This window comes from Colletotrichum gloeosporioides (assembly GCF_011800055.1).
Source record: "Colletotrichum gloeosporioides strain Lc1 chromosome Unknown consensus_66, whole genome shotgun sequence".
NCBI lineage: Eukaryota > Fungi > Ascomycota > Sordariomycetes > Glomerellales > Glomerellaceae > Colletotrichum > Colletotrichum gloeosporioides.
Window position 1 is genome coordinate 1578559 of NW_025544711.1, and position 135418 is coordinate 1713976.

The following is a 135418-nucleotide window of genomic DNA, read 5'->3' on the forward strand; positions in this document are numbered from 1 at the left end:
GTATAGATAGATGACAACGAAGAATACGCTGCAGCAACCGACAAAAACGTAGTAGTAGTTCTCATGGATTGTGGCGAATGCGCTGGGGCCGGCTTGAGTAACCCCAACGTTAACAATGTAATGTGCTGCAGCGGCGACGCCCATGATCTTGCTTCTGATGGAAATGGGGAGGACTTCGGCACCATAGATCCAAGTGACAGGAATGATGAGGCTGTCTGTGGTTTTCATATTAGCAACGACAAAAACCCAGATTTGCATGAATGTGTCAACTCACAGTATCCCACAGCAAATAGATAGATGCCCAAAATGGCAAAGCCTTTGCCGATGCGATTGTCTGTGTTCTGAAACGAGCGTTGCATGACAGAACAGTAGATTTCAATGACGATGACCCAAGCGACTCCAGCAAGAAGCATCCTGATGTGCGAAGTGAGAGGTTAGCTTTCAAGCCCGTTTGTTTTCAACAGTCTAATGATCAATGACACGGTAATCAAGATCCAGTTTACACTTTACTTACTTGCGGCGACCCCATCTATCCGGCAGGATGAGAACAGATACTGTAGTCGCGAGAAATGCGCAGGTACCCCAAACGGCGGCGAGGGCGAGTATCGTCTTCGCATCGATGCCGAGCGAGCGATACAGAGACGCTGAGCGTATTAGCAACATACTGAGTATTCCACGGTCTTGATCCACTAACTTTGATAATACTATTCGAATCGTTGTTAGTGTGTGAATGAAGACGACAAGAAATTTCGTTGGCTTTCACGTACCTGGACAACGTTGACTCCCGTGACGCTTGTCAGTATCTGGACTGAGACCGAACTGGATCAAGGGTCTAAGATCAGCTCTTTCTGTGTAGGTACAAGGTCTTGGCCTATTCAACTTACACTAAAATGCGACGTCGATACGTTTTCCAGATTTCTTTGAATGTTGGGATTTCCCTCTGCATCTCGAACTTGATCTGGGCTTTCATGAGTCCAAATTCTTCTTGCACAACATGTGATTGTAGGTCGCTTCGGATTCTTGTGAACTCATGTCTCGCTTCTTCGACACGGCCTCGTTGTATCAGCTGACGCGGGGAGTTCGGCATGAACGTGACGAGACCTGTAAAGAGGACAATACCCCATGGGATCTGGAGGCCAAGCGGCACGCGCCACTGAGCCTGGCCATACGGGGCAAAACCACCGGCAAAACCAACCCAATTTGAAGTCATAGTGCCGAAAGCAAGCCCAACGCCATTGAGACCCCCAATGAGGCCACGGATCTTAGGTGGGCTTATCTCGGAGAGGTAGACGGGAACGGTGCCGCTGAGGGCCCCGACAGCGATGCCTGCTATTATGCGACCTCCGAGGAACATCCCGACATTGACTGCACCAGTCTGTATGGCACATCCAAGACTTACAATGATGCATTGCAGTTGCATGAAACGGAGACGGCCGAGTTTGTCTGCGATGAGGATCTGCATGATAGCACCAACCGCTTCACCTGCGATATAAGTTGCCACCACCTGTACAGTTAGAAAGGTTGACGGGTAGGCATCGAGGAATCTTACAGATCCTATAATGGCGTTCGAAGGGTTATCCATGTATTCGACGAAGCTCAAGTGAGCGATGGCTATCAACATGTCAGTCCAATTACTACTCTCGATTCTCAGTCGGCGCGATTTTCTTGGAGGGGAAATCTTACTGGTCGTCGCGATGCCGGTGTCAAATCCCTGAAGCCCAAGTATAACTCATCAGTCGTTTGCTTTCCAACCGCGTGGTTACGTGATGAATGCGTTCTGCGACGGAGGCTAAGAACTCACATAGAGAAAGGTGCCCAGGCACGCGAACATCGCGACGAGGATTGTGTAGTGGTCCTTCATGGTGATAGCGATTGCGATCAGACCTGACCTCGATACTGAAAAAGAGTCTGCCGCAAAGCAGTAGATGACACGAGAACATAACGCCCGAAAAAGCTGCATTAACATGCAGGCCGTCTCAGTTGTATAGTGGGGCGGCTTTTCCACGATGACGGAACTGAATTCCCGGGCGCGTCATTTGGCGGGACATCATCAAGCCGGAGAACATGCATGGTGCTTAGAGATTCCCCGCCTTTGGAGGCGTGTAATTGCACCGGATCGTCAGTGACCGGAGCAATGATCCCTCGCATATTGAATGAGTCCAGCAACACGTCCAATGTCATCCTACAAGAATGAAGGCTGGGATTAACTTGCATGCGCCATATGTCGATCAGCTTTGAGACTTGCTGCCTTCGACCATTCTTCTATGTTGCCCTACTTCGTTGCTTCATCTCTGAAATCACCACACCGCAGCCATGGCAATCAATGGAGTCAACAGCAATGGTATCGATAGCGAGACCAATGGGTTTGCCCATAAGCTGGAAAACAACCGCGCCAAGGCCATCGTTGATGCGGCATCAGCGGGTGGCTATGCTATTGCGGCCGTATGCTGCTACAACCTCGAGGCTATCGTTGCTACTGTTCGCGCGGCAGAAGCAAAGCGATCGCCAGCCCTTATTCAGCTCTTCCCTTGGTCTATTGAGTACGCAGACGGTCTTCTTCTGCATGCGGCAGCCGAAGCGGCTGACAATGCTTCCGTTCCTATCGGTGTTCACATGGATCATGCCCAGTCTCCGGACATCATCAGGCGGGCCGCTGATCTGGGCGGCTTCGACGGCATTATGGTCGACATGAGCCACTACGAAAAAGAAGAGAATCTGCGGCTCACCAAGGAATTGGTCCAGTACTGTAATGAACGCGGCATAATTACCGAAGCGGAACCTGGCCGTATTAATGGCTGTGAAGACGGCATCGCTGACACGGGCGATATGGAAGAGATTCTCACAGGTCCTGAACAAGCGGAGGAGTTCGTTGCTTGCGGTATTGACTGGCTGGCACCTGCCTTTGGAAATGTTCATGGGGTTTACGGGCCCAAGGGACCGCAGCTGGACTTCCCTCGCCTCGATACTGTCCGGCAGACTGTGGGGGACCGTGTGCGCCTCGTGCTCCACGGCGCCCACGAGAAGTATTTCCAAGAGGAGCTGTTGCGTAAATGCATCTCGTACGGCATGGCAAAGGTCAACGTGAATGGTCCTGTGGCTGCAGCATGGACCAAGGTGCAGGGCGAGCTGACTGGCAAAGTCCCCTTGACGACGGTCATCGAGGAGCAGACGAAGGCAATGCAGGATGTGGTGGAGTACCACATGGACTTCTTAATGTCTACGGGTAAAGCATAGGACTTAAATAAAAGACATTAAGTAGACATAGAACACTCAGTTGTCGCAAAACCTATGAAACACCATTTTCACGATGACCCTCGCACATAATACCCTCAGTGTCTTCCATCCCAAGCAGCCCTGCTGAACTGGAGTATGACTCCTGGAAGGTGTGGCACAAAGGTCGCAAGATGCTCGTCAACCATATTCCCATATTCTCGGAAAAGTTGCCTGTGCGCGGGGTTTGATTGTACCAACACTTGACGGCGCAATAACGAGCCGGCGGGTCTCCGCTTAGCCCGCCGAATGAAGACAAGGATACTCCAGCTTACCCCGCGCGGTACAAGTGCTTCTATCGGTCAAGAAGGCATAGAAAGGTACAGTCCGCCTCAAGTCTCGCCGGCCCATTACCAGACTTGACTGTTGTGTACCACTCCCTCAGGCCTTACTTTCCTTTTCAGGTCGAGCCACTTGGGATCCATGGGTATGAACATGGCTGCGCATGCAAAGGTACTGCTTCTTGGCAAAATTGACCAGTAAGTAACCGAACATTTCCAAGTCAACTCACTTTAGCCGCCAACCTGAAACGGAACTGATCTTTCCAGCGCAACTGCATCCTGGGATTCACTCTCCGAGCATGCACAACTTGTGAAGACTCAATCAACTAGCAGAAAAGAGTTTCTCATTGAGCTTCGAAGTGGAAAACTGGATGGAGTTGTTGCCATATGTGATCGTGCACCTTACAGTCTGGCAGTCACCGGAAAGTTCGACGAGGAGCTAGTGCAGGGACTCCCCAAAAGCGTTAAGTACATCTGTCACAATGGCAAGTAAGATAATCCAACAACCACTGCGCAGTAACTCTGACTAGAACTTAATCTTTAGGGGCTGGGTATGATAATATTGACGTGGTAGCTTGCACTGCAAGAAATATTCTTGTCTCAAACTGCCCCGAGGTTGTGGACGATGCTACGGCCGACACCGCTGTATTTCTGATCCTGGCTGCGCTAAGAGGCTTCAACAACGGCATTATGTCCATACGTAATAGGACTTGGACGGGCCACGTACCTCCAGGGCCTCTTGGCCATGATCCCCAAGGCAAAACTCTTGGTGTTCTGGGTCTCGGCGGCACTGGCATCAATCTGAAGAAAAAGATGGAAATGTTTGGGATGAAGGTTATCTATCATAACAGATCACGTTCTGTTCTGTCTGACGGCGCCGAGTACGTCAGCTTTGACGAGCTACTTGCAAAGAGCGACGTATTGAGTCTTAATCTACCACTGAATGTGAGTTCAACCATAGCCGCTGTTGTTCTCTGCATAAGTATGAGCAACCCTGACAATCACAGGTCAATACCCGAAACATCATCTCAACCGGAGAATTCGAAAAAATGAAGGATGGCATCGTCATTGTCAATACGGCCCGAGGCGGCGTTCTGGATGAAGATGCCCTGGTCAAAGCCTTGGATTCTGGCAAAGTTCTCTCAGTAGGGCTCGATGTCTACCAAAGCGAGCCTGACATCCACCCCGGTCTTCTATCAAACCCGCATGTCTGCATGCTACCGCATATGGGCACATCGACTGTAGAGGTACGGCACTCTGAATGCATATCGACGACAAATGAACACAAATCACACTGACTTTTGATCGCAGACCAAAACAAAGATGGAGGAGTGCACTATCTCAAATGTGCGGTCGGGTATTCTGACGGGAAGGCTGGTTACATTGGTTCCAGAGCAGGCAAAGCTTAAAAGTGCTCCTTCTCGATAATTGAGTCTAGATTTCTTTAAGTTAGAGTATAGACTCAATAATTCAAAGATGCTGTGAAAGACTAAAAAACTGGATCAGATAAACATCCTATATTGCCACAAGAGAACATTTCTTGTCTCGGTCATATTTTACTAATACAACCAGTCTGCGTCAAACTCTCTGCCAACTCCTCTAAGCCCAACCTGAGGCCCAGAAAAGTTGAGCAAGTCCGAAAATCCGACATTAAGAAAGTCGTCAGAACCAGCGAACAAGGCCATAGCCTGACAGTCAACCAGAGCTCCCAGCCTGTTCTGAAGTCCATAGGCTGTTCGACGGGTGTCAATGAATATTTCCAGACCGACTGGTCCAGAAGGACTGTTCTTCGTATCAACAATCAACTGAACCATATCTGAATAGCGTTGACTGCATGGCCAGTGTATCGCTGATTGTCTCAAAGTATGCAGGAGAGCCTCCAAGTCGTCGGGCACAGCTCCGCGCGCGGTTTCAAACCCCATTGTCCAGAGCATAACCAGGCTTCGCGCGGCAACCCACACCACGAAGGGAAACGTGGGTCCTAGCTGTTGGATCTGGTGAGACGCCAGAGAAGATGCGAGGTTAGCAACGCTGCGAACCGCCTGCCGACAGCGGCTTCGGGCCGAGGTTGAGGGCTTCAGGTAAGGTGAGGCCGTCGAGGGGAACGCTGCAACTGTATACATGCGAATGTTGATTCTACATTTGAGTCAGTCCCTACAAGACCCATGGAACTTGGTTGGATGAGACCGCGATAACACCACACACATACAGGTAGAAAGTAGCATGGACCAAAGTCCAGACTGGGTCAAAAGTTGTGGGGGGTTCGCGAACCTCCCATGGTAGATTTTCGAACCAAGTGAACAGCGAAATGTCGAATCGACAGAAGCTGCTTTGCCACTCCTCACAGCTAGCTGGTAGGGCAAGGTTTACCGGCTGGATCAGCAGCTGGTTTGACTGGTCGACCATTGTCAGGACGTCGATGTAATAATGCCAAAGATTGACAGGCTTCCGATGGTCAAGATAAGGTCTCGCAGGAGATGGTCTTTGAAACCACTCAGGCACTACATTCTGTTCCCATTCACCGTCACGGACCGGGTATGGTAGCTTGATCAACCTGCTGTCGATAGAGCCTGGTTGGCCAAGAGGCACACTAGAGAAGCGATCGAGGGTATAAATAGTCCAGAACAGACGATGCTTCTGCTCTTCCTCGATATTCGAGTGAATGTCAGTACTGCTGCCGCTGATGGACATATCGTCACCGCCTTGGCCTTTGTCTGGGGCATCATTGTCGACTAGGGAGGATGAGCGTGGGTCCAGTGCTGTATTACTGGTGCTGGCGAGGCGAAGCTGGCGCGTCGATGTCACGAGCATGGCCATGATATTCCATGTCCTTGGTCCAGGGCCTTGCCCGATAGCATCAATGGCGAGAAGAGCAAGGGCTTGCGTTGATGCGAGTGATGCAACGTCGATTGATCGCAAAAGAATTTGTTCTCTCGATGTTTTTATATATGCTTCGCGAACTTCGGCGGGAGGCACTGCCTTTCTCCAGAATCTGTACGCGACTACAACGATGCCGTGGAGGACAACTTGTTGTTCCGGGGAGAATGCTTTAGAGAGAAAGCTTGGCTTATGGAGCAGTGGCGCCCAGGGATATACGTGCTCAAAGAAAAGATCGACAAGCTCGCGAATTATTGGTTCAGGTGGCAGTGATGAATCGGCGGTTGTGACTGTCGGCATTTGTGGAGTGTTTGTTGCATCCCACGACTCAAGGGAAGGACGGGAGTCAATCCTTTCCATCAGCGGCGATGCGGCAAACATATGAAGATCTGTCGCCGTTGCAGTTGATCCAGTAGTTGGCAAAGAGACAGAGACCGGTTGCCAGAGTGGCTCTCTATCTGAAGGGCTTGTTTGTTGCTGCTCGCGATCACTGGTCGTCGGCGCGGGATCGGGCGATGTACCCAATGCTGAGAGCTGAGCCTCCTGCGGCTGGGTCTGTATGGGATTTTTCTGGTAACTCTGAACGCAACTGAGGATCTCCTGTACCGTACGAGACATGCTTTGCATGTTGTCCTCCAACAAGCTGAGGCGTTGCTCAACTGCCTTGCCATAGCCTGGACGTAAACCGGGCTGGCCCTTCTCCTTGTACTCGCATACCACACCTGCGTAATAACTTCCGAGTCAGTTATGATTGATACAAAGTAACCTTTCAAAGTACATCAGAGTATGATATACCTTTCCGTTGGCACATGCCACACTGAGGGCGAGAGCTGTCACATCGAGCTTTCTTGACCTTGCAGTGCTCACATCTGTGAATCCAATTGAGCCAGTCTTTTTAAAGAGCCAGTGAAGTAATTTGCAATACATACGCTTTAGATATCACGGCCTGCCTCTTGCGAGGGCGGTAGGTGCCCTCCTCGTTATCAGAATCACCCTCGTTCGCTGATTGGGCAGGCATCTCGGAGTATCATTGATCAGTGATGCTACCTTTGGAAGTGAGAAAACAAAAAGCAGACGTGCTTCAATGCTCGAAGCAAACTTGGGCGGAAACAGAACGCGCAGTCCGTCCTGACCTCATCTCCACAATTAGACCACGGTCTGACGAACATGCTTCCCCGCAAGCCAAGCCCTTCCCCCGGTTATGTGGCATTACACGCGGGGTAACCCACTAGACCTTGGTAATCCCTCCCGCGATCCGGCGCAATCATCTCCCGGAGCAGTCACAACAATTGTTTGTGCATGATGTGGCGGTAATGAACGTTGAAGCTATGAGAAATACAAACTAATTGAACATGAATGTCAAGAATAGTGAGTGTTGTCGGTGTTTCAGTACGTGTACGTCCCGATTCCATCCCCTTCGCAGATTACTAGTACGCTTTTGCACCGGCCAGTCTGAGCAGTTGATCACTCAGGATCGGCTTCTCCAAAGGTTCCGAGCGGTTCCGAGGGTCGACGTTACCATCAGACAGGCGCGCCTGCATGTCTCTGAGTTTGATGTTGTCGTGAGGCCAGTGGGTTGTCGCCCCGTTCACTTGGAAAACCTTGCTCTTCTCCTCGAGGGCCTCTTTTGATGCCAACTCAGCAGGCGCATACGCCGCGTAGATGACAGTCCGGACCACGTCACTCTTCTTTGTGGGTTCTCCACCCCAGTGAATGCACCTCGAGTCCCAAAGAATAAGGTCCCCAGGCTCAGCCTCAACCTTGACAGGACGTACCCCCCGTGCCTTGAACCATTCCATGTCTTTGTCATCGAAGTAGCGATTGTCCCTCCACTCCCAGGTTGCCGGGTCTGTCTCTTTATCGAAGAACTCCTCCACAAGCGCAGCAGATCCGTCCATGACACATAGAGAACCGTCTTCGGGGCCCGCGTGGCTCAGGTTGATTATTCCCTGGATGCAGTGCAGCCCACGCTTGCGCGGTGCTTGATCGACGTGGGGCCAGGGCGCGCGCGCCTCCTTAAGATTTGGAAGAGTAATGTTGAGTGAGTCGAACGAAACGATCAATTTGTCGGTTCCCCAGACCTTGGTGAACGCATCGAGAACGCCCGGCTCCTGGCGGGCCTCCCACATGAAGCGTTCATGGACGACGCTATAGTTTTCGTAGGTGTTCTTGTCTGTCTGGACGGGAAACTTGGCGTTTTTCCACGTTGACGGCTCGTTAATGTCGAGAGACTCGTCGAAGGATTCAAGCCATTCGAAAGCCTTCTGTTGATAATAACGGGCCTTCTCTGGTGGAATGGCCCCTTTCACGACGCAGTAGCCCTTGGCTTCAAGTTGGTCGCGCCAGTCGCCGCCTGGGTTTTCGATTCTTGATTAATGTCAGTCATGCCTCGTGATGTAAAAGCACATAAAGCCTCAGAAGCCACTACTCACTTGAAAGGGCTGTCTACCTTGACAGAGGCGGGATTCGCGGCCGTGGTCACCATGATGGAAATAAGTCTGCAAACGTGGATGGAATGTTGTGAGAGCCGTTGTGAGATCGAAAGTCGATATTGATGTAAAGTGTTCTATCAGATTCAATCAATTGCTCTAATACGCCACTTCTCGTATAAATGCCTTTGATTTGGGTCGAGAATTACAGCAATTTTGACGGCATCGTAGCCTTCGAGCGAATAATCCAGGCGTCGCTGGCGCCACCGGGGTATTAATCCCCCGGTTGGGACATCTCATCTTCGCGGCTGCTGCCAGCGGCGGATCATCAGACCGTGGCGGCACCCAGATCTAGATCCGAGCGGGATTTGGGACAGACGTCTGGCGCGAATCTTAGGATGGAAGCAATTAAAAACATTCGAAATGATCGTGATAGAAATCTATGAATGAGCAAAACTTGTAAAGATTTTGCTGAAGCTTGACGTTTTTGCTAAAGGTTTTACCAAAATGCGCGTACTCATCACTGGCGCCGCCGGGTTCATCGGTCAGATTGTCGCCAGCAAATTGTTAGAAGACGAAAGCAATGAGCTCATCTTAACCGATGTTATCGAGCCGCCCGTACCCGGCTCAAAATCCCACGTGAAGCTCATCAAAGCTGATCTGGTCGATGAGGCGACAAAGGTGATACCGGAGAGTCTCGATGCAGCCATACTCCTCCATGGCATCATGAGTTCCGGCGCAGAGGCAAACTTCGACCTGGGTTATCGCGTCAATGTTGATGCAACACGCTCGGTCTTGAGTCTACTCGCCAAGAGATGTCCCGGCGTTCGCGTTCTCTACGCATCGAGTGAAGCCGTGTACGGCAGGCCGGTCCCCGCGCAGAATGTCACAGAAGACGACATACCGAGTCCGGAAATGTCCTACGGTTGTCAGAAGGTTATATGCGAAACCCTCATCAATGACTACACCCGTAGGAACATGATCAATGGCTTTGCCCTCCGGTTTCCTACCATCTCCGTCCGATCGGGCCCTCCCAGTGCAGCAGTGTCAAGCTTTCTTTCGGGGGTGATTCGGGAGCCACTCAATGGCCAGAAGTGCACCATCCCTTTGAAAGATCGAGCTTGGCGTCATTGGATGTCTTCTCCAAAGACACTGGTCCACAATCTGATGGGGGCTTTGACCTTACCGAAAGACGCTCTGCCCCCACACCGGAGAGCCGTAAATATGCCAGGTTTCGGCGTAACGGTACAGGACATGTTGGACGCCTTGGAGGAGGTTGGTGGCAAGGATAAGCTGTTACTGGTTGAAGAGAAGAACGATCCTGAGCTAAGATCTTTGCTGTATTCCTGGGCCGATCATTTCGATAACAGCCTAGCCATATCGTTGGGGATGAAGCAGGACACTTCGTTTGTTCAGTCGGCAAGAGACTATTTGGAGACTATGTAAACTTGTGGTGAAGGCAAGATTCTTCGACCAAATGGATCATCATGGGTGTATAAACAGGAGCTTTCGAAGACTGTGCTACTCAGGTAAAATTGCGTTCTTTATGTTTTCTCCGTAATATTCTTGGCCTTTCTGGTTCATGATCGTGGTCTTCTCTCCGGTATTCCATTTGATATGTGAAATATCTCTGTCCGTTCTTTGTGTGTTCAAACAGATCCATCTTCTGGTGTTTCTGATTGTATGTCAGGCTTCTCACTTTGCTCTCGGTTTACTCTCAATCGAAAGTTTACGCATCTATCTTCTATTATGTATGTGGTGTATAGAGCCCTCCTACTTCTCTCAAGATAACGTTGAAAAGTAGCTATCACGGTTATATACAGAACCGAAGGGGTAAACCCTTTCAATATCTATGTCTCACAGGATGTTCGTAAGAAAAATGATGAATGACCCTACGGCAAGCCCCAGCCGGGAATAAAAAGGCGGACAGCCTGTCGAGCCCTGTGTCACCACAACGATGCTGATCGATGCTACAGCTGTAGTTTGGTCAGAACAATAATCGTTGATGCTGTGGTCTTGTAAAGAATACTCACGAAATGAGGGCGTCGCTTCGAAATCTGAGCTTGAGCTTTGAGTGTGACCCAATCCAGGGAGACTGTAGGTCGGTGAGACGGCCGGATTGCCGTACTGTCCAACTGAAAGGCTCGGCGCGACAACAGAGTCGCCGTAGGACACCCCACTCCACTCCGCTCCAGCCAGTAAAGAGTTTTGTCCTGATCCATTCGCCTCGCCCGATGCTGGCCTTGGGTCCGGACCCGGACCTGGAGTGAGATTTGACCCAGCTGCGGAATCCAGAGTAGGTGCTGCAACGGGTGCCGCAGTAGAAGCAAAGCCAGCCCCAGCGTCATCGCCATCTTGCGAGGGGGAAGCCCCAAGTGAACCGCTCATGTTGATTTCGTAGCTCTTTGCCCCGGGTGGCGCAGGGAATGGCCCCGATATGCCCGTGATATATGCAGCGTTTGGCACCGGGTAAGTAATTGTGGCCGTGACCGGCTTGTCGCCGCACGTCGTGCAGGTCTGTACTTCGGCCGTGAAGCCGAGTGGCACTGACAACGAAACTACGGTAGGCTTCGCCTCAACCCCGCTGTACGTCTCTGTCACCGCATATACTTGACGCGAGAGGCCGGTGGAGCAAAATGAATCGTAGGTCGTCGTATACGCTATGGTATGAGCGCAGGCGTCGCATCCACAAGAGTTGCAGCTAGGAGCTTGTATTTGCACCGTGATCGGCTCATTCTGGGCTGCTGGCTTTTGTACGAAAGGTCTGACACAATGGCCGTTGCAAAACGAGGGGGTCTCGAACGTGAAGGCGAATCATTGTGTGATTATGGCAGTTCGCCATGTCAGCGTGATGTTCTCCGGTGCCGCAAAAACGGCGGCGGCGGAAGTGATGGCGGCTGCGGGTATCCAACGATGTCCTTGCATGATGTGTGCTTCGTATTGTACTTATAATGGCGGAGAAAAAGTTGGCGGTTGTGCTTATAACCTGGGCGTAAATCCGATGTGCCAGCAGCGTATGTATGCCTCTAGGCTGACGTGCAATGGTGGCGAAGCAACGCGGTATATGCCTTTCGAAGATGGACCCCTTGGTGAGCGCAGTTGTGATGGGCAGGGGGCAAGCTAAAGCATAGATTTGTGGCGCTTCCCCAATGATATACAATCTTCACGACGGGTGAGATCCGGCACCCAGACTACCCGGGAACTCACCTGTTTCGCAATGTCTCACAGATGAGAGACACGTTGTTGTTTACATATTGCATAAGAGTGCTAGTGCAACGGGAATGGCAAAAAAACTCGTTTCTCTAATTTCAGCGTACATACTTTCCTGTCTCCCTGTCCGGATTTCAGCCCTTCCTTCTCCTAACATGCCCAAACGCAAATCGATCGAGACAGATATGCAAATGTCTCTTTGCCAAAGGGGCAGCGATGTTTTTCATCGGCCCGAGACTTCACATAAGCCATTTGCACTGCCCCTCCCGGTCCAGCTCAGTCGCCATTAGAGTCTTCTTCAATGACCGTATCGGCGTCAATTGCCGCGTCCACAGGTTCCGGGATCTTTGCAACGTCCGCCGGGTCAGAAGACACATCGCCCGCGCTATCTACAAACCCACGTATCCCAGGATCTTCGATACCAACCGAGTCCGTGCCAACCAAGTCCATACCAGCCAGCTCCTGACATCGTCGACGGCTGCTGAAGTCACGTCCTATGTGGCCTCTATGACGGTTGCGATCTCCGAATTATCTGGCTCTTTTGCCATCACGACGTCGCCACCCGTTTCTACAACATCAGTAATACCTGGTAATCGATTGATATTCCTCATTGCTCCAGCTCCACCCGAGAGAACGAAGCGCATACGCAAACGAGATCTCGGCGGCTTCATCAGTACTGGATTGGATGAGAATCCGCCAACTTGCGACCAAGCCAGCGTCTTCATCTTAAATGACGCACAAGAGCTCTTTACAAGGGGTATTCCACTGTACTACGATGTTGGATATTCCTTCAGACAGCTCCGAAGCACAAGCAATCCCCCAGCTGGAGCGGCCACGAGAGGTTTCGCGACTGCCAATGGCCTGCTCGTCTTCCAAAATCCGGCGCTACCTAATGGGGAAGCAAGCTTCTATCAGAACGCCATCAGTGGCCAGGTGTATATTATTTTCACATCTGGCCCCTCAAGTTGCGTAGCGGTCAATATCGTTACTTATGGAGACAAGTTATCTCATTCTGTGAACTAGTTGAAATTACTCCCTAGATAAGTACCTACCTTATGTTTGTAATATTTCCGAACAGCCGATCAGAACCTTTCTGGTAGCCAGTCAACTCCGGTACCAGTCAGTACGGAAGCAATTCAAACAACAAGGCCACCCATCACCGACTTAAATACCCAGATCAGCCAGATATCGGTGGCAACCTCGAGTTTCAGCTGAGCTCCCAGCAAGTTCCCACAAGTGACCGGTTGCCAACGGCCAGCTCGACTCTAGCAAGTGAGGCTCAGATCAGCTCGACGACATTCCGTACGCTGTCTCTATTCTTCCCCAACACCACCTTACAGGACTCCTCACTTGCTAGAACATCGGCCCAGACTACTCCCCTGACACCAGTTCCGAGCAGTCGCTCTTCAAGCATTCTGGCCCCTATTTCAAGCCAAGGACCTTTCTCATCAATCTTCAACTCAGCCATGTTTCAGACACCGACTTCCGCACCAGTATTTCCAAGCTTAGTTTCATCCTCTTCTCAATTCTCTGTCCCAATTACATCTACATCAACTCTGCCATTATCTTCTACAGCGCCACCAACGATGTCATCATTGTCATCATCTATTCTCTCATCAACGATATCTTCTGCAGAGTCTGCGACCTCAGCCTCGATATTGTCCTCGTCTATTCCCATATCAGCGCTACCTTCAATGACTCGGTCCACGACGCCAACAACATCGTCTGTCATCCCATTGACATCATCTTCTTCAACATTCACATCTACGTCATCTTCAGTATTATCCTCCTCCCAGACGACAGCTACTTCTTCTACTTCACCTATGTCAAAACGCAGTTGTTTCACGTCATCAGTAGTTTCATCGAGCAGTTCGACCACAGAGACGTCTTCATCTGGCTCGTAACAGCCCTTCATTCTCTCCCACAGTCACAACCACCTCCACTACATCTTCCAGCAGCTCCTCCAGCGGTTCTTCTAGTAGCTCATCTAATATCTCTTCTAGTAGCTGTTCTAGAAGCTCTGTTAGAAGCTCTTCTAGCAGTTCATCATCAGCCCACCCCACCGTCAGCGCATGCCCTGCCACGGTTCAATGCAACCCAGCTCAAGCTTCAGCTCAGTGCAGCTCAACAGGGCCTCAGGCAGTTAGACTTTCCAACCCTACCCGGCTCTCTGAGAACGACCACGACGACGGATACGCAACTGTAACCCTGCCGTTTTCAATAGGTGTAAACGGCTCTTGTAGCTCGGTCGTTTATGTCAGCATCAACGGTTTCATCTCCATCAGCAGCCCATCAATCGGCATCTATCCAATACGTGTACCGCCAGACGCGATGTCAAGAGTATCTATTTTGACGCCGAAACAAGACCTTATAGATCTCGGTAGTTCATATGGTTTATACTACCAGTTCTCCCACTCTTCTCGAACAACTGGTCGCCAAGTCACTTTCGAGTATGTCGTTGCTACTCCCGCTGCGTCGGGTGAAACTATCATTCTGCAACAACGTTCTATGAAAATCTTCCTGGCGTGGTCAGCATTGCCTACTATCAAGTCCCATACAAGGGTGCTAGCGCTAGCATCGGCATTCAAAATTTGGACAAGGGCCTAGCCTATCAGTATTCTTTTCAAACGGCTTCTGTTCATGATGGTACTTATATAGAGTTCGACACCAGCTCATGCAGTAGCACTGCCTATACCTGCGGTTACACATCTCCGGTGTGTTGAAGAGCTGGGATGAAGTTCATGATTGCTGTTTTATGTTCTGAGTTCCATTGTCAAATGGATACTCTTTCGCTGGCTATAGAGTTGAGTGTACATGCCTGCAAAACAATGAAATAGTGCAACTTGAGCTATTCATTTTGAGGGGAGGCGCATGTGAGATGTCCGCGGCAACTCTACATTGATTCTCGTTAATATTTCTCACCTCGGCCATCATACTTTGCATGTTCATGAGCAGACGTCTCGCTCTTGCAAGTGTCTTTCTTCGTACCTCTGGAAGCGGCAAACACGCCGACTCAATGACGGGCTGACGGCAGCTAAATGTTTTGGCCAGATTCTCTCGGCGCGCACGGTTGTTCTGAGAAACATCTAAGATGCGCCAGCTTATGGTGCCAAGTAGAATCTACTATACTTTCAACGAGAGAGTACCCAAGACTGTTTTACTAAGAAATCTCTCTCTCGATGATGCCTTGGACTTTGGAAGAAGAGATGAACAAACCTAAGAGCATAGGAGGACTTTTAGTGAATGTGCTCCCTCATTCCGCTCAATATGTGGGATCGGCATCTCAAATTACACGAGTCTTGGTGGGAATTGCAAACGACACTTACACCACCGTAAATCAATAAAATCTGCCTAGAAAGCCCATGGAGAAGTACTAAGTGTGGTAGATAATCTACTTGTGGAGAAATCCTTGTCATTACTCGCACATGGCGTGACGGCTTGATTGACTGAAGATCGCGGGAGGGTTGAAGATTTTCTGCCAAGTCGTGACAAGCTTCAGGTGAGGTGGGCCGCGTGAAGAAAAAGAGCTGCGATCTGCGAACGGCGATTGAGTTCTTGGAGAAAAGCCGATCACATAACCCAGATTTGCAACGCGTACCCACCGTACTGTGAAGATCTCAAGTTGCCGTGATTTACGTAGGTAAAAAATACGCACGTCAGACCACGCAATGGCGCGGAAAAATGCGTCGCAATGCCGTGTCAAATTGAATTCGCGCACAAGCCACTGAACCACCTCAGTTTGAGTCGCATTGCGCCCACAACCGCCCACTGCGGCGTATGGACAGGGGATGCATGATTTAAGGTAGGGTTTCGGAGACATGCCGTGCGTGTGTGCGCACGGGTGGGGGGCAGCACTGACGTTCCAGCGACCAACACCGGCAATCCGGCACATGGCGCGAGAAACTTTTTAATCAACGGCGATCGGGGCGGAAAGTCAATTCAACGTCACTCGATGAAAAAGGCTCGCGATGATAGTTTCCAGGAAGATTGTTTGCATTTATATGTACATGTACACACACTGTTTATACATGTTGTGAAGAAGCTAAAAGGTATTTACGGAATAGAAGAACCGCCCCACACTACCAAATCCAAGGTCAACCTTGGGGTGCCCGAATGTTCGAGAAGGGCGCGTCTGAAAGCGACGGCCGGGTAGTAAGAGTGGCCGGCGAGCTGCTGCTGCGAAAGAAACAAACAGCTTAGAGCTTGCCGTAGCCGGCAGAGGAGCTGCTGACGGAAGAAGCAGCAACGGCGTCGGGGATGTCCGCGCTGCCGAACTTGTTGAGGACGGAGCTGTCGGTGCCGGCGTAGGAGCCGGAGCTGGAGAAGCTGTTGGCCTGGCAGGAGCGGCCGAGCTTGGAGGAGCAGGTGGAGGCGTTGTCGGAGGTGATGGCGAGGTTGGCGCCGTCGCCGCCGGACTCGATGGGAGCAGCGACGTTCTTGAAGACGTTGCCCTCGAGCAGGACGTAGCCGCCGGAGGTGACCTCAAAGGCGTGGCCGGTGGAGGACTCGAAGACGTTGTTGACGGCGTGGACGAAGGAGTTGCCGTTGACCTTGGGGGCGCGGCCGCTGAAGTCGTGGAAGTAGTTGCCCTTCAGGGTGATGGTGTCGCTGCTGCCGGCGAAGTAGGCGTTCCAGTAGTGCTGGCCGTCGCAGGTGGCGGAGTAGTCGGACTTGCCGTCGAACTCGTTGTTGGTGACGGAGACGCGGCCAGAGGCGGAGGTGCCGAGGACGAGGTGCTGACGGCCGATCTTGGAGGTCTGGAGAGGGGATGTTAGTTTGGGAGTCGTGAGAAGAGCTTCAGGAAGAAACTTACGGTGACGTGGTCGATCCAGACAAGGTCGGTAGAGTCGAGAGTGATGGCGTCACCTCCCCAGACGTACTTGGGGTTGATGTTCTCGACCTTGATGTTCTGGATGATGACGTTCTTGGAGCCGGCGAGGCGGAGACCCTTGCCGACAATGACACCGGAAGAACCGCTACCGATGATCGACTTGTTGGAGCCGACCTTGATGGGGTTCAGGCCAGCCTTGCTGTAGGAGACGGAGACGGAGGGCGCAGAGCTCTGGTAGTTGGTGCACCAGTCGTCCTTGTTGATGGCGACCTGGCAGGCGGATCCGGTGCCCCAGGGAGCGCAGCCGGTCTCGGTGGCGGTGCCGTCGGCGTCGGTGAAGTCGAACGTCTTGGTGAGGACGATGACGCGGGCCGTGGAGTCGCCGAGGTACGAGACCAGCTCGTCGTTGGTGGTGGGGGTGACGGCGGTGGCAGAGCCTCCTCCGGTCACGTCGGCGGCGAAACCCTCAGGGGTGCCGGAGACAGAGACGGCGGCGGCTTGCTGGGCGATGGCCGCAGCGGCGATAAGGAAGGACTTGGCAAACATCTTGGTAGTTGGAAAAAAAGACTGAATAGGGCTGAACGAATGGAAAATGAGTGACTGGAGAATGAAAGACCAAGAGAGACGATCAGCAAGCGGCAAGAAGACGCGAGGTATTATACCACTGAGCCGTTGGCCCAAAACTGGGTCTTTTGGATTTTGGGATCATTCATCATTCCTCGTTGTCTCGATGGTCACAACCATGATGCCCCAAAATTGCCCATGTTTGCCCATGTCGCCCGTGTTGCTGCGCTGCAGTGGCCGCGTAGCTGTGGCCCCTGGCTCACTGCGGCGCGTAAACGACCATGGATTTGGATATATGAGAGGGTTCACTGCTCCACACGTAAAATCCAATGGAGCAGCCAACAGTTACTCGATCAGGAAACAATCGCTGGGGTTCCATGCCGGACCCCTGCTGCTCTAGGGGGTGGTCAAGGCGGTTGCTGGCACAGACGCAATCAATCCGCAGCCGATCGACGCAATAACGGAGAATGTGCTGTGTTGTGTTAATACTGCCAAGAACACCCGTTCCTTTAACGCGGGCCCATCCGCAAGCATACTGAGCCTCTCAGAAACGTCAAAACTTCCCACGATGCCTCTTTTGAGGCTCCAGTGTCACTTTCCAGCCGTGTTTAAACCCAACCCCTGACATCCCGTAAGCGGAGACAGGCCCCCACCACCCGAATCAAAGTCATCAAAATCAGTCCAGGCAACGTACGACGCGACCGAGCGAGCGAGGCTCTCGGATTCCCAGTCTGGCCCTCTATCCCCCATGCCCTTCACTCAAAGCAGAACACACGATGGGGCGGCCGGAGAAAGAGAGAGACAGTCGGTAGCGCCACCGCGGCAGTTGACAGTCACGCATGACACTATTCATAAACCTCCCGAGGGCAAGGGTTCAGAATCGTGGGGATTTTTTTTCGTCTGAAGCTACGCTCCATTCGGCTTGCCCCGACCGACGCAGGGAGGAACCCGCGGTCGGCGGCGCGGTAACATGTGTGATTTTGTGCTGGAGTGCAACATCGTTGGCGGACCCGGGATAAGCACTCAGCCGCATTTCGTTGGCTCGCTTCCCCTAACTGGATACGAACAGAGAGACTTCTGTGGCGCTTCTGCGGGTCCCGAAACAATGCAACCAGGAACATGATTTCCCCCTGAACAAAATCAACACGAGAGAGCAGAGCGTAAAGGAGGTCGTCCTCGTTGTACATTGATGGCCAGACCCGGCGGTAGGTGTACCTGATGTCACATTGCCCGCGTGGCAGGCGAGCATTGCTTGATTCATGCTGTGAACTCTGTCAAAGTTCGAATGGAATTTGCCAAGACTCTGGAAAACTCGGACTTGGCAACTTTAGATATTGCACATTTTGTCTGCTCGGGGTTGCAGCTCCCTCATTAGCGAGCCACAGTCCACTTCAACTCACCCGCATTTAATATGCGGAAAAGCATTCCCCGCCAATATATTGTCTTTCGGATTCAAACTCCTTCCATCGGCCGAGTATGCATTAACGAGGCGCTCACCGCAATGTCTAGGTGGTTCGTGAGACAGCTGAGCCGTCGTTGAGGCTAAAGAAGAAAGCTGCCATTTAATGCAAACAACTCTGAATAATAGCCGGTAGAACTTGGGTTAGCTTCTGTAAAGACGCGCAAGACCTCGTTCGACGATAGTAACTGACATCTCGGGCGGCCTTTAGATGCATCTAGACTGCGGTCAACTAAACCGCATGGTGAGCAGAAAACCGACCAACATGGCGATTTTACAGGACATCGCGGAAAACATTCTGCCCAGAACCCCACATGCCACGTAACGTCTCCCAAATATCTCAGGACCTTGCAACAATAACACACCTTAAAAATTGTAAGGACCTTTAGGACGCAGCTTTCCGAAGCATGTTAGAGAGCCGGATGCACGCCGAAAGTCTGTCGCGCCGCGATAAGATTAGCGCAATTAGGGTGAGCCCGCAGCGGGAAAACTGGCGGCGTTACGGGTTGGTTGGGATCCAGGAGTCTGGAGAAGGTGCCTGCTGACGGCATGTCACGAATGCTGATCGTCATCTGCAGGAACGGTTCGGCCCCCAATGACATTTGGCTGCAGTGCATCTTTTGGTGGACTCGCAGGCAGCGTTGAAAGATAACTGGAGCGATGCAATTTTTCCATATTAAAGACAGCGTAGGTTGTTGGAATAAAAGGGGTGCTCGCCTGAGCTTGCAATCAAGTATGCTATTTGCCTTGGCCCACGATACCATCTCAATAGATGGGCCATCATCTAGATGTCGTATTCATGAGCTTTCACCGACATTTTTGCGGGTTGTGAGAGGTCTTGTGTATTCATGAATCAAGCATTCTGACTCTCTTCAAAGCCGCCATTCACGAATCAGGATGTGTACTGCCGGCCAGTTGCCGGACGCAAAGTCCGACCGTTGTGAGCGGGCTCATCCCATGAGATGAGTCTCCAATCTTTGGACGTTGATGCTTGTCCTCACCTGGGATTTGGCCTCGAACTTTGGTCTCGGGAAACCTCCGTTGTGTTGCAGCCGCTCCTATCAAAGGACTCGGTAGCCCAAAATGAGGTCAGAAATGATGAGTAGTTTGTAAAACTCTCTGAGGGCGGACTAGGAACCATCATGTTATTTCGTACCGTGGTTATGTTGTGAGTGCGGCGAGTACGGCGAGTACGGGAAACTTTCCGTCTGATTGTACTTCACACACAATATGTGAGGAAGCCACAAAACACTGACAATGTGGCAAACGATGCATCTGATTGAAGATCCTGACGATGTAAGGAATGGAACTCTGTTCGAAAGCGACATCATTATCCGGCAGTTCCGTAGGCCGTCGCGCAACAGTGATTTGTCATCGACATCAAGGTACCCTCTTGAAATTGAGTCCATAAACTTCTCACCCTTTCTGATATGATCAAGAAACTCCAAGCTTTCAGGTGCGTGCGCCCCGTCTGGATAGCAATGACCGAACCACACTATGAAATGATGATAGGGAGGAAAGCGTAGAGGTGAGAAGTGCGAATGCTATGATGTGAGACGCAGAAGAACGCAACCGCTGTTCAAGATGCGACCATGATGTTTTGCACCGTCTATACTGTGAGTAGATCTAATCTTCTATCAACGAATCGCCCAAAATGCACAATGAAAAGATCAGAAGAGCACTAGAGAAGTGGCAGCGTTGATTTCTGGTCTCCTACATGGTTGCGCAATCCTAAAGTTCGAAATACTTGATTTTCCAAGTGTTCAGTTAGGTCTCCTTCATGATCCTTGACGCTTCACGTAACTGGTCCTTGAAATATCATTGAGGTTGTTCACCAGCTTGACACAGCACCTAGTCTGAGAACCCCAATAGTGTGCCGCAATCAAAGTCCTAATCGAATGCCTGAAATGACAGCTTTCTACGACAATTCGATCAGTAGGCCCTATGTCAGCGGAGTTTGATGAAAAGATGGTCAGCTGGGGATATCGATAGGTGTCACAGGAATCGCTTACGTCTCGATCCGGTGATTGAGGTGATATGTGAAAGGCTGGTGGAAAAGGCAAGCTGTGTGTTGGTAAATAGAATCTCGATATACCGGTCTATTCAAAAAGTCAGAGACAAAGTTAACTGAAAATAACTTGCAGTTCCGTTTGGTGAGGCTTGGCCGCGCAAAGCTTGAATCCCGTAAACTGGCTCCCATTTCCAGTACTGACGTTCCAACTAATATTGCATGGGAGACGCGTGACTTTGGTATTCTTTCGCTATCGAAACCGACGTATACATTATCGTATTGATACTTAGAATTTAAAAACAGCAAATATTAGCTAGGACCTCAAGCTGGCTGAATTTCGATGAAGGAAAGCTTTGTCCTCTTAGTCACCTCTCCGATGATGAAAAGATATTTTCAAAAGAGCACAGGCCTTGCAGACAGCACTAGAACCCACACAAGCAAACTACCAGACATCGCAAAGTGTTTGCTTTTACCTGTCGGCCTCCTGTTTCGATAGCAATATCTGTGCACTGATATGACGACCAAATACACCATCAAAAATTCATGAGCTATGTTGGATTGGCATTGCTCAGAAAGCGTGCGTCAAACGTTACTTGCGCGGACCGAAAGACAAAACGTCGAGAGTTATCTCGGGAGCGCAAATTTGAGAATTTGGCAAAAAAGCCGAACCGCCTCGGTCCCTGCGGATATCCCGGGGCAATCTTGGCGTTGAGGGCTCCGGAAAATCAGCGACGATCCACCTCCACATCCCGAGGCCGGGCCCGGAGGTGTTGCCTAAACGCGTCACCGGAAGGAAAGGAGAGAAGACCTCTACTAGTCACCGTACCCGCCTCTACATGCACCGACAAGTTGTGAGAGAACTTTCAGCTCAGCTCATGTGCAAGACGCCGGCATACTTAGATTGAAGCTGTTAACGCTTACGCCTGATAAGACATCTAAACCTTCAACCATAAGCCAATTTTCATTGTTTCGAGGAGCCTCCGACGTAAAATGGCTCGAAGCGCCCAGTTGGTGGGAATTGACCTCTACTTGTCTTCCCAGGGGGCATGCATACATATCAGATAGAACGCAACTAGAATCAGTGATGTGAGAAAAACTCGAGATTGGATTTCACGGTTTTAAGAAGAAGAAGAAGAAGGAGGAAAAAAAAACCGCATGTCAGTCTTATCAGTATGCCAGTTCACCGTTATCACCAAGTGATTTTCGGTTAGGGTGCCGAAATTGTGGACACGGCGATGGTGCAAGACCTGCATCGATGGCGTAGGATACAACGGTGAATAGAAGCGCCACCAACCATAGCTGTTTGCTGAATGCCGTCATAGCCTAAGTCCAAGAAACGAACAAGGGGACTACGGAGAACAACGTCGTTTGAAGAAGCTCTTTACCAAGTGAACATCATTGGCACTGTGTTCATACCACCCAATTGACACACCACAATACAGTGCGAACAGTCTATTGCGACTTATCACGAACAGACAGGCTTCAATGTGCCAATCAATATCGCCTCTCCACCGCAGCCCCATTGACGACACAACTCCCGCACGTCGCTATCGGCTCCTGCCGAAGAAGCGAAAGCTTCAATCGACGGTATTCGATCAGAGTTTGACGCCAGTGATATAAAATTCGACGTTCGCGCTTTCAGTATGGAGGTGTTCTTAGAGTTTGGACAAGCTTCGCGTCGTCACCCTCGTAGACAAGACAGCTTCAAGCTCAAGTGCCTCGTTGGAATTTGCCTTCTGCGCCCGACAATATGCGCATCTCGGGACTTTCCACCTGGGCGTTGACCGCCTCCGTCGTCAGCGCCGCCGGCAAGGGGCCCTTCCTCGAGCAGATTAATGACTCAACCTGGGTCATTGGAAATGATCTCTGGAATCTAACCCAGAGCGCGCTGTACGCGACCAAGCTTTACTGGACCGGCGTCCCGGGCGCCGATCTGGTGGGCTCGGCCGTCGGCCACTACGTCGGCTACGGTATGATTTGACGGCTTGCCTCCCTCCCCGATAACATTAAGCAACGCCCCCTCCCAACCCCCGGACCCATCGCAATTTGGGGCTTTTAATATCTGACGTATTGCTAGATGGCGAAAACAATCTCCAGTTCACCAATGCCACAATCGCATCCCGAGGCACAAACTACATTGACGTCAGCTTCTCCGCCGCTGCGGGCGACTTTCACTGGGTCATCTTCGACGACCTCAGCGGCGCGTATCAGTACTTTGTCAACCGGGCCTTGCCCGACATCAGCATCCTCCGGACCTTGTGGAGACTGGCGCCGGAGTACTTTCCGAACGGTCGCACGCATCTCAAGGACGAGCCCCTGCCCGACTTTTCGCTGTACGCAAACGCGACCAAGGTCCAAGACGAGACCTGGCAGTTGGCTGATGGGTCCTTTATCACCAAGTACGATTGGTCTAACGCCGTGAGGGATCGCGACTTCTATGGCATCTACGGCTCGGAGGCTGGGTCGTGGTACATCCACCCGACGACCGAGTACTACAACAGCGACCACTTGAGTCAGACTTTGACGGTGAGTGCGAGGTCGATCTGCCGTGTGAAAATCGTACGTTCTGACATTGCGGCAGATCCACAGAGAGTCAAAGACTGGGGACTCTGTCCAGCTGAATGTTGTTCAGGACACTTCGCACTTTCGTGTTGGACAGACTGTCGCTCAGCCGGTGGGCAAGGTCTGGGGTCCTTGGCTCTGGTATCTGGTGAGAGTTCCCATTGCATGATTACTGTTGTATTGCTAACAGGAGAAGAACAACGGCGACGTTGCCGATGCCGCGCAAAAGCACAAGGAGGAAGTCAAGCACGTCCCATACACATGGTTCAAGGACTCCGCCTACCATTCCCGCGGCGGTATTGAAGGAACTCTCACACTATCTGACGGCCGCCCTGCCTCCAACGCGGCTGTCTACCTCGGCGACTCCGACACCACGATCCGCCCCTCCATCCAAGGCACGAACTACTACTACACGACGTACACCAACGACAAGGGCCGCTTCACCTTCGACAACGTCCGCACTGGCTCGTACGCCGTCTATGCCTGGTCGAACGGCGGCAAGCTCGCCGATGTGTACACCAACTTCACCGCGCCCGTGACCGTCTCGAAGGACAAGACGGTGAACCTCGGCCAGCTCTCGTGGAAGATTCCCAGCAGCAAGCGTATCTTCCAGGTCGGCGAGTTCGACAAGAAGGCGACGGGGTTCAAGAACGGCGGTGTGCCGTACCAACATGGTGTGGCGGCCGACAGCCCTGCGAACCTGACGTTCGTCGTCGGTCAGTCCCAAGACTCGGATTGGTACTTTGCGTCGTCTGCCGTCGGGAAGTGGACGATCGAGTTTGATCTCCCTGCTGCAGATGTTGTCGCTAATCGGACTGCGCTTTTGAGCGTGTCGTTGGCTGGCTACTCGCAGAGCGCGGCGCTGGATATCGATGTCAATGGACAGGTCTATGGCTCGTTGAGCAAGGATGTCCTGACGAGTGATCCTGCGCTGTACCGCTCTGGAAAGATCAGCGGAGAGTGGAGATTCTTCCAGTACAAGATCGATACTGACGTCCTCAGGGCGGGAAAGAACACCGTTGGGTTCAGCGTTACGCGGTATACCCAGTGGAGAGGTTTTCTCTGGGACAGCATCATCCTCGAGTGGGTTTGAGATAAGAGAGGCACGATTATGAAGTGATCGCGGGGGGCTGCAAGGCGACAGATGAATATTGCACTAGGAAACAAACCAAACTTCCGTAGGGCCCTTGCTCGAGGTGTTATTGGCGGTAACGATAGTCAGAATCAAGCCCCTCCCTGAAGACAATTTTTTCCAACGCATGCTTCAAACCTTCCGTTTCCACATTGACTATCGAATACGACATATGAATTGAACTTGATTGATATTGTGCTTAGAAGTGGTTCGGACCTTTGACATCAACTGATTTCAACGACCATTGCAATTGAGCGGCCCATAGAGTGGTTGCGGATTTTGACTTTTTGATGCAAACCTCATGCAAAAGTATTGCATCAAGTTACACTGTAAGCAGGATGCACTGCACGATTAGTTGGGATAGTACCTTATTACAGCAGAGAGATGCGGCACGAAGATTCTGCGCGCGGCGCGCCTGATCTGCGGTCGCGAGCCCTCAATTCGCGCCCATATTAGCCGTGTTGTCTCGGCTGGGTACGGTAGAAAATATCATTATATTGTCAACTGTAGCAAAACAGCAAGAAAAAAAGGCCAAGTCAAACGAAAATGAAAGCAAGGATCAGTGGTTGGCTCTCTCAGGGCCGTTGTAGTCTACTCGACCATCATGCGTTAGTCCAACGGCTTTCAGCCGGTTTGAACCGATGTATTCTTATCGGCCCATCCTCCAATAGGGATGATCGGGAGCGCCGAGAGACTGCATCTGCGTGTATGCGGCGCAGTCCAACCAGATGCGGCGTTGGGTGACAAACAGCCAATCCCACAAACCAACCGAGGGGGCTGTTGGAGCGGGGGAATGAATGTCTGGCGAGGGGGGAATGAGAGCTCAGATTGAAGCATCAGGAAACCTCTCCACCTTTGCCATCTCGACTGTTGCCAAGATTCACATTGATCAAGACGGCAAGCAACATGGACGTCCGTGATTTGCTGACGACCAGCGCTGTAAGTATCGCCGTTTTCGACGCCCGAACAACTCAGAGCGCGATGAACTGACAAGTTGGCAGGCTGCCCAGCCCGAAGAAGCCGCAGGCGCACACAGCCAGGACGCCACCCAGTCGAACGCGCAGCCTGGCACAACTGAATCTCCAGCTCATGAGCCGACGCAGGCGGCTCCGCAAGCGCTTGAGGCACTTGGCGACGATGACCAGTTTTCCGATGGATCGTCCGTTCTAGCCGTGGTTGGCAATGCTACTATGCTGTATCTCTTGTAGAGATTCTAACATGTTTGTCGCAGTCGGACGGCACATCCTCGACTGCTTCTCTGAGATCCAGCATCCTGCAGTACCGAGAAGAAAATGGACGCACATATCACAGCATGAGTGACGGGAGTGAGTCCCCTTCAACTTCCGACTTGGATTGTTCTTGACTGAAGAATATGTAGCATACGTTCTTCCGAACGACGAGGTACTTCCCCACCCCCCCGATACATCTATCGGCATGTGGCCTGACCATTCTGACACCCCGTAGGCGGAGCAAGATCGTTTGGGTAATTTCAATTGCGTCGACTTTGCTACTCGCCTATGTTGACCTGATCTAGATTTGCAGCACCACCTGTGGATGGTGACCTGGGATGGCCAATTCTGCTTGTCTCCCAAGTCAAAGGGTGCCAAACGGGTTCTGGATGTAGGAACCGGAACCGGCATCTGGGCTCTTGAGTACGGTAAGTGGATCCATCGGGACTTACCTCCAAGTTCACATATGGGCTGACAACCACGCAGCGGACGAGCACCCAGAGGCTGAGGTAGGTCGAACCTCTCACATCTTTGATGCCATGAACGAGGCGTTGAACAGCTTTGACGCTCTAGGTCATTGGCGTTGATCTGAGCCCCATCCAACCTTCGAGGTAAGTCGGTCAAAGACTAAGCTTGAATCGGCCAGAATGACAGACCCGAACAGCACGCCCCCCAATTGCCGGTTTGAGGTCGACGACGTAGACAAAGACTGGACGTGGTCGCAGCCGTTTGATTTCATCTTCATCCGGCACGGCAACTCATGCTTCGAAAGCTGGGAGAAGCTTCTGCGAAAGGCTTACGAGTGCGTGATTGATGCCTGGTTTGATGCAGTGTGGACAAGTACTGATTGAGCCATAAGCAAACTCGAACCCGGCGGTTACATTGAGCTGCAGGATAACGCATTCCCCATTCTCAGCGACGACGACACTTTGAAAGGCACCTCAATGTCCGAATGGTCTTCTCTCCTGATCGAAGCGGTCCAGAAGATGGGACGGTCCATCGAAGCGCCCTCTCAGTTCAAGCGAATGCTGCAGGACGCGGGGTTCGTTGACGTGGTCGAGGTGAGGGAGGTGTGGCCTGTTTCCCCTTGGACCAAGGACCGAAAGCTCTACTACCGGGGAGAGTGGGTGAGGGAGGCGTGCATGGCGGGGATAGAGCCTTCGTGCTTGGCGCTCTACACCCGCGTGCTCGGGTGGACGCGTGAGCAGGTGCTCGCGTTCTGTGCTGGGGTCAGGAATGACTTCAAGAATCGTAATATCCATGCCTACTGGAACGTGTGAGTTGCTACTTGTGATAATTGTGATGTTTCTCTGACAATTGCTAATTTCTCTTAGCTTTGGCGTTTATGGGAGAAAGCCATTGGAACAGCCACCGGTGGTTGAGTAGACTACGCTGAAGAGTTTTGCAGACAGTGTAAATATGTCAATGGAATTCCCATTTGTGATTTATATGAGCGTATTTGTCTTAAATTTGTTCGTCATGATCAAGAGTGTTTCTTGGTGTACCTGAGTGCGGAGGATTGAGAAAGACCTGCATCTCGACTCTTCGAATCTAGGATTTAACCCCAACATCAATCAAAGTGAACGAGCTCAGCATCATCAAGGGTTCCAAATCATAGCGCCGCAAGTCAAGTCAAACGATTCCATTTTGCTGATTAGAAAGCGCGAAGCTTTGTATGAAGTTGCTTCGTATCCTGAAGTGCATAACACCGTTTCTGGTCCGTCCAAACCCCCCTCACAAATGATAGTGGAAATCCAGCTCCCAATCACCAGTCTTGACCTTCCTCGTATCCTCCATTTCACCACTCGCAATCTTCCTCTTCATCTCATTGCATCGTCTAATGTACAGCCATTTCGCAATGATCAACAACTGCGAAACACCCAACGCACCGACAGAAAACGCGTTGCCCAGAAGATACGGCGAAGTACGGTAGATCTGTCCCGCGACGATGCCCGCCGTGTTGCCGATGGACTGCTGCATGCCGATCGCGGTGGCTCTGCGGTAGTGCGGCGCGATGTTGACGTTGAGCCACGTCAGGTTCAGACCGGGGCCGTTGTAGACGGCCACGGCGCACAGGAAGGTGCCGAAGAACTTGACGCCGTTGGGGGTCGGGCAGATGATGAGGATGTAGCCGAGGATGCCGGGGACGTTGGCCAGCAGGACGAGGGGCCCGCGCAGGCACAGGCGGTCGGAGACGTAGGCGAAGCAGAGGAAGGCGATGCCGCCGAAGATGTAGACGGGGATGCTGAGGTACTGGGCCTCGATGCTGGTGTAGCCCATGCTGACGATGATGGAGGGGAGGAAGGTGCTGAAGCCGTAGAGGAGGATGTCCTGGCAGAACTGGATGAGGCCGCTGTTTAGGGATCATGATGTTAGCATTGCGTTGTGATCTGGTGAGGGGAGGATGGAAGTGAGTGGAGTGGACGTACCTGATGTACAGCTTCGGGTCCTTCAACGCAATCTTGACCTCGTCCCAGCTGAACTCCTCGCTGCCCATGTACTGCACGCGCTGCGCCGCGCGGACCTTCATCATCCGCTTCTCCTCGGCGTTGAGGAAGTACGCGTTGCCGGGGTCGTTCGGCAGACCGAACCAGATGATGGGCGCGATGATGATGCTGAAGATGCCCTCGATGATGAAAACCCATCTCCACCCGGCGCGGCCCGCAACGCCGTCCATCTTCAGGATGGAGTACGCGAGCAGGCCTCCAAAGGCGCCAGCGATGGCGGTGCAGACGAAGAGGTACGACACGCGCTTGGCCTGCTCCTCGCGCTTGTACACCATGGTGAGGTAGAGGTTCAGAGTGGGGAAGAGGCCAGCCTCGCAGGCGCCGAGGATGAGGCGCACGACGTACAGCCCCGCGATGCCGGTGATGAAGCCCGAGAAGATGGTGGTGATGGACCAGACGACGCAGAGGCCGGTAAGCAGGACGCGGGGGGTGAGGCGCTTCATCAGGATGGTCCAGGGGGACTCGAAGACGACGTAGGTCGCGTAGAAGATGGAGATGGCGGTGGAGAATTCTTGTGTTGAGGCGCCGATGTCTTCGGGCATGCCGGCGACTTTGACGTTGCCGATGTTGGTTCGGTCGAGGAAGCAGGTCAGGTAGACCAGCCTGTTTTCCATCCATTGTTAGTCAAGTTCATTTGTTTTCAGGATTTGAGAGCAATCTTACATGATGATAGGCACGAAAAAGGCATCAAGCTTGAGGAGGAGCTTCTGCTCGGCCGCTGGGTCGATGGACTCCATCGCCGTGGTGCCGTTGTTGGAGTCGACGCGGTCAATGTCGCTTCCGAGGCCCTTTTCCGTAGAGTCCGTGATGCCGCCGGAGGCATCGACGGCCGTGGAGATGGTCGTCATGGCGAGGAAACGGGATCTGCTGGGTCTCAATTCAGGGTCTTGCTGGGAGGTTGGTGAGCTCGTCAAGACGTGAGTCGAATTAAAGTTTGTTCCTTATTCTTGGATCTCCTACTGCAGGAAGATGTGACGGGGGCATCACTCGACTTTATCTATCCCAATGCCGGCACCCCTCCCGGGAACACCTGCATCTTTCTCTCTCTCCTTGACGGATAACGCTTTCACTTCGTCGGGATGTATCGCGTTGCCGAACCCACATGGCACGGGTAGACGGATCCTTGGTATCGAACGGTGACATCGTGAGGAGGCAACTAGTAACTACTCTCCGCATTTCTTGGCTTTCCCCTAACGACGACGAACAGAACCGCGCCGTAAGGCAAGGCAGGCTGTCGTCTGCGAACCAGAAAGCAGGCCATGATCGGAGGACCTCACCGACACCCCTGACGGTGCGGGGAGATCATCCCCACCAGGGATGATAGCGCTGATAGCGCCTTCTCCACCCGCCCGCCTTCGGGGTGGCTCCCCTATCATCCTTCGCGTGGCCGTTGCATTGGCGAGTAATTTGGGTTCAAAAGAGCGCTGGGAGTTGCCTCCATAGGTTCCTTGGGGGAACATGCTGGCCACATACATAGTACGCCGCGGAAAACCATAGCGTTGGGCGTCCCTTGTCTTGGCTTCTCCAGTGGGTGCGGTATCAAGGAAGCTCATCCCAGCCACCCGGCCTGATGTCAGGATGAGAAAAGCCACCCCGGACACGACGTCCGACGTCTCGGGCTTCGACTCCTTTCTTGCTAGTCACCGCCTCAGGCTTTCTTTCAGCTTATGCCGATCACCAGAAACAGAAAAAAAGTGGCCAGACTTTTGTGGTCACCCATGGCGATAACATCGATAAGACGAACCCTTTTCTGGTGAGCGACAGCAGTTTGCAAAATAAGAGTTGATAGTCATACATCCATCCTATCATCTGCCTGAGTCATGCCAGCAGCGGCCGTCTGCGTCCACTGCGAGAAGTCGAAGCTCGCGTCCATCGCCATCGCCGGGTCCGCGAAGCCCTCCTCCCACAGCCCAAAGTCCATCACCGTGCTCACGCTCTCGTCGTAGAACGGCTCCCCGAGCGCGCTGTTGTCCACCACGGGAAACGTGACCCGCTCGGCGCCGACGACCATGTTCTGCCCGCCGCCCAGCGAGTACCGCATGGCCAGGAGGTTTCCGTCGCCGCTCATGTCGTTGACCGGTAGCATCGCGACGTTCGGGGGGGTGACGCCAGCCGGCATGAGCGACTCCGTGGGCGAGAAGGTCGTCGGGAACGCGCCCAGCGGCTGCTGCTCGAGGTGGGTGTTGGCTTCGGACATGACGGCCGAGCGCAGGTTGGCGAGCAGCTCGTAGCGGGCGCCCATGTAGCTGTTGCCGCGCTCGCCCATGCCGCGGAGGAGGTCCAGCCCGGCGTTCATGGCGAGCATGTTGGACGCGTTGGTGGGGAACACGACGCAGACCATGACGAGGACAATGGAGGCCGAGAAGACGTGTTCGCCGTCCATGTAGCCGTACGTTGCTGCATATGCACTCCGTTAGCCCGTTATCCCGCATGCATCCTGCATCGGTGAAGGGGGTAACTTACCCACGAGATCCCTTTGCGCTGCGACGGTCATCATGTTAATGGTGTCCTGGGCGGCTCCGATGCACATGTCGATGACTCGCACGGTTGTCTGCGACAAGCCCTCCTTCCAGTCCCTCTCCTTTTCGCCGGGGTCGTTGCTGCTCCGGATTCTCTTCAAACGCTTCTGCACGACGTGGAAAAGCAGCGGCCGCGCGGTCATGTTGATGCACTGGTAGTAATGGGCAAACGTGCTCACACTCTCGCGGCTGATGCTGAGGCGGGCCGGGTCGAAGCGCAGATCGTCTGGCAGGTCCTGGTTCCACTTGGATAGGCCGAGGATGATACCCTGCACCGACGCCATGAGCCGTTGTCCGGACTTGGGCGCCGTCTTGCTTGTCCGGCGGTAGATGGTATTGTGGATCTCGCCGAGGATTCTGGAGAGCTCGGTGTAGTGCCTTAAGACCACCGCAGGGCAGTATTCTGCTTCCCTGGATAGTCGGGAGGGGAGATCCACCCCGATGTCTTCGTCCTGGATGGTAATGGGGTTGCCGGATTTGACTGACAGGATGCGGTCCAGGCTGTAGACCGACCACCACACTCGCCGTCTATGCTCCCTAGTGTCATGATCGATCGATTCTGGGTTCGCATCTTGGCCTTGCAGAGTCGTGGGCGTCGGGCTGTAGCCGACTTCGTGATGCAACCCAAGCGAGATGGCCATGCGGAGGGCCATGCCGATGTACAGAAAGGCAGCATCACGTCGGTTCATGTTTTGCATGAAGTAGCCAATGAGCGCCAAAGTCTCAACACAGAGTATCGAGCCCTCCTCATGTGTGTCCGGGAGGAGGTTCAAAGCATGGGTGAAGTATTCGAAGCCCGGCGGGCCCCTGAAGTCTACCCACTGGTTGACAGAGTAGAGCTGTCCAAAGGCCAAGATGATGAGGACTTTGGCATATGATAGGCATGCTTCTTTGTCCGACGGGTCTGGAGGACCACGGTATGCTTCGGTCAATAGCTGATCGAATTTCTCCTTTGGGTCTGTGAACGAGAAGATGGTGCCAATGTACGTGTATTGCGCGGCAAAGAGCCTTCGGGCAATGTCGATTGGTGGTAGTCTCACTCGTGTCCTCGCCGTCTCCCGCCGTGATGGTAGCGCGCTCGGCTCATAGAAGTTGGGGTTGACGTCCAAGCTGCCGTCGTCACCGTGGAAGCCAGAAAGCTTCCTGACGCTTCGTAGAAAATTGTCGGAAGACCCTGGGCCTTTGAAACCTGGGAACGCATCAATACCGTTAACCGCATACTATCCGAGGCTTGGCATTACTTGTTGATGGTTTATGAACGCTCAACTGGTTGAAGGGTTCTAGCAAAGGATGCGCGTCCTCAAATTCCTCGTCATTCTCCTCGGTCGAGACGCCTTTGAGTTTTGCACCAGGGATGCTCTGGCCTTGAGTATTCTGTGATTGGCGTGTAAGTAGCTCTGCAAGGAAACGTCAGTCTCTGCGGCCGTCACAGACGCTACGAGTTGGAGTCGCACCATCATAAGCTTTTGCCTTCCACTCGAGCTCCCTCAAGTGCCTTGTAGCAAATCAGTAATAAGTCCAGAGGCTTTGGTACAGAAAAGCTTACGCCTCGGTGACAGTAATCTTCCTCGTCTCTTCATAGCTGCAAATTAAGTGGCCATCGCGGCATCGTGAACAAGTCGGCTTCTCCTTGGAGCAATAAGACCGTCGTTGACGGCAGGCAAGACAACTAGACCACACGCATCAGGAAAAAAACCGCCTTGGCAATATGAAACCACATGATTGCGCTTACGCTACTGGTCTTGTGTTACTATTCTCGCTCGCCTGCGATGGAGATGCAGAGGTCGCCGAGGACATTTCGATGTGTGTATTGGTGATGTCTGATCTCTCACTCGGGCATATCAGTTGTGGGGATGAAGCACCCCCATGTGCGATGCTGGATGCAGGCAGGCAGGCGGGTCTGTGCTGCCTCTTGAAGATGGAGTCGTTGACACACAGAAATGCTTCACGGGCTGGGGTTCAACGCGGGGGAATCACGGACTTGGGGGCCACGGATGATTGTTGGACTTGGTTGGAGAGACGCCGAACAGACGGATATGCACACTTTCATGGCTTCGTGAGAGCATGGGGCCTGGAGGATCGGGCTTTATGGGGTATTGCTCCACTGCCTCCAAAGGACGACACCGAAGACACGGTGAAATGCAACGGCGATGGGCAGCGAGTGACATGTTTTCATGACCAAGGCGCCTCCAATCGCGAAGTCGGTCTTTTTGCCGATGCACAGACCAGCCGACGGCCGGACCCCCTGCCCGCAGTGGAGCTGACCGGCCCGGGGATGATCCGAGGCTGACTTCCCCTGAGATCCAATCAAATGCCGTCGATAGGCCGATATCGTCGGGGACCCACTCCGACGGCTGCAGTCGGGCGTTTGCCTGTCTCGCGCTCGAATTCATATCTCGCAATCCTACTTCATCATTCGCCATCATGCCTTATCAAGTATCGGCCATTACCTCCATTCTCATTCGTAGATTCTCTGATCGGGGACCCACTCCGCAGACGCAGCAGCGAAACTCTCAGCTTGGCCGTTTCCCCCCCGCCGACGACCTCCGGTGCAAAGGCCGATGGCGCCTGGAAGCCGTTGTGGCCGAGTGAAGGCAGCCCGGCAGCTGTGTCTATGCCTTTGATGCGTGAATTCCCGATCATGAATCGCCTGGGCGACTCCATGGCGCAACGCGAGAGGCCGGTTTCAGGGACAATCCTCTCCTCGATCGCAGACGTCTTCCGACGCCCCATTTTACCGATCCCAACGGCAAATTATTAAGCTGTTCTTTCACACATCGTGACAAACTCATAGTGAGAACCATTTTGAGTATAAACCCTCAACAGTGAACATCTATCTGTTGTTGACTTATCCCATCTTCATTCGTGTTGCTGTGGCTCAATTGCTCTCTGATACCCCTGCCACGTTTCCTTTTTCTCTTCATCATCATTACCCTTTCGACTTTTCGCAAAAGTCGAACTCAGACATTCATCATGACTGTCAAGTCACATCGTATCCGCATTTCCATCGACAGAGGCGGCACCTTTACTGATGTGCACGCCGCCATCCCCGGCAGAGAGGACATCATCCTCAAGCTTCTCTCCGTCGACCCGGCCAACTACCAAGATGCTCCCACCGAAGGCATCCGCAGAATCCTCGAGATGGTCACCGGGGAGACGTTACCCAGAGGCCAGCTCCTGGACCTCTTCCACGTCGAGTCCATCCGCATGGGCACCACAGTAGCCACAAACGCCCTTCTCGAGAGGAAAGGAGAGCGCGTCGCCCTCATCACAACTAAGGGCTTCCGCGACCTGTTAGCCATCGGAAACCAGTCCAGACCCAACATCTTCGATCTCTCGGTGACGAGGCCAGAGGTCCTCTTTGACGAAGTCGTCGAGGTCGACGAGCGCATTACCATGGAGGACTACACCGAGGACCCGGCCTCCGTCAAGACCACCCCCACACCCAACGACAAGGAGCTGGTGACCGCCATCACCGGCGAGACCATCCGGGTCCTGAAGAGGCCAGACCTGGCCGAGATCAAGACGCAGCTGGAGAAGGTCCGCGAGCAGGGCTTCCGGTCCATCGCCGTCGTCTTCATCCACTCGTACGCGTACCCGGACCATGAGCTGCTGGTGGGCCGCGTCGCGGCCGAGATGGGCTTCTCCGTGACGCTGTCGTCGGAGGTCCAGCCCATGATCAACGTCGTGCCCCGCGGCATGTCCGCCGTGGCCGACGCCTACCTCACCCCCGTCATTCGCCAGTACATCGACTCCATCTCGGCCAACTTCAAGGGCGGGTTCGCGGCGGCTGCTACCCGCATCGAGTTCATGCAGTCGGACGGCGGCCTCGTGGACTACCGCAAGTTCAGCGGTCTGAAGGCCATCCTGTCCGGTCCTGCCGGTGGTGTCGTCGGCTACGCGCAGACCTCCTGGGACGATGAGGAGCGCCGTCCGGTGATTGGATTCGATATGGGTGGTACCTCCACCGATGTTTCTCGGTACGCTGGTGTCTACGACCATGTGTTCGAGACGACGACCGCCGGCATTGCCATTCAGTCGCCGCAGCTCGATATTCACACTGTGGCTGCCGGAGGTGGTTCGATTCTGACGTGGAAGAATGGTCTCTTCAACGTCGGGCCCGAGTCCGCTTCTGCTCACCCCGGCCCGGCCTGCTACCGTAAGGGCGGCCCGCTCACCGTGACGGACGCCAACTTGTTCCTCGGCAGGCTTCTGCCCGAGTACTTCCCCAAGGTCTTCGGCCCCAAGGAGAACGAGCCCCTGAACCGCGAAGTCACAGCCTCCAAGTTCCTCGACCTCACCAGCCAGATCAACAAGGACCGCGAGGCCTCTGGCCTGTCTCTTCTCTCCCCCGAGGAGGTTGCTCTGGGTTTCTTGAAGGTTGCCGACGAGGGCATGGCCAGCCCTATCCGTGCCCTCACTGAAGCCCGCGGTTACGAGGCTGGTGTTCACCACCTTGCTTGCTTCGGCGGTGCGGGTGGCCAGCATGCGTGCTCCGTCGCGACTGTCCTGGGCATCTCCCGTATCATCATCCACAAGTACTCCTCCATCCTGTCAGCCTACGGCATGTCCTTGGCCGACGTTGTGCACGAGATCCAGCGCCCCTCCGCCATCACCTACTCGGACGAGACCGCCGCAAGCATTCAGCAGCAACTTGAGGACCTCTCCTCCCAAGCCACCCTTGAGCTCGTGAAGCAGGGCTTCGCCGAGGACCGCATCACCCACGACGCCTACCTCAACATGCGATACGCCGGCTCGAGCAGCTCCCTGATGATCCTCAAGGGCGCCGACTGGAACTTCAAGACGGAATTTGAGGACGCGCACCGTCGCGGCTTCGGGTTCCACTTCCCCGAGAAGGACATCATCGTTGACGACATCCGCATCCGCGCGACGGGCGCCGCTCGCGCCAAGGTTGAGAAGAGTCCCTTTGCGCAGATGAAGGCCGTCGCGGGCTCGACCGCGGCTACCCCGGCTCCCAGCGGCAAGAATAAGGTCTACTTTGAGGGCCATGGCCACCTCGACACTGCGATCTATGAGCTGCAGACCATCCCTGTTGGCGCCCGCATCACCGGCCCGGCTTTGATTATCGACAATACGCAGACCATTCTCGTTACGCCTGCGTCGACTGCTACTGTACTCGATAGCTACGTTGTCATCGACCGCGCGCCCAAGGAGGTCGTCGCCAAGACCAACGGCGAGCAGGAGGAGTTCAGCCCTGTTCAACTGACCGTCTTCGGTCATCGCTTCATGTCCATTGCCGAACAGATGGGTCGCACCTTGCAAAAGACGGCCGTGTCCACCAACATCAAGGAGCGTCTCGACTTTTCTTGTGCCATCTTCAGCCCCGACGGTGGCCTCGTCGCCAACGCTCCCCACGTCCCTGTGCATCTCGGCTCTATGCAGTTCGCCGTGCGCTACCAGCACAACCTGTGGAACGGCAAGCTGAAGGACGGTGACGTCCTCGTTTCCAACCACCCGTCGTGCGGAGGAACGCATTTGCCCGACATCACCGTCATCACGCCCGTTTTCGACGGCGAGGAGATTGCTTTCTACGTCGCCTCTCGCGGCCACCACGCGGATATCGGTGGCATCCTCCCCGGCTCCATGCCGCCGACGTCGTCCGCTCTCTGGCAGGAGGGCGCCGCCATCGAGTCGACGAAGCTGGTCAGTGAGGGCCGCTTCAACGAAGACGAAGTCCGTCGCCTGCTGCTCGAGGAGCCCGCCCAGTACGACGGCTGCTCCGGCACCCGCAGACTGCAGGACAACCTCTCGGATCTCAAGGCCCAGATCGCCGCCAACGCCAAGGGCATCGCCCTGATCAAGGCCCTCATCGCCGAAAACGGCCTCGCCACCGTCCACCGCTACATGTACGCAATCCAGCACACGGCCGAGCACGCCGTGCGCGAGCTCATGCAATCCACCCTCGCCAAGTTCGGCCCCGAGCCCCTCCTCGCCGTCGACTACATGGACGACGGCACCCCCATCTCTCTCAAGATCACCGTCTCCCCCGACGGCTCCGCGACCTTCGACTTCACCGGCACCGGCCCGCAGGTCCTCGGCAACACCAACGCCCCGATCGCAATCACCCACTCCGCTATCATCTACTGCCTGCGCGGGCTCATCTCGTCGCAGATCCCGCTCAACCAGGGCTGCCTCGCGCCGATCGACATCGTCATCCCGGACGGCAGCATCCTCAACCCGGGCGCGGGGCTCGCCGTCGTCGGCGGCAACGTGCTCACCTCGCAGCGTATCACCGACGTGGTCCTCAAGGCGTTCCGCGCGTCCGCGGCCAGCCAGGGCTGCTGCAACAACCTCACCTTCGGCACGGGCGGCAAGGACCCCGTGACGGGCGAGCACAAGGACGGGTTCGGGTACTACGAGACGATTGCCGGCGGCGCGGGCGCGGGGCCGACGTGGGCAGGCCAGAGCGGCGTGCACACGCACATGACGAACACGCGCATCACGGACCCCGAGGTGTTTGAGAAGCGGTATCCGTGCGTGCTGCGCCGGTTCCAGCTGCGCGCGGGCTCGGGCGGCGTGGGCCGCAACCGCGGCGGCGACGGCACGGTGAGGGAGATTGAGTTCCGCGTGCCGGTGCAGTGCTCCATTCTCAGCGAGCGCCGGAGCAGGCGGCCGTATGGCATGGAGGGTGGAGGCGACGGCGAGGCGGGTGTGAACTTGGTTATTGTGAGGGACGATATGAAGAATGGGGAGGAGAGAGTGGTGAATCTTGGGGCGAAGGCGACGACGAAGTTGAGGGCTGGGGAGAGGGTGATTATCCAGTCGCCGGGCGGTGGTGCCTGGGGCGCGGTCGAGGCGTGAGGATTGATGATACCTGCGTGGAAGCATTATAGAGGAGTTAAATGGGCCAATTGATTTAAGTATATTCACACGCATCTAATAGTACTCAGCGTTGACAGCGTATGTGTCTCATATCCAACCTCCAAGACCCTATCGCTCATACACAGACTGTCTCTCAGTTGAGACGGAACGACCAAATGATGAAAGCACGCTACAGATATACCACGACGTACTTCGTCTTCAATTGTACATTCTAACCCTTTCCGGATACTCTCCGCCACTTTCCACTTTGGCCGGATGAGATTCAACCCAACTCCCTGATATGCCTAGTCGTCGAGCATCTCAAGTCCGAGCAGACCCCACAACGGGCCCGTAGTCACGTTCGACTTTCCTGATCCGTTGACTTCGGCCGATGAAGTTGTATGCCTTATCGGGTCTCCGTTCACCCCGTTGGTTTTGACCACTTTCCCCTTCAACATAGAAACAAGATTCTTGAAGCCAAGGTTGAAAGCGAGATCGGCCGGCTTGAGCGGAGTATCCAACATGACCAGCTTCCCTTCCCATTGAACGCCATTCTTCGACCGCACGAGCTTCAGATAGCTGTTACAATAGCTATCAGTCTGGCACCCGGCGTCGAGCAGATGGCTGACGCAGCTTTCGTGTCCGTTGGCAACAGCCAGGTGGAGGGGTTGGAAGGCCAGACCGCCAGCTGACCAGCGGTCCATGGTTGACCCCGACAGCTGGCGAATCACCCCGGAATGTCCGTACAGACAGGCGAAGTGCAGCGGCGTCAGGCCAAATTTGTGGGTGATGCTTGTTGGATTTGCGTGGTAGTTCAGCAGAGCACTAACGGAATCGTGGTTGTTAACCGTGACGGCGGCGTGAAGGGGGCTTCGGCCGAGGTCGTCGCTGAGATTGACTGACGCTCCGCGCTCCGCGAGGTACTTGATCACATTCCGGTTGCCGCCGCATGCTGCGTGGAACAGGACTGAGCGTCCGAACCTGTCTACTCTTTGGTGGGCGTCAGGATGTCCTGCGACATCCATCAAGTACTTGAGAGGGAACTCTTCCCCTGTTGCGGCGGCAAGATGGAGGGGAGTTTCACCCAGCCAATTCCTATGGGCGAAAGAATGTGTTCCTCCCATCTCTTCTCGTATGTTCTCGATGATCTTCTGTATTCGCTGCATGTGCAGTCCAACCGACACTGGCGCGACGAGAACGTGCATCACAGACTCCTGTCTATCGGTCAAGAATCTGTGCAGACAATCCGGCGTCGTTCGCGGCTGGAGGCATGCTTCTTCCTCCAACAGGTAGGCCACCAGATTGAAATGGCCATTCAAAACAGCCACGTGAATCGCCATCAGCCCGCTTCCAGTAAGACTAGTCTGGTCGACGCCAAGCTTGATCAGCGTCTTCATCACAGATTGCGAGCCAATGCCTGCGGCCCAGTGTATTGGTCTGAAGCGGTCAAACTCCTCTGTTTCACACTCGAGAAGACTGCGATCTTTGGAAACTAGGGACTTGATCTTCATCTCTCGCTTCGCTCGCACAGCGCGGATCATGTTGGCGTACGGCTTGCTCTCGTCGACCTCGACGTCGTTGATCGTGGTGCCCAGGCCGTAGTATCCCGGAGAGGGCTTCATGTCCGGCGACTTGGTCCTGACGGCCTCGACCATCCGGGTCTCCTTTGGCAGGATGTACGCAAGCTTCTGGGGGACGCAGCATGTTCGTGTAATTTCCGATATCTCGTCCGAGAGGGTGCGTCTGATCTCTTTTGAGACGGTGGCGTTTTGGATGGATTTGGAGTCGAGTTGCACCGCGCCGGAGAGCTCTAGCTGGATGAAGCGCCGGCCTCTGCGTTGCGTCGCTTTGACGGCGATGTTAACGAACCCAAGGCCGCGAGAGCTCGATGCCAATGGATCTGTGGTGATGTCCTTCTTGAGAAGTTTCTGATATACTCGTTGGAGTTGATCCCCGAGAACTGCATGCTTCTCGTAGCACAGCTCCCATCGTTTTTGAATGCGACGAAGTCCGATGGCAACGTCAACCGTGGGAATTGGACTCCGGTCATCTGCAGCGAATCGAAGGACAACGAATGGGCGTCCTGATTGTGGTTCCTTGGGTCTGATGACTGATAGACTTGAGTCCCATCGATCCGGAGGATATGCCTCGGACACCTTGAAACCCAGATATCCCGGAGTCAGATTGTCGCCACGCCGGCTTCGTGGGTTGATCGTCACCTCGGGAAGGGCGTAAAAGGGATTCTGTCTGACGTAGACATTCTCCAATTTCCCCTTCTTTTCGTCGAAGCTGTCCTCGGGAAACAAAACAACGGAGCCTTTCGAAGATGTGATTCGAGCAAATTGATCGCCCCATAATCTCCTGACCATAATTCCAGGATTCCAATCCACAGCCACCCCGTCAGCCTTCGAGGCGACACAATCCAGCATCGCGTAGTAGTCGTCCGACTCGGGTTCAACAGGAAATAGAAGAAGACTTGTTCGAAGTCCTTGGCTAGTCACGGTCGCCGGCGTGCTCTCTTGCACCTCAGATGGCGGGAGAGGACGGACACGATCGAGGTCTAGCTGACAGAACGCATGAGGTGACGGTGCTAGCAGTCCGTAGAGCGCGTCAGCCTCTGACGTCTCGTCCGGTGGAATGCCCCAAAGGAAGACTGACTGGTCGTCTGTTTCCTTCAGAATCTCTTCTTGTAGACGGGTGAAGGCCCGCATGCCCTCGCCATAGAGCAGCGGCATATTGACATTGAACAGACCAAGCAGGCAGTACGCCATGTCCTCGATTCTTGTAGTTTGCCTGAGAGCAGCCCATTGCATCCTATTCGCCACACTCACATCCGAGAGCAATGTCTTCCCGGCAAGCAGCGACTCATTGATGCCAGTGATTTGGGTCAAGAGCCCACGAAACGCGTCATCTCCAGCTTGCTTCGCGTTGATGAAGGACCAGTCCTGGGCGTAAAATTGGACGGTCGCAGGAGCAATCAGCTCTTGCAGAGTCCAACCACGCGTAAACCAACGGCTCTTCCTGAAGCTCGAGTTCTTGCCGAAAGGGTCGCTTAGGCTGACTGGTTGAACGTCCTCGAGAAAAGCGTAGCAGACTTTGGCCTTCTGGTACCATCGGTACATGGAGTTGATGGATTCCGACAGTTCGGCGCTGCTTGTTTTGTCGATGCAGCAGGTGTCGACCCATAGATACTTCAGTCTCTGTTTCCTGGCTATTTCTGCCGAGTTTTTGATCTTGCGGTAGCCAGCTGTGGTTGTGACGCCGATCTGGCCACCAATGTCGTCGAGTGCAGAAGATGATCCGTTTTCAGTCGCCGCGTTCAAGGCTTGGAAGACCGAGAAGGTGACCTCGTCCGCGCCCCAGGTGTGGGAAAGAATCGCGTAGTCCTCCTGTGGATCCCCTTGGACCCCAACGAGACGGAGGTTGTTAGTGTCAATGAGCCACATTGCTGCCAGGTATCGGATCGGTCATGGACCCTTGAATTGAGGATAATCAGTGATGTACTCTTGAAGCAGGCAATGCGTACTTACGAAATTGGTCAAGCGAGCGATTGATGAAGGCTTTGATGTACGTGTCAAGATGAGCGCTTGGTATACTGTGAGAAGTAAGCAAACAATTGAGTGAGACAACGCTCCAGGCTTCCGAAGATGAACGTCGCATTCTATCCTGCAGAGCGACATCACCCAACTAAGTGGGCTCTTACAGGGAGCCGAAATTAGAACCACGTTGATTCGGGCAGTCTTTTCAGCTGTTCCTGTGCTCAGCCTGCGCGCCGTTCCGCCGGGCGGGAGCCTGGTTGATTGGCCTGGCCGACATGTTCACACAGAATCCTTCGGTGCATCTTAGTAAGTAAGTAGGTTATTATAAAAATGGAATTGGTGCACAGGTGCAGTCATGTTGTGGTCGAATGAGGTACGCATCTTACAGGCTTTCAAAAATGCATCCGCTATCTCCAACAAATGAAAACCCTCAAGTCACTTCATGACAAGCTGAACAAGCCACAGACCGGGGCTTACTCGTCTCATACCCACGAACCTGCAAAACATCGATGTACCAAGATCTTATAAGGATTGAAGCCAATCTGAGATCAATGCGACTACAAACTTCATTCCTGCATGAGTTGTCCGAACAGAGGGCAGATCAAAAGCATAACCACATTGACGGGATGAAGCTCGGTGTTCGCTCGATCCAATGCGGAGAATATCGCTGTGCAGGGACTTGGTCGGCAAAGGTTTGAGCTAAATGGAACAACCTAATTGCTCAACTGGCCAAAAGGAACAATTCGCTCTTATCTTTATCTGAGCCGTTGTTCCTACTGACAAAAATACGGCAAACCGGCAATTTTGACGCAACATACCCAGGGGCCTGTCCTGGACCGACGATACGTCACGACCGCGATACCCCGCATCGCTAGGGGCGATAAGCAACGTCTTCGGGCTTCTGCGCCCGCGAGACGGTCTCATTAGCAGCGACTCAAACTGATCAGAGTCATTCAAAATCGCGCTTTCTCTAGGCTCCTTCGCACTTGACTCTCATTTTCCCTCATTTTTCTGTAAGACAACATGACGCGAAAACACCATATCGGTCCCTCGACCTCTCGCCTGAAATGGTCCAACGCAACACCGCCGGCCTTGACCGTGTCCCCCGGCGAAGTCGTGTCTTTCGATCTTCTCGACTCATCCGGCGCCCAGGTGACAGCCACCTCAAAAGCCTCAGATCTCTCAGCGATCCCAATATCGACATTTGACCCAATTTTCGGGCCGGTCTACATCGAAGGCGCAAGCCCCGGAGATGTGCTCGAGGTCGAGGTCGTCTCACTCGAGACAGCGGGCTGGGGCTTCACGGGCATCATGCCCAACTTCGGCCTCTTGGCCGCGGACTTCCCGGACACGCTCATGCTGAAGCATTACCACTGGTCGAATTCCGACAACTTCATCACCTTCAAGCCGGGCATCAAGATCCCGCTCCGACCGTTCCTGGGCGTCGCGGGTATCGCGCCAGCGGAAGACGGCGAGTTCTCGACCATCCCGCCGCTAGACACCGGCGGAAATATCGACTGCAAACACATCACCCAAGGAACGAAGCTATATCTCCCGGTCAAGGTACCGGGGGCTCTATTCAGCTGTGGCGATGGACACGCCGCCCAGGGTGACGGCGAAGTTTGCGGGACGGCGATCGAGACACCCATGAAGGCCACGCTACGGTTCAACGTCCGAAAAGATATGCCGTATGTCACGAGTCCGCACTACGACACTCGCGGCTCAGTGCATGGCAAGGTTGAGAGTAACCCGGCGGTCTACGCCGTCCTGGGTATTGACTCCGACCTATTGGAAGCGAGTAAGAAGGCCTTGAGGTCTCTCATCGCACACCTTACTGCAACGAGAGATTTGACCAGGGAAGAGGCGTACATGCTCTGCAGCATCGCAGCGGACTTGAAAATCGCTGAAATTGTCGATATGCCGAACTTTGCGGTTTCTGCCAGCATTCCGTATTCGATTTTTGAGAGTTGAAAATCTGAAAGAAATGAGCATGGCGCTTCGACCCCGGTTTGGTCTCATTCTTGTCCGGTATGATTAAAGCATATGCTTGTTACCAGCTTACGCTTATGTATTGCCGCATTTTGTTCGGGACAGCGTCCAACACCGGGGAAATGGTATGTTTCTATTGCCGTGCTTATTTTCTGATTCGTTTCCTGTTATCTGCTTGTAAAATATGTGCGTTCTGCTCGACTCATTAGAGGATTGAGAGACAGTGAAGAACGAACCCACCCTCGTGCCTCTCGAGACGACTCACGGCCGGCAGTCGTCGATTTTGGCAGCTCACCACGGATTCGAATGAGATCCAGATACCCACTTGGGAGAGCCTCGTGAAGCGCCGTGATGGTCTTGCTCAACCCCATCAAACAGACCCATCGAGCCCACCATGGCTTCATGGCGGCACCACTCTCGCCCCGCCATCCAAGCGAGCCATCATCGGCAAGCGGATATCACCAGCCCTGGTGGTCTAGCGGTATGATTCTTCCTTAGGGTTGATCGTTCAACATTTAATTTGGAAGAGGTCCCAGGTTCGATCCCTGGCCAGGGCCCAACATTCATTTTTGAAGCCATCGTCGACTGTTTGGGGTGTGCGCATGCTGTGTTGGTTGCAGAAATCGTTAGCGGGGGAATTTCGGGGTTACACGCCTTACGTGATTGCTGGAAAGTGCGCTGTAAAGCCCGAAACTTTCTTCAGATATGCGAGTGACAGACAGTGTGACAGCGTCTCAGTGTGAGCTGTTACGAATGAGAGTGGTGCGCTACGGGCGGGGGCCGCCCGTGGTAATAATATCCGTGGAAAAAGATCGGGCGTCGGCCGGATATACCCCTGTCCATGCACGGCCGAGACCGGCCTCAAAGGCGGGGGAGTCGGATCTGGTCCCGGTGCGGATATCCGATAGTAACCCCTCTGTTATCTGACTCTTGTCATCCAACGGATACGATCCCGACTCTGGGGAGAGCACAACCTCGGTCATCAAACCCGAATCGTTCATAATAAAGACTCCTGATCACTCACTCATCACAAGTTTCAATCAGTTTTGACAACATACTTAGATATTCTCACAGCTCTTAAGGTGTCAGTCAGTCAGCAACACGGCATCTCATCTCACAGCCCCTCTAGATACCCCTCATTGAAGAACCAAAACCCCAAACAACCACAATGTCTCCCTCCAAGGTGCCCCCCAACGGTGTCTGGGCCCCGGCCGTGACCCTCTTCAACCCGGAGACGGACGAGCTCGACCTCGAGGCGCAGACCAAGTACTACTCCTACCTCTCCAAGACAGGCCTGGCCGGCCTCGTCATCCTCGGCACCAACGCGGAGGCCTTCCTCCTCACCCGCGAAGAGCGCAAGGCGCTCATCGCCACCGCTCGCAAGGCCACCGGCCCCGACTTCCCCATCATGGCCGGCTGCGGCGCGCACTCCACCAAGCAGGTCCTTGAGCTGCTCTCCGACGCCGCCGAGGCCGGCGCCAACTCCGCCCTCGTCCTGCCCCCAGCCTACTTCGGCAAGCAGACCACCCCCGCCGTCATCGACCGCTTCTTCGACGAGGTCGCCACCAAGTCGCCCATCCCCATCGTCATCTACAACTTCCCCATCGTCTGCAACGGCATCGACCTCGACAGTGCCACCATCGCAAAGTACGCCAAGAAGTACGACAGCATCGTCGGCGTCAAGCTCACCTGCGGCGCCGTCGCCAAGATCGTGCGCCTGTCCGCCGAGCTCGCCCCGGAGAAGTTCGCCACCTACGGCGGTCAGTCCGACTTCTTGCTCGGCGGCCTCACGGTCGGCAGCGCGGGCTGCATTGCCGCTTTCGCCAACGTCTTCCCCCGCGTCACGACGCACATCTACAAGCTGCACGGCGAGGGCAAGACCGCCGAGGCGCTGGCGCTGCACCAGAAGGCCGCGCTCGCTGAGCAGGCCACCAAGGCCGGCATCGCGACCATCAAGTACGCCGCCTCCGTGTTCACGGCGCCGCGCGCCGGTCTCTCGGGCCAGGAGAAGCTCTTCGACCCCCGCAGGCCGTACCTCCCCGCCAGCGAGGACCAGAAGAAGGCCGTGCACAGCCTGATGAGCGAGCTGAACAAGCTCGAGGAGGAGCTCGGGGCTTCCAGTTAGATAGAAGCAAGCACATAGGGAGCTTGTTGTTGTTTTGAACGGTCACGGAGGGTAGTCTCCTGTCTCATTGGGCGAGGGGTGGGAACCGCGAGGATGGTCTCCGCGGATTTCCTGATTTGGATGCTTGGAATGGCATCGGAATCAGGGGCATGGCAAACGGCGTGGGAATTACGATAGACGCGCGCACGTTGTTTTTGGGCCGGCAGTTGGGTTAAAGGGGGAGGGAATGAGCATGAATAGACGAGACCGCGATCAAATTATCAATGAAGAAATCATGTCAAAGCCAAGAAACGAGTGCCTCACGATCGAGATCGTCTGAAAATGACTGACAAGCCACGTGTTTTCCCAGCACTTACCGGGTGTCTGGGCTTGTTGACTGGCATGTTTACAAGCCGCACTCGCAACTCACATCAAATGCGACTACCGCGCAGTTAGGCCCCAAACCACGCCCCAAGGGAAATAACGTGGCGTCGAGGTGTTGCGTTCCAGACGACAGTGGCTTGCCACCCGACCGCATGGTCTTATCACCGTCCGTTTCGAGAACATGTGTGAACTGGGTTAAAAAGCCGTCAAGCTTGGATGTGATAACTATTAACCGGTATCCGAGCAGTCCATCACCGCCGCCAGGGTGTAAGCGAGGGTGCTACGCACACCGAGCGGGCGAACCTGCCATCATTCTGGAGCCGCGGGCCGCAGTTATGTCCAAATGCTCGCGCCACATTTAACGCCGCATTTTGGAACGGGCTGCATCGATTTCAGGGGAAAGCTCGCAAGGGGGACATGAAAGAGGTGCAGCCAAAGAAACAGGGCGGGCGGGCAGAAAAGCTGCAAAACAATTGAAACGGTTGGCAAGGCAAAAGACTGAAAAGGACGATAGGGCAGGCAAAGAGTTGGTCGTTAGTTAGCTTGCCCAGACATGATGGGGAGGTTGAACAATGACGTTCGAGGTCCATCTCCAACCAATGGGCGCACCAGACCCATCGCATGCGTCAAGATTGCTCGTCTGGAACTGAGCATGCTCTTCCATATCAGCCACAAACTCGCAACATTGGACCTTTGCGACAACTGCTCACCGTCCGAATGCGTCCGGATCAGCAGCTTCACCGGCACTCCACAACCCGCAAGCTTCCAGAACGCAGCTCAGCACTACTAACCGCTGCTGAAGAACAAGAAAACATGTCTCATTCGGTAATGTGGGGGCCTCGCTTTGGCCGAAGAAAGAGAGAAGAGAGAGGCAGACAGGACCCTTCTGCTGGGCGCCTTGCAAAGGACCACAGCATTTCCACCCATCACCCTAATCCTAACACGGCGTATTTTGCCCATCCGCCACATTCCCATCCCCGCATGCGTCGAGTGGATATTCCAGCTCTGGGCAACGGACCAAAGTCTTGGGGCAAGCCACGCTTTTCTAAACACAGGGCCAGAATGAAGCAGGGGTCTTGCAGCATTCCCGGCAACAGGGCACAGGGGGGAAGCGGATGGGAACCGGCTCTCCGGGTTCTACGCGGGATCTGCAAGCTCGTATGGCGTGTGCGTCCGCGGCGTGAATGGAACGCCCGTTCGCCATGCGGCAGTTTCTTGATAGACATATGAGGGAGACTCATCAGAGCGGTGGACATATCGTTCCCGCCTCGTAATCGAAGGACCTTTCATTGCGGGATAGCCGAATGGGCATTACTATTGACAGCAATCTCCCCCGTTTCTTCAATGGCACTTCATAACAATTCAATGTTTTGTTTGCACACGCTGTAGTACGACATACATGCAAACGCTGCTGCAGCCCGGAGAATTTGCCCACCTCATTCGGTAAATTGGTGGGGCGCAAAGGCCCAGAAGCGAACCAGGGGGGCAGAAGAGAGAGACAACGAAGAGAGACAAACGCCTTGGAGGGCTAATGCCATCCTGGCGTGGATCATTTCTTGCCAGCCGAGAAACGTTTCGCTTGACGCTTGTACGAACCAAGCCCAACGCCTCCGGGCGGCCGCGCTTTCATCATTTTGCTAATCCCGGGAGTCTGCTGGCACGTCTTGATCTGCGTTCTGTTTAGCCATGTCCGGATGTTGCCATGATCCAGGATGCCATAAGGCCCGGGGCCTTCGCACACCCTCTTCTATGGCAGTTCATCTACTCTTGTGCTCCTTCTTTTGTTGTTTCTTGTCTTGAATTCCAATCCCAAGACTCCGCCCCCTTTTCATCGATACCGATTGACATTCGATTCAACTGAGAACAGCAAGAGCGGACTTGAGGAGGTTTGACATGCATCAATAGTGGTATTAGCCATTTCCCTCCTTGTCGCGCTTCTTCCCCCTCGACCGGGGCATCGACGATATGACGTCTTTTATCGAGTTGATTGGGAAAGCCGACAATCTCCATGATGCGAGGCCTGCAATTAATAATCGAAGTGTGATGCTTGGCATCGTGATATCGTTCTTGGTAGGTCGCGATTGATGTGGGCCTTCAATGTCTGGCGGATCACTGGCGGCTGACATCGTCCTTCCACAGGTCTTCACTTTGCTATGCGCGCTTATGAGATTATTTACTCGCATCTTCATCGTCAAGGCAGCAGGATGGGACGACTTCTTCGTGGTATTGGTAATGGTGAGCTTCACAAACCATGACTGGGCCGCAGCACCTGTTAACCTCTTCATCAGATATCAATATCAATAGGTAGTATCGGTACCTGCGTCGCAACCGACCATGGCTTAGGAGAGCACTTGTTGAAATTCCCCGAACTCCAAATAGACTTGAGTATCTTCCTCAAGGTACACCTCCCATCAACTACCACGTCTTGCTCATTTTTTAATAACATATCCAGATCTTCTACATCTGCAATGGAACCCTTCCAATGTCAACAACGTTCATCAAGATCGCCATCCTCCTTCAATACCTCCGAACTTTTGAAAAGGGTTCCAAGTCCTACACCCTGACCATTGTCATGATCGTCCTCACGTCCATGTGGGGCATCGCATTCATGTTCCTCGCCTGGGTCCCCTGCATCCCGGTCCGCGGGTACTGGGACTGGAGCCAGCCGACGATAGGACGCTGGGGTTTCGGGACACAGGTGGCGGAAGAGCTGATCAAGACATATGAGGCCCACGCGACGAGCAACATGCTCCTCGACTTTATCATCTTCGCCATCCCGCTACCGCTCTACTTCAACAAGGAAGCCAACAAGAGGTCGCGCAAGGGCGTCCTTGGCCTCTTCCTTCTCGGCAGCGTGTAAGTCTCTTTGATACTGATTTATCGTCTACAATCTTCGAAGGCTGACACATCTTCCAAAGCGTCCTCATGCTCTCCGCCTGGCGCCTCGTCGCCCTCGTCCGCTCCCGCGCAGGTACCTACCCCACACTCGACCCAACGTGGTACGCCCCGGTGCCCATGGTCCTCGCCATTCTCGAGATCGATGTCGCCGCGATCTGCGCTTCCCTCCCCGTCTTCTGGCCCGTTCTCAGGAGCGGCATCGGGCAAATATTTGTCACGCACGAAGTTAAGGTCGAGGTTACGACCGAAGAATATCCCCGCGACGACGACCTTGATCTGGAACTGGCGCATTGCCCGGGCACGAGCTTCTCGTACTCACAGCCCTCCCCGACGGCGGACACGGACAAGCTGTTTGAGGTACCAGAGACGAGGATATTTGGGGCGTACATGCAGGGCAAGACTACGACGGAGGTCACCAAAGTTGGGTAAAGGGATGTCTCACTGGGCTCAATAATGACTTGACGAATTGTTTTTTGAGATGGATTTCACGGTATCATGATGTATTATCACCCTTTTCTTCTTGTACAACTGGGGTATCTCTACGTATTATAATTTTTTCAGAAGGGTCTGCGGTCTGCAGATTACACGACGTCAAATTCAAGACTTTCAAACTTGCTCCAAGCTGATAGAGCGTGATTTCGGAGCCCTTCATCGCACTGCAGAACCGGATACGAGTATTTGCTCAAAGAAACTAGACTTGCATGTGAAGGTTATCCGGAACTGGGCGGCCTCGCCTATTTGATTCAGCCTCACTTCCGGATGCGGTAAAACCTGACGACAGCGGAAATAGATCTTCCACTGCGACCCCAACGCAAGACCAACCTCAAAGAAAAACAGGAAGTTTCCGTGTCTATTCCGACGAAATTGTCTTATTCCCTGTAGGGAAAAGGGTCTTCACACGTGGAGGAGTCTTAGATGGGATCTCGGACTCTCGTCGTTCCAAAAGCTGACGACTCTTTGGCAGAAAGGGCACAAAGGACGAAGTCGACGGCAATCTCAAGCTTGCAATGAGACATGCGATGCGTATGATTGGTCAAGTTCTGGTCCGAATATGAAAGTGAGAGGTTTCATTTGGTCAATCGAGAATGCTGGCCCGTTCAGCCCACCCAAATCAACTGTTGCGATGACCTATTATATGCAGAACATTCGCAATAATCAATTAGGATTTCTTGCCCTCCGATTGCGCTCAGAAAACTTCTACCTGACTAATTGTGCTCCGCTCACCAGCACCAACAAAGTCTGTACCCGAGCCAAGACCACGAAGTCTTGATCTTTCAAGCCCGTCACCTAGAATTGCGGCTACTTTGAGAGACAAGCTTGACTTGCGTCCCAAGTACCAAAGCGCCTTGACGCAATCCTCGCAACGTCTCTGCGAGTCTTCAACAGCGATTTCATCTTGTGACTCTCGGGTTGTAGCCTCGTCGAGTAGAGACAACCCCGCCATGGTGAATGATCGCATCAGAACCATTGTCCAAGGCTCTGTTAGCAAAGCGCCCTCTTTCGCGGCATGGTGATACTCCGGCAGCTTTCCTAGGTCGTCATCGCGGGGTGTTGAGGCTTTCGCAAGGTCTGAAACCATGCGGGTACTTGATCTTCGTAGATTGTCGATCATATTTGTCTCGGCTCTTTGTCTTGCGCGGGGTGACATGCTCATGCTCTGTTCATCCATCAAGCTGATTGTGTCGGCTAGTATCATGACTGCTAAGAGCCAGTGGCCTAGCAGACACACATACCAGCTCTGGATCGTCGAGGGAAGCGAATCATGGTACTGGACACAATCCTGGAAGAGGGGACCGTATGTCATGTTCCAGTGTCGGTATACGGAGAGGGCATCCTGGATCGCGCTTTCGACCGCTTCTTCCTTGGCACCTCTCGATGACAAAGTCTGCAGCCGAGTAATCTTCCGGAACAGAAGGACTTTGACCGGCGCCGCATCCCGAAGCTCTCTGGAGACCGCCTGCTCGGGACATGGCCACCTCAAGGGTGCGAGTTTCTGGTGTCGCTTGATGATGAACCGGTCGTTCCAGTCGCTGGTGGACGGCCCTCGCCTTTGCTGCCCAGCTTCGAGTTCGTCCTTCGTCTCATCATTCTCTTTGCTTTCCTCGTCTGATACAGTCACCGGTCTTTCCGTCATAGCTGCGGATAGGGTGTCAAACATGACTGCCAACCAAAATATCAGTTCCATCGTCTTACGTTCCTCAGAATCCGCTCTTTTACAGGGCATCCGCCCCGCAAGCTGCGCTTTTGATGCTGTACGGTCGAATGTATCAACTCGTCGTCGGAGAACGTGAAGTCGTCGAGCCGCCCTCTCCGTATAAATATTGCTTCCGTCCTTTTCAAACACCGTTTTGATTCGTTCTGGCACACTGCCGCCACAAGACGAACCCGTTGAGCCTATATCGAAGTCTTCAAAGGTGAAATCATCTGACTCAGATACGTGCTGTTGTGTTAGTCCAAAGACTATCTCCGCGAACGCAAGCTTGAATGAGTTGATCCCGGAGCAGTCATCAAGATGTCTACGTGCTTGATTCCAGAACGATTGTTGAATCGTTTTGTCAAAGTCTTCCCCTAGACCCGAAAGGCAAAGTCCTGCATCCTCAAAATTTGATGACCTATATCGTGATTGGCTCCTCCAACTGCCCTGGGCCCACTGTGCAGTGAATGCCATGATTGAGAAGTGAAGCGCCCTAGTGGCCTGCCTGTCCTCATATGGACTTAGCGGCTTGATCCCGAGAGAGTCTAGAGACTTGTCAAGATTCAGAACTCTTCGGTAGATCCTGTTTGGGAGATTCGAAACTGACTCTCCCACTTGGAAATTGAGGTTCTCCGTCGATTTCGCAGGCAGCAAATAGGGGCAATTTTGCTCCGTCAGCCAGCATGAAAGTGCTCCCTCCAAGACATCGTGGTAGAGCTTCATGAGGTTTTCAGTCATTAGCCCGTTATTCGTGCGAGCCATCATCTGCTGAGTTGGCGAGAACTCCGACAAGCCGCCTAATGAGAAGTCTGGGTACTTTCTGCCTTGCCATGGCCTCTTCCGTGCTGTCGCTCGGGCTCCTGCCAATGTCTTGGGAGTGAACTCAATTATTGAAGGGTCGTGCACAGAAATATTGTCAGCTCCGTCTAATCCGGGTAGCTCATCTGATAAACAACTTGGCATCGACGTTGCTGAAGAGGCCGGAAATGCCAGTGATAGATCGTCAGCTAGGGAGGCGTTGCTGGCTGTGTCGTTGGTCGGGGATAATGAAAAGTTCTCAGAGCCTGGCCCGAACATGGGTTCGGGGAACAACGGCTGATTCGATTCATAGAAGAGACTTGGGTCATTATAGCCCAATCCTGGGAAGATATCTTGGAAGCCCTCGACTGTTCCTTGGGATGTAGCTGGTACCACGGCATCATGAACGGACTTGACTCGCTTGCGACTTGGCAAGGGACGCTTGTCGGAGACTGATGATTGTCGTCTCTCGCGGATTTGATGCTGCTGCGAGCGAGCCCAGTCGTAAGTGCAACTCTTCCTGGTCTTTTGGCAGTTTGAGCACGGTCCCGTCAAATCTTGCCAATCTTGCGATGACGTTAGTTGGGAGGAGGTAGGTGAGACTTCGAGAAACTTGCCAATGTTCCATTGCATCTCATTCTCGAAACAGAGCTGGAGGTCCTTGACAGCACCGGCATCGCAAGCCCGTTTCCCCTTCCTGCACTGGTCGCAGCTACTATTCTGTCTTCTCATCTCTGCGGGTGGCTTGTTCGCTGGGAAATGTCGTGAATGTTTCGTTCGACGTTGGCATTCGGACGCGAGGGACGTGAGTTGACGCAAGCAAAGTCAGCCCGAAGTGCCCACAGCGTTCCTCCAACGCTCTCCCCGCTGGTTCCCCGTGACCTTTTAAAGCGCCCGGCCATCCGAAACGACGCGCACCCAGGGATGACCATGTCAACCCCGCGTTTGAGCTGCATATGAGAGCGGGGTGCATACGGCTTGTCTCCCCGCCGACCCTGTGCGTCCCCAGATATCGGTAGCTGCAGGCCAGGTTGGCACTGAGTCCAGATTGCTGGGGTCAGCTTGGATGGCAGTGAATCTGTAGCTGAAGCTTATGCCACAGGACCGAGATGTCGGTGAACATGGACTTACGACGTGTATCGGCTGGGAGGAACCAACCACATTGTGCGTGCTCCCAGGTATATCATGGTTTCATTGTGCCTAGACGACGAAAAGGACTTGGCCAGCTCGGACGTGACGTCCAATCATACGTAATTATTCCACCCACGAGACTTCATCGAACAACTCATAGAAGCATACAAACGACTGGATCGGATCAACTTCGTAAAGTCTCAATCCTTCAGAATGCCGAGCCCCTTGTACACACCCATCTCAAGCTGACCCCACAATCCCATGACCGACGCATCACAGAACGGCAAGATTTGAGAGCACACGATGCCAGCAACTCCGTTCTCTCTGTCGCACCACCAGAACAAGTTCGGCAGCCCTGCCCACCATGCGGTCCCGTCAGACCGCCCGGTCGGCCCACCGGTAATCATGAATGTCAGTCCCCACCCTTGCGGCGGGTTTCCGGGGACCGGGTAAATCTCAGGGATGGGGTTCGTGAGCTCCGGCTTCGCGGGCGGGATACCTGACCTGCCAAAGTTGGGGAACTCGGGGATCTGGTTCCTGAACATCTCGTCTACGGTCTGCTTCTTCAAGATCTGCGCTTTGGTGACTGGGCAGGTTCCGTCGTTCAAGAAGACGGTCAGGATGCCTGATGTTGCTTAGCCGCAATTTACATATCGGAGGAATGCTCTAAGAGAAAACTTACGGGCGTATTCTGAAGGCTTTGCAAACAACCCAGCTCCACCACTGTTGAAGGTGTTCGCAATTTCCTCAGCGGACTGGGCAATGAGCGACCGGTGAAGAGGGTGATCTCTAACGGTAATCTTGCCCTCGGGGTTCTTATAATGCATGTATGCAAGCTGCGCCTTCATTGAAGGCGTGGGTATCATGTTGACGTTCTTCAACCCCAGGGGTTGACAAACATTCTTCTGGATGTAGTCATTGAGACTCATGTTTGTCGCACGCTCGAGAGCGATGCCAGCCCAGTCAATACCAATCTGCAGGCAAGTTAGAACCAAACCATTTCAGCGATCAGACAGGTCGGAATTCTTACGCCGTACTCCCAATTCTCACCAGGTTGAAAAACGAGCGGCTGCATCATATCCCGGATGCTACCGGAAAACTCATCGATGCCCGCTGGGTAACTGAAGTCTCGGAGACGGGGGTCAAAGAAGGTGTAGCCGAAGCCAGCAGTGTGCGTTAGAAGCATTCGAAGCGTGATGCCTCTCTTCTTTTCCTCCAGTTTCCCCTCTGAGTTCAACACCTTGATCTCCGCGAGTTCTGGGCACAGCTTCTCGAGATGAGCAGAGTCATCCAGCTTGAGAACCCCCTTCTCGACCAACTGCATGCACGCGATCCCCGCGACCATCTTTGTGCAGGAGGCAATCCAAAATACATTTTCAAGACTCATCTCCTCGCTCGATGAGATCCCGCGCTTTCCTGAAGAGTGGGCGAATTGCTCCGCCCCGCTGCGGTCTACCACCACAACCGTCGTCCCCGGGATGCTGTGAGAGTTGCTGGTGGCATTGTCAACGAGGCTTTTCAGCTCATCAACCGTCTGGGCAGAAAAAGGCATGATTAGGCGGTAGTAGGGCTGAGATTCAATTACAATGATGGCTTGCCGCGTGGTAATGATTCAATGGGATGAACGCTGACGATTCAGCACGTTGTCTCTGCTGAAGAAAAGGACAAGCGGGTGTGTAAACCCGAGGTTACAATGCGGCTTTTCAACCTGCCGCTATCCTTGGCGTGTAACCGCTAGTTCTGGACATGCTCGCATACTGCTGATAGTGGTAGTGCAGGTTCCGCTCAATATGGCAAAATCAACGCACTTCGGTATCCATAGACGAAGGGCAGAAAATCAAAAGAGCCAATCCCACGCTGCGCAGAACCTCGGTCTGCAGCGAGTAAATGCCGAATTGGCAGGCCAGCACACACCATGAAGTCTGCCAAGGATGAAGGGAAAGTTAGTTAGATGTCTCACGGCTTGGGCTGCGTGATTCGTCAACGACAGGGGCCAGCCCTCCACGATGGCGACCCGAAGGTTTTCGTTTTCCCCGCAGACGCTGCAGTAGCAACGGCACATGCGGATCCGCGCCCGAGTGACGGTCGGCTCTCCGCACTTGCATGCGACATCCTTCCCGCACGCCAACCCGGGCACAGCTAGCCTGCGGATCCGCAGCGTAACTGTTCCGCGGCTGACGTTTGTAAGAGGGGTGAAACCCATGACGCGGTCCGGGAGCTTCGAGGGAGCTTGTTGCGCGTGGTTGGTCGCGGAGCCGTCGCTATTGGCTGGACACCCGAGTCTTCATTGCAGCGGATTATCGAATACATGCATGCGCATCCGCAGGGGCTTACATAGGTGCTGTGTTATTGAAATGTCTCCGCGTGGTGATCGATGCAACTGCGGCTCAGGTTTGTTGGCCGCTTCCGCAGGCACTGAAGCTGCGGAGCAATCCTCGAAACTGGGATGAAGCTTTGGGGATGCCAGGTATCATCTGATGTCATGGCAAAGCATCATTTCAAACGAAACCGAACGGTAAATTCGTTACGATGAAGGTGGTTATAAGACAGCTGTCAAGCTCTCGTAGCCTTTCCCCGAATTGCAACATCGTCCATTGTGTGCATTCAAGCGAGACTTCAAGAAACAATTTCCAGAAACAGCATTTCAACTATGGCGGCAGCAAGCGGCAAGAAATTCGCAACGGAGCTGTCAGACTACTCCTCACGGCGTCAGACTACTGGACCGTATGCTGACAACCTCGATGTGGATGTCCTGATTGTTGGTGGAGGATTCGGTAAGTCACCCTCCATGTGTAACCGATTCTGTACGACGGTGGCACGGCTGACAATCTAAAAGGGGGCGTGTTTATGCTGAAGACTCTCCGTGAGATGGGACTGCGGTGTGTCATCTACGAGGCCGGCACCTCATTCGGAGGCACTTGGCGGTGGAACCGGTACCCGGGAGCGCGTGTGGATTCTGAGGTCCCCGAGTACGAGTTCTCTTGGCCCGAGGTCTTTGAGGGTTGGACATGGTCCACCAACTACCCCAACTTCCAGGAGCTGCGGGCTTACTTCGACCACGTCGACAAAGTGAGTTCGTCGTAACTGGCAGTTCCTCTGCCTAATTGGTAGGGATTTCATTACTAAGATGGATGCATGCAGGTCTTGAACCTCTCAAAAGACTGCTCCTTTGAGACAGTCGTAGTGGGCGCTCAATTCCAACCCACCGAAGGCAAGTGGCACGTCAAGACTGCCGACGGCCGCTTGGCAAAGGCCAAGTACTTTATTGTTGCAGCTGGCTTTGTGAGTTAACCTCAATGTCCAACTCCCTTCATCTCGTCAGCTGACGCTCATCCGTCCTGTAGGCATCCAAGCGATACATCCCCAACTGGCCCGGCGTCGAAAAGTTCAAAGGGATCGTCCACCACTCTTCCTTCTGGCCCGAAGAAGATGTAAACGTCCGTGGCAAGCGATGTGCCGTCATTGGTACTGGTGCCTCCGGTGTCCAAATCTCCCAAGAATGGGGGCAACTTGTAGGAGAAGACGGAGAGCTGAAAGTCTTTCAACGAACGCCGAATTTAGCCGTGCCGATGGGCAAGCGCCCCCTTACACCAGCCGAGCAAAACGTCGCTAAGGGTTGGTACCCGCGCCTCTTCCAACTCCGCGAGAAATGTTTCGGCGGGTTCTTCTACGGCATGCATGAGCGCAACACCTTTGACGACTCACCCGAGGAGCGCGAGGCCTTTTATAGGGCTCTCTGGGACCATGGTGGCTTCAGATACTGGCTGGGCAACTACAAGGACATGCTGTTTGACGCGGAGGCGAACAAACAAGCGTACAACTTCTGGTCGAAGAATGTGCGACTCAGGATTGGCGATGCCAGGAAGCGAGATATTCTGGCCCCCACTGTCGACAAGATGCCGCACTTCTTTGGCGTGAAGAGGCCTTGCTTGGAACAGAACTACTATGAGCAGTTCAACAAGCCGAATGTGGACGTCATTGACATTGGAAAGAACGGCATCGCGAGTTTTACCGAGACGGGCATCAAGTTGGAGGATGGATCTCACTACGAGTTTGATGTGGTTGCTATCGCTACCGGCTTTGTGAGCATTACCCCTTTCATGGCACACAGCAGTGGGGATACGCGAATCGGGCTTTGTCCAGACCAGCTCCTTGTTACCGAACTGCCGAAGCTGACTCAAAGATTTAGGACATCACTACTGGCGGCATGACGAACATGGGTCTCAAGAGCATCAACAACACCTACCTCCAAGATGAGTGGAAGGCGGCGGCGAACACGTACCTGGGCACCACAGTCAGCGGGTATCCCAACATGTTCCACATGTACGGCCCTCACGGACCGACTCTCCTCAGCAACGGCCCTTCTACGGTCGAGGTCCAAGGACGGTGGATCGCACACTGCATCCGCAAGATTGAAAGGGAGAATATCAAGTACATCAACCCTACTGCCGAAGCGACTAAGACGTGGAAACAAAGGATCAACGACCTGAGCAATGCGTCTTTGTTCCCGACGACCAGGTCGACGTACATGGGTGGCTCGATGCCTGGCAAAGCATTTGAGCAGGTCAACTTTGCTGGCGGTATTCCTCAATATGCCAAAGAGATCCGCGAGGCGCTGGATGGATGGGCTGGCTTTGACATTGTTAGAGACACGAGAGACAGAAGCCGCATCTGAGTTTTGCATGCCATAGCTTATCAAGCCTTGGTTCGGATCTCTAGCGTCGGATTGAGCATCGGTTTTGACAAGAAATCTATTTGCACATTGAAATGTGCCTGCCTCGCCTGCAATTTGATTGAGCTAAATTGATTGTCAACAGTGATGGTATTTTCCGGTCAAGGTAGTGTCTCCACGTAGGGACACTTTCCATTCTTGTCCCCTCTTCTGCTGTGGCACATTCACCGCTTTCACCCATCAATATTCTTCGGCAACATTTGAATTTTCTCGAAATTCAGCTGACTACGGGGCAGCAGATGTATCGCCAAAGGCACAGAAGACTCAGCAGTAAGGAGATGCATTCAGGCTTTATTCCTGTGAGTTGTTTCGCCGGCATGGTGCGGCCTACATCAGGATGAGTCGCAACCAACAACACGTTTCTTGCCAGAAATCTTAGCCTCGGGATGCTCATACGTGAAAGAAAGTGAGAGATAAGAGGGGCACGTACATGCTTTTAGTGGTACCATCATCGTCGGTAACGATGGACTTCCATGTAGACAAGGTCACCCGGTGACTACCTCATAAGAGATTAAAATGGAAAGGTTTGGGAAAAGAAGCAACTCACGGCAGATTATAAAATATCTGAATATTCATGATTTTGGTATCTTTTTTTATCGTCCCTGGGAAAAGATCGATTTGAAGGACTGTATCTGGAAACTTTTAAGATAAGCCGTCCTCACCTAACGCCTAGGTCTCACCTTTCCCAGTGAATGAGGTGAAGGGTTTTTCATCTTACTCCTAAGGTGAAAGAAGGGTGAAAAAAGCCTCTCCCAGCCTACTTCCTGCCTTTCTGGATATTGAAATTTCACCTCAGCTGGGACTCCTCCCACAAAACTGGATCTAAGGCCCTTCCTCACCTTTCCTCCCTCTTCTTCTTCCACCACAACCTTTCATAAACAACTTCACCCCTCCTCAACTTCCTTTTTATTCCACCAATACCACTATCTTCCTCTCTTACCCGACTTCACCAGCTGATCAACAATACTCGAAACACAATGGCTGCTCCCAGTCACAACCGGCTGGAGGCAGCCCTCTGGGCATTACTCTTATCCCAGTTCTTTCTCTTGGGATTCGCGCGTGAGTCTCATTCCCGTTCCCATGGCTGAGAAACAAAGACCTGCTAACAGTTGTTCACAGAAGTCGAGGCAAACCCAGCTGCGATGGACTGCATCAAGACAACCCGCTTTCCTTTGGTCTACACCACTGTTCTTACAATCTACGCGCCCGCCGATGACCCAGTCACTATTCCCTCACTGCGTCTCCCTGGAACAAGCTCTGTCGACAGCTCAGTCCCTGGCTTCACTCCTATCCCCTTCCCGACCTTCACTTCCAAGGAGTCAACGGATCATGTTGGACTGCCTCCACCTTTGAGCTCCTCGGAATCATTGAGTGTGCCTCCTCCCGTCAGTCTTCCCGGTGCTCCCAGCTTCTCAGCGTCAGAATCTTTGAGCTTGTCTCCTCCCATCAGTCTTCCTGGGTCTCCCAGCTTCTCGGAATCGCTGAGCGTGCCTCCTCCTATCAGTCTCCCCAACGCTCCTAGCTTCTCTGGGTCTTCAAAGTCGTTTTCCTGGAAGTTGCCTCCCGTGGACTCAACAACAAGCCGCCAGCCGATTCCCGTCATCCCAGGCCCTTCTGAGTCTTCCCATACAGTTGTACCGTCGCCCGCTCCTACCGCCTCAAGCACTCTGCCAGTCAACACCGGGGAGCCGACTCCCATCCCTCACGACCCGGAGACAGGCCCCCGCCCGGTCCCCTCTGGTCGCCCAGCTTCTGGCTCCATCGGTCCCTGGTATGCACCTCCAGGAAAATACACGACAGTCTTGCCTCTCATCGCGACGACAACCGAGCCGGATGGAAGCCGCAAGACCGCGAACGTTACATGGCTTTCGATCGACCTCCCTACCTCGACAACCTCAGACGGCATGGTCATTCCCACGGTTGTCCCTGTCTGGAGATGCATCTCCCTCAACCTCTGCAACCCGATCTGCTTGATCCCAGAGATCCAGTGCTACACCTCGCCCGAGAAAGACGACGGTTTCTCCTGGCCTAAAGCCCCTCCCGGGCTTGGCAAAGGTAGCAAAGGGGGCGATGACGACGAAGAAGGAGATGGGGATGGCAATGGTGACGGAGATGGTGACGGAGACGGAGACGACGATGGAGATGATGATGGCGATGGAGATGATGATGGTAACGGAGACGATGATGACGATGGAAATGATGACGACGAAAAGAATCCCGACGACGATGACGACGACGACGAGGAGAAAGAGATCCACAAGAGACTCAACGAGATCCGCATTGACATTGACCTAGACGACGACTTCCTTCTCTGGTTCTTTGGCCGATTCACCTGGAACATTCGCTGGCGTCTCCGTGTCCTTTTCAACTTGGGAACCAACCTGCCCAACTGGCGTATCGGAACCAAGATCCCAAGCTGGCGTTGGGATCTCAACCTTCCCAACTTGCGCCTCGGGACCAACCTACCAACCTGGGGTCGCCTAGTTGGCATCGGACCCATTGGCGGCGGCGGTGGTGGAAACAATCCCAACGAGCCGGAAGACCCCGATAACCCGGAGCCTTCCCAGCCAACGGCTTCTCCTTCGCCTACCTCTTCAGCATCCTCCTACTCTTCGTCTTGCACAGAGTCAATCACCGTTGCCCCCTACTGCACTCGGCCCTGCGTCGTCTCCAAGGTATCCAACCATGTCACAAACACCTGGACCACCAGCTGCGACACCGCCAGATGCTCGACCACGGAGCTCTGCACCAGCGTCCGCACCACCACGACCACGACCTACACCACCAAGAAGCCGAAGGCCACCGGTGCCTGCCGCCCAGGGAAGTGTCCGGCATGCAGTGACAGCAAGGTCAAGCGCAACGACGGCCTCGAGAAGCGCTCGAGTCTCGAGAAGCGCACCATTCCCGAAGACGTCATCGTCCAGAATACCATGACCGGCCCCGAGACGTGGGAGAAGGGCGAGAAGGACTGGTGGGAGAACATGCGCCGCGTCGTCAAGTACTACGGTCCCGGATACCACCAGAGCAGCCCCATCCATGCCGACTCGTCAGCCATATACGAGGACTTTTCCAAGACGTACCCGATGGGAGGCGGCAGCGGACCCGTATGGGGATGCGCGATGGTCGCGGTCTTCTCGCCCACTGGAATCTACACAAACCACATGTGGGAAGTTCCCAACTTCTCGATTCCCGACGAGGACCGAGAGGCTTTCGACACTGACACCTTGAACTACGATGAGGCACACTACTTCCGGCAGAATGTCCACCACTTCCTTCGACATGGCTCCGCCGCCTGGACCGATCAGAAGCAGTACCCGGCCCTTCGACACCTCGTCGAGGTCGGAGACAAGCTCGACCCAAAGAACACCCAGTTCTACAGGGTGATCCTCTTCGTTCCGATCGATGTCAGCGGTAACATGGTGTATCCTCGGGCTAACCAAGAGATCATTGACCTCCTCACCGGAAGACTCATTGGCATCGACAAGAAGCACATCACCATTTATGGCTACAAGCGTCGCAAGGAGCTCGGCGAGGACCACCACCACGACGAAGGCAAGACTCCTCCCCCTGAGTTCCGTCAAGCGGAGCCCTGGCACGGTCTTCTCTCCTGGATGTACACCCCCAAGGGAGCGAGTGGGAAGAGAGAGCTCGTCGTTCGCTTCGAGAGAGACATCATACATCGCGAGACTTGGTGCGGCGATGGACTCATTGCGGCGCCTGACAGTATGCATGTTGACAAGCACTCTACTTCTTTGATTTCCAAGCGACAAGACGACACCTGCCCCGTATCTCAGTTCTGCATGCTCAAGAAAAACTGCGGTTCGTGCGGCGGCTCTTCCAGCAAAGAACCCCAGAAACGCGACCCCTGGCCGGAACAGGTCCCAACACCCGACGAGGTGTATCTCACCAATGATGACCAAATGGTCCAGCCCGAGGACTCGCCTGAGGGAGAGCTGAAGTGGTGGCAGTCGATGCGAAACGTCATCGACCAGTTCGGTCCAGGTTTTGGCGGACCTCCTGATAGCTGGCCCTGCGAAGAGGACGAATACCCGAGGCCTTGGGCGACCAGCGAGATCACCTTCTTTGACCGGGAGAAGTATACTGATATTTCTGTTGAGAGACCTCGTTTCGGTGGTTCGGGCCCTGTCTGGGGCTGCTCCATGCTCATCGTCGTGTCCCCGAAAGCCGTCTGGACCAGCCACTTCTGGGAAGTTCCTGGGCACACGAGAGGAGAAGAAGATGCTGACAGCGCGTGGCTCCAAGAGGCGTACCCCTTGCCTACGGAGCAGTACTTGAAAGAAGACATCATCGACCACCTTGGGACCGGTAACTTCCGAGGAAACAAACGTTCTCTGACCGCGAACCCTTTGGATGAACACGAGAACCCGGGGCTTGCCCAATACTTTCAGCCCGGCGGGCCGTTCAACGTGCAGGAGATGGACTTTGTCAAGGCTTTCATCGTCTCCCGAGGGTCTCTCCCTCCGTTCCCTGAGGACGTGATGATGCATCACAGCGTCGTTGTCCAGATAAAGGAGAAGCTCCTCCTCGACTTTGGGCTGTCCATTGACGAGATGTTGAATATCGCGTATCGCCCGCACTTCGAGAGCGACCTTGGCAAGTCGAGGGAAGATCACCCCGAATGGGGTGTGTTTTCTTGGGAGTACCATCCGCACGACGACAGCATGGATCTTGGCATTGGCTTCAAAGCCTTGAGGCTGCGATGGGAGAAGAAGGTTGTGTGGGAGAACTTATGGTGTGGTGATGGCCACCGGATTGTGCCGCCCTCAGACGATGACCTGTTCTGGCCGCCTCTTCCGCCAATTGATCCCGAGGCCGCTGGAGGAGACCCCATGATGGAAGGCCGACAAAAGACCGCTCCCGCTTGCAAGATCCCAGCGAAGCTGACACCCTCATCCTCGATGACGTTCACACGCACCCCAGTTGCTCTGCCGCTGCCGACCGCGTCTTGCGTCGTGAACTCTGAGTGCGGCTCCCTCAGCTGTCCCGACAACCGACAAGCAGTGTGCTTCTTCGACCACTGTCGATGTGTTATCAAGGAGAGAAACGACAACATCACAGTCACCTCAAGCCTCACCAATGCCCGCACCAGCGCCTGGTCGACCCGCGTCACCTCCCTGAACACCACAACCAGCTTCCCCCTGACGGTAGAAACACCCTGGACCGGCACCGAGCCCTTCACGACTGTCGTCCTCTCCGAGTGGGAGCCCATCCCGACCAAGACCATCCCCACTGTCATCCCCCAACCCTCCGGCGCCGGCTCGACATGCGCCTGGGCCAGGAACTGCATCGCCCTGCCCTGCCTCGACGACATGTATCCAGCCTGCGTCAAGCCCGCCAACGGCAATCGCTACGGCTGCTACTGCGTCATGCGGCCCGTCCCCGGCGACGCCTGCGCCGTCGAATCCGAGTGCAACGAGATGCGCTGCCCCGAGCACCACTTCCCCTCGTGCTCCCTGCAAGGCAAATGCCGCTGCGAGCCCATCCCTCGGGAGGTCGGCGCCGCGTGCAAGCTCGACTCCCACTGCGCCGGCCTCATGTCGTGCAACATCGTGCAGTCCGGCTTCTGCAACGGCGGCAGCTGCGAGTGCGCCATCAAGTTCACCGACGACACCGGCTGCGCCAAGCACGGGGACTGCACCTACGTCCTCCGCAACAACGAAACGCACCCGTACAAGACGTGCTCGCGCGAGAACACGTGCGAGCTCACCGCCTCTGAGCCGTTCCACCGCCCTGAGCGCGCCGGCGAGGTGTGCAAGGAGTCCAAGGAGTGCGTCGGCATCGCCTGCGACCGGCACAGCGACCGCAAGGTCTGCGAGGGCGGTAAGTGCGCGTGCAAGCCGTGGCGGTGCGATACCCACGCCAGCTGCTCCGGCGAGTTCGGCCCTGCGAGCTGCGCCTCCGCAAATAATGTCATGTGCTGGGATGGGGAATGTCATTGCCAGCATTGCATGATTGCGCTTGAGGATGTGAAGGAGTGCGAGGCGAACAAGGAGTGTGCGAAGAACTGCTGCGGACAGCGGGTTGGCGAGGTCTCGGTTTGTCGCGACAAGAAGTGCGCGTGTATTTCCTCGTTGTGACGGAGAGGCGGATTTGGCTTCGCTTCATGAGTTTTTGGCGATTGGTTCTAGATACCCGGATGCCTTCAATAAGCTCTAATAGAGAACTTGGAAAAGGAGATTGGTCTTTGCGATAGATTTGGACGTTGAGGCATGTTCATAGATGCATAGACAAATGATAAACGGTCTCTACGATTCATCGAGCTTGATCGTGATATTTAATTGAGTGCAAAAGCTACATGACTGTCGCTGGAGATATGAGTATTCGATGCGGGAGTGTTTTCATTACTAAATAAAGTCGTAAACCCATGTACAGAGACAAAGCTTATGCCCCCTCCAATCCCTAAACGCCATCCCTTTTCGTTCATCAGGCCGTAATCCATGTTCTTTAATCCATCGCTAGCAATGATTCAGGGTATCAGAGAATCTACTGCCGCAAGCGCACTCAGGGGTTCAGCCCAGAGCTCGCCGCACTCTCTCCAACCTGCACCTCTTCTTCGGGAACGCCAACAGCAACGCTGCTTGCAACACTCATGGTTGTCAGAGACCTCTCCCTCTCACCACCAGGACGCTCGCGACGAGCGACCACAGCTGCGCCGCTGGGAGCCGGCAGACCCACACCAGCTCCTCCCGTAGTCAGACTGCTGACACTCTCACTCCTCTCTCGGCTTACGTTGGCGCTCTTCTCCCTAACCAACTTCTCCAACTCGCGAATACGCTGCTTCAATGCCTCGTTCTCCTGCTTGGCAACCTCCAACTCCTGTCGGTGGAGTGCAGTCTCCTCATATCTTGAAGTGGCTGGCATCATACCCGGCGACAGCTGTGACTCACTCCCAGGAGTAGCAGCTATGGAAGTGCTTCCAGTAGCCTGGTGAGGCAGACGCTGCTGCTGGAAGTACGTCATGCCGCTGGCGTGGGGATCCAGATGCTGCTGCGAGTGGGCTGGCGAGGAAGACAAGCTGTGGCGTGAGGCAATGCTATCCTGGCGCACGGGGTTCGAGGGGCGTGGGATCGGGATGGAGGTCGTGGACACGGAGGCCGAGCCGGCGATCGCGGTCTGGCTGCGCGTACTAGCGTTTGAGGCGGTGCGATGGTGCCGGCGGGAGCTGTTAGATGGTACCGCGGGGGTGGAGAAGGCAGCACCGGAGAGGAGGTGGGTGTCGGCGGGTGCTTCGGTAGTGTTCGATGCAGATGTTGAGGATGCGTTGGAGACGACAGAGGCGTTTTGTGCGGTGCGGAGGAGTTGGAGTTCGCGGGTCAAGCGGTTTACCTAATGGTCTGTTAGGTGGAAGCGGTGATGGGGAATGTAGCACGACGTACGACTGCCTCTTGCTCCTTCTCGAGCTGCATATGAAGATCGGAGGCGGTCATGGGACGCGGATGACGGATGGGGCCCGGCCCGGAGACGCTGGGTTCAGGCGCGACCGGAGGAGACGTCGCTGCCGGGGCCATCGTCGGCGATGGGAGAGAGGGGTTCGAGGTACTCGGGTTGTTGACCGTGTTCTGGTTCGAAGGAAGGATGTTTAGGGAAGGCGACTCTGACGATGCGGGCACAGGAGGAGGCGGCATCTGGTGAGATATCTGGTTCGATGAAGAGCGCCGAGAGGCATTGACGGGATGTGGTGAAGCGGGGACGGTGTTGAGATCAGGCATTGTGGATGTTGAAAGCGACTGCGGTGATGTCGATGATGTTTGCTTGGTTCTCGAAGTTGAGGCAAAGACGAAGGTTTTGTTTGGGTGCTGTGTTGCCTGATGTTGTTGACAATGTTGCCAGACGCGTGGTTGTTTGTTTGGCCTCGATCAACACGCCATAAATCGTCCAATCTGAGTTTGACGGGGTTGTTTACCTGTAGGGTTGCTTGATCTGGAGCTCCGTCATGCTTCATGCTTCATGCGTCCTTCCCCCACTTGAGCACGGGTGATAAGGCCAGCCACAACCCCGCTTCTGCTTCCGCCACAGCCGCCACGACTTTTTGTTATCTTATCAGACCAAGTCTTATCGATAATGCCGCACGGGTCTCAAGATTATCCGCTGCCGACCTTGGTGATTAGGTAAGGCTTTCCAGCGGGACGGGATGGCATTTCTCCTTCCCTGCACGTGCCGCAGGTTCCATTGCTCCCTGTTGCACGCATCTAACACAACCGCCCCCGATCTCGACCACGCCCTCGATCCGACGTTGTATTGCCGTGGTGCAAAGTTTATGCTAGCAGGTGTCACAAATCCCATCTCCGCGAAAGCGCTAGCCCTACCGACATGCTTTTCCAAAGTCTGGATTCCCGTGCCAGTACGACGCAGCACCCCAGACACCTAGGTGTTCCTTTGAGCTTGTCCCGACGACAACGAGGCCATCGCCGACAAACGTTCTGCATTCCTGCGACACCTTCGACGGCCTTCCACCATTCGCAAACATTGACGACAGACTGACAGACAGCTGCCAACTCCACTCCTCTTCGTTGCCTGCCGGTGGTGCCGGTGCGGAACGCTCGACAAGCAGCAACAGCCCACCATCACAAAAATAAACGGCATAATCCTGTCATTATTTGTGGGCGAAACACGGATACACGTCGATAACGGAGCCACTCCACCGTTTTGGCTGCAGATCACCCACCGTTTCACCGAATGTGGCTGCTTCCCTAGCGTCGGCGCCACACGGTTCCCCGCCGCGTTCCCCGCTCTTGACGTCGCATGGACCAGCAGCCCCTGGCTCTTCCGTCTGGCCCCCGGTCAGCGACAATCCCAAAGAACAATCCCGACCGTCTTGCCTGCCCGCGGCGGCGCTTTTGCTCCGAACAGACGTCTCGGGGCCCCTGTCCACGCGGCCCCCTGTCCTTCCAGTCTTCAGACGCCTCCATTGCAATCTCTTCCCGCCGCTCATTGCCCTTTGAGCCAACCGTTTGGTCATAGCTCCTGCAATGATCTCGATTCGGCTCGCCTACGGTCTCGCTTGCGGTCACGGTCGTCGCTCGCAATTCCTGTGAGACGGAGCACGGCACACTCGCACACACAAGGCCAGATAAACGTCCAACCGTCGTACAATCCCATTGTTCTGGCACGGTGCTCTTGTCCGCCAGACGTCGTCCGAACAGAGTGAGAGCCTAAACTGCATCCACCCGACTACCATCGTTTTCACTGGGGGAGACGCTTTGTCCAGCGTTTGCTTGGCCGCGATATCACCCCCAAATATGATCGATCGCGGGTACGACGCGGCGGCGGCGAAAAGCGGTACGGAACACGACTCAAAAAGATGGAGCAAAGCTGTCTAGAATCGGGCGGTGGGTCGTCCGTTGCCTTTTTCCCGCTATTACGGATACCGTGGCCGTTTTTCTTCCCCTGGGATTGCCTGCGATCGCCCGCTGTCAACATCACGAGGGAACACCAAAAAACAGGTTTTATTCCCTGCAACCGCTGCCGTGTGGTGGGCACCCGATGAGGCTGAAATGTTTCATCATTGGACCTCGACCGCAGTGGCACTTCACTCTGACTGCATTGTGATGCTGCACTCGGCCGATTCTCGCGGATCACGCACCGGGATGGGTGGGCTGCCGCGGAAACCTGACAATGACGATACTCTTGGGCAGAAGTCCACGAGCACTGATGCCGCACCAGCCACACCTTCACCTCTGCAGAGAGCCGATGCGCGGCAACGTACCTTGACGAAGAGTCGTTAGGTATCATACGGACTCGCCAAAATGCAGTTCGCCGGATACAGCTCCCGGACTTGTCTTCGCTACACTGACCGTTGGACAAGAAGCCAAACGGTCGGAGAACATTCCCAAAATGGATCCAGCTGCATCAAAGAAGAATCAGAGCATTCCAGCAATGATTGCAGCATATCCTGCTTTTCCTACCATGAAATCCAAGAATGGGCTGTGATTTGTACTGTTAAACCGCTTTTACAGTTGGCTCATTTTGTGAGATCAAATTGTCACCTGTCAAGCCACATCGACTCAGTCAGAGGATTGATCATTTGTGTGGGCGCCTAAAATTACACTGGACAAGATCTGATCCGCCGCTAAATCTGACAAGTCCGATCGCTGTGGGAACGGCCACGATTCTCCATACCCATCCGTATCAAACACCATCTTACCGAACTGCCAGAAAAAGGTCTTCAATGAAGCCATGATACAACAAAAGAAACTCGTCACTTATGCGCATTGCACGCTGTGGATTTTTCGCCGTTATGCCGTTGGGGGAATAATCATGATGCCGAACAGTATCTTGCTGAGAAAGAGAAAGTCTGACGAAAATTCGGCGATAACAGGCCGCAGATCAGAGACCCGTTTTCACATCATGTCACTAATCCATGTCGCTATGCAGTTAGCCTTCTGAACAATTTCCTCGAGTGTCTCTTCCGCACGGAAACGAAGCAAGGAAAATGCCCTAGGGGAAAAAAAGAAAAGGAGGCATGTCGGCACTGTGACATCGAATCGAGCAGAATTTCGACGGCTCGAAACACACGGTTCCCGAACGCTGGCTCGGGTCCGAAATGAGGCGCCACGCAGACTCGGTCGCGAACTCTCGCGGGCTGGGATCTGCCAGCCATTTCTTCACCGTTCGCGTGGTGGGCTCCATTACTCCGTAACTGAGTTGTTCGCTGTGGAGAAGACGGAAGCAGGGAACGAGCCTTCAGAATGCTCGAAAGTTTTTTTCTTGCAGCACAGTTCCTGACTCGATTTCAACCGCCGATATTGCGCCCCGCCCGGGTCCCGGAGATCGCATTTGCATGACAGAGTTCTGCGGGAAGGACGAAGCGCACTGGGCAGCACAGGCAGAAAATCCGAGTCGCGTTCGCACCCTCCAGCGTCGAAACGGCCGGAAAAGCATCGTATTCGACACGGACCAAACAATCCGTAAAGCAAAAGGAGCAAAGGAAACAAACTTTCGAAAGATGCTCAGGGGGTATCGCGAAAAGAAAACAAGGGAATATCCGAAAAACTTACAGCAGAGCCAGAGTAAGATCACCATGGATCTTTGCCTTCAACGTGATCTCGATATCGAGGTTCAGATCGAGCCTCAACTTCAGCGGGTTCTTGCCGCCAGCATCGCCGCCGCCTTGCATTTGTTGTTGTTGCTGTTGCATCTGCTGCTGCTGCTGTTGCTGCATCTGCTGCTGGCGGTACATGTCTTCGCCGCCCTGTTGGCGACCGCCGTTGCGTTGCATCATCTGGTTGTTGCGACCGTACGGGTCGTTGTTCTGCGAGTATCCGCGCCGCGGTTGTTGTTTCGTGGTGGTGTAGTTGCCCGCCTGGTCGGACCCCTCACCCTCCTCCCCCTCGTAGTCGTCTTCGTCGTCGTAATCTTCGTCCTGGTCATCGCCAGAGTAGTAGTCGTCATCGTAGACCTCACCATCCTCATCGTCATAGTACTCGCCCTCACCGTCGTCGTCGTAATACTCGCCCTCCTCGTCATCCTGCAGCTCCGTAGGCTCCTCGGCGTCAGCTTCACGCTCAGTATACCCTGATTCACGCGAACGCACCTTGGCGGGCTCCTGCTCCTTGCCCTTAGCCTCGGGCTTCTTGTCGTTGTCGACGTTGGCCCCTTCCTCGGGCTCATCGTCAACCTGCGCCTGCTGCGCCTTCTGGTCGGGCTTGCTGCCGGGCTTCTGCTCCTCCTCGGGCTTCTTCTCTTCCGTGGAGGCCTTCTTCTCATCGGGCTTGCTCTCCTCGGGCTTCTTGTCGTCTTCTGTTGATGAGGGCGGCTGGTCGAATGGCGACTTTTGCTCCTGTGATTGAGGCTCCTCAGGCTGGGACTCCTCGGTGCTGCCAGCCGCGTTCTCCTCGGCCTTCTTCTCGTTGTTGTTGTTGTTGTCGTCGCCGATATTCTCTGCCGGGTTGCCGAACTCGCCGACGGGCGTGGTGCCCTCCGGCTTCGTCTCCTCGGGCTTGGAACCCTCTCCGCCAGGTGATTGTTGGGCGGCTTGGCCCTTCTACCCACATTTCATCAACAGGTGAATCTTGCATATTGAGCAAACGGCAAAGGCATACCTTGTTCTTGTTCTTGGCCATTGTGTCGTCCATAAATGTGATCTTCCCCTTACAACAAGCTAATTATTTCGCAAACGACACCTGCTCACTCAATGGTACCGTTTCCGAAGTGGGGGACGAGGGGTATCTTTCTCGTGATAGTACGTTGGGGCTGTGGTGGGTGAGGTGTGGTGAGGTGCAAGACGTGTTTGATCAAAAGTGATAAACCTTGGGAACCAAAAGTAGTAAAAGCTACTAACGGGAAAACTACACGAAGGCACACGAACACTTAAATCAGATCCGCGCACGATGAACTGGAGGATATCTTGTTTTCAGTGACAATTACCTCACACCCCTAGGGGGAGTGATACCCAGTGATGTAATAGGTGTGGGAAACCGGGGTGGGAGAGCTGAACGGGGACCCGGCTTATGCAGGTAAGGGAAGGGGAATGGACTAATTCCTAAACGTGGTGGACTTACACGCCGGCAAGGCATAAGGGAGACAGGCACAGAGAGACAGGACTCGTGGGGACCGTGAAGCAGCCAGAGGCCAAACACAAACCCCGTCGGTGTGATATCACTTGATACCATATTCGGTGGAGGGGGGGAACGTGTGTGATTCTCGAGAACAGGATTCCTCCCTATCCGAACGCCCTCGATCGACAGGGTCCTGAGGTGTTGACAAGGTGAGCAAGAAAAAAGGGATCAAAGAGGTGACGTCGATGAGCATGAAGCTCTGCCTGCCTCTGATTCTCGCCGAGCGACGAATCATCAATGCGAATGGGGGAGTCTGCGGCCTTACTTCCGGGCGGGAAGAGCTGATACGGGGGCCCAGCAGAGCACATCCTTGTCGAGGAGTTGGGGGAACACGCCGAGATGTGTGTAAGTCACTGGCAGTAGCCGAACCAACAGCACCGAAAAAAGGCAGCAAAGGAGAGCGGTTGAAGCTCGAAGGGGTTGAACCGAGAAGATGACGTAGGACAGGGTGTGCAGTTAAACACACCCAACCTCATCCACTCGCACGCGCAGTGACAAAATGTGACAAGTAAATCAGACGGCGACCCAGTGATACGCGCAAAACAGAACGGTCTAGACACTCATCTCGGTGGAGACCGTTGCGCATGCGTGGGTATGTATCCTCCTGGCGTGCTGGCCGGTACCGATTCTGAGGTGGTGGGTGGGTGTGGGCTGACCCCAGACATGGATGGAGAAGGGGAGGGGGGTGTTCCCGAAACGGGCATCTCGATCCCAGGAGAGCAGTCCCGGCGAATCGAAACACCAGACGGACGACAAGAAAAAACAAAGATTCTGGTATATGCATGCTGGGGAGGCATATGATGACCACACACGAACCCCTCTGTAGAAGCCACGCGGAATTTCTGCCTGTCGCAGGCCGCCCCGCGCTTCTTTTTTCCATGGGATATTCGCTAAAACCTGTTTCCTCAAATCTCGAACAGCTCTTTTCGTCGTCCGCGCGCAAATCTGCCGTCTTGTTGAGGAAGCTCGGCAGCGAGCGTAAATCAGAAAAAAACTTGTCTTTCCACAAGTCGATAGTCGATCAGCTCGAAATCCCGGTCGAAGGCCCCCCTTGCCTCGCCTCCCCGCGGTTCACACGGTTTTGACACGTCCGAGTCCCGAGAGAGAGGGAGAGTCAGTCCAAGGTGCCCGCTCCTCTGGTTGTTGGACAGTCTCCATCTCCCACGCGGAACCAATCCATTCCCCTCCTCTCCTCGTCTCTCTGTTTCCTCCAGACCCTCCTCTCTGCGTAGAGGAAAAGTTTTCGAAACATGGTCATCGGCTTACTCACCATTGCCGCCATCCCCACAGTCATCGGCACCGGGCAGGCCGTCAGCGCGCAGAAGAAGCAGAATGCCGCCGCCAAAGAGCAGGCCAAGTTCAGCCTCACGGCGACCATGACCATCGACGGCAAGCGGGAAGAAGCGCCCTGCGTCCTCGTCGACAACAAGGCAAGTTTGTTCTCGTTCTTTGCAACCCTCTTGCGTATCATCTCGTCAATCATCTGCAAGGTGCACTTGCAACTTGCTTTTTTGTCTCTTTTCCCACCGTTGGGAACGGGGGAGGGGCGCGTCTCTGTTCACACCCACCCACACACCAGCCTTCACACGACTTACACACTAGTCGCACACATCCACAATCGCACATCCCATCCACAATAGTAAACTAACATGCAGTCTTTCTTTACCCCAGCTCTGGATAAACCATAGCATGGCTCCAGCGGCGGGACACAAGTTTTCAGGGTACTACTTCAATTACCCCTCCGAAGAGAACTACCGCGGGCTGGTATCAACCATCTCGGAAGATCCGCCGATGCTGAACTGGATCTATGTCGACGCCGATACCCGAGCCGTTCGGCACGGAGGTCGTAAAGACACAATCGGCCACGTCATAGGACCCTGGGGCTGGACTGAAGATGAGAGGCATCTGATGCTGAGAGGCAGTGGCATGGGGTTTGTGGCTGCCCTCGAAGACGACGGCAGATGGGCGGTGTATTGGGATCCGGACGGGAGGCTGCGGCAAGGGTACGAGCCGGATGAGTGTATAGAGATTGTCCTGCGGCGACAGATGGCGCTAGGCATTGAGAGCGCATATGTTCGAGATTGAATAATAGCTAGGCCTCTTTTTCCGGATGGTGGTGAATACCGCAGAAGCCAGAAAGGGGGAGGGGTGTGTATTGAAAGAAGACGCTGGGAGAAACCAGAAACCTGGAGGAGCCTTCTGGCAGCATGTGCGAATAGACCAACGACGCACAGCACGGTTCCTTCGAGGTTTCTGCACAGCTTGGATGGATTTGGCATAGTTGGTATCTGTAACCCGTGAACCCGTACTCCGTCAGTGCGAAAAACCACAATGCCTGTCAAGCCTAGCTTGCGAGGCACCGAGGAAGGCGCAAAACTGACTTACGAGAAGCTTGTTTGATGGCAGAGAATAGAGTAATGGTGCGTCATGCCTGCATTGGCAATGTGATGACCCTCGAGCCCGTGGTGTGAGCATGATTGGGCTGTAGCCTGCAGTAAGGCTTTGCGATGCAAATCCGAGAGAAAAGCGACAGGGATTCTCGACACCCTCTTCCAATCAAAGGTTTCTGGGATGAGTGACTGACTGTGGTGGAGAGTAGAATGGACTCGGCGCCAGAGCAGATCGGGACCGCTCATCGAGAGCATGAGACAGGTCCAACCGCCCCAGCAGCCCCATTGATTCCGCCCCCCCTCCGCATGCCGCTTGGCCCTCCTTCAACGTCATTTCGGTCCAGAACACCTCGAGACTCGAGTGGTGTGACGCAAAAAGTTGAAGGGGTGAAAACATCTACCGTGGAAATCCTGGGTCCCCCAGGGTCCAACATGATCTCATCGGCCGAAGAGGGTGTAAGCTTTACATCCTGTTTTGACTGCTTCCGGATACTGTCCGGAATCAGTTATATGTTGCACCCTCATCCGCGACTCATCGATCGAGGAGAACTTTGAAGAAGCACTCACAAACCTCCGCATATAATCCAGAGCCCTTAATTCCTCAGTTTCCCATCCCATACCGACGGGAAGAAGAGAGCCCATTAGACCATTTTCGAACTTCCATCAACAAGCCATCCAGACCGTCAACATGTCTTCCCCCCGCGAGAAGAACAACACCAAGTACGCCTCCGACGAGGAAACCTCCGAGGACACCCAGCAGCAGGAGCAGCCTCAGCGCCGCCAGCGCCGCCAGGGCAACAGGCAAATGCAGCGCCGCCAACAGGGCGGCCCTCTCGGCGGCCTTGGAGGAGGTAACCCTACCGAGGCTGTTCAGGGCGTCACCGGTGGTGTTCAGAACACACTAGGCAACGTCGCTGGCGGTGCTCTGCAACAAGGCGGCGGCGGTGGTGGTGACAAGAGCGACACCCTGAGGTTGCGTCTCGATCTCAACCTCGATATCGAAATCACGCTGAAGGCGCGCATTCACGGTGACCTTGAGCTTGCCCTCTTGTAAGTACTGACCTTTTTCCTTACCCTCAGTTGCGGCCCCCTCTATCTCGTCAGACTATCCCGTTCCGTCCTATTTTCTTACCGAGACAAGGACGGGCTAGTTAGGCCAAGTTCATAATGGGCTAATGGGCTTTTCCTCGTCTTTTAATCAGGAACTGAGAGGCGTTTTCTCCAGGGACAAATCTTAAAACGGCAATCAACATCTTATCGGTTTTTAAACGGAGTCGCGGGAATACAGTGGGCGAATTTTCGACACAGTTTGCTGGAAAGTGCGGGTTTTCTTTTGTTGACCCTGTCTGCTCGACCGTGAGAGAAAACGGTTGGCCCGCAGACAGGGGGGAGTTGGTGGACGGATGGGATATTGGTATCCATCTGCCGCGTGTATTATGAAAGAATTGTGCATCACCACCATCATGATGAGATATGGACGCTATTTCGGGAAGTTTTTATGGGTATCCTATTCGACGTTAGCCAAAGCATTCTAAACACTTTTAACGAATGGTATTTGATCAAATTACTGTCACATGCGCCATATCACACCGTAAGCAGCCGTGATTGACCACCTGCATGCCCAACTCGTTACCCCCGAATTGACGCTGGCCCTCCGCTGTACAGGTCATGTCAGCGTGTGTAGTTGGTTTCAGCACACCATCTGTGCTCTCAGCCACCCGCTAGTTACACAAGCTCGTGCGGAGAAGGCGAGCCAAACCATGTGTGTTGACAACCGCCGTCAAGCACGCGAAAGGGCGGAATCGGCGGAGACGGTTGCCATTAACCCGTTCGTAGCGCTAATCTCTCTACCGCCTAGCCACTCTGCGTTTCACGCTCTTTTGGTGCCGTTGATCTTATGAATGGGGCGAATCTCCCATACGACTGTGGGGTCGTGTCCACCCACCACCAGCACAATGATCCTGTCCAATCCTCCCCGGGGCTAGTGCCATCGGGAGGCATTAACGGAGGGGGCTGAAGAGCGACTAGCCACACGTTGCGAAATCGACGGTGCTTGAGGCTACTGCGAGTGCTTCCCTCTGTGCCTTGCTTTCGGTGCGCTTTTGCTCCTGGCCCTAGCGTTAGTGTTGTCTGCCCAAGACGACAACTCAACAAGATTGAACCCTCTTGACAGGATCATGTCCGCATCTCAGCTTCAGCCTCTCTAACAGAAGCACTCACCGGAAAACTCAGGAGCAGAAAAGCAAAAAAAACTCTGCAGGTAAAGGTCCGGAAACTCGCAAGCAAACTCTCCAGCCACACCGGCTTCGGCCTTCCTAGACCGTCCAATGTCGACGCGTCGTCGCCGCCACATGATGCGATGTAACTTGGTCAGTGTGCAAAGTGTGCGTGCCTGCCCGTCGCCCAATGTAACGGTGGAACGGCCCCCCTGTTCCCTTATTCCCCACCGCCCATTGCCAATGCAACCCAAGAAGGACCGCATCCACAGTACCGTCTCGACCATCAGCGGCGGGGAACGGAACGGTAGAAACGCTGGTGGCCGTGCAGGGAAACCGTAGCTGAACGGGAAATTCTTGCGTCGCATCCCGGCACACCGGATGAGGCCATCAGCCACTCACATCGGCTTCCGTCCGTTCGCGTGGTGTGTCTCTTAAGCGACTGCCAACCAGTCTCAACCGTCAAGCCACCTGCCGAGGACGTTTTGCGCCGATCGTTCGCTCCCGTCTCATTTCCTTTGTTCTGGGCTCTCGTCGACTCTTTGCCTCTTTGCCATTCATTGCCTCGTCGGGAACACCATCGAGATCAGCACAATAGCCGCCATCCGTTAAGACGCATTCCCCGGTTCGGACACCGTCTGGACAAACTCGAGACGTATCTGAAGGCCTGGTGAAGCTCTCCCGGGCATGAACGCCATACCGAACTTGTGATGAAGCTGATCACCTGCTGAGCCACATCTGAAGTTTACTCGGTTGCCGCCGGTCTCTAGATGTCTGTGGTCGTCTCCAGGCCCTCCGTCAGAGTCTGTGTCGCTGGCTCGAAGCTTCTGCGATCTCTGGGCTGCCATATCCCGGCCGGGATAGCGCTGCAGCCTGCGCAGCTTGCGCAACTGTCCACCTAGTTCTCCGTGCTCTACGCTCCAGCATTCGTCGACGGCTAGCCGTGCGTTCCGTCTGTACAGTAGTTCGAAAAGCAAAAGGCCCAACCACTGAGGAACACGGATACTCGCACAGCTGTTCTGGTTTCGACCAGAAAACAGGCTTTTGCCAGGCGTGTCGGACCTTTTGCCCTCCAATCTCTGCGCTGAGCCGGCGCCTCTTTCGGAGTCTTGTCTCGTTTCCATTCTGCCATCTTCACCACCCGCCAGCGATCCCTCCCACGCTTCCTTCTTCTTGTTGTTCTCCGAAGTACCCGGTGGATACGTTTGCGTGTGTCTGGAGCCAGTGGAGACACCAGATCTCGGTTCGACAAGTACTTGATCCCATCACCCTTGCAAGACATCCTGACAAGGTGAACCGTCGCCCCGTTCGCCAGTTCTGGAACCTCAAGCTGCCCCAGCTGCCCAGCATCTGTCACGGCGGCAGCGTACCCACACTCGATTCATCGTCTTCCTGACGTCACAGCAACAGAACCGACCCCCTTCTGCCTTGCAGACCTGGCACAAGCGCTGCCCGCGTCTCGCACCTGCCAGAGCAGATAAGCCCCGTCCGCGTGAGGTAACTGCTCAAGGGGTGCACCGAGAAACGTACACATCAGCACAGTCTCTCGATCGGAGTCGAGTTCAACGCCTGATTTCCGAAGCAAGGCGATCCTCAGGTGGGTGTCCGTATTCCTTTCCTTCTCTCTGTTGGTCCTGTGCCGGCCATCCTGGCCATGCTCCCCCTCACCTTGAAAGCGAGCCCCAGCTGACGTGCAGTACGATTGCTTGCAGAGGACCTTCTGTGGCCATCCAATAATGACGGCATCCCCTCCTTCTCGGCCGATTCCCCCCACAGCTCACATCGAAGAACCCGAAAGCCCAGCCTCGACGCTGAACACACCGCGGACTCTGCAAAGGGCCGTCCCCGAGAATCCCAAACCCTCGTCGCATACCATGCAGCGTGCCGAGCCCCAAGCTGCATCTGGCGGCGATCCAGACCATACTTCCCGACACGATGAATATGAGGTTGTTGAAGTCGACGACGATGAAGCTGGGGTAGAGGAGGTCCCACGACGCAACGTCCGGCCACCTTTGCCTCGTCTGAATTCGTCGTCGCGAGCGCCTGGCTCGCCAGCTCCACCAGCTGAAACCACTCCTCCGCAACCTCCCCCTCGGCAAAGCAGCAACACAGGCACCCCACAGCCGCAAGGCCAGGGCGGGCCTTATCATTTACAGGGCTCGCGGGAGATACCCATCCCGGTGAGGAAGTCTTCTACGCAGGGACAGAGCGTGCCGAAAGACTCGACGCCATCGTCAGCAGATACAACAAGCAGCCGCACGGATGATGGTACACAAGACTCCAAAGAGTCTAAGGAAACATCAGCTGGGTCATCCAGCCCCAAGGGAAAGGAGCCGGAGGGGAAGAATGCCCCCATCAGGATTCCAAGAATCACACCTGTGGCATCTGGCCTGACTATTCCTCCCAACCTTGCTCAGCTGGCGCATGGGTTGGAAGGAAAGTATGTCGATGAGTTTGGAAACATCCTCGACTGGAACGGACAGGTTCTTGGTCGCGTCGAGGGCGACTTGCCGTCGATGATCGGACGGCCTGTTTCCGTGACTGGCGAGATCCTTAGCGAGGACGGCGAAGTTGTTGGATATGTAGCAGAGAACGACACAATTCCACCGACGCCTCCGTCGCCGAAGCCCATCGAGGGCATGGGCGATGGACTGAAGGTGGACCACATGGGCAACATACTCGATAAGAACAATAACGTTGTCGGCCACTTCGACGGCGCACACTTGGGCAAAGGCATCCAGAAGCCTGGGCAACCAGCAGGCAATGCCTCTGGACAGTCAAACGGCGCGCGCCCAGCGGAGAATGCGCATACCAGCGCGCCCTCTCATGAGAATTGCAGTTGCGGTCGACCTAAACCGTCGTCCGCCCCCAGTCCGTCTGAGGTTTTCATGGACGTGAAGTCGACACATGACGGCATTCAGCTCATTATCAAAATCCCAACTGTATTTAATGGTGGTGGGGTGCCAAATATCCATATTGGAACTGGGTAATATTTGACGGGAATTCTGCGACTGGATGGAGATGTCGATCATGGAGTTCTGGAATGGTTCTATAGATGTTGGCATGCGGCGGCGTTCAGACGGCGGCGAGGCGGGCGTGATAGGCTAGGATCGAGATGTCGTTCCAATGGAAACCGTATTTGGCAATGCAAGGCCTGAATAACGTGCATCTGAGACCCCCGTTGAACCGTCCACTAGTAAGGCTGAAAGGTGGGTGAAATCCAGAACCCCAAATGTGAGCGGGCGCATATTCGCGGCGAGGGAGCTGGTCGATTCCTGAGCGTGGCGAATAAGAGGCTGGCGTGCGTGTTTCGAAGAGCGTCATGACGTTGGTTGTGCATGGGGAAATGCTGCATGGCAGTCCAGCCTTTGCGAACTTCGCAATCCTCATTTGCAAAAGAAAGTGTTGGAGGGCAGAAAGCAGCGTTCGGGGTGTAGCTGGTGGGGGATCTGACGAATGGATGATGCAGAACAGGGAGGGCCCTTGAATGCACTAGCCACACATAACTGGGAAGCTCCAAGATGGAGGCCGGGCGATCTACCCCATAAGCCAATGGCAACTCGCCCGACTGGCAGACTGTCACACCATCTCGCAAGGTGCAGTTGCTTTTCAAAAGTCAACTTGCGTCATGAGACTGGGATGCCAGAGTCTGTCAACCCCTTTCGCGTGCTCGGACGAGTGTGGCTTTGCGTCATGATGGGCGGCAGACGAGCCGACCACCTCTTCCCCATGAAGTCACAGATGTGGCGCGAAGAAGCCAGAGCAGGCCAGAGCTTCGAAGAGCTCCCCAAGCTTGAGCTCCCCTTGACGTAAGGTTGGGTGAGGCCATAGAGCTGGAAACTTGATTTGGTGTGTGAGGATTTCTGGTATAAGACGTCCGACCGGCAGGTGATTGTAGCTTTTTTGACTTTCGACTCTCAATTCAAAGCATTCATCCCATGGGCTACTACATCTTTTCGTATTAGCTACATTATTCCATTTTAACCCACTTACTTACACGCGCAAAAGTTGCCCAACATTTCCGGACTACTGTACCTCAGACACCGAACCGACATCATGGCTGGCGCTGCCTCAAAATCAGGAAGCAGCATGCCTGGTGGATGGGGGAAGGGTGAAGAACAGAAGTCAAGTAAGTTGATCACTTACATGACATGTGAAGAGGCACGACTGACGCGTCTCAGCATACTCAGTTGAGCAAGATATCCAAGACCATGGCGAGAACCTCGTTGCCGGTGTCATCGGCAAGACAGGAGAAGTCGTAGATGAGACCGGCAAGACCGTCGGCAAGGTCACAGAAGGCGAAGCTGGCGATCTCGTCGGCAACGTCGTGACAGCGACCGGAGACATCATCGGAAAGGACGGTGGTGTCATCGGCAAGGCCCTACCTTTGGGCGAGCTCACCGAGAGCGTTGCCGGAGGTGAGAGCAAGGAGGGCGGAAGCTTCAGCATCATGGGCGCTACCAAGGGCGTCAAGGGCATTGTCGACACCGTCGACGGCACTGTTCAGACCGTCAACAGGACATTGCCTCTCGTCGGCGATCTGACGAAGGGCATTGGTCTGGGCGAAGGCCAGGGCGGTGTCCTCGGCGGTGTTACCGGTGGCGATGGCCAGAGTGGTCTCCTCTCAGGCGTCCTCGGCGGCGGTGACGAGAAGTCACAGTCCGGTATTGTCGGTGGCACACTCGGCAGTGTCATCGGCGGCGGCAAGAGCGAGAAGGGCGAGCAATCAGGCCTTCTCGGCGGCGTTTTGGGCGGCACTCAGCCTCTTGAACGCGACGACACCGTCACCGAGAAGGACGAGAAGCTCACCCAGCTCCTCTCCAATAGGCCAGAAGACCCTGAGGACAAGATCTCCCTGACAGAGGACGCCAAGAAGAGCCTTTTCGAGGACAACGACAAGACCTCCGAAGTGGCACCCGTGGATCTCCAGGACTCCGCCCCACAAGAACTGAACGGCAAGCTCACCACTGGAGACAACACCCAATCGGAGACCGAGCCATCTCAAGCTGACAAGACTGAACTTACAGCCCCTTCCACCGTTGGCGACAGATCCCAAGTTCTCGAGGAACTGGAGCCGGAGCCACTCGAAGAAGATGACGCCACCGCGAAGCCCGAGTCCCTCAAGGACGATGCGACAGAGGCCACTGAACAGGCAACCGAGAAGGCCCCCACCGAGGCTGGCACCCAGCAAGAGGACCTTCAATCAAAGGTTCCCGACGACATTGCAACCCTTGATATTCCTGTGTCCCAGATTCCTATGACTCTCAAGAGCGAGCTTCCCGACGATCTCCAGACAGCCGACATCCCCGTCTCTCAGATCCCCTTCGATGCTCAGACGAAGCTTCCCACCGATCTTGTTTCTCAGCTTCCTGACGATCTGAAGACCGTCACATACGAAGACGACGACTTTCAGTCGAAGGTCCCCGATGACATCGCAACCCTCGACATTCCCGTTTCCCAGATCCCCATGACTCTGAAGAGCGAGCTTCCGGAGGATCTCCAGACGGCTGATATCCCCGTCTCCCAAATCCCCTTCGACGCTCAGACGAAGCTCCCTACCGATCTTGTTTCTCAGCTTCCTGATGATCTGAAGACTGTCACCCAGGAAGATGACGACCTCAAGTCACAAGTCCCCGACGATATCGCGACTCTCGACATACCCGTTTCTCAGATCCCCATGACTCTCAAGAGCGAACTCCCCGAGGATCTCCAGACGGCCGACATTCCTGTTTCTCAAATCCCCTTCGACGCCCAAACGAAGCTTCCCACCGACCTTGTCTCCCAACTTCCTGAGGATTTGAAGACTGGCGGCACCAGTGTCACCGACTGGGCCAGAGGTGCCTCTGAAGCGCAGTCCCAAACACAGCTCCCCACGGATGCGCAAACCGGGGACATCCCTGCGTCTCAGCTTCCCGATGAATTGCAGACTGAGACTGGCGAGACTGCAAAGACCGGCGAGACCGGTGTTACCAGGACCGTCAAGGAGGACACCCGTAGTGTTCTGAGCACAATCCGTGACGCTATTCCCACCGACCAGCGCACTGTTACCGTAGCTGGTGACAAGCTTCTGCAACCCTTCGAGAAGTTCCCCGGTGCGGAAATCGACGACGAGGGCAAGGTTATCTTCAACGACGCCTCCATTGGCAGAGTTGCTGAGGGTGACCCTGCTGACCTGGCTGGTCACGTCATCGACGCCGAGGGTAACATTGTCAACGAGCGTGGCAGCATCATTGGCAAGGCCGAGCTGAACACCATCGTTGCCGAGGAGTTGCTCAAGGACACCATCGACTACGGTGTCCTCAAGGGTGCTACTGTCAACAAGGCTGGCAACTTGGTCAACGACAAGGGCGAGGCCATTGGTCGTGTTGTGTCTGGCATTCTGAAGCACCTCGTCGGTCGTAAGGCCAATGAGAAGGGTGAGATCTGGAACGACTCTGGCAAGGTCATCGGCCAGGCTGAGCCTATCCCCGAGACCGAGCGTGAGGGTCTCAGCGAGCCCGCCCCCTTCGAGGATTTCCCTGGCGCTGTTGTCGAGTCTGATGGCAACGTCTACTTCAATGGCGAGATCGTTGGTCGCCTGATTGAGGGTGACCCGAAGAAGCTAAAGGGCAAGAAGGTTGATGACGAAGGTGATGTTCTCGATCGCAGCGGCAATACCATCGGTAAGGCGGAGCGTTGGGAGCCCGAGCCCGAGCCTGAGCCGGAACCGGAAGAGGAGGTTGTTATCGACAAGTCCATCCTTGCTGGCAAGCGCGTCAACAAGGCTGGCAATGTTGTCGACACCAATGGCACCATTTTCGGCCGCATCGTCGAGGGCGATGTCAAGCGTCTCGTCGGTCGCATGTGCGACAAGGACGGAAACGTCCGCAGTGAGTCTGGCGACATCATCGGCAAGGCCGAGCTTGTGCCTGAGGGAGAGCGCGAGGGCTTTAAGGAGGGTCCCTTCGCCGAGCTTCCTGGCTGCACCGTCAACAAGGAGGGCCACGTTGTTACTCCGGGAGGAGACATTGTTGGTCGCTTGATCGAGGGCAACCCTAAGGTTCTCTTTGGCCGTGCCGTTGATGAGGATGGTGACATTCTCGACCGCAACGGCAACCTTCTTGGCAAGGCCGAGCGATGGGAGCCCGAGCCCGAGCCTGAGGTTGAGAAGAAGGTCGGCCCCATGGAAGGCCGCAAGGTCAACCGCAAGGGTGAGGTCGTTGACGAGGATGGCAACATCATCGGCAAGCTGACGACGGGTGAGTTGTCCATCTGTGCCGGCAAGGAGATTGACGGCGACGGTGATGTCGTCGATTCCAAGGGCCGCACCGTCGGACACTGCTCTCTCATCGAGGACATTCCCGAGCCTGAGGTCGAGGAGCCCCAAGAGGACCCCAACGAGGTCAAGGCTCGCGAGCAAGCTGAGGCCGACCGCAAGCTCGCCCAGTCTCTCGGTGCCGTCATCGAGCAGGGTCTTGACCGCATGCGTCCCATCTGCAAGATGATTACGGGAAAGATCGAGAAGGCTGAGCGCACCCCCAAGGAAGAACTTGATGAGGAGCAGCTCGTGAAGGATGTTAAGCCTCTCATCGAGGAGGGTGGCAAGATCCTCAGCGAATTGAACGGCAGTGTCCGCGCCTTGGATCCTGATGGCAGAATCCAGCGCAATGCCAAGCACAAGTCCGGCACTCGTGAGGCTACTCCCGAGGAGCATCACCTTGCTGATGTCTTGAAGGAGGTAAGTTTTCTCATAGCACAGCACACATATTCATGCACAGGTACTGACAAGACTTCAGTTGACTGGCGCCATCACCGAGACGGTCGAGGGAGCCAAGCGCAAGATTGAGGATATGCCTCACGCCAAGAAGGAGCTCAACCCTCTCTGGGGTCTCCTCACGGAGCCTCTTGGCCAGATTCTTGCCGCCGTCGGTCTCCTCCTGGCCGGTGTTCTCAACCTAGTCGGCCGTCTTCTCGGCGGTCTGGGTCTCGGCGGTATCGTCGACGGCCTTCTGGGCACCCTGGGTCTCAACCGCGTGCTTGACGGCCTAGGTCTCGGCAGCTTGACCACCGCCCTTCGTGGTGGCAAGAAGAAATAAGCGATTTTCGGTTACGATGTTATGACTTGAGCGTCGCAGCGTGTTCTCGTCGAAGTTCGTTTAATTGACGCGTGTATTCTCTTTGGAGTTGTATTCGTGTACTTGGTCATTGGATTGGAATGGATTGGATTCGGGAAAAATGAATGGAATCGGTCTTTGTATGAGTAGTAGTAGTAACGATAGCCAGCGACTAATTTGTACGCCCTTTCGTATTCTGAGTTTGTTCGAATTGTTCATGATGAATATTCTTGTCGTCGTCGCCAACTTCGCTCCAACATGATGTTTGAGGTTTGCTTGTGTTTTCGTGTGTTCGTGCCTCTCTTGATATCGGTAGTGGTACTCTTGTGTTGGGGAAAGTAAAAAAGATCGTGGGCACGATGCGGTCCAAGTAAAGTTTTTCCCGAAGGGGGTAGCACCTGAACCCGCAAACAAACAAGAATCGGGCAAGTGCGACGTTGACGGGGAAGTTCAGGCAGGGACAACCAGGCAGGAGCCGTCACCATGCACAACATCGTGTGTGTCCGTGTCTCTTCCTTCCACTTTCTCCTCATCACCCTGATTCACCACGGGCCCTGTGGCTTCCCGTCCTGTCATCCCAGCACCGGCCACGCAGGATTCAAGGATCCAGGTCGACAACATGACACCACTTTCGTCTTGATAAGCGTTGCGCGAGACGTCGGGACTGGCAGAGACACGCCAACGGTCGCATTCTGCAATATCGGGGCCTCGCCCGCGTGCCCTTTCCGGAGCCAACCCCGCGATTTAAACTTTGCCCGCTATTGCGTCCCTTGTCCATAGCGACGCCGAAGACAGCCAAGAACGGGCCCTGTCATCGCAAAGTTCAGGGCTGATCATGATTTTTCGAGACCCTAAAATCCAACTTTTGGCTTCGAATCACCAGAACATCCCGGCCAGGTGTCCAGGGCATGGCAACCCGGAACGGCAACAGCACGTCGTGAGTGTCGGCGACCACGCGAGCGGCTCGGGCTGTAATGTAAATCCTCGATCATCACCGGCCGGTGAACCCACAACGAGAGGATATTTATTGAACCCGCTAGCGATGCCGACCCTGCGTTAGGCATCGCGTCGCTCTCGTTAGCCCGGCACCTGTCGCAGAGAGGCCGATCGCGTTCCTTTGTTAGTGGGCATGTGGCATTCTTTAGCGGACGTGTCGCCGCCGCAAGGCTGATGCACTAGAAACAGGGGCCCCGCCAGCGGGCAGAATCCCGTTTCGTTGCTGCTCACCTGTCCCAAGCGCCTGCATAAACTGCCAGCGAAGCACCCTGCATCGAGATGAATGCGAGTTTGAGAGGACAAGATGTGTATTTTTGCCGTCTTTCGTGTGTCTGCGTGACGATGCTTCCTAAGTTCAAAGGGTTTTATGGCTCATAGAGTCAACAAAACGTAGGAACAGCGAAGATAGCACAGGCAAGAACAATAGTCACAATATCTCTAGATATGTAAAAGACTTCACACGAATTACAGTTACTGCGGCTTGATCAAAATAGGTGATCACATACTAAGACCGCAATAGCGTCTACATCTCTAGAAAACACCTCTGAAATTTCAGAAAATGCACCCGGATTGCACTGATAGAATACATAAACTGGAAATTTCTGGCATCTTGCCAAAGCTGTGTGTCTGCCCTTTGTTATGCTTAGGTAAACCCCAGTGATTATCTGTATCGATAAGAGTGGTTGGAAATTTTATCTTATCGATAGGAATCAACAATCTAATCGATAAAGCTCACCTCCATCTTATCAGGAGCTCACCCACCCACCATCACCCTCTCGCCCTCAACAACCAAACGAAAGGTGACGTCAAGCCCAAGCACCCGCAACGCAATACCCGTATGACGGCATCAACACCACAAACTGATGTCAAACGCCGCAACCAGTGGCAGGCCACTCGGTGCGAGCTTTCCCACCTCTCGGGGCCTCAAACGCCCCATTGACGCAAGAGCTCCTCCTCCTCCTGCTGCTACCGCTGCACCTTACCTAAGATAGCTCCTGCCCCTCTTCCCAACCTTCATGATCTTGCTATATAACGTGAAGACCTCCTGTTCCAGACCTTCTCCCGCCTCCCAAGACAAACGCTTCCAAGACATAACACAGTACAACGGCCGCCTCTGCAAACTACCTACACAAACCCATCACCACCTTAGTAAATCACATCCAAAATGCCTTCCGAAGGTCGCCAGTCTCCCCCTCCCGAGCGCCAGACCGGCGCCCAGCTCAACGACCCTCCCGCCTCTGGCAAGGGGATCGACGACGCCACCAACAAGGAGCAGGTCAACAAGGAACAGCTTGAGGTGAGCTTCCCTCCCATCATTTCCTGATGTCTTCATCTAACCATATCCAGAACCTATCATCCAACCCTAAGGGACCCCTTGATGATGCCGTCAAGGAGAAGTTCGCCAAGACCGAGTAAATAACAAATACCATCATATGAAGGCGTTGGGAATGGGACATCATGAAGGCATGAGAAGCACTGAGATGAAAATCACGATTGTGATGTTGTATCAATAGATTCACAAACCAATGCTAATTGAAAGTGCATTGATTAATTACCTCTGACTCATGGCTTGTGATATCTGTGCATCCATCCCCTCCGTGACAGCTGCCAACGTCGTGCACACGCCTGCTAACTCTTGTGGTCTTGTTTCTATCCTACACCCATGACGGTACATTGCGTTTAGCCAAATTATGTCAAAACTGCGGGCCATGCGCTATGTACATGCAAGGTGCTTATGGTAATGCGCTCTATTGTCACGTCATCGCGGATAAAAGCCTCAGATGGCGCAACTACGTTTATGGGTGAATATTCCGGAACCAATTATTGATGCATTCACTTGCATTGAAGTCGTAGCTACCTAGAGTGCCTAATAGAACCACGTGTACCGCAGTCATCGCATTGCAGTCATGAAACGTTCGTGCCTAATGAAACCAACTAACGCCTACCCTCATGTCCTTTTCGTACCAATCGCCACTTTTACGCAGTCTTCTCGCTAGTGGCCTCGGTGGGCTTGGAGAGGGGGACAGCCGTCGTAGGGTCGGGCTGGGTCGGGGCCTGAGTACCAATGGTCTCGCCAGTGGCAGGCGGCACCTCCTTCTCCTTCTCCTTACCAAGGAATCTCTCAAGGCCAGAAGCCTTGTAGGCGCTGCCGCCGTGCTGCTCCTTCTTCAAGTCCGCCAGGCGGCGGGCCTCAGTGTGGATATCCTGAACCTGTCTCGAGCCATCCTGGTAGAAGGTGACGATGCGCTTGCCGGTGGGGGAGCTGGTAGCCTTCTCAAAGTACGAGCTCAAGCCGCCAAAGAGACCCTGAGCCCTTGCGGTGATGCCGTAGGACTGGTCCGTAGCCTTCGCGCGGTCGGTGGCGTGGTACTTCTGGTCGAGGTTCTGGAGAGTGCCGAAGAAGCGGCTGGAGACGCCGTGCTGGGTGTCAAGCTCGATGGCGCGCTGGAGAGCGGCGTCGCCAACGACGTAGCCTTGGGCGAGGTACTCGGCCAAGATGCGAGAGCGGGGCTTCTCCTCCTGGGTGATCTCGTCGGTATCACGGTTCGCGTTGTCCTTGAAGTGGGATCCGTCGTCGTTGGAGTCGCCGCTGGCGCTGGCAACGGTGATGTGGGAGGTGCCAAGCTGAGTGTTGTTCAACAGGAGGGCAGTCTTAGCAGCGGTCTCCTTCTCGAAAGTGACGGCGGCATCCTTGGTCTCGCCCGCGGGGGTGACCTGAATGTCTGTGATCTTGCCGCTGCAGTCTGTTAGCTTCTGTCCGAAGAGGGGATGCGGCATGCGTCCGCGGGACCCAGACGTCAGGCCATCTGGGTGCCTTCACGGGATTCGAAGGTGCGGGGAAATGTACTCACCAGAAGCTGAAGAAGTCCTTGATCTCCTTATCCTCGGTCGCCGCAGCGATGTTCTTGACGTGGACGGTGGTGTTGGACATGATGCTTGTAGTTTTTGGCTTGGAGTCGGTGTGGTGTTGGGAAACAAAGAAGTTGTAGGAGGGAGCTTTGTGGTTTGTGAGGGGTAACTGGAGACGGGAGCGGGTATCAAACAAGGGATGTATATGGGTGCTGTCTCACAGTGGATTTGTGTTGAATCAGGCGGTCAAAGGAAGAATAATCGTAGACTCGACGTTGGGAGACGCGTGAATGGATGGGCTTTTTATGACGACGTGTCGAGTTCTCGAGTATGGGAAAGTTGGAGAGAAATCAAGATCAGACGAAGGGTCACAAGGACGCGCTTTACCTTTTAGCCAAGGCAAATCCCAGGAAAACAGGAGGCAGAAGGCGATGGAAGGGTAAGGGAAGGGGGCGGCCTCTCACCAGCAGTGACGATGCTTGACGCCGCAGCGCCCTGTTGAGGGAGGGGCGACCCGTCATTCTCACCTACCTTAGTCCTCAGTGTGCCGGGGAAGGGGCAGGGGCGACCACTGCTGCTGCTGCAATGGCGGGAAAGCGAGGAGCAGGGGCCACTCGGGGTCCAATGCTGGGCAGAGCAAGCACAGCAAGACCTCCGAGCGAAGGGGGCGACTGCCAAACGTCATCGCCCGCGACTGTGAGGAGCTCGTGCCAGGGGTGGGGGTGGCTGTGGCGGCACATCAAGCACGGGCCACAGTTAGCCCCGCTAACAGAGCCACACCTCAGCCACGTACATCTCCACCAAATTCGCGAGACAGAATACTTTCACATGCATTTCTTTCACATATCCCATCTACTGGAACATGCCGCAACATCAGACGCCCTTTCATCTGGTCTGGTCTTGGGACGATGGCCCATCGTGCCATTGCCCTCAACCCAGTCCGCGTAGGATACGACACGCTTGAATACGCCTGACACACCCGGTTTGCCGTGATTGCGACGCGACATCAGGGCGACGTGGCTTGTGGCTCGTACACCGACCGGCACCCTAAACTGCACGGAAGAACTCTGCCTTCGTTTGACCATCTCTAGCTCGTCCCATCTCTCTCTGCAACGACCACACATTCAAAATGACGCCGCGGCATCTTCCAATATCACCTCCGACGCCTTTTGGCTGACCATGAACGTCGCGATCAAGGGAAACGCGCCCGGAGCACGTGGAAATACGCTCGCATCCACAACCCTCAACCCCTCGACGCCGTGCACCCGAAACCGAGAATCCAGCACTGCCATGCTATCCTCCGCCGGCCCAACGGCGCAAGTCCCCGACGGATGATGGCCAAATGTCTGGGCCCGGATCCATTCCTTGTCCGACGTTCCGTCTCCGTCCTCGCACCGGCCTTCGCTCCCGACTTTCGAGCACGGCGGTTCAGCCGGCTCCAGCGGACCCCAAGGCCCCTCAACATCGCTCATCACCCGGCGACCCCACGCGGCAACATCTGCCAACGCTCCGAGGTCTGTCTCGGCACCCTCCTCGTACAGCTGGAAGTTGATCTCGGGTGGCTCCGTCGGGTCCGCCGACCGGAGCTTCAGGTATCCCGCCCCGTTTTGCGGGTTGATCTTAACTGTCGAGAAGCCTGATGTATTTGGCGTCCCAAAGAGCTCGGGCTGATTGACATCCGGCCAGAAACCTCGGAACGCGCCGCCTTGTACGCTGAACACGAAAACATCGCGCTCGCCATTGACTGAATGATTTGACCGCATCAGAAGGACATTGGAGTTGAACCCAGGTCGCATGTACGGACCCAGACCTTGCTTCCAGAGCTCGTAGCACGGGTCATTCGGCATGCCTTTTGCGCAAGTCGGCTCGTTGGGGTTGGGTGTCGCCGTGAAGTTGGTCTGGGCTAGTCCGACGACCGGAAATTCTTGATTATCCCGAAGATTTCGCCCCACGCCGGGCAAGTCGGCCACAACTTTGATGCCGAGCGCCTCAAGATCTTGTCGGTTGCCGATCCCGCTGAGCTGCAGGAGTTGTGGGGAGTTAAAGGTGCCTGCCGAAACAATGACTTCGCGTGATGCGAAAGCTTGTTTGTTCTCGCCTGTCGCGGAAGCGTTCCGCCTCGGGTCAGCACCATATGTTGAAGGGCCTTTGAGATATTCGACTCCGACCGCCTTCGGTTTCTCGTCTTCCCCTTCCTTAAACAATATCTTGGTGGCCAAAGAGTTTGGCGATAGTGTGAGGGGGTACTTGGCTGACCCGTCGTCATTCTTCGCCGCAATCGTCTCAGAGATGTAGTCTCGCGGGGTCGACCTCTCCCACCTTGCGCTTGCGTGAAACACCATGCCCCAAAAACCCTCCGTGGTGTCCCGATCATCAGCGAGATAATTGGGATCGCTGCCGAGCAACTCAATCACCTTCTCGGGATCCAATCCAAGTGACCTAATCTGCGACTTGTACACCTCGACCAAACCCGGGTAAGGAAGATACTGCGTGCCGTTTCCCATATTGGTCTCCAGAATGCCGTTGAACCCATGCCCAGGCGTGCCTTCAGGCAGATAATTGTTCTTCTCAACCTTCTCAAACATCCGCCTCATGTTCTTGTGCCTGCATCTCGTTAGCTCCACCTCTCTCCTCTCATCGCCCGATGAAAACATTACCCCCAAGACTCATCGCCCGTGATATTCGCCACATAATCCCAATCCCCATCGCTCGGCAACAGCGTCCCCATCGCATTCACCACCGCCGAGCCCCCGATCGTCGCGCCGCGCGGGTAGTAAACGCCCATCAGCTCCGCGCCGGGCGGCGCCCGCGCCCCGCTGCCGACCCAGAACGTTCCGTTCGGGAAGCGCCACGTGAGGTGGTTGTTGCGCAGCTCGACGGCCGGGTCAGCGTGGTGCCGCACCCAGAAGCCCCAGCTGTTAGAGGCGGTGAGGGCGTACCCGCCGTTCGCGAGGGTGGTGCCGATGTCGTGGCTGTCATCGTCGCCCGCTTCGAGAAGCAGGGTTGAGAAGCCGGCGCGCGCGAGGTTGCTTGCGAGGGGGCCGCCGCCGGGGCCGCTTCCGATGACGATGTAGTCGTATGTGTTGTTGGCGGGGGGTTTGGCAGTGACGGGGGTGGTGATGGTGAGGAGCAGGGCGGCGATGCCTAGGATGGTGTGGTGGGGGAACATGATGGCGGTTCTGGCACACGATGCTCTCTAGAGCTTCTTCATCATTTTCTGTCTACCACTGCGCCGGAACCCGAAGCTTCTTTTGTACTACGGAATTGAGGCCCATGCTACGACCTTGAAGAGGGGTAGATATGTACGTGTATGCCCAATTCAGACCTCAAGTCCGAAGCCTTCAGAGAATCAATCTCGAATGATGACTGCATGAATACCCCGGCCGACTTTTGCCCTCACAATTTACTTATGACTTGGCGGGTGTAACCGCAGCCGGGGGACTTTTCGCTCGGGAGTGGTTGGCGCTGTTTATCCAAACTTGTTCAGGCAACCGAGAATACGACGTTATGCATAGCAAGCACCGGAGAGAATCTTCAATTCTAGTCTATGAAAGTGACTCTTCAAGATATACGGCGAAGTCATGCAATTTCCATTCGTGTGATCTTATGCGATGTCTAGAACCCTGCTTTCCAGTCGTTTTTCTCACCGAAGGGAAGGAACATCACCTCAATTTAAAGATTCAACAAAGCTCGTGTTTGTTACTATGATCGACAATATAAAGGCAATTTGCTATCGACGTGTATCTCCAATATCTACCTCGTGCCTCTTTACAACCTGAGTACCGGGCTAATGTTATCAAGAGCTCGGGATGTCTTCGTACAACGATAGACGGTGACCTCGACCGTCATTGTTGGCCCGGCATATTTTGGCCCGGCACGTTCTGACCAGGAATGCCTTGGAAATTAGATGCACCGGGATGCATGTTAGCAACCATGCCTTGAGCACCTGCTCCTGGGAAACCCATGGCTTGGTTACCCATGGCTTGGGTACCCATAGGCTGGTTACCCATGGACTGGTTGCCCATGCTCTGGCCACCCATGCCCTGGGTCATCATGGAAGAGCCGCCCATCGAGTTGCCGACACCAACGTTGTACATACCGGCGTTCCCCGATCCCGAATTCCCGACTCCGCCAGAATTGGCCTGCCAGTTATTCCCAAAGTTGTTCTGGCCTTGCGTATTAACTGCACCATATCCGGAACCTCCCATACCCATCCCAGATTGTCCACCAAAGGCCGCCATGTTAGATGATTGAGAGTTACCCCATGGACCGGTGCCGGACTGCTGTTGCTGATATCCATAACCGGAATTGCCCTGTGCAAATTGGTAAGGATCAATATGGTCAGCCCGATGACCTTTCTTCCACGTCAATGTATCATCTCCGCGACTGTGCTTGACCTCCCAAAGATATGCATTGAACTGGTTCGAAACAGCAGCAACCCTCCTGAAATGTTCTCTCGTGACATATATCGGCTGCGACTTCTTCTGCTCGTGCTGGTGCCACTCCGCCAATGCCACAGCAGTCTGGAAAGCGTTACGGATTTGGCGCCCATTCCACACAGGTCTGAACTCAGGTACTCGCTGTTGTTCCGACCACAGCTCTCTGGAGTAGACTATCACGTCATCGGTATCAAACCTGACATGTTGAGACTCGTCATCAGGTGCGGCCTTGATAGAAAGCTCCTCGGTTCGCTTCATTTGGACCTCCCAAATCTTTTCGGTCTGTGATTGGCTGAGAGGAGGGTAGTACAAGGCCATTGACATACGGGATTTGAAGGCTTCGTCGAAAGAGCCTACTTTGTTCGTAGTGAGGAAAAGAATGCCTTCATAGTACTCCAAGACCCGTAAAAAGACTTGGAAAAATCAGTACACCTGACATTGGATCCAAATGATTGCGGTTTGGATTGTCAAATGACTTACCCGATACAAGAGCATTTCTCTCGATGCTATCTTGACTGCGCTCAGCGAGAAACACATCTGCTTCGTCGAGCAACAGAACACACTCCCAAGCTTGAGCTAGCTGGAACGAGGACTGAAGATTGGCTTCCACGTCGGCAGGGGTCATTCCAAGATCACCTAGGTCTTCGTTAGAGTACTTCTAGTGTCTTCCTCCTATCGTAATCTTACCGCAAGTGATTGGCAAAAGTGGCTTGTTGTAGAACTGAGCAACAGTTTCTAGAATCGCCAGCTGTCAGCTGAACCGTCTTGAAAGCGTGTGTTGGATCGCAATCACTCACCTGCAGTCGAGGTTTTTCCGACTCCCGGGACGCCATGCAAAAGCACTATAAGTCCCTTTCCCTTGTCTCTGATGATGTCGAATTGCCGCCTCTCTGTTTTCTTCTTCCGAAAATGTGTTTCCATCATCGACTTGATGATTGTCTTGTGTCTTTCGTCGATCTGGAGATAGCTCCATGCCGAAGCATCCCTCTCCATGAGGGTTAAGCTGTTTTCTTCTAGGTCGAGGTCTCCAGAGCTGAGGGGGAGACAGGCTGCGATAAAAAGTTAGTAAACCCCTGATTATCTGTGGACGTTGCGGATACTTACCCCAGCGACGAGTGCGCAAAATGTATGCAAAGACCCGATCAGGTAGCAAGAGGACTTCATCTCCGGTGGGTGGTGAGCGGCTATTCCATTCAAGCGTTTGGGAATGATCGGTGTAGTTGAGAACGTCCTCAGCCATGCGTAAATCCCATCCGCGATCGTCATCGTACAAAGGATTGGGAACCGCTGCCTCTTTGAAAGGCACAGAAAGCTCTCTGGGCGTTCTGCAGGGCTTCCAATCAGGTATTGTTTGCAAGCAGCGTTCGAAATCGATGACAACTGGGCTTTCAATGATTTCCGAAAGCATCGCCCCTGAGCTGAAATTTCCTCGCTCTGGCCGTCGAAGAACACCGCCCTCGGGCTCGTGACCGAGACTTCGGCCTCTGTAGTAACAGTAGGTTGGCTGAGTGTACGAGATGAAGGTTGACCCTCTACGCCTGACACGTTCAGTGTCTACCATCCCCTCACGCTCAGCAACCGAGAGAGGCAAAATCGGAAGGCTCTTGATACTTGCCAGATCTTTGAAATCCTCAATCTGAAACCTTTTAAGCACTCGAACAAAATGAGTGCCGTCGAAGTCCACATAATAACAATCCAACGTGAAGGGACTTAGCTTGGAAGTGCCTGCCGTGCCCCCGAGCTTTAGATAGTCGAGATGGGTCCCATTTTTGGAACTCGGTAGGAACACTGGCGAAGGAGCCCCTCCTGATCCTTGGACGACGCGCCATAGCTTCTGGGAGGTATTGGGATCCTTGACGTATACCATGTCTCCGGGGACAAACAGATGCCATAGCTCGAAGAACCGCACTCGCATGTCGTCCCGGTCTCTTAGAGCTTCGCGAAGGAGGAAGATATATTTATCCATGAAACCCACCAAAACGTTCCAGTCTGCTTGGGCCTCTAGCAACTCTTCGTGGGAATGACGATGCCAATTTGCCTGCGTGAAAAGAAGATCTTCGTTCAGACCAGACCTCGTTCGCTGCTCAGACTTGCCCGTCGCTGTGCTCAAGCTGTTGCTTCCGGCATCGCTTTGGTTGTCTTGTCCATGGGTATCGAACTGATCTTTCAAACCGTCTTGGGGCTCAACGTCTTTCTCCGTGTCATCTGAGACCTCTACTTCCACTGTGTCATGTTGTGGACTCAGACAATCCTCACCAGCTATCTGGTCACCTGCGAGGCAAAGACTTCTCAACAACTCAAGTTGTTCCCGGATAGCCTGCTCGTGGTAGACCAGAACTTTGTAAGGTCGAAAGATTGTGGTATAGCCGCCCACTCCGTTGTTACCAAGCTTACCGTCAGTGAGTCTTGTCAAGATCCTTCTCACGGCCAAAGAATAAATGCGAATCTGTGGTGGAAGATGCTGAATTCCGTACGGACGCGGTGTCTCAGCCATGGCTGCGGAGGATACTACTTCTTCATCATCAGCATCTGCTCTGGGGAAAGCACTGTAACGTTGAGATCCCTGTGGCTCGGCTGCCAAGTAGACAATGGCGTAGTCTAAATCTCTCGAGATTGGAATCTTCCAGCCTGGCGGGGGTGGTGGAGGTGGCGGGCGGTTCCAGCGAAACAAGCTAAGGCCCCTCAGCTCTGGGATACACTTCATTCTTTCTTCGTCATAGCTTGAAACCGTTGAAGCCACAGATGGCGCGTCCTCCAACAACCCCGAGACCCATTCCATCATAGTGACATGATCTCGCAATGCTTTTATGTTTGTGAAGTCGGGGTCGGGCGGCGGGGGCGGGGGGCCACCACCAGGTGGTGGTGGTTTCGCGCGGGTAATGGCATTCTTGTGGATTCGCCATTTGCTAGCAACTTTTCTCAATCTGAGCGTTATATGTTCGTTCCCAACAGCTGAATTCACGCTCTCGTTGTCGTCATCACTGGGGGGTACGGGTGCGTCGCCCGGCATGCTTTCATCTCTGTCTTCCGTGTCGGCCAACACCAACCGCTCAGGTTCGTCATGATTGACCGAGTTGTCAATTTTCTGCTGCTATATTTTTCAGCGACATACTTTGTTGAAATAAATCGTTGTGTCTCACATGAGAAGTAGACGGAGTTCTTACTTTGCTTTCCAAGTCCGCTCTGGTGTTACCTTCGGAGATGAGACTGGATTCTGCTGTCAAAGCAAAAGCGGGTTGTTCGGTCGTCGGGCCCGATGGACTGTCATCGTCGACAGACGGGGAGGCCATCATGTTTCAATGTAGGAGACGAGCAGATTAAGTCGCCACGGATATGGATGAAGTCGCGATATCGTATGGTGGGCTTTATACCTGTTGCGTATGAGATATTTCACCCAAAGCTGATTGAGTTGGAAGAATGAGAAGGTCGGAATGCGATTTCTTGTGGCTATTCTATCAAGGTCATTCGGGCTCTGTGGTCGAAAACCACGCAGCCTGGTCTGCCACACCAGAATAAGCGCTTTCCCCTCATTTGCTTGGCACTCTAGAACATGGTGCCGGTTCAGCTGCGCCAAAGTCGCTGCTTACTGCAGGGGGTGGTGATGCGGTGGCCAGAAGCAGCCAATTAAGCAGGCAGGTAATTAGGCCGCTGCAGTTTGCAGGTAACATTCGATTTCGTTGCCCATCTTGCCTAGTGGTCCTAATGATCTGCATATATTATGCAGTACACCTCATCCTTCCAATTTCAAGCGCGTCAGCAGCACTCAAAGCCTTATCAACCCATCGTTAGCAGCTATATGCCGACCGCATCGCCGATGATCTCTTGTCTAAGCTACACCCTCATCCTAACCTAACGAAACCGTCAGCAAGGGCACATCTTACAGATCGTCATCAGTCTTCTCAACATTATGACAGAACATGTAGACGCGTTCATGATGAGAAAAGCCCCCGAAATAGATTCGAGTTGGCAAATCTCGGCCACGAATAAGTTTGACGAGAAGCGAAGGCAAAAACAAGCGTCAAAGAGGTCAGTGATATATCAACTCCGCTGTGCTTCAAACATGATAGTTGTAACTAATAGTAAGTACCAGAGTTCGTGAGCGAACAAACTCATTCTGGAGCGTTGTTACCAAATTCCAGGAGCACACAAAGCGCGACGACCTCAAGAGATTCCGCATCGACGGTCAACATCGATGGGATGATGTGAAAATAATGGCTTCGGACGCAGTTGAGAAGGACGCAGAGAAGACAAAATGGCGAAAAAATCCATTCAGGGCCGCAGGACGATCACTTCAGCGAAGCGCATGCAACCTGGAGGTGCTCCTGAGCTTTCTACCCAATGATGGTCTCGTTGGTATTCTCTGTGGGGCGTTGACATTCATCTTTTCAGTACGTCCCCTAGGTTTGCTGTCTCATGGAGCTGTTGAAAAATAGTCTAACCAGTTTCATAGGCGGCTAAGAGACTTGATGAAGTGAGAACGAGGATCCTAGATTGTCTCGACAGTTTGCCTGAGATCGTAGAGCGGACAGAAAACTACGTCGATATATACGACGAGGATCCGGAGGTCTGGAATGCCGCGGAGAGTCTCTATATAGGTATTCTTGATGGCGTGGAGGGAATGCTGCAATGGATTGATAAGTCGGCCTTTGGTACTCACACTTCATTTGTATTAAAGAAGAACAAACTGCTAACCACGGGCTTTTTAGAGCGCGCCTTCAAAGCATTGGCACTGCCTGCAACATTTGGGGCAAGTTTGGAGGAGGACACGATCAAGAAAAACATCGAGGACAAGGTCGTTCGGTTTCGCGAAGTTATGCAAGTTAACTTGCACAGAAGGGTGGGGCAGCAATACAAGACTATCCAGACTCTTCAGACACAGCTGAACAGCCTTCTGGCACATTCACAATGGACCATCGGTATGTCATCATTCGGAAGCAATTATATCGGAAGACCTAAAGCTCACAATATGATAAATTAGACAATCCGCAAGCAGTTGTCCTGTTCAAGTCGTACATCAATCTCAACGAGCTTCGGGCCACGATCGGCGTTGACCCACAAATGGTCCGAAAAGACATGGACACAGCACTTATTGATGCTCAGAACGTGTGCCCCCCAAAGCTGGTCAATCTTGCCCTAGGGGTTCTACAAAACGAGAGGTTTGCCAGGTGGCTGCAATCCAACATGTCGGAAATGCTCTTCATCAATGGGAGAATGCAACTCAACACAGAACAGGAAGTTACGTCACCATTCACAATACTATCTTGTGTTCTGGCACAAAGCGTCACAAAGCAATCAGAGAGAAACTTGTCTTTGCTCCACCTCTGCGGCCAGCATAGCTCGCCTAATGGCACTCATGGGGGATCCATTGGGATGATCCGCTCTCTGAACTCTCAACTTGCACATGCCCTCGATCAAGAAGACGTCAATCTCTCCGGAATCGATTACAAGTTCGTAGACGGCATCAAAGAACGAAACGCAGACGTACTTCGCTATCTGTTCCGCCTACTGCTGTCGGCCGCAACTGGCAGGGCAGTATTTGTCCTGGTGGATGGGGTTTCATGGATGGAGGAAGGGTCGCAAGCTCATGACTTCGGCGACTTTGTGGCCTTCTTCCGAAATCTACTGAACGAAATGAACAATCGTCGACCTGGACTCATTCTCAAAGTACTGCTCACAAACCCTTCGACAAGTCTTCATGTGCACCGATGGCTCCCGAACGATAGCATACTAGAGTTGGAAGATGTGGAGGACTCTATTGAAGTTCCCGGTGAAGCAGATCTCTTATGGTAGAGATGGTTTTCCTTCCACGACCCGACAATGTGTAGGCAGATTTCGACGAGTTGTTGAGTTGATACTAGGAATTTGCCTAATTGTTGAATGCCGATGGCGCGCTTTATGCTTGCTACATTCGTTGCATCCGGCACCCGGTTTATCCTGCAATTGTAACTGGTATGTTTGCGAAGGGAATGGCAATTGGCTGATTAATTCTACAGGCGTTGATTAGTTGTAGAATTATTATTTCCGTACGTTCCAGAACTCTTGGATGCTTAATTCAAAACAAGGGTGACCGCTGCAGTCCTTCAAGTATCAGAACTGTACCTGGTCGGTGCTAATTCTGTTTCTACTTGAATATCGGAGCAAAAAGAACACAACAAGATTGCATAGTCCGACTGTGGCTCCAAAATGGACACGGGATTGGGTTTCCGATCTAACTAGTACTCGACTTCCCGCCAGACGAGCTGAAAAGTTGATCACAGTGCCATCATCTTCACTGTATCAAGATCTTGAACTAGGTAGAAAGGAACACAAGGGTTGAGAACACGTTGGGGCCAGTCCGAACTTTTGGGCAGGGGAGTATGGGAATCAGATTCTGCTGACGGTTTTGATACGGGGAATGCCATATCATAAGAATGTCGACATTTGCGTCCACTTTCCGAACTCTGTTCGTAAGGAATACGGAAAGTCTCGCCGCGCTCCACAAGGTCAGGTTGAGAGGCTCACGCTTCATCGCAGAGCGGGAACTGTGGCTAGGCTCGTATTTGCACAGCTGATACAAAGACCACCGCTGCTGATCGAGTTTGCGCTCAGATTCCTCTTCTCCATAGCCCAAAGCTGGCAAAAAGAAAAAGAAAAAACATCACTGAAGAGTTCTTACGAACAGCCAACTTTCTTATCGCGGGCTGGCAAATAGCAATCTCCACGGGGAATGTCGGCGTCTAGACCGAGTCCGAGAAACCACGCCGACGGTGCACTCTTGTTTTGTCACCCCACCTTCCGTCCCACCCACAAAGCTACCCCTGAGATGCACAAGGGTTTAAATTAAAATAAATTGAGAACGACAATCAAGCTCACGAAATGCGGAAGCCCACTCTATTTGAACAGGGCCAGGTGCGAACCCAGAGTGGGAGATTGAAGGGAAATAACTGGGGTTCGTTGCCGGTGTGCCGATCATTGGGTCAGTTGCGGTTCTGAGTTGCGCGCAAGTTGCGAGTTGGGCGGGTTGAAGTTGCAGATAGAGAGATGTTGTAATTGACTCAAATAGACAGCAAAAGATCGTCGTCGGAACGACTTTTGGGCTTGAACATATACTAAGCATCAATTCCATTCAGCCTTCTCAATTCAACCACACCTTTGGCCACCAAGAGCCGCCACACTCCTTTATTCCAACTACCTACGTTCACTTCCTCCCTTGACGAGACCCACCTTCACGATGATTGTCCCCAAGTCTTTCTTCCTCAGCCTGGCGCTGATCGGCTCTACTGCCACTGCCAACCCCCTCCTGAACAAGCGCGATGTTACTTGGGGTCCCATCGCTGGCTTCCAGGCCACGACCTCCGAGATCATCAGCACCGTTAGCACCATCTACCCCGGCAAGATGCCGTCCGGCCAGAAGGGTTACATGTTCGCCTGGATCGGCATTGGTGCTGAGACCGGTGATCTGATCCAGAGCATCGTCGGTTCGTACCCCGCTGGCATGAGTGAATGCACCGGCTCCGCGGCCGACTCCACCTGGTGCATCTCCTCCGAGGTCTACGGCCTCGACAACACCGGCGCGACTGTCCAGTTCGTCGGAGACAAGAGAACCGCCGACACCAACTACGAGAACGGCATCATCTTCAACTACACCCTCATCGACAAGTCCACCTACCTCTGGGAGCAGACCATGACTGACGCCGTCACCGGCGAACTTCTGTCTACGTACCAGAAGAAGTCCGGAAAGATGACTCTATGGAACACGGCCATTGAGCTGCAGGATAACAACGGAGCTGCGCCTAAGGGAACCATTGAGCCCCAATACTACACCAACACCACCATTGTCTTCGCCGAGAAGGATGCTGCCTACAAGGACGGCGCTTACACCGAGTCCGGAGCCACGTACTCTGGCATTGCTACTGCTGACGGCGGCAAGACGGTATGTTGCACACGGAAAGAATGTGTTGAACCAAGTACTGATCTATTTTAGTGGACCATCGAGAAGATCACCGTCCCTGCTATGACTAGCTCCTAAGCGGTCTGAAAGTTGTAGGGCCGAGTGCAGTAACGCTCTTTGAGTGAGGCAGCCCTGCAATGCATTGCGGGAGCAGGGCTTCAGTTGAGGGAAACCTTTATTTTCAATCTTGTACAAAGAATCAAAACATCAATACATACATATCTGGCAGCCTGGTGTGCTGCCAGCTCAAATCTGCTTTTTAAGTGGGAAATATCAGAAGAGGCCTCATCAAGCACCTCGCCTGGTGTGACATATGAAGATTTCCATCTGCTGTGAACAAGGTGCCATTCGACTGAGATGAACCAAAAACATCAATCAGTTTCTATATCCCTTTTCCACAAAATCAACCGCCTCAACTCAAATACTGGTGTAAATTCATGACAGGTCTAGACGAAATTTGTGTAGAGGTCCCGGGATGAAGCCGGACGTGGGGGTAAGATGTCCGCATAGTGTCAGGGGTAATTGGACACTGTGTCTTGGATTGAGTTTGAGTTGCGAAAGTTGCCCGGAGCCTTTTCTTAAGTTGCCGTCCTCATAGCTAGCCAACCGTGCTGAGATAGAGACGATGCCATCATACTTCAACAGCCGTCTTCCAACGAGACTTTGTTGTTGCGATGAAGAAGACGACTGACTGCCTGGAATAGGATCAACAATCATCCGCTGACACTATCTTGCGCTATTTTCCTTGCATCATTTGAGCCGATCTTCGGAATGAGTTCCCCAGTCATTCTTTTTGTATCATGAGTGCATCTTCGGCAGCCACAGATCCCACAGTAGCGGGGACAAGACGCTATCGGTCCAAGGCACAGCGACCATGCGACCTATGTCGCGCACGCAAGGCCCTGTGCAACATTCCGGACCCGTTGCAGCCCTGCCAGCTATGCAAGAGAATAGGCCGGGAATGCACCTTTGTTGGTAACCCCGGCAGGAGGCCAAAGGGCCGTCAAGCTGTCTCTCCCGCGTCTGTTTCCGGACCACAAAGCCAATCACCCACTGAGAATGTGATGACTTTATCCCCGGGTCTCATGTTGGAAGCACAGCAAGACATGTTAAATGCGACAAGTACCTTTACCAAACAAATAAATACGCCGCCAAATTTGCTGATCATCTTGCAGATAATGCTGCTGAGGACCAACATGCCGTCTCAGAGTTTATCTGGCCTAGTAACAGCCCCTTGGACTGGGATCTAGGAAACGACCAATTGGCACAGAATCTGGAGTTTCGAGGCTCACCGGCTGCATTCTTACAGCCCCAAGAAAATAATTTAATTCCTAGCGACGAAGGGGCTTTGCAACCTGCAACACATGCGGCCATGAAACTCCCAGACATGGAGTATGTTCACGAAAGAAGTTCATTAGACGAACGTCCAAATCACTCCACCACATTAATCGGACATTCGAACGAATCTGATCCATTCTTGGTAAATCATTTTCCTCACAATGATCAAGACGAGATCGACTTCTTCAGAGTCACTTACCGAAAGGTCACTGGGGACAAGGGCCAGCCACTTCACTTCTTGCAAAGCCAGACTGGAACAGCCGCTGAATCGCAAAGAGTTCTTGACGAGTGTCTCCCCAAAGTGGATGAGCGGGAGAGATTGGAAAATATCGTCGACAAGGTCACTGGAGCCTCACTAGTCAGGCTGTAAGCCACCTCTTTGACTCTCACAATGATATGGGCGGACTGACTCTTCACAGATATTTCAGATTTGTCTTCGAAGCATTGCCGATCCTCTCTCGGTCACGTGTTCTTCCAGATGTAGACAAATTTGTTGCAGAGGCATCAACAGGGCTGTTGGCGGGAATCTACATGCTGGCTTTGCCCTTCACACCATGGGATGAGACGCTGTGTATGAACAATGCGTATACGAAACCTAGCGTTGATGCGCTATGGCAAATCTCATACGTCTGTCTTCAGAGGGAGTTGCACTTCCCGCGACTCTCGACCGTTCAGATCTTCCTCTTGTTACTAAATCAGGTATCTTTTGATTCCGTCTCAGTCGAGAACCCCTCTGCTTGGTCTATGGCTGCTTCATTGCTCGGGATGGCGCAGTCGTTAGGTCTCAATGTAGATCCCAAAGGCTGGAACCTGCCATCTTGGGAGATAAGGCTGCGAAGAAGACTGTGGTGGTCTGTTTATATTGAGCATACTTGGAGGTCTGTCACTCATGGTCGGTCGTCCATGATAAGACAAGATGACTGGGACGTATCGTCTCTCACCGTGGATGATTTTGCCGTTGACCTTGCAACACGGACACTCCCTGGTGGATGTCAGTCATCAGACTACATCATACACCTCTGCTCATTAACTAGGATCGCCGATGAAACATGCCGGCTATTCTTGTGAGTTTCCTCGTCCCAAGGCAATGATGCGGCTAACAGTTTCAGCACTCTTCGCGCAATATCGCAATGCCCAACACTAGAGACCTTGATTTCTCAAGCACGTGGCCCTCGGCAACAACTCCTGGACTGGCTGGACCAATTACCTGCATCTCTCCAATTACACCCACAAACAGAGCCGTCTGCAGAGCACAGTATAGAAAGTCATGCTCCGTTATACGTTACGTACTATACCCTTCATATTCTCATCTTTCGCGCCCTATTGCGCCCCATCATAAGCACCGACATCAACCCGAGTCTGCTACCAGCATCCTCAAGCTCTATCCTCCAGGCTTCACGAAGCTTGGTGCAGACCATAACGAAATTCATCTGCGGGCTCGATGTAAGACATCAGTCCGGCTTTTGGCCGGCTTACACCAGACACTGTCTGTCATACCCAGGACTGTTTTGCTACATGCTGTCGCTACAGCAAAGCGAGCCGCACATGCTGTCATTTGATCGGGCTTTACTTGATACTTGGAGAAAAGCTTTGCGGACAAGAGTACAGTCGTGGCAATTCTTGAGATTTGCTATTGTGAAGGTGGACGCAATTTACTGGAAAGGCCTTCGAGAGCTTGCGTCTTAATAACGTGGAACGGCACACTAGCATTCAAGGACCTATAAATTTCCCGTACGTAGCTCCGCATCCCCTTGATTTAATCTATTTATGGCTTGAAGTGTCCTTCAAGGCAATTCAGCTGCTTTCAGAACACGTATTGGAAGTGCAATGCTTGATCGCCATTCTTACCGTTGCTGTCCTTCCCCTCGGCCAGCAGGCGCTCTTTCCGGCGCATACGCCATTTCAGAAGAGCGTATATCAAACCAATACAAATCAACGCGATAACCTCTCCTCCAAGAGACACCGCATTACCCATGATGTACCTAGGGGCATCGTATGAGGGGTAAATCTGGGATGCGGCCATGCCAGAAGCGTTTGCCAGAGAGATGAGCATGGCAATCGAAACGGAGCGCTTGTAGTCGGGTTGAATGTTGTTCGAAACCCAGCTAGAAGGGGTCAGCATATACATCATACTCTCCAAGAAGGTGACTTACGTGACGAGGACAGTATTGAAGGAGTAAACACCAGCGCCCACCAGGAACATGGCAAAGAATCCAGCGGCTTTGTTGCCGGTGCCAACCGCAATGGCATACCCGCAAATGACCAATGCGGGGGAGTGTATGAGACAGACAGCACGGCGGTTGATTCTGTCGGAAACAAATGTTGTGATCGCGGTTGAGATGGATGCAAGGATATATACCGGGATGCTCAAGTAATTCGCCTGAAGAGAAGTATACCTAGAGATAGTCAGCGAATGTTCAACATTGGGATGTCCTGAAACTTACCCGAGACCCTTCAGCAAAGTGGGAAGAAATGTGCCAAAACCAAAGAGGGCAATTGAGGAGCAGAACAGTGCCACGGAAGCGAGATAGACGAAGGGGTCCGTAATGGCCATGACAACCTGTGGCCAGGAAAACGAGGTCTTCTCTTTAGACATCTGATCTCGTTGCTTGATGCGCATCATGACAGCTTTCTCCTCGTCCTTCAAGAACCAAGCTGTCTCTGGCGAGGTCGGCAAACTGACCCAGCAAATGACACCTATGACCAGCGAAATTGTACCCTCGACAATGAACAACCACCTCCAGGCAGAAAGTCCGTGGCGTGCGCCCATGCTTTGGACACCATATGCGAATAACCCGCCCAGTGCACCGGACAGCGCGATGGTGATGTAGAGCACTGCCACACGCTTGCCCTGGGACGCTGGAGGATAGATTTCTGATATGACGTAGATCAAGGCGGGGAACAGGCCGGCCTCGAAGAAGCCGAGAAGAACTCGCAAGGCGATGGCTTCACCGTAGCTGTTGATGAAACCTGTACCGATGGTGATGGCGCTCCAGCTGACGATCGCGATGGCAAGAACGCGACCTGGACCCAGCCTCTTTACGGCCATAACCCAGGGCGTCTCGAAGACCACATAGGAGATGTAGAAGTACATGGAGATGTCGTTGAAGTCGGTGCCTTTCATACCCGTGTCTTCTTCCAAACCAAACACGCGAGCATTGCCTAAGATCTGTCAGTCAGTGCGTCAATGAGGAGACATGGGTGGAGTTGCAAACCGATGTTTGTTCGGTCAAGGTAAGCGAACAGGACGAGCAGCGCCATCTGCGGCATCACGAACTTGTCGAACTTGGACAATACTGCTCGTTCCTGGGGATCGACTGCGATCTCCGCAGCATTGAGGCTGCTGCTATCATTTTGCTGCCGGACCTCGACATCCTTGTTCGACAAGTCTTTGCCTGGGATGGTCATCGTGGCGGGTATGGTACGAAGCTATGAGGTTTGCAGCGATGCTCAAGTTGACCAGACCATGCATGAGACTTTAAACCAATTGCAACATCCTTACGAGATATGGGCTGCTGTATATACTCGATTGATAACTGCATTTCCCCGACGTGGCGGACAATGGACCAACAGGGTCGAATGAGTCGAATGATTGTAGAGATACCACCTCGGGTCTGATAACCGGCAAAGATGCCATTGGCTACTCGACTGCGTTGACCTGGGATAAGCTATCCGATAACTAGAGTTAGCCCCGCATTGTCGGCGGTCAGCCGGGGTAAATACCGACGGCCGATGACGGCCGACGGCGGTGGTCCGCCGTCGGTGGATAATCACTTCCCAATTGGGTTGTCCTATCGCCCCGTGCGGGGCATCCCCAGACGCCGTTGGCTGTTTGCCGATCTCAGCATGCTTGAGTTGGTATATCACTTCATGCCATGAATCTCCATGAACGATTTCGACAATACACTTTTAGCTGCATTCATTGGACTCTACTCGACTTATTCTTACTTAACCGACTAGCAAAAGGCTTTACGGAAGAAAGCAAAACATGGGTTCTCTGGGCACCACGAGTCAACTGAAAATCAGTCAAGAGAGCTTGGCTGGACTACTCCATGAGAGTTGCCAATTTGGCGCCGCACATCGATATGGAAAGTAAGCTTGCCAGATAATGTCCCAAATTTGCACACAATCTCACAATGACAGAGCATCTATCGATACCGGTATGGCGCGACTTAGTCTTGACGACACAGACAAGCAAGTAAGAGATTGGTTCATGCAGCACGCCAAGTCGCTCGGCTGTGAGACCTTCTACGATGAGATGGGTAACTTGTTCGCAATCCGTGCTGGAAAGAACAAGGATGCACCGCCAATCATGATGGGATCCCATCTTGACACGCAGCCTACTGGCGGTCGCTACGACGGCATCTTGGGTGTCATCTCTGGTCTCGAGGTGCTGCGAGTCCTGAGCGAGAATGAGTACGAGACAGAAGGGCCAGTTGGCGTCGTCAATTGGACAAAGTACGTCTACTGCTAGGATGCACAAAGTCCGCTCCCAACTGAATACTAACTAAGTCTAGCGAAGAGGGTGCGCGGTTCCCGAAAATGGCCGTATCTTCAGGCGTCTGGGCTGAAGCCATCCCACTTCAAACGGCCTGGGACCTGAGGGAGGTGTCGTCACGCGACTGTCAACCCAAATCCATGAAGGAGGAGCTCGACAGAATTGGTTACACCGGTGAACGCGCGGCTTCGTACCGCACAAATCCTTTTGCTGCCCACTTCGAGCTACACATCGAACAGGGACCTATTCTGGAAGATGAAAAGCAAAAGATTGGCGTCGTTCAAGGTGAGACCCCCGACCTGGTGATGGCTATAAGTGCTGACTGAGTACTAAAATTGAAAAACAGGCGTGCAAGCTTTCAAATGGTTCAACATCACAGTCAAGGGTCGCGATAGCCACGCCGGAACAACGCCGCTGTACGCGCGCAAGGATCCGGTACTCTGTGCAAGCAAGCTTATCGTTGCCGCCAACGCTGTTGCCCATGAGTTTAATGGACTCGCGACGACAGGCATCTTCACCACAGATCCAGGAACCGTCAACACAATGGCGCACACAGTCAAGTTCACCCTTGATATGCGACATGTAGAGGACGCAGTGTTGGGCGAAATGGTCCGCCGCTGCGAGGAGGAGTTTGAGCGTATCGGGAAAAATGACAGCGGGAAAGGATGCGTTGTGGACTGGGAACTCCTGGTCGACAGCCCGGCCGTTCAGTTTCATCCGGATTGCATTGCGGCTGTTGAGGCTAGTGCAGCTGATGTGTGCTCCACGCTTCTCGAGGCTGGTGAGCGCAAGCTGTTCAGGCCAATGATCAGCGGCGCCGGGCATGACAGCTGCTACACTAACTTACGGGTGCCGACAAGCATGATCTTCACACAGACGCGGGAGGGTATCAGTCACAACCCTACAGAATATTGCTCGCCGGAGGACTGGTATTATTGTTCCCACGAACCTGATTGATTAAACGACGCTGACCTGTGCATAGTGCTATTGGTGCTAATGTGTTACTCGGAGCGGTACTGCGTTATGACAAGCTGCGTGCCGGAAAATAAGTGCCACGATCTGCCCCGAGTGTTATGCGATCAATTGACGCTCCAAGGTACTTGGTGAGCGGAGTGACTGAGTCATGCGCGAGCGACAGTTGCCGAACCTCAATCAACGGGGCGGGGCCCCCTGAATATGTGAACTACCATCTATAGCATACTTGTTGTTTGATTGTTTATTTTATACTTCTCGGTATCTCCGCTTGAACAATTTGTTACATAAATTCTTTGCAAGCCAGTCATCTGAGACTCTGAGCCAACTTGCTTCATTATGTTCGTAACTTACACTGGTACACATTATGAACATCGCGATTATACAATTCTTTTGTTATCTCATTTCTTCGTTGCGACCTATTGCGCAGCACTGCAGCCTCAAATACTGCATACAAGATTTCGCAGCAAAAGAAGTCTTGGGATTATCGCGGGTGCCGAAGGCAGCCTATTCGTATACAACGCAACACAGGTTGCTTTTATCCAAAATGCTATTAAATGGATGAATTATTACGCCGAGTCAGCGTCCAACTTCCTTCTCAAAGACGACGCTGAGAAAACAGCTGCGTTCATCGGATGGTTTGGCTGTAAGACTTCTTGATCTTAATCCAGCTTAAGATCCAAAAAGAACTTACAATCTTTTCCAGACAGTAATCAAGACCTGTTGCTTGATGTTAGACTGAGCATCTTCGATCCTATCCACATGTTAGGCTCTGGAGCCACTTCCTACGTGTCCTCGCATCAAGGGAGGGATGACGTTATAGCCATCGGATGCGGAACAGCTCAAGCTTTACGAATTTGCAGGACCGAACCTCATACCATAACCTATGCACGGACAGAAGACAACAGCGTAGTCATTTGTCCTATAGCTTTCTCCAATAATGGATACTACGGAACAGATGAAGGGGACTATGCCGCGGAATCCGAATGGGCGAGCAATCGAGTTGTGAAACCTTCTGCCGGACTCTCCCTGCTGCACGAGATGACACATCTACCTAGTGTGGTAGGAGGATTTCAACATTGGACGTCGGCTCCTCGAGACGGTTCGTATGACTACTTCTATGCGCCTTCTAAGTGAGTGGTAGAATTTCTAAGTTGTTGGGATCCTTCCTAAAATATTGCAACAGGTGCATTACCCTGAGTGATATTGCAAAGCTCAACAATGCCCAGAATTACGCTTTTTTTGCATTGGATATCACATCAAATCATCAATATGCAAGTAGAGAAGTGGACGAGGATGCGCCAAATAAAGGACAAAATGCTATTTGGTGGCTGAGAGAAGGAGCTGGCGGTCGGAGAGAAAGTCCGTAGGTGTCCAAACCTTACTCAAGTTGACGTCCCCAGTCCCAAGCTTTTAACTTGTCCGCTTCCTTAGTAAGTTTTGTGAGAAATGCATGTAGTCTTTCTTGTCAGTGCATATTGATCTAATCAAACAGATAAGGCAGTAGTCTAAGGTCCATTTTCGATGTCGTGCTCACTGATGCTTCGCAAAGTTATCAATCTCTTTTTAGACTCCAATCCTGATGTAAAACAAACGTGCACAATGCCCACCCGGAACATTGATATTTCCAAACGACCCACGCTTCATTACAACTTACACACAACTGTCGGCATCGTTGTCAAGCTTATCATCAATAGTTTTCTGGCTTTGAATATGCAGTGTTTTCTTGATTATCGCTAAGACGAGCACACCGCCAAAGGTGGCACCAAGCCCCGCTACAAAGGACAATCAGCAATCAACTCAAGAATCTGACCTTGTTAAGATGATATGAGCTTACTGATGGTAAAGACCCAGCCCACTCCAATAGCGTCTATCATGGGAACGACACCACCGACAGCGCCGGCCCCAAAGCAGTATTGCACGATGTATTTTCCACTAATGACGGCTGTTCTCTTTTCTGGTACAACCTCTATAAAAGGACACTTCAGTCAGCAATAGATAGCGATGAAGGAATGGATTTTAGGGTCGAAATTACCGGCTGCGTATGTGTTCAATCCGCTAAACGACCACATTAGACCGAAACCTTGGACGAATGAGCTGATGACAGGCAAAGCCATCCCGCCAACTTCTAGTTGCAGACTCCAACCAAAGACCAGTGTTCCTAGTGGCAACAGCAAGAAGAATGCGGGAAGACAGGCATTGAGTCGGTCTTGCGACAGCCGGAGACCATTCCGCTTGTGGATGTATCGCTTGACTGTTCGGTCTGACAGCGCGCCGCCGATCGTGCTGCCGAGCAAGAAGCCAGCTCCGGGGGCGAGATAGAATAGACCGCTGATAAGGGGAGTTGTGAGGTTGAATCGCGGGTTGATAACTCGTCGAACGGAAGCTATGAGAGCGTATTGATTGAAGCCCAGTAACCCGCAAGCGAAGTCCTGAAATCGGTAAGGGTTAGCGATGATGACTGAGGTAGTATCTGAAAGGAAGATTTACCGCCATAATGATGTTTGGGTTCTTGAACAAGCGGAACACGCCAAATGGACTGAACCTGCGCAATGCACCAAAAACATCATTGTCGCTGAATCCACCCTTAGCTTCCTCCTCTTCAAAACCGGCTGTATTTGGAATGAATAGGTATCCCAGCATTAGGCCAGAGAACGTCATTCCTGCTTGGACGACGTAGATGATTCTCCATGTTGTGTATGATACAATAACACCTCCAATCATCGGCGCTTTCACCAAGGTCAGCGAAAGAGCTTTGTGATAGACCCAAGCTACTCACCTAATGAGTTTGCAGCAACCGAGCTCCCGAGAAACAGCCCGACCGCCAAGCCTCGACTGGTCTGTCAATCACGTCAGAGAAGTGTCTTGGGATCGGGAAACTCCGACAACAACTAACTGGTTCAAAAGTGTCTGCCAAGATGGTTTGTCCAGCAATAAGGAAGTAAAGTCCGGTTGCTCCTCCGAGGATCCAGGCAGTGACGAAAAGGGCGAAGCTTTGAGATGTAACTGAGCCCACTGAAGACAGCGTGAGCATGATTGTAGCTAAGAGATAGGTAGGTCTGCGGCCAATGATTGTGCTGATTGGCAACCAGATGAGGGCAGACACAGCCATCGCAATGAAAACGCCAGCGTTGGCTGTGGTAATGACGTGGGTCGGGACATCGAAATCGGTGGCAACTTCTGCAAGTGCTGTCATGATAGAGCTGCTGGCGAAGGTAGCAGGCAGAGTCATCCAGCAAACGACACACAGTATCGTCCATTTTTGCCATGTTGGTAACTTTGCCACTGTTTCGTCCAATTCTGGGACAGCTGGTCCGGCCGGCTGCTCCGATTTTGTTTGGCAGGCTGCCTGGTTAGGCATGTTCGCTTTTTGCTATCTCGACTCTGAAATCATGTATGTCCAATGCCGACTTTTGTAAATGGCTGTTTTGCAAAACACAAGTGATCAAATAACAAAAGAAACAGGAATCAGTATGGAAGCGACAGCAAAATTCCGGCGACCAGCGACAAAACAATGTAATTATCTTTCTAGGTTCGAAAAACACGGCATGCAAGCCGTTGAGTATGATTCATCCTTCAGGCATCGAAGGACGTAGCACCCCTGATCCATCGTCAAACGCTCGAAAGCCTTGACGTGATCGACAGTAAGCTGCAGTGGACATTGACGGCGCCTCATGATGTCGGCGCTTCTTCCAGTATTATATGAGGCTCTGACTTGAGATTTTGTCAGCAAAGGCGGTCTTGAAGACAGCTTTGGCTTGGAGAATGAGGCTTTGACTTTGAGTGTAGTGCGAACTTGACTCAAATAGGTTGGGTATTAGGGGGAGGCGGCTGACGCTTCACTGTATTAGTATTATGAACTTATTGCTATTTCCTAATGTAGTAATTGGGGAAGCTTTGTGCTAGTTAAAGATAGGTCTGAGTAGTTTGTAGATTAGGTATTGCGCCTGCCTACTTATTATAATTAGAGCTGTGACAAGGATGCGCGAATGCCGGCTTGCAAGAAGCTTAGAATCCCAAAACCGAATCTCAAACTTCGTCGCGCGCACTCGTCGCCCTACAAGGCTGCCTAGATGGGTGGCTTGCTCTCAGTCAGTGTTACTAACCTCCTCGTAGCATTCGACGGGGATTCACTAGTTTGATGCAGAGCCACACAGACAATGTCGGCGCTCCTACGGGCGCTTGTACGGTAGATGCCGAACGGCGCCGACCTTCGTGAAGCGCGGCTGTGTATCCCTGGATCCTTAAATATTCCTTTTCGGGGTTCATCGTTGGTTGCCTAGATCTTCGAAAACCTTTTTTCTTGCTTCATCATGATATTCGCACCTCAGCAGCTGTACCTGTTTCGGAAAAGATAGCTTGGCTTAGTCTGGAAAAGTTTGAGGGCATGGCGTTTGTGGGGAAATGTGCTCATCAGCCAGGAGATGACCTGTAGCGCACCTAGACCCTTTATGGATGGCCCTTAGCCGAGAAGGAAATATTTGCATTAGAGACAAGAACTTCAATGAAAAAGGTATCAGAAGAACATTGTGCAATGGTGAGCATACACGAGTATTTTTGGGACAGGAGACAGGGAAAAGTCAGGTCGAGGGGTTGACAAAGCTGATTATCAAGCGCTGTGACCTTCCTTTTTATTTGGACTGACTAGTCGTCGGCAAAGCCGTTGTCGATCATGAAAAGGCAGGCAAGATTTATATCGTGTGTCCTAAAGCCATGAAGCTCGAGAATGGTGTATCTTAGCTGTATAATGCGCAATGCTGCAAGCCGTATGTATGTATGATGGTCGTTGATACATGTAAGGTTCATACCCCATGATACCTCTACGCTTCATAAGAATTGCAGTTGACTGTCATCCAATCGTTCCTCCATTCCTCACTCTTTCCATTCTGCTCCTGGAGATCATAACTGATGTCAATGCAACAGCCTAACTGGGTTGTAGTACATCTATATAATGGGACCAACTCGCTACGTTGGTGGCGTTGGCAACCGTCGAGAATAGAAGGCTGACTGCTAAGGCAGATGGCGAGATGAGTTACATCCTTGCGATTGATGTACGGGTCTATGGCATGACATTAGTGACGGTATCCTCCTCCATGAGCATCCTGCCTTGAGCACGAACCATGAAGCCAGCTGAGTTTTCAATTTTGTTGGACGCAAACGAAGAGTGGATAGAAGACGTCAAGGGATATGTACAGGAAGGTACAGTATGGGAAAAGGATCAAAGGGATGGGATGAACATGAACAGCCCAGGTGACACTCCATCCCTCCCGCAGACATATTGAACTCAACAGTTATACCAGTCGTCTTTTGGTCAATCGATGAGGAGGTTCACACAGGATAATAATCGTTGGATGTATTGCAATCAATTTAACTTTACCTCCGCCTTGCATGGCGGGGCCTGTCAACTCGAGCGGTTGGGGGGCAGTCTGCTAGCGTGGCACATGACGGCAATCAGGAAAGACGAAGGTTCGGTGCGAAGCTGGAGCTTACGACAGCTTTCCATTTGAATCTTAGGCAGTGCAATCTCCTGGAGAGCAACATGTCTCGGGACATGATGGGTTACCAGCCGACGATCGGCGTTGCCATGTATGTTGGCGATATGGTGGAGTGGGCATCTCTTGACAAAGGCTTCGAAGATCCGCCTGTGCCACCGCCGTTGAGTATCCCACCGAAGCTCAAGCGGAGAACAGATTTATGTGAAGGTAATATTGGAGCGTATTTGATAGGCTGTGGAGAATCCAAGTTACACTCAGAGTATTGTACTCTTTGTTCCTTGTCACTTTGTTACAGCGACTTATAACAACACCTTAATTACTCAGGGACATATCTAAATGTTGAGAGTTGAAGAAGAGACGAAAGACAAGGCGCAGGTTCTTCAACGGATTCAGGGATCGTCGTCGTCATCACAGGTTTAGATAGACTCTAAATAGGTCATTCCCATGAAATGCTTAAAGATAGAATCCAAACATATAGACAAAATACCCAACTGAGACCTCGCACCCAAGTGACAGATCGGGCCCCAGTGATAACATCTATGCCGAGAACCACCGTTACCCAACTTACTGTTTGCTTAGTCGCTGGCAACCATGGTGAACCACCCTCCCCTCCGCTGAGTCGTCGACAGCCAGATGAAGTGAGGGGGCTCACAAACAAACCCAGGTCCTTTCCTCGAGACAAAAGCAACCCCGTCCGACCTTTTGCCAAAATTCCTGAAAAGTCTTTTTCCTTCCATCAACGCGTTTCGTCGAGTAGCTTCCACACTGATTGCTACCAGCATCATCAACAACGCAGGCTTCGACAAAGCGACATCGCAAAGTCAGTCTCCACCTCGTCTTTGCTTTGTAACACACTGAATAGCAGACTCGCGAATATTCGACGCGATCACGGAATCTCGTTGAAGGAATTTCACAAGATGCCTTCACAGGAAGGTCCCTCGACCTCGACCGACGCGTCTGACCGCGCCGGCTCCCCCGCCCCCAAGCGCCAGAGGGCCGAGAACGGCGACCTTCGTATCAAGACCCCTGGAGACAACTTTCTCAAAAAGTAAGCCTTCCCTATCTTGAGTCCTTGAATCAAAATACTGACTTCGCCAGCGTCGGCGTCGCCAACCCCATCAACCATGGGCCGGTCCAGCACAACCCTCCCCTCCACGGCGGCTTCGGCCCCTCCCAAGCTCCCCCCCAGACCCCTCAACCTGCCCCTCGCGCTCTCACCCCGACCAACATCGCGGCCCGGAGGCTCTTGAGCACTCCCCACCTCAACGCCATGGCTCCTCCTTTTCGTCCCCAGACGCCCGTTCCGATGGCTCCTGCTTCTCGTCCCCGGACGTTCGTGCCGCTGGACCCTGTCCGCCCTCAACACCCGAGAAACCAGCGTCTTACCTCCAGCCAGCCCCAGGGCCAAGTGTCTTTCCCCTATCCGCCTATGCTCAACAGCCTCGGCCAAGTCTGCCCCCGGCCTTCCCAGCAGCGAGGGCCCCCTCCTGAGGTGCGTTCTCCCAAGTTCGGTGAAGAGAAACTGGGCTACTTCACCGATGCGCTGCATGACCTGGCCGGGGAGCTCACCGCCTCGGGCTTTGAGGTCCCCTTCTCTGTCTCGGATGACGATATGCAAAAGCACTCCTTTGAGAGCACATGGGAACAGTTTGTCCGGGACTTCAACGCTGACCCAGCCCAGGACTCGAGAGCTCTGTTGCCCTCCGACTTGCCTCCCGACATGCTGGCCCTCTTTCGCGATAATGAGGAGTACGTCAAGAAGAACATCAACGCTAGCAAGGAATACTTCAAAGTTCCTCGGGTTGCGGCTCGCGCTCCTTTGAACGCTGGTCCGCCCGTCCCCTCAGCCCCTGGAGCCCCTGCCAACCGGGCTATTCAGCCAGCTCCCATCAACTCCGGCCAGCAGCAGACCTCTGGAACCCCCGTACGTCCGCATATGCAGCCGGCTCACGTCGTCTATGGCCGAGAGCAGACCACTGAAGGTCCTATCATCCCGGCCGCCCAGTCAGCTTCATCTAACGGCTCTGCCCAACCCAAGAATGGTCAACAGCAGACTCCCGCCGACGGCAGCGAAACCCCGAAGATGCCGCCCATGGGACACTTCCCGACGAGATCTGCTCCTCCTCCTAAGCGCAAGTCGACCAAGCGGAAGAGTCTTCATGAAGCCTCGAGCGGTGCCACTGGCCTCCCCGCCGCCTCGTCTGCCATCGGTGGTCACGCCAACGGCCCTGCTACCAGCCCCTCGAACCGAGCCCAGCCCGCGAACCTCGGTATCGGTGGAAACACCTCGATTGGAAACTCCTTTTCCCGTCCAGCTGGCATTCCAGCCCCTGAGAACCCTCACGCAGACTTCCACCTCGGCACAGGCTTCCGCTCCGATATACCTAGCACCAAGACCGAGCTAGGCCTGCTGAACACCCCCGTGGACCGCCGGATCAGCCACCCCTCGCCTCGTCCCGCGGCCGCTCAGCCTCCTCCTGCCCAGCCGACTGCTGCTGCTCGTCAGGGTGCTCGTCAGGGCGCTCGTCAGCCATCCGTGGCTCCCCCTCCCCTCCATCCCAATGCCGGCCCTCGCCAGTCCTTCATGGACTCTCGTCCTCCTCACATGAGACACCCAGCCAGCGTCCGTCATCCTTTCGCGGCTCCCCCTCCCGTCCAGGCCGCTACTGGTGATGGTCACCCTTCCACGGCTGCGGTCCAAAACCCCGCCGGCCCCCCTCGTGTTCAGCCCCCTGCTGGTCCTCACCCAGGCCCTCGCCAGCCCTTCATCGGCCCCCCTCCTGCCTTCCACGGCCCTCGCCCCCACGCCGACAACCACATGATCTCCAGATCCACGCTCAACCGCACCCTCACCAGGCTCCTCAACGCCCGCCGCACCGTCGAGACGTTGGTCGCCAATGCCGAGGCCGGCGGAGACCCCGTCGTGTTGCGTCAGCAGGCCCGCCTCGTAGAGACGGCTATCAAGAGCGTCGGTGTTGCAGCTATTGATCTGGCACAGGGCGTTCGGGTGGACGAGTACTGGCCTAATGTGAACTTGGACTTGCTGCGGGAGTAGAACAAGGTGAATCCCAGTGGGAAAGTTGGTTGTGGCTACGGAACGTTGTCGTTCGGGATCGTTTTTGGAGTTGTAGGAATGAATACCCAAGGGAAAGGCTCGTTGGTTCCTTTTTTGTACGATGTCAGGATTGTTGCTTCATTCAGAGATGCGCAAGTGGCCGAGATGGATCGGACGGAGGGCTTGTGTACGTTAATCAGATAGAAGAATCGTTGCTTATCATTCCTCTCGTCGTGCGTTTATACGAGCGTTGCATGTTGAGTGTTGATAGGTTAAATGCGGGACGGCACCCATCCATCATCAACGCCAAGCCACACTGGGGATCGTGAACAGGTTCATCCGTTTTGTAGGCCAGGGCAGTACTTCCGAAGATGCCGCGACTCATTGTAGATGAATGGAGAGAGTCAGTATTCTTCTAGGACAATCGATCAAAGCACGGAGAGCACGGAAGGGATGGAGACACGGCAGATGTGGTTTGAGGTCATCAATTGTTTTGAATTTGAACTATCCTAGAGCCCCTGCTCCATGGCTATCTCCAGATTGCTTAGCTGAGGCGCCAGATTAACCCTCAGGCGTGCGTTGAAATGCAGCAGTGCCACCTGCCGATAGACCTGGTAGACGTCCTTATGCCTTAAGGAGCGATATGTAACGAACATGTTTCTTTTTTGGGCATTATACCAGGGTCCTCAGGCCCGTCTACAAGGTGTGCCAACAGGGGGTACACTGCTGCGTTTGAAGGCGTACTTGGAGATATTTTTGTGGGCGGAAGGATAGGTAGAAGTAGCCAAGAACATGGCGACAGGATGACGAAGTTTTCGGTAGGTCAGGTGAAGGGCGGCGAGAACACGTGGCCGCAGACACAATTCCATCGCTGGCGTGGGCAGAAAGCCGTCAACGGCATTCATCCAGGGCGATTTAGCCGCGTCGGCAACGCCGCTCCAGCATGTCTTCCATGCCCCGCTGGCCAAAAGTTTCTCCAAATGAGGCGTCACACTGATGCGCGACGTGGCCGAAAGGGCGGCGCGGCGGCGGTGTCGTCAACCTCGGAAGGCCAGCTGTTCTGTCGCCGACATGCAGGCAGATCTCGCATGTCGTGATGGCATACGCGGGGAAACTCCCCTCCGTTCGCCAAGCCTCCACTGTCCCGATTGGGCGCCACGGTGCCCCTCCACGCAGTAATCTAAATGCAGGGTCCTGTACCTCTCATACGCCGGGCGCAACCGTCAGCCCGACACGCTGCGAGGTGCCGGAAGTGCATCTTTCGGGCGGGATGATGTGTCCTCTTCGTATCCTTCCATGTTTTCGTTCAATCGGTGCAGCGCCTTGGTGGGAAGCGGCGCTCAATGGTGGCTTTTCTTGCGGTCGGCAGGTTTCCGCCGCGATTTCTCATGGTTTTCGTTCGTGGGTATCTTCATGAAACATGTCGGTTCGTACGGTAAAAAGGTCACTCGGGGATGACGATCGAGGGAGAAGGGTGCAAATGCATGCGCGCAAAATGAAGTATATTGAAGGCGGCCGCCGAGGCTGATGCAGTAACTGGCAACATCGTGGGTGGGTATCTTTCTTTCTTTCTTTTTTCGAGATGTGCAACAAAAATAAAAGGCGTCGGAGAAGACGTCACAGCTTTTTCAGTTCGTCTTCTGCTTGGGCGGGGACTTGAGCTTGCGGGAGATGGAGAGGACGGTGACGCCGGCGACCATGAGGGCCTCGACGCTGAGGAGACCGATCCAAATGGCGTTGAGTATCTGATCCTCGTAGCCAGTACCAAGGTACATTGACATCTTTTCGTGAAGCATTGGATATCCGCCGGAGACGAAGAGGAAGGCTTCGAGAACGTAGAAGGTATACCAGTAAGGACTGTAGGGCGCATGAAGAAACGGAGGTTAGCAAGGTCCAGAAGGAGGTGCCGTCCAATAGTCTTTATATGAAAACAAAGCGCATGGGGGAGTGTTTTTGCTTATTTGCGGGTGCCCCATAAGCCGTGGCATGTCATCAAACAAAGTGTCCCTTTTGCTAAAATAGGAGACTCGGAATTGCGGAGACAGTGAAACCTTGCGGCATGGAAGATCCATGGCGGGGAGGGAACGGGCTTTTTGCGGTTGACGCACGGATTTCCCGCTGGCGGCGGGCGGGACAAAAGAGACAAAGAAATGCAATGCAATGCGAGGCGCGGGTTGAAACGGTGGACGTGGAGGGTAAAGCCAGGTAGGTGTAGGTTAGGTTAGGTAGGGCGGGAAGAAGGGATGGATGGATGGATGGGACGAGTTCAGACGGAGTTCAGACGTCCGTAGAGAACAGCCGATGAGTAGTACGTGTTGTGTTGCAGGTGGTGATGGTGCATGGGCTGATGGGAAAAGGACATTTGGATGTGATACAGACGAAAAGGCACGAGACAGGAGGTGATGGTTTGGAAGGGAAAGCCGAAAAAAGCAAGACAAGACAACCAAAGCCAGACTTACCGAGACTCGTCATTCAAGCGCACCCACTGAATTCTGGTATGGTCAGGCTCGCCGTACTGGGAAACCTGGACAGCAATGAGGATACCGAGGAGGACAAAGGACCAGAGGAACATCATGCGCCCAAAGAGGGTGACGTGGGTATTAAAGCCCCAGAGGGCGTCGAAGACGTCCGTGACGATGGAGGTCATTTTTTTCCTTGCTGGTCTATTTTTTCCCTAGTGAACTGGTTCCTGGATTCTGGGAGCAAATCGGGCTGCGATGGTGTGGATTTCTGGCAAGGTTGGCGAGTGCGCTGGATGAGCGGTGGCGGGAGAGGAAACAGGATTGGGGCGACGATGAGCGCTGACTGGACACGCTGGCGAGAAATCTGGAGCCGACGGTCTGGACGGCGCTGGAGGTGCAGTAGAGTGCAGCGCGAGGGTGGAAATTCGTGGTGTTGGATGCGGATACGGCGCAAAGGCGTGTGAGCGAGCGCAGGTGGCGGTGTGACACGGACTGGCCAGCGCTGCGTGTTGGTGGTGTTTAGCGTCGTTGGCGTTGGTGGTTTGCGCTCAATCCTCTTGTCTGTCTCCTTGCCTGGCTGTGTGTGATGCAACAGGTGCAAGGGCGACGAGGGTGACGAGGGTGATGACAGGCTGGGAGAGAGGGGAGAAAGAGACGAGGGGGAGGGGGAGGTGGAGGGGAGCAAACGAAAGAGGAGGAGGGCTGGGCTGGGGCCAGAGAGACGAACGGATGGGGGCGGGCTGGCTGCTGCGACACACAATGGATGGGGGCCTGCTGATTGAATCCAGCTAAAGGTCCAGCTGATGATGTGACCACTGACCAGGCCAGACCAGACCAGACGAGATGACGAGGAAAGGTAAGGGAAGGGAAGGGTGGAAAGTTGGACGGGAAAGTGCAAGTGACCACCGACCAGGTCTGCCGTCAATGCCGCGCTTGGGGATTATGGTTAATGTTGATTGCCCAAATTATGCAACACCATGTCCTGGCGCTGCAGATAAAGAACTTCTTAAGCAGGCGTAATAAGCAGTCAATCAATCCGACGAGAAACACACAAAAAAGAAAAAAGTGGCGGCCAGGTTTTATTGTTAAGCGCTGAGACCCGGTCGCGTGTCTTATCGGCGCTCCACGTGTCCTTATCGCCGGCTTCAAATTGGGTGGCGCCGCCCCTGCCGGTTGGCGGCCCTCGCGAACCGGCAAGCTAGAGCCCATTAAGCTGCTGCTAACCCCATCACGCCCATGACGGGGTCTTTGAATGGGGGCCCGCTGCACTGCGCCGTTGGTCCACTGCACGAGTCCACTGCAAGGCCGGTCCAGGCCTGGTTACTGGGAAAAAGTGGAAGGATGATGCTGTGATGTGATAAATTGACTTGGATGTGTATTGTGTACGTATCCCTGAGAACTAGTAAAACTCTGCGCATAGGTTTCATAGGGCCTACTGTTCTCGCTAGGTGGATTATCTATTTATTTAGTCCTCCCCTAGTAGCTAAGAGGTACTAATTTAACCCTTATAATCTAATATACCCCTTTAAGGATAATTACTATAATTATATAATTATCCCTATAACTTAATTAAGTATTTCTAAATAGCTTTAATTACTTTTTATTATTATAGTTTTAATTATTTTATAAGTTATAGAATAATAATTTTCTTATTATAAATAGTTAAAGTAATAAAATAAAGTACTATCTACTTTATTTAACTAGTTTAAAGTTTCTAATTAATTATAGTTTTATTTATTATTTTAGTTTTTTTTAAAAATAAGAAAGTAAGTTAATAATATTTTATTACCCTTACCTCTTATTATTTTTCTTCTTTTTTTTTTTTAGCTTTTTAAGAATTTATAAATTATATATTAATCTTATACTACTCTTTTTATTACTATATTAATATTTTAATTAAGTAGATTAAATACTTTATAATATCTTCTTATAATACTTTTAATACTAAGTATAAAACTTATTTTAATATTATACTTACTAATTATATATATACTTTTAAGACCTTTAAGTTTTATTACTCTTATTATATTAGTTTTCTCTCTTTTATTTCCTCTAATAATAAAGAGGAGGATAAGTTACTCTCTCTCTTAAATTTTAGTTATTAATTTTATCTTTTTTTATAACTCCTTTTTATTATTAATCCTTCTCTTTTAGTTACTACTATCTCCTTTATTATATATCTTACTAACTATAATAAGTACTTTATTCTTAAACTTATTAAAGAGGAGGATTTTAATAATAGTAAGGTTAAGGAGACCTCTATTAAGAAGAAATATAGCTACTTTTTTAATACTTAGTATTAAGCTAAAAAGGAAGCTAAAAAGAAAAAGGAGATTAAGGAGACTAAAGCTCTTACTATCTTTCTTACTAAATAAAAAAAAAAAGATTATATTATTACTTATTTTATTTAGTATATTACTATTAAGAAAAAAAAATAAAAAGAGGAGGAAATAGCTCTTTAAACTATTTATATTAATATAGAGGTTATTACTAGTAAAGAGATTATTACTACTATAAATAAAGAAGAAGAGGAGAAAAGTAAGGTTATTATAAGTATTAATAACCTTTTTAACTCTATAAACTCCTCTTTTAAATTAGAGAATAAGCTTTATTTTAGCTATTCTCTCTCTTTTAGTAGAAGTTATTTATATTTTAGTTACTATTTTCTTAATAAGAATACTTACTACTACTACTATATAAAAGGTAGTAGTTACTTTATAAGTATTAAGGAAATTATTACCTTCTATTATATACTTTATAAGATAAAAAAGTATATTAAGAGTAATAAGTCTATTTTAGTTAAAATATAAGTTATCTCTTATTAAGTATTTTTATATAGTTATTAATTTCTTATAGAGAATTAATATTACTTAAGAAGATTTTTAGGATATTACTTATAAAGTTATTATAATTTATAAAGTTACTAAAAAGAAAGGTATTACCCCTCTTAAATATACTTTATATATTTATTACTCTATTTTAGCTTTTATATCTCTTATTACTATACCTCTTATTATTATATCTCTTCTTTATTTAGAGATTTTAGTTTATATTTCTTTTATTCTCTTAAGTATTTTCTTTAGTTCTTATTCTACTTTTAGTTATACTTAGAGTACTATTATAGCTATTTATTATAACTTTAATTATACCTTCCTCTATACTTCTAAGTTTAGTTATATTAACTTTAAGGAGTTCTATAACTAGCTTAATACTTTTAAATTAGCTATCTTTCTAGTTACTTCTTATAAAGCTATCTTTTTTATTCTTACCCCTAAAAGTATTTAAATATTCTTATTTTATAGTTTCTTAATATTTTAAGGGTTTTAGTTTAGGATAGTTCTACTTTTAGGCTTTAGGCCTATAAATATTTAGTCTTTTTAGTAGTTTTTCTACTTTAAATAGAAGTTCTTTTATACTCTCTCCTCTTGAGTTTATAGTTATAATGCAGCCCCCCTATAAAAAGACTATAGCAAAATTCACCCTATATACAGGCATAATTCTAGAAACACTATATAGGTACTTTAACTTATACCCTCTACTAATTAAGGAAAATAGTATAGAAACCCTATATATTCCTGCTAGTAAGTAAACCCTCTGAATATTATAAAGTTGAATATACGCCCTAGCTGAATAGATTAGTAGAATAGTAATAGCGCTAGCTATATAGCGTGGGGCTAGTAGCGCTGTATGTAGTGGGGCTGATCACATTAGGGCTAAATAGGTTACTGAGGCTCTTATAGCCTGGCGATAGCTTCGCTGAACCTTCTAGCGAGGTGCTACGAACGCTACTACATAAGAGATAACTTCTTAACTAAAGAGGTTATTAGAAGAGGTTCTTATAGCTAGAAGTATAAAAACTCTGCTGCTGCGCGTAGGGCCTTATGCCTATCCCTCTTCCTCTTCCTCTTCCTTATCCTTAAACCTATATTAATAACCTGTTTTTATCTAAGAAATATGAATTGAGGAGTGTTATATAAAGTAAAAGGTATACCTATAACCTATAATAAGTCTTAAAGCTTTATAATATCTGCACTATAAGAGATATATAAGAACGCTAATCCCTTATGAGGTACGCCTTTCTATAAGTAAATAGCTGAGGGTATCGCTATATAGGATAATATCTATATACTAAACGAAACCTTTAAATTTAGTAAGTACTTTTTTACTAATTAGTAGTATATTATTAGGGTAGTAATAGCTAGAGCCCTTATAAATACCCCTAAAGGGGACCCTCTCTATACTGTAATTAAGGTAATAAACGATAGCTCTAAACGCCTCTATATAGAGGCTATATATATCTCTAGCTATCCTAAAGAGTGGCCTTTCTTTATATAAGCCTTCTATAATACTAAAGTAGAGGTAGCCTAGGCTTAGGTATAGGTATAAGCATAGTAAGGCTTAAATATTAGTAAGTATGCCTTATGCTAACTAATAGAGAGAGCGTTACTAATAATAGTATAGCTGTAAAGGTATTAGCTAGCCTGATTAAATAAGAAGATTATAATAATAGTGATAACTTAATAGTAGATAGTAAAGTAGTGATAGAGATAGTATTTAATAGCAGCGTGGGTGATATATAAGAGAGAGGATAGGTTAATAGTTTAGTAGTCTGTAGTAATTAAGTAATTAAGTAATTATAAACTATATTATTATTAAAGTGAAGTTGAAGATTGTGAGGTTGTTAACTGATATATATATATAAGTGCGGCTATGGTTGGGAGAGGTAGTTGGAGACTTAGGAGGTTGTTAGGTTATGATTATATGACTAAAGGCTATATATATTATTAGGAGGCGTGGAGTTAGGAAGGTCTATCGCTCTAAGTAGGTAAAAATTACTGTAAATAGCTAGAGGCTATACTCTCTCCTCTTTATTTCTATAACTCTCTATACTTATTATATAAGGTTATTCTAAATATCTTTTTTCTCTATTTCTTTCTTTTAGTTCTCTTTATCTCTTTTAAACTTAAAAATATAGTTTTTTTTAAAGGTTTCTTTTTAATTAGCTATTTCTAGCTATATTTAGAAGTTCTTAAAAACTTACTATAAAAAGAACTTTATAAAACTATCTACTATTAACTATATAAAAGGAGTATATATTACTAATATATACTTCTTATAGATCTCTTAATAAAGTTAATAGTTATAAATATTAATATAATATAACTTTATTTAGAAATAGATAAGCTCTTTAGTAATTAGTTTAACTATCTATTAGTTATTATATTAGATTTATATTATTATAAGAGTACTTTCTATAAGTTAGAAGGATACCTTTTAGCTTATTTCTCTAGGGAGTTATACTTAGAGGGAGGTTATAAAGTAGTTTATAAATATTACTTCTTAAGTTATAAATAAAAATAAGAGTAGTTTTACTTCTATAGTTAAAGTTATTATAGTAGTTTATTTATTTACCTTTTATATAATAATACCTCTAAAGAGTTTTATTATAAATCCCTAGAAACTTTTTTAATTTAAAGTATTATTACTAAAACTTATATTAGAGGCTATTTTAAAAGTATTATATAAGCTTTTAGCTTTAACTTTATACTTAATATATAAGTAATATATCTTATAGAGATACTATAAAGTTTAATTTATAACTTATTAGTATTTTAGTTTAGGATTTTAGTTAAAATAAACTAAATAACTTACTATAAATATAAAATTTAGTTTTATTATTATTACTATATATAAAATAATCTCTACCTTTCTCTAATAGAGATTAACTTTATTATTTAAAGCTTCTTCTTTATATAGGAGTAGCTTAATATATCTTATTAAGGTTCTATTCTATATTCCTAGAAAGTATCTTAGTAGAAGGAGTTTTCTCACCTTTTCTATATAGATAGCTTATAAGAACTAAAGTCTTCTTATTTTTTAATTATAGAGAACTTTAATATTAAGAAATTATTATAAGTTTTTACTACTTTTAAAGTAATATTTCTTCTAAAATTCCTTAATTACTTCTTTAATTTCTTTTTAAGAGGCTTTTAAGTAAATAAGTATATAGTTATTTATATAAAAGAAGAAATATATTTAATTTTTCTTTTAGTAATAATCCTCTCTTAATATTTATAAGAAATTTAAGTCTTTTAATCCCTTCTTAAGATAATATTACTATAAGAGGGGAGATTAATAAAGTCTATATAAAACTTTTCTAAGTTTAAGTACTTTTTTAGACTTCTTATAGCTAAGTAGGAACTTTATATATACTATTTTATTAAACTTAATATATATAAATATATTTATTATATTATACTAAAAAAGTTTTAAGTTAAAGTAGTTTACTATTATTATTAGAGTTTAAAATAATATACCTATAAATATTATAGTATAAGTATCTTAAGTATCTTTTATTTATTAATCTCCTTAAATTATTAATTAAGTTTTTAGTTTTATAAGTCTATTATACTTATTAAGTTTATAAGTATATACTTAGTAGTATCTAAAAACTTATTAATCTCCTAAAGCGTTTTTTATAATTTCTTTTTATAACTTAGACTTCTTATAACTTTATAGGTAAGATTTTTCTATTTATAGGAAACCTTTTACTAAAAGGTAGTAATTAAGTTTTAAGAGATTATATTTCTTTTTATAATTTAACTATTCTTCTTAACTTAAGAGTTATTAATATAATATTAAGAGGGGAGGTAACTCTTACTAATAGGTATTTATAAAGTATAGGTATATAGATTAAGCTACTCTTAATAAGAGGGAACTTCTAGAAGGTATTTTATACTTCTTTAAGTCTTTTCTAAAGGTTTCTAAGCTTCTAATCTCTACTCCTTTATTTTATAGCCTTTCTACTATATCTATAGATTAATTTACTTTTATAGCTATATAGAGCTAGCTAAGTTATATATATAAGCTACTTAAGCTATTTAATCTCTAAAGAGTATAAGGATTCTTATATAGATTACTTCCTATTAAGAAAGTAGCTTTAAATAAAGTTCTAAAAGTTACTTTTATTACTAATAAGCTTATTTCTTACCCTTTTATATTAAAAACTCCTTAAAAAGCTTCACTAAGTATTATAAATAAGCTTATTAGTTTTAAAAAGAGAGGTAAAGTTAATTAAAGTTTAAACTATATATTTATATATAGTACTATCTTCTCTAGCTATTCTTAGTTAATCTCTTCTCTTATAATAATTTTAATATAATTAAAGATCTTATCTACTTCTTTATTAACTTCTTACTTTATAGGAGTATTATAAAATACCTTAATAAGCTAAGTAATATATTTTTAGATTATCTTAAGATTTATATAGTAGAACTCTTCTATTATATATATTAAATTTCTATTATAGAACTTCTTCTTATTAAATATTATATCTTATATAGTAAATACTTTACTTTTTAGTAAGTTCTATATATAGAAAGAATTACTTAATATATAACCTAAAAAAAAGCTAATAAATACCTTTAGTATAAGCTTTTAATACTTATTTCTTCTAAGTTAAATATCTCTAGTTATTATATATATATAATAACTATATACTTAAAGGTATAAAAGGTTTAGCTATACTAAATATATATTTTCTTATAACTAAAAATAGCTATAGAAAAACTTATATAAGGTCTTTTAGCTTTAACTTATTATAAGTATATAGTTATATATATATATAGCTACTTTACTAATTTCTAGCTAGAGTATATCTAATAACTTTACTCCTATTATTATTATTCTTATATACTATTTAATAGCTATAATAACTCTTTCTACCTCTCTATTCTATATTTATATATATAGAGAGGATAGTTTAACTTTAATCCCTCTTATATATAGTTCTTCTCTAATCTATTTATATTTTATTATTTTATTATTTACTTTAATTTCTTTAATTTAGATACTAAATATAGTTTAAAAATAGTTAAGAAACTTATTTAAAGTATTAAGGAATAAGTCTATCTTCTTATTTCTTAAATAGAAGTCTTAAGTTAGTCTTAAAACTTTATTAACTATAATTATACTTAAAGTATAGTCTTTATATCCTTCTTTATAGTTATAGAAATTAAAAATAATTCTCTTATTTAGAAAAGCTTATATAATAGCCTCTTTTAATATATATTATACTTAGTAATATAACTTCTTTTATCTATATATATTATAGTTAGTAGTTAAGATTTTTAAGTATTTATTTATTATTTAGACCCCTCTTATAAAGTTAAATAGGTACTAAAAAGTTTCTAGCCCTAAATACTTAAGTTTTTAATACTAAAACTTTATTAATCCCTTAATAAGCTTATAATATATTAAAGTTATATAGTTATATCTTCTTCTTAGTTTTAAAGCTTTATTTTATATAGAGGTTAATAGAGGTATAATTATAATAAAGGTTACTTTATTTAGAGGTTTATAATTAAAAATATATTAGTTATTAATACTTTTAAATAAATATAAAAATATATAGTTAGATCTCTATAGGTAGTTATTACCTAAGTTTATATCCTACTATATCCCTCTCTAGTATAGCTTTTAAAAGGATATTAAGTTACTTATAAGTTTAAGATATAAAACTATATTAAATAATTATAGCTTTATTATATTATTTACTCCTCTTACTAAGATTTTAGTTATACTATATACCTTAATAAGTATTCTATATATTTTAACCTATAGAAAATCTCCTATTAAGGTATTTTATAAGATAATAAACTATTTTATATAATTAAATATATATATTATAGAGCTTAAGTTTAATATTATAGATCTTATAAGAGAGTATTCTTCTAATACTATAAATACTACTTTAATATATCTTCTAGTACTTCTATAAAATTATATTAACTCTAAAGAGGACTTTATAGCTTTATAGATTTATTTTATAAAGTTTTTATTATTCTTTATTCTTCTATTAAGGATATATTAAATAACTATTTAGAGGATCTATAATTTTAGTTAGATTATTATATTAATATAGAAATACTTAGAGAGTTTATATATATTATAGTATAGTTTATAATATAATTTCTCTACTTTTTAAATATCTAAGAGAAATTCTTTTTATTTTTAGTAAATTCCTACTACTACTAAAAGTTATTTTAAGTTTTATCCCCTTTAAAAGCCTCTCTTATAGCTTATTCTATAGTTAGTTAATTTATTAAATTACTTAATTCTATTTAGTTAAGGTTCTTTATTATAGATTATAAAACTAAATATACTTCTACTTACTTTAAACTTCTATAGAGTAGTTTTAAAATATATAAAATATATTTATATATTAGAAATAACTTTACTAACTATAAAGTTATATTAGATTACTAAAAGAAGCTTAATTATATAGTAAGTAGATATCTATATATTAAAGTAGTTCTAAGTAAGTATATTAATATATTTAGGAAATTAGATTAAGGAGTCTAAGTTATTTAGAACTTTATAGCTTTAGTTTTTATAGATTATATTTTCTTAGTAGGAGATCTATACCTCTATATCTTTCTTTATTAAGAGATATTTTTAACTAAGAGCTATAATTATTATAATATATTTAGAGATTATATAGGTTTTATACTCTCTTTTATTATAGTTAATATAGGTTTTAAGTTTATAAAACTACTTATTAAGACTTATATTAATAGTATAATAATATTTTAAAAGTTCTATAAATACTAATTTCTTAATAAACTATTAGATCTTTTATATACTTTTTATTATACTATTTTATTCTTTTTTAAAAAAGCTATAATCTACTCTTAGTTTACTATAAAGAGTATAATTTATTTAAAAAAGATCTTTAAGTTTCTATACTTAAGGTATCTCTTTATTATCTTTAGAGAGGATTATTATAATTAAAAACCTTTAGAATAAGTAGTTAGAGGTATATAGGAGTTTTAGAGGTATTATAAACCTCTAGAAAACTAACTTATAAACTTAAGTAGTGTTCTTAGAGAACTTCTTAAGGTTTATAGTATATTATAATTAATAAGAATAATAGAGAGCTTAAACTTAGTTAATCTAAAATATTTAATCCTCTATACCTTTTAGAAAGATCTTTTTACTATTTAGAAGTATTATTATATACTTATTAGCTATTCTTTAGTACTATATATAGCTTAATAGTATATTAGTTAATATAAATTAGACTATTAATTAATAAATTAACTTAGATATATATTATATATATATCCCTAAGAACTAGTAAAACTCTACGTATAGGTTTCATAGGGCCTACTATTCTCGCTAGGCGGATTATCTATTTATCCGGTCCTCCCCTAGCGGCCAAGAGGCGCTAATTTAACCCCTGCAATCTGACATGATGGGCGAGGGGTATTGCAGCAGTCTAATTAGTGTGACTGGCGATGGGGAATTCGGCTGGGTTGGCATCGACATTGTTTGTCGCCCTTTTTTCCGACTGATGGCTTTCTATGATCATCTAGGTAAGGCATACTAATGTCACTGGCAGATCCGGCACGAGCTCTTGTGGAGGGCTCTGTGTGCTTCACAGCTCAGGTCATGCGGGTGTCCTCCGCTCCACCGCAACAGCTGCGCCGCATGCTTGCCTCGGAGAAACACGCAATGAAGACCGTTCATCCGCTGTGAGACCAGACCCGAGTCGTCTCTACGCACTTGAAAGTTCTGCCAGATGCCGCCTCATGCGCCGAGATGATTGTCGCACAGCCCTCTCACCCAGAGCAACTGGGAGTGCCTTACACTTCACCTGGAAACCGGCCTCACTGGTGGGGCCGTGACGCCGAGCTGCACACGCCGTAGAATCCGTATCGCCGGGCTGGTGGATGCCCGGGCTTCGGCCCGCACCGTGCCTGCTGTCAGAAACTTTGGATTGCTCGCGCCTTCCTGGATGGCGAGTGTTTTCATTCATCTCTCCTTCCACAGCAAAACATCGTCAAATGCCTTGCAAACTCTGCGCTTTCCCGATCCAATCTCCGCTGTCAGCCTCCCCATCCCAACCGGGCAGGTCGTAATCACTCACCCAGGTGACTCCAACCACTCTCACCAACCTTGTCTCTCCAGGCTGCAAAGTCCCCAAACATTTCCTCTCATTTCGCTTCACCAGCCTTGCTCACCCAGCACAGCATCCGATCGTCGGGGCCGGCCCATTCCTCTTTCGTCAACATCGCGACATTGTCTTCGGGCACTGTGCACCAACAACTCAGCTCTCACTATTTTCTGACTGCGCCGCTCACTTGCCTCATCGTCTGCTACAGATCCCCTGCAACACCAACATCGAGTAGCATTTGGCCCCTGCCACTGCATGCACCCAGCCTTGCAGCCGTCCCACGGAGAGCGGGCCACTGCCTGCCCGCACTGTGTGTTGGTTCTCTGTTCCATCATCACAGCCCCCAAACTGCGTTTCAAACCTGATCGCGGGCGCTTAATTATCTCTCGCGCAAGAGGTCCACCCACACGAACGACTCGACTCCATCTAGCCTTGCTGCAGGAACAGGCCGCCGGCATGCTACAAAAGATTCTGAGCCGCTCCTTCGGCGCGGGACGCTGTGCCACCAAAAGAAACGAAAGCTGTTGCTGTGCCTTTTTGTCTCATCTGCCCGATGGAAATCCTTCGTTCCCGCCAACGTTCGAGATTGAGGGGCTAGGATCATGGATTCAATCGCCGCCGGGCACCGAGCCTTGAGTGGGAACACAGTCAAGAGATACTCGATCCCTCGAAAACCAATCGCGAAGACGGTCGTACCAACTGCGGAGGAGTTGGCCGTCTTTGCCCAGTCGACACACGGCCTGACCATCGACACACACTCGAGGCCGCCGACGAGGGAGTATGGAACTGGCGACGAAGAGCAGTTCACCGTCCTTCGCCAAGCATCGCCACAAGAATCGCCGGCGAGTCCGCCTCGACAGAACAGCGAGAAGCTGACCGAGACGAAATACGATGAGCCAAGGACTCGTGCCGTTAGCGTCAGCGATGGAAACGAAGCCGAGAAGGGCAAACTTCACCGCAGTGTAACCTGGAGACCCAAATGGCTGCGACCTCAGTCTGTCGGTACCTTTGCCGTCTTCTTCCTCCTCATGACGGCGGACCTGGTGTTCATGATGCGGTATAGCAATCAACATGATGGCCTCGTCAAGACTCAGGCGAATTTGGTCTACGTCTGGCGAATCGGGCCCGTCGCAGGTAAGCGTCTCATCGCCAGCATCCCAGTACGTTGTTCGAGAAAATAACTTTCGGCAAGCTCTCGCCCTTCTTGCTGCTCTATGGGCACGAGTGGAACTGCAGGCTATGCGGTATATGCCTTGGATTGCCATGCGCCAAAACATGCCCCTGGGCAAAGATGGCTACGCGCTCGATTACACAGCGATGTCGTCATTCGTGGCCCTGATTCAGTCTCTGCAGCACAAACACTATCTGGTGTTTATGGCCACGACGATTGGTTTTATTCTCAAAGCCCAAATCATCATGGCACCTGCGCTGTATGGCCTCACGACGGTTGAGATACCAAGCAACATCACCACGGATGTCCTCGACTCCTTCAACGTGGGCTATCTAGATGACACCGACGACACCACACCTTACTATGCGGCTCGAGCGATGAAGGATTTCGACATGCTGTATCCCTTTGGGGTCAGCAAAACAGCCGCATACCAGACATTCCGGCAAGTGAACGGTACTGCCAGAGGAACCTCTGAGTCACCAATGACGGGTGTTGTGGATGCCTTTTTCTCGGACATGCAGTGCTTGAAGATGCAAAGCCACTCAACATGGAGCACAACCTACAGCGAAGGAAAAGATGGAGATATCGTCACCACCGTTGGTGTAAACCTCACGTTCGAAGGCTGCGATGCTGAGATACCGGTCATCAACTACGAGGTTCCGCAGCCAAGCATTCACAGTGGCCGCTCTTGGGAGGCCTGGGGCTCCGTTAACGAGACTCTCTCCCCCAGACGACCATGTCGCAACCTGCCCGACCAAAGTCCGCAGTTTGTATTCTGGATGGGTCGCTTTGATAGATCGGCAACCAACTCCTCAAGGATGTATCTCACGGACGGCGCTGCCGTGCTGTGCTCGCCCACTGCATGGTTATCAAAAGTCGAGGTCGTGGACGACGGTATCATACCAAAGATCACCGTGCTAGAAGACCAGCCAAAGACCATCGTCGCGGCAGACACGTGGAAGCTGCTCTACAAGTCGATCCCAGAAAGCATGGGAGGACATTTTGTGCCTGACACATACAAAACGAACACGGCCGGACCCCTCAAAGCCAACCAGTTATTCTGGGGCAATGACTACGACTCAGGAGACGCCAGCTTGATCACCACGGACAACTTATACGACTCTGTAAAGAACCTGACGCAGACGCTAGGTCCCTTCTTGGGGCACTATCTTCTTCGAGAACCCGACAATTTCAAGCATAATGGGGCTTTCCTGGAGAGCACTGACAAGTTGATTGTCAACCAATTGGTGTGCGTGGTCATGATCGTACTATCCGCGCTGAGTACTTGCATCGCCTTCTTGGTTGCCATACGCTTCAGGCGTCGCACGGCTGTCTGGCATCGAGACCCCGCAACTATGGTGGGCAATCTCATCTTCTTCCGTGATCATCCAAAATTCGTTGAAGGCGTTGAATCTTCGGCGCTTATCGACATCTCTGCGGTATGGAGACGGTGCAGATTCACTCCGACGGCTCTCAGGCTGTGGATTCGGGCGCCCTTCGTCATCTTCGTCGCCATGCTTGCAGCCGGTCTCATTTACACACTGCGTCTGTCCGAAACATCTAACGGATTCGTCGATGTGAATGAAGACGGCTACTGGCACCTCCTTTGGACTTCGCTACCAGCTACAGTCGCCCTTATCGTTTCTGGATATGTTAGCTCATGCGATCACATTTATCGGAACCTCGCACTCCTTTCATGTCTGTCTTCTCGACCATGCAGCGTGGAGGAGGTCGACTGCTCCTTACTCGACATGCTTGGAATCCGGGCACTTTACCACTCTTTCCGTCGTCGCATCTGGGCATTGACACTTGCGCAGACCCTGGCTATTATTTGCGGTTTCTTGACAACTCTGCTTGCCGTCCTCTTTACTGCGGAGACGGTGCCAGAGCAGACGAGCCTCCAACTGACGCAGCAATCCTGGTTCGGAACTCAACTGGGCGCAGCGGATAACAACAGTGCTCAGTATTCTGTCACTAGGATGGCCTTGGCTGGTCTTCTGAGCCGAGCGGAGGGCACCAACTTCAGCTCCTCTCGCAACACCTTTGGCGATCTCGTATTTCCAATTCTTGGCGGTCTGGACGGTATTGAAGATGCGCAGAACAAGACGCTGAAAATGACCGTTCCAGCCGCGCAAACTCAGTCATACTGCGAGAAGCTGCCCGATGACCAATATTCTTTCATCTTGAAGAATAACATGACAGAAAGCGGGCTGGATTACTATCAGACAACGGTAACCGAGCCCTTTACCTGCCGCAATTCCAAGCAGACAAGCGCCAACATGACAAATGTTTTCAACCTGATGTCCGACGCGGGAATTGTCGGCGATTACTTCGCTGGAATCATGAGGTCCCACGAGAACCTCCGAGAGACCATCGGTGTCTGCAACCTTCGAGTGGAAAGCGGCTTCACGGATGAACAGTACTTTCCTGTCAGGACGCATACGTACTATTGGGGCAAGTACTCGGCGATGATCAAAGGGTTCGAGTTCCTGGAGATCTGGAAATGCAACTACACCGTCGCCAAAGTCGACACCGAGGTGAACTTGATCAATGTAGATGGGGATTTCATCATCGACGCGGATAACCCTCCAATCATCGACCCTTCTACCACGAGGACGTGGGATCCCCCGATCGATCTTCCTTTGGAGGCGGGACTAAGCCGGGTGGAACTCAACGATACCCTGGCGGACGTGATGAAAAACGAAATACAATCATATATCAAGCCATGGGCAGGGGATTTGGAAGTGGAAGAGCTTTTAAGGCGCCTGACTCACAAGTACAGCTTTATCCAGGGCCAGCTATTGAACGTCGAGGGCCGTCTGGGACTTGATGAAGATTCGACATATTCTGGCGCGCCAGGAGCCCTCCCGGACATTGACGCCGTCGTCATCGACACAGGTCGACGTCGACTGAAGCAGAGTCCAATGATCACATACATCATCGTCGCGATCCTGTGCTTAGCAGGCGTCGCAAACTTTGCTGCCATTCTCTTCAAATCTCGGGAGAGTGTGTTCAATATGGGCACCAGGGGCTTAGCTCCCGAGGGCTTCAGCAGCATCGAGAGCATGGTCGGTCTGTTGAGGGGTTCCAACGCCGCGGACCACTTACCGTCGGGGACGCACATGCTATTGAAGGAGGAGCTCCACGGACAGATGTCCAATGTAAATTTCCAGATGGGATGGTTCCAGAAGCGGGATGGGACCCGCGTGTTTACGGTTGGCGTTCTCGGGGATGATGGGTTTGAGTTGAAGGGGACAAAGAAGGCGACTGAGAATGAGATTGAGAGGTTGAGGAGGCTGACTTATGATACCTTTGGGAATGATTATATGGGGAACGGACAAGGCGCTTAGGTCTTTTTATGGGAAGGCATTCTTACCTTGTCGTGTCATAATACCATGAAGCTTGCATGGAGCGTATGTACTTCAATATTCCTGCAAACGTCACATTCTACATTCTAGCAGATTTTCCTGTGGAAGGGGCTTGCAATCTTCACTTCGTCAGGGGCTTGAAATGCAGTTTTCTGACGCTAGACCTCTAAGCCACCCATTGTCCCTGGCCTTTGCATCTGCATTGGTTGGGAAAGTGTGCATATCAAGTCTCGGGAGGGGTTAAATTCGCAGTGAAAATTATTAACAGGGTAGAAAGGGACATGCACTGCACTACACGTGATGTGCCTTCATTGGTTGAAGCCGTGACTGAACCTCCCTCGGGGGGTGATCGACAAGGGGGATTGAGAGGCTGATGAGGCTTGTATAGAATACCTTTGAGTATGATTTGAACTAGGAACAGGGACGGCATTTGGTATGTTCTATGGCTCAAGTGTCATTCCCTCCATTAGGATGATATGGTGTCTTTGAAGATGGCGACGGATGCTCCTTCATCGGGCGCGACTGCGCATGTGGTGAGCTTGACACTACTATAATAAGGCTACTAGAATCCAGTACCCTAAGGAGGGATTAAGATCGCAGTGAAGACATGGGCGCCGACTCCTGCATTCACAGCAACAGCAAGCCATAGTCATTGGTCAGCAACCTACCTTGGAGACAATAAGAATGCAGTGAAAAGCGAGAGCCTCTATTGTGGTTTGCAGAGCAACCAACCCACTAAAACTCCAAGCATCCATTCCAGAAGCTCCTCATAGGGCAACCGATGGAGGACCCATGCTTATTGATTTGTAGTTTCCACCGACCGCTCCGTTGGCATGAATGATGGCGAAGTGCAGGAACCTCAGGAGGGGCTAAAATTGCAGTGCAGACCTTGTTGCGAAACAGGGGTCCGATCCTTCGACAAATCCTGCAAGATTGAGACGGCATCGATTGGACGAAAACAACTACTCAAGCACGTGGCTGCAGGCACTCATGATGTGAAGTTGTGAAGTCACAATTGGACCTTACATTGCTGGGCATTGAATGGAGACAATTACATCCATTATCTCAACTCGTGGCATTATATCAACATATAATATTAGAAAGTACGTGTGGTTTTGTTTTGTATCTAAAATTTGGGAGCCATGTTATCTAGTCTGTTGTATTTGGCCTTGTACCTCATATCTTCTTTTCCTCCTCCCCTCTAGTAAACCTTCACCTGTTTTCACCACCGCTCTGCTCCGTGGAATACCAAAACCCTATGGATGTGCTTCTGGTCTGCATGGTGCTTTGTATAAGAGTACGCTGTAAACGTCTCTTCGCAATTGTACTCGTCGGCCCCGGGGCAAAGACGGAATTCCTACGTTTTGTCGCGGATCTTGACGCGGAAATCACCCATTTCCAATGGCGGTTCTCGCGGCTATATCGACCTCTGTCGCCACCGTACCATAGACATACGGTTCTGAACTGGGTATGATTAGGAGCTGAAGATACCGCATCCCTTGGAAAAGGGCCCGTGGATTCAGTATTAGGTCCCGAGGTATATAGATATGTGGCTATGCATAAATGAACTCAGGTGAAGCCTCTCGGTGTTGGACTAAAGGTAATTATCGTTGTTACTTATTCTGCACTTGGCCGCGAGGAGGATATCCCAGCGACTGCACCTTTTGATGCCTCCCCTCCCCACTGCTCCGACACATATTGTCTCGCGCAGAACAGCATCGACGCCATGAGGCCTGCCGGGACAAGGAGGAACTTGAATATCACACGCAGGCCGTAGAGAATCGCACAGCTCGGTGATCGTTGGAATCAGATTTCCCCAGAGTTGGCTGCCCCTTACGGTAGGGGATGTCCATACTGTACGACTCGTTTTCCAGTCTTGCTCTGCGAACGACTATCAAGTTTGAGGTCACCAGGGGCCCGGGACTTTTCTTTTTTCGTTTCCGCCTTCGATTGGAGGGTGGCAATAGTCGAGTTTGCTTTTCCCGACAAGGTCCAAGTCCATCTGCCTTGTTGCTTCAGGCACAGCATGCTGTTGAAGTGGCTTCGCTGAATGACCTATCGAGAGTTTCCAGCAGGATCAATCATCTTTGATATCATGCGCAAAAGGCTCTAGTCAGGCGAACCTTATGAACCTGGGGGCAAAGTTATTAGGTATCGCCATCGAAAATCATTCCAAGAGTCTTCTCCCGCACTCGCCAAATGCCCGAGAAATTGGTAGGCGTGCCCGCTGTGCTCGAGAATGGATTCCAACGATGCAGTGACACGATTCTCTCTAGCCTCTAGGCAGAACCTTCCTGAGGTTCGCTGAGACTGCAGCGGGTCATGCCAACTCTCTTCGCTTTCCACGGCAAACACTGGCGCTGGTCGTCAATTGTGGGTCGCGCTCTCCATCGCCAAAAAGGTGTATCTACCGAAGGATGAAGAGGAGAAATGTCTACAGTGGGACACACGCTTTACGCAGGCAAGGCGCCCAAAGCTGTGGCAGTGGTGCAAGACAGCTTGACTGCTGCGGGGTGGCTTGACCTGATCCGAAGCTACTTCTCGACTGCAAGTCCCAGAAAATGACGCGTCAGAAGGTGTATTGAATCAGTATAACCTGGATGAGGTGATCCCGATCTGCGTTTTATAAGGCCAAAGCGCTTCGCATGAATGGTGGGACTAACGGGCCGTTCCCACGTTGTCTTTCCGCTTTCCCATTGGAAGGCAGATCAGCAACCTCCTAGGCGAGGAGTATTCATCAAGGGCCCGTATCTTTGCACCGGAAAGCTCATGCCACAGACGAGCAGAGTAGTCGGCTTCGGCCTCGGCCATAATCCAGGCCCAATTGCGGCTGTCGCACATCTTTTTCTGCCACCCAGGGCGTCGCCCGTTATTGGAAACCAACCCCCATCGCCATGTTTGGCTTGGGTGGAAGTCTTGATTAGTTCGGACTTTGGGGACCCGTTCAGCTTTTACGAACGAAGTCAACGCAAGTCGTCGAGTGGCATTCCTGGATCCTACGCCTAGTGGGAGATCCTGCGTCGTACAGCCACTGCAAGACCAATTAAGACGGAGATCACTTGAGCTCCGGAGCAGACGGGAATGTTATATCGCATTTACTTCCTCCTCTGCAAAAGAAGATCAAGCACCAAAGCTTAT

The 135418-nt window shown here is 51.6% G+C and overlaps 42 protein-coding genes across 42 annotated transcripts in view; 24 read left to right on the top strand and 18 right to left on the bottom strand.

The window, feature by feature from the left end:
• Positions 1–1861, bottom strand: part of GCG54_00015060 (putative quinate permease) — a gene marked incomplete at both ends in the record, with an annotated part of 2032 nt that extends 171 nt beyond the window's left edge. Inside the window, 7 exons of the mRNA XM_045414877.1 lie at positions 1–215; positions 275–414; positions 515–693; positions 768–819; positions 885–1611; positions 1684–1711; positions 1802–1861. The exon at positions 1–215 is cut by the window's left edge and continues 171 nt beyond it. Coding sequence (XP_045260999.1) covers positions 1–215; positions 275–414; positions 515–693; positions 768–819; positions 885–1611; positions 1684–1711; positions 1802–1861 — 1401 coding nt within the window. The remainder of the gene's footprint in view (positions 216–274; positions 415–514; positions 694–767; positions 820–884; positions 1612–1683; positions 1712–1801) is intronic.
• A 452-nt stretch (positions 1862–2313) lies between these two features.
• On the top strand, positions 2314–3234 carry GCG54_00015061 (putative fructose-bisphosphate aldolase; the record flags this gene model as incomplete). The annotated part of the gene is made up of 1 exon (XM_045414878.1): positions 2314–3234. The coding sequence occupies one exon, from the start codon at positions 2314–2316 to the stop codon at positions 3232–3234; it is 921 nt and encodes a 306-aa protein (XP_045261000.1).
• Positions 3235–3705: 471 nt separating this feature from the next.
• On the top strand, positions 3706–4979 carry GCG54_00015062 (putative 2-hydroxyacid dehydrogenase UNK4.10; the record flags this gene model as incomplete). The annotated part of the gene is made up of 5 exons (XM_045414879.1): positions 3706–3749; positions 3819–4040; positions 4139–4496; positions 4559–4798; positions 4863–4979. 5 exons carry the CDS (start codon positions 3706–3708, stop codon positions 4977–4979), a joined length of 981 nt encoding a protein of 326 aa, XP_045261001.1.
• A 131-nt stretch (positions 4980–5110) lies between these two features.
• GCG54_00015063 (uncharacterized protein) lies at positions 5111–7446 on the bottom strand (the record flags this gene model as incomplete). Its single annotated transcript, XM_045414880.1, has 4 exons — positions 5111–5687; positions 5761–7150; positions 7224–7297; positions 7358–7446. 4 exons carry the CDS (start codon positions 7444–7446, stop codon positions 5111–5113), a joined length of 2130 nt encoding a protein of 709 aa, XP_045261002.1.
• Positions 7447–7855: 409 nt separating this feature from the next.
• Positions 7856–8913, bottom strand: GCG54_00015064 (uncharacterized protein; the record flags this gene model as incomplete). The annotated part of the gene is made up of 2 exons (XM_045414881.1): positions 7856–8795; positions 8861–8913. 2 exons carry the CDS (start codon positions 8911–8913, stop codon positions 7856–7858), a joined length of 993 nt encoding a protein of 330 aa, XP_045261003.1.
• Positions 8914–9364: 451 nt separating this feature from the next.
• GCG54_00015065 (D-erythronate dehydrogenase) lies at positions 9365–10303 on the top strand (the record flags this gene model as incomplete). Its single annotated transcript, XM_045414882.1, has 1 exon — positions 9365–10303. The coding sequence occupies one exon, from the start codon at positions 9365–9367 to the stop codon at positions 10301–10303; it is 939 nt and encodes a 312-aa protein (XP_045261004.1).
• Positions 10304–16263: 5960 nt separating this feature from the next.
• GCG54_00015068 (putative pectin lyase D) lies at positions 16264–17444 on the bottom strand (the record flags this gene model as incomplete). The annotated part of the gene is made up of 2 exons (XM_045414883.1): positions 16264–16824; positions 16881–17444. 2 exons carry the CDS (start codon positions 17442–17444, stop codon positions 16264–16266), a joined length of 1125 nt encoding a protein of 374 aa, XP_045261005.1.
• Positions 17445–22625: 5181 nt separating this feature from the next.
• GCG54_00015069 (uncharacterized protein) lies at positions 22626–24587 on the top strand (the record flags this gene model as incomplete). The annotated part of the gene is made up of 4 exons (XM_045414884.1): positions 22626–22902; positions 23010–23458; positions 23514–23642; positions 23691–24587. Coding segments are annotated over 4 exons (1752 nt in total), but the record flags the coding sequence as incomplete, so codon positions are not given.
• Positions 24588–25561: 974 nt separating this feature from the next.
• Positions 25562–27241, top strand: GCG54_00015070 (Secondary metabolism regulator laeA; the record flags this gene model as incomplete). The annotated part of the gene is made up of 10 exons (XM_045414885.1): positions 25562–25801; positions 25858–25951; positions 26005–26027; positions 26091–26109; positions 26161–26283; positions 26342–26364; positions 26429–26466; positions 26520–26657; positions 26715–27131; positions 27190–27241. Coding segments are annotated over 10 exons (1167 nt in total), but the record flags the coding sequence as incomplete, so codon positions are not given.
• Positions 27242–27589: 348 nt separating this feature from the next.
• On the bottom strand, positions 27590–29210 carry GCG54_00015071 (putative transporter; the record flags this gene model as incomplete). Its single annotated transcript, XM_045414886.1, has 3 exons — positions 27590–28208; positions 28285–28965; positions 29026–29210. The coding sequence occupies 3 exons, from the start codon at positions 29208–29210 to the stop codon at positions 27590–27592; spliced, it is 1485 nt and encodes a 494-aa protein (XP_045261008.1).
• Positions 29211–30151: 941 nt separating this feature from the next.
• On the bottom strand, positions 30152–32678 carry GCG54_00015072 (Proline utilization trans-activator; the record flags this gene model as incomplete). The annotated part of the gene is made up of 6 exons (XM_045414887.1): positions 30152–30759; positions 30826–32101; positions 32142–32255; positions 32316–32376; positions 32428–32463; positions 32614–32678. 6 exons carry the CDS (start codon positions 32676–32678, stop codon positions 30152–30154), a joined length of 2160 nt encoding a protein of 719 aa, XP_045261009.1.
• Positions 32679–33854: 1176 nt separating this feature from the next.
• Positions 33855–37703, top strand: GCG54_00015073 (uncharacterized protein; the record flags this gene model as incomplete). Its single annotated transcript, XM_045414888.1, has 1 exon — positions 33855–37703. One exon carries the CDS (start codon positions 33855–33857, stop codon positions 37701–37703), a length of 3849 nt encoding a protein of 1282 aa, XP_045261010.1.
• Positions 34176–37730, bottom strand: GCG54_00015074 (uncharacterized protein; the record flags this gene model as incomplete). The annotated part of the gene is given in 2 exon segments (XM_045414889.1): positions 34176–35432; positions 35445–37730. The coding sequence occupies 2 exon segments, from the start codon at positions 37728–37730 to the stop codon at positions 34176–34178; spliced, it is 3543 nt and encodes a 1180-aa protein (XP_045261011.1).
• Positions 37731–38008: 278 nt separating this feature from the next.
• On the bottom strand, positions 38009–41149 carry GCG54_00015075 (Vegetative incompatibility protein HET-E-1; the record flags this gene model as incomplete). The annotated part of the gene is made up of 1 exon (XM_045414890.1): positions 38009–41149. The coding sequence occupies one exon, from the start codon at positions 41147–41149 to the stop codon at positions 38009–38011; it is 3141 nt and encodes a 1046-aa protein (XP_045261012.1).
• A 1116-nt stretch (positions 41150–42265) lies between these two features.
• On the top strand, positions 42266–43213 carry GCG54_00015076 (putative formamidase; the record flags this gene model as incomplete). The annotated part of the gene is made up of 1 exon (XM_045414891.1): positions 42266–43213. One exon carries the CDS (start codon positions 42266–42268, stop codon positions 43211–43213), a length of 948 nt encoding a protein of 315 aa, XP_045261013.1.
• A 1186-nt stretch (positions 43214–44399) lies between these two features.
• GCG54_00015077 (putative 4-hydroxy-2-oxoglutarate aldolase) lies at positions 44400–45356 on the top strand (the record flags this gene model as incomplete). Its single annotated transcript, XM_045414892.1, has 1 exon — positions 44400–45356. One exon carries the CDS (start codon positions 44400–44402, stop codon positions 45354–45356), a length of 957 nt encoding a protein of 318 aa, XP_045261014.1.
• A 2328-nt stretch (positions 45357–47684) lies between these two features.
• On the top strand, positions 47685–49046 carry GCG54_00015078 (uncharacterized protein; the record flags this gene model as incomplete). Its single annotated transcript, XM_045414893.1, has 5 exons — positions 47685–47789; positions 47859–47954; positions 48008–48118; positions 48172–48575; positions 48638–49046. 5 exons carry the CDS (start codon positions 47685–47687, stop codon positions 49044–49046), a joined length of 1125 nt encoding a protein of 374 aa, XP_045261015.1.
• Positions 49047–49803: 757 nt separating this feature from the next.
• On the bottom strand, positions 49804–52341 carry GCG54_00015079 (Regulatory protein alcR; the record flags this gene model as incomplete). Its single annotated transcript, XM_045414894.1, has 1 exon — positions 49804–52341. One exon carries the CDS (start codon positions 52339–52341, stop codon positions 49804–49806), a length of 2538 nt encoding a protein of 845 aa, XP_045261016.1.
• Positions 52342–52940: 599 nt separating this feature from the next.
• GCG54_00015080 (Acyltransferase LovD) lies at positions 52941–54292 on the bottom strand (the record flags this gene model as incomplete). Its single annotated transcript, XM_045414895.1, has 3 exons — positions 52941–53365; positions 53423–53714; positions 53771–54292. The coding sequence occupies 3 exons, from the start codon at positions 54290–54292 to the stop codon at positions 52941–52943; spliced, it is 1239 nt and encodes a 412-aa protein (XP_045261017.1).
• Positions 54293–55390: 1098 nt separating this feature from the next.
• Positions 55391–57415, top strand: GCG54_00015081 (Baeyer-Villiger monooxygenase; the record flags this gene model as incomplete). Its single annotated transcript, XM_045414896.1, has 5 exons — positions 55391–55514; positions 55577–55809; positions 55882–56022; positions 56085–56822; positions 56930–57415. The coding sequence occupies 5 exons, from the start codon at positions 55391–55393 to the stop codon at positions 57413–57415; spliced, it is 1722 nt and encodes a 573-aa protein (XP_045261018.1).
• Positions 57416–58449: 1034 nt separating this feature from the next.
• Positions 58450–63570, top strand: GCG54_00015082 (uncharacterized protein; the record flags this gene model as incomplete). The annotated part of the gene is made up of 3 exons (XM_045414897.1): positions 58450–58531; positions 58592–59527; positions 59768–63570. 3 exons carry the CDS (start codon positions 58450–58452, stop codon positions 63568–63570), a joined length of 4821 nt encoding a protein of 1606 aa, XP_045261019.1.
• Positions 63571–63994: 424 nt separating this feature from the next.
• Positions 63995–65202, bottom strand: GCG54_00015083 (uncharacterized protein; the record flags this gene model as incomplete). Its single annotated transcript, XM_045414898.1, has 2 exons — positions 63995–64819; positions 64870–65202. 2 exons carry the CDS (start codon positions 65200–65202, stop codon positions 63995–63997), a joined length of 1158 nt encoding a protein of 385 aa, XP_045261020.1.
• A 3284-nt stretch (positions 65203–68486) lies between these two features.
• On the bottom strand, positions 68487–69555 carry GCG54_00015084 (uncharacterized protein; the record flags this gene model as incomplete). Its single annotated transcript, XM_045414899.1, has 2 exons — positions 68487–69476; positions 69535–69555. 2 exons carry the CDS (start codon positions 69553–69555, stop codon positions 68487–68489), a joined length of 1011 nt encoding a protein of 336 aa, XP_045261021.1.
• Positions 69556–71282: 1727 nt separating this feature from the next.
• Positions 71283–72135, top strand: GCG54_00015085 (uncharacterized protein; the record flags this gene model as incomplete). Its single annotated transcript, XM_045414900.1, has 2 exons — positions 71283–71484; positions 71771–72135. Coding segments are annotated over 2 exons (567 nt in total), but the record flags the coding sequence as incomplete, so codon positions are not given.
• Positions 72136–73128: 993 nt separating this feature from the next.
• On the top strand, positions 73129–73494 carry GCG54_00015086 (uncharacterized protein; the record flags this gene model as incomplete). The annotated part of the gene is made up of 1 exon (XM_045414901.1): positions 73129–73494. One exon carries the CDS (start codon positions 73129–73131, stop codon positions 73492–73494), a length of 366 nt encoding a protein of 121 aa, XP_045261023.1.
• A 2215-nt stretch (positions 73495–75709) lies between these two features.
• GCG54_00015087 (uncharacterized protein) lies at positions 75710–76052 on the top strand (the record flags this gene model as incomplete). The annotated part of the gene is given in 2 exon segments (XM_045414902.1): positions 75710–75899; positions 75910–76052. Coding segments are annotated over 2 exon segments (333 nt in total), but the record flags the coding sequence as incomplete, so codon positions are not given.
• Positions 76053–76392: 340 nt separating this feature from the next.
• Positions 76393–77646, top strand: GCG54_00015088 (uncharacterized protein; the record flags this gene model as incomplete). Its single annotated transcript, XM_045414903.1, has 1 exon — positions 76393–77646. One exon carries the CDS (start codon positions 76393–76395, stop codon positions 77644–77646), a length of 1254 nt encoding a protein of 417 aa, XP_045261025.1.
• A 1066-nt stretch (positions 77647–78712) lies between these two features.
• GCG54_00015089 (uncharacterized protein) lies at positions 78713–82731 on the top strand (the record flags this gene model as incomplete). The annotated part of the gene is made up of 3 exons (XM_045414904.1): positions 78713–78785; positions 78838–82373; positions 82432–82731. The coding sequence occupies 3 exons, from the start codon at positions 78713–78715 to the stop codon at positions 82729–82731; spliced, it is 3909 nt and encodes a 1302-aa protein (XP_045261026.1).
• Positions 82732–84910: 2179 nt separating this feature from the next.
• On the top strand, positions 84911–85161 carry GCG54_00015090 (uncharacterized protein; the record flags this gene model as incomplete). Its single annotated transcript, XM_045414905.1, has 2 exons — positions 84911–85042; positions 85093–85161. The coding sequence occupies 2 exons, from the start codon at positions 84911–84913 to the stop codon at positions 85159–85161; spliced, it is 201 nt and encodes a 66-aa protein (XP_045261027.1).
• Positions 85162–85722: 561 nt separating this feature from the next.
• On the bottom strand, positions 85723–86677 carry GCG54_00015091 (Protein vip1; the record flags this gene model as incomplete). Its single annotated transcript, XM_045414906.1, has 2 exons — positions 85723–86482; positions 86598–86677. The coding sequence occupies 2 exons, from the start codon at positions 86675–86677 to the stop codon at positions 85723–85725; spliced, it is 840 nt and encodes a 279-aa protein (XP_045261028.1).
• Positions 86678–87719: 1042 nt separating this feature from the next.
• On the bottom strand, positions 87720–89764 carry GCG54_00015092 (Choline dehydrogenase; the record flags this gene model as incomplete). The annotated part of the gene is made up of 2 exons (XM_045414907.1): positions 87720–89199; positions 89253–89764. 2 exons carry the CDS (start codon positions 89762–89764, stop codon positions 87720–87722), a joined length of 1992 nt encoding a protein of 663 aa, XP_045261029.1.
• A 676-nt stretch (positions 89765–90440) lies between these two features.
• GCG54_00015093 (uncharacterized protein) lies at positions 90441–94324 on the bottom strand (the record flags this gene model as incomplete). The annotated part of the gene is made up of 6 exons (XM_045414908.1): positions 90441–91447; positions 91515–91670; positions 91722–91769; positions 91832–92083; positions 92139–94125; positions 94199–94324. 6 exons carry the CDS (start codon positions 94322–94324, stop codon positions 90441–90443), a joined length of 3576 nt encoding a protein of 1191 aa, XP_045261030.1.
• Positions 94325–94941: 617 nt separating this feature from the next.
• On the top strand, positions 94942–96824 carry GCG54_00015094 (uncharacterized protein; the record flags this gene model as incomplete). Its single annotated transcript, XM_045414909.1, has 5 exons — positions 94942–95060; positions 95125–95422; positions 95485–95683; positions 95741–95950; positions 96013–96824. 5 exons carry the CDS (start codon positions 94942–94944, stop codon positions 96822–96824), a joined length of 1638 nt encoding a protein of 545 aa, XP_045261031.1.
• A 1420-nt stretch (positions 96825–98244) lies between these two features.
• Positions 98245–99042, top strand: GCG54_00015095 (uncharacterized protein; the record flags this gene model as incomplete). The annotated part of the gene is made up of 2 exons (XM_045414910.1): positions 98245–98946; positions 98998–99042. The coding sequence occupies 2 exons, from the start codon at positions 98245–98247 to the stop codon at positions 99040–99042; spliced, it is 747 nt and encodes a 248-aa protein (XP_045261032.1).
• Positions 99043–99764: 722 nt separating this feature from the next.
• On the top strand, positions 99765–101988 carry GCG54_00015096 (uncharacterized protein; the record flags this gene model as incomplete). The annotated part of the gene is made up of 4 exons (XM_045414911.1): positions 99765–100086; positions 100140–100668; positions 100722–101366; positions 101406–101988. 4 exons carry the CDS (start codon positions 99765–99767, stop codon positions 101986–101988), a joined length of 2079 nt encoding a protein of 692 aa, XP_045261033.1.
• A 118-nt stretch (positions 101989–102106) lies between these two features.
• GCG54_00015097 (putative transporter) lies at positions 102107–103710 on the bottom strand (the record flags this gene model as incomplete). Its single annotated transcript, XM_045414912.1, has 4 exons — positions 102107–102407; positions 102456–102698; positions 102747–103464; positions 103518–103710. The coding sequence occupies 4 exons, from the start codon at positions 103708–103710 to the stop codon at positions 102107–102109; spliced, it is 1455 nt and encodes a 484-aa protein (XP_045261034.1).
• A 580-nt stretch (positions 103711–104290) lies between these two features.
• On the top strand, positions 104291–105849 carry GCG54_00015098 (N-carbamoyl-L-amino-acid hydrolase; the record flags this gene model as incomplete). Its single annotated transcript, XM_045414913.1, has 5 exons — positions 104291–104394; positions 104446–104760; positions 104820–105085; positions 105147–105729; positions 105783–105849. The coding sequence occupies 5 exons, from the start codon at positions 104291–104293 to the stop codon at positions 105847–105849; spliced, it is 1335 nt and encodes a 444-aa protein (XP_045261035.1).
• A 391-nt stretch (positions 105850–106240) lies between these two features.
• On the top strand, positions 106241–107142 carry GCG54_00015099 (uncharacterized protein; the record flags this gene model as incomplete). The annotated part of the gene is made up of 3 exons (XM_045414914.1): positions 106241–106418; positions 106479–106905; positions 106959–107142. Coding segments are annotated over 3 exons (789 nt in total), but the record flags the coding sequence as incomplete, so codon positions are not given.
• Positions 107143–107425: 283 nt separating this feature from the next.
• On the bottom strand, positions 107426–109133 carry GCG54_00015100 (uncharacterized protein; the record flags this gene model as incomplete). The annotated part of the gene is made up of 6 exons (XM_045414915.1): positions 107426–107547; positions 107610–107741; positions 107808–108204; positions 108263–108501; positions 108552–108612; positions 108669–109133. 6 exons carry the CDS (start codon positions 109131–109133, stop codon positions 107426–107428), a joined length of 1416 nt encoding a protein of 471 aa, XP_045261037.1.
• Positions 109134–112184: 3051 nt separating this feature from the next.
• GCG54_00015101 (uncharacterized protein) lies at positions 112185–114322 on the top strand (the record flags this gene model as incomplete). Its single annotated transcript, XM_045414916.1, has 2 exons — positions 112185–112315; positions 112366–114322. The coding sequence occupies 2 exons, from the start codon at positions 112185–112187 to the stop codon at positions 114320–114322; spliced, it is 2088 nt and encodes a 695-aa protein (XP_045261038.1).
• Positions 114323–115950: 1628 nt separating this feature from the next.
• GCG54_00015102 (uncharacterized protein) lies at positions 115951–116969 on the bottom strand (the record flags this gene model as incomplete). Its single annotated transcript, XM_045414917.1, has 2 exons — positions 115951–116179; positions 116782–116969. 2 exons carry the CDS (start codon positions 116967–116969, stop codon positions 115951–115953), a joined length of 417 nt encoding a protein of 138 aa, XP_045261039.1.
• Positions 116970–128343: 11374 nt separating this feature from the next.
• GCG54_00015103 (uncharacterized protein) lies at positions 128344–132262 on the top strand (the record flags this gene model as incomplete). The annotated part of the gene is made up of 2 exons (XM_045414918.1): positions 128344–128875; positions 128934–132262. The coding sequence occupies 2 exons, from the start codon at positions 128344–128346 to the stop codon at positions 132260–132262; spliced, it is 3861 nt and encodes a 1286-aa protein (XP_045261040.1).
• Positions 132263–135418: the final 3156 nt, after the last annotated feature.